The sequence below is a fragment of the Magnolia sinica genome, chromosome 19, assembly GCF_029962835.1.
Source record: "Magnolia sinica isolate HGM2019 chromosome 19, MsV1, whole genome shotgun sequence".
NCBI lineage: Eukaryota > Viridiplantae > Streptophyta > Magnoliopsida > Magnoliales > Magnoliaceae > Magnolia > Magnolia sinica.
In genome coordinates, this window is record NC_080591.1 from 16,303,867 (window position 1) to 16,448,045 (window position 144,179).

Genomic DNA, 144,179 nt, shown 5'->3' on the forward strand with positions numbered 1-144,179 from the left:
TGAGGATAAATTTATATTCCTATTTATGGTGCCTGGCACATCTCTTCTCAAATAATAAACTACATAACAAATAACATTTCAATGGGTATCGAGGATGGTAAAGCCTCGATGAGGAGATGATCTTGAATTTAATCAAAATGGTTGAAATAGCCAAAGAGCGCAGCCTATATATATATATATATATATATAAACGTAATAAAAATAGAAAAAGATACTAAGCAAATAAATTTTTAAAATGGATCTGGTCGAGGCAACCATCAAAAGTCTTGAATTTCACACTGATCGAACCATCACAATTCATGAGCTTAAAACCCTAAATCAAGAGTCTTTATGTTGCAATTTCCTAGGCAACCATGCAATGGTAGCTTAATCTTCTTTTCATGTGAGAGACACTTAAAAATGTTTAGCCATCATATCCTAAGAAATATACCTACATCTGATGGCCTAGGCAATCACCTACATAAATTGCCTTTCATCACACTACTTGCAATCCAAAGGATTGATTGCATCATAGGAGCAGACAGAAGCTATGAGAAAACTGTAATTAGACTACATTAGGGACCGCGTTGTGGCATGTTTATGAGTGGAACGAACACTTACAAAAACAATAATGTGTCCAATTGAAGGAAAGATTGATGACAGACAAACTAAAAGTTTTACCTTCCACCATCTAGACACACTCGAACCTCAAGCAATCAAATAATTGCAAGAATGCCACCAAATAGAACTTGGCCAAGCTTTTTTAGCTGCCATCTGTTTCATGATCTGTGGCCCTCAAGATGAGTGTACACACTAAGTTCTAGGCCATGGGAATCTACACAGTAGAACCCCTTCTGATGACAGCCTGGATCCTGCACCCACCTGAGTGCCATGTTTGCATATGTACTTGTGTGTCGATGGGAGGTCTTATACACATGTGCAGGGCTAGCAAATCTCAAGTAAATACCGATAGATAACCTTATCATGGAATCTCGTGCTTCTCCATTTGGTTGTGATACTGTAGTTCAGTCATGTTCAGGTCTGCTTTTGCAGTCCGTTACAAGTGGATGCCTACTTAATCTAATTTTCCAAGTTTGGTTCATTAAAATCTGTAAATTTTGTAACATCAGTTCAATAAGTTACCAAACTTGATGCCCTAGATTCATAAATTAAAGTTGTTTGCCATTTTGACACATCCTGCAAAATCTGGATAGGAGTTGAATTAAAATGCATCCATCCATCATAATTTAAGCCTTATCCCAATTAATTGGGGTCGGTAATTAAAATGCATCCATTCATCATAATCTAAGCCTTATCCCAATTAATTGGGGTTGATAATTAAAATGCATCCATTGTCATCAGAAAATGAATCCACCAAAATGAACGGAAGTGGAACAATAACAGGTCATTACCATCGGATGCTCGGTTCGGGGAATCATTTTACAGTTGGATGCCTTTAGCACCTCCCACCATCCACATTTTGTAGATGCGCTAGTTGAGCAAATTGCACATGGCTGATGACCAATCAATTCCAGTCTTAGTTGGAGATGCACCCAAACAGGACCATTGTCAAAGCTCCTCTAAAATCATGCAAGCTCTATTTACTGGAAAACTTTGGTGACTTTAAGAACTGGGAGATCCAAACCTACAAATGAGTTTTGGCACACTTGCGAGTGGGGAATTTGGCATAGGAAATCAAATTCAGTTACAGAGTGCAATTCATCCAATGGCTGAAAAAGTTCAAAATCGATCCCAAAATAAATATAAATCCATGTTTCGAGGGATTGACTCATAGCAGAGATCACTGAAAACAAGTCCACTCAGTTTCAGGCTTTCAGCTAAGCTTTATTCCAAGATTAGCCCGTTCGAATGGTGTAACTGAACAGTTGTGAACTGCAAAGCAGTTTGATTTGTTTGATTCGGATAAAGTAGTGAATTGATGCAAAGCGAACTGCCATCGAATTCCATTAGTGCAGTTAGAAAAGAGAAGAAAAAAAAAAGATGTGGTATTTCTAGAAATTTAGCAACTACTGTATTTAGGCGAGTTTCTTGGAAAAGATAACAACGTTGCAAATTCCACGCACCCTCGCGGTGAAAAATGATTACAGCATGGATTGTAAATTGCAAACTGAGTCCTACCTCTGTAGGACTGCAATACAAAGATGCCAAGCCCAATAACAAACAAGAATTTACAGAACTGCCACTAATAAAACTAGAACTATGATAATACCATATCAACAAGCAACTACTAGTAAACATCTATGCATCGCCTGTGATATCTCTGTGATCGTGTACAAAAACACATACATGCCAGACTGATTGTGGATGGTAATTTCTGTAGAATTTTTTAGAGGTGATCGGGATATAAGCTAAAGAAATACCAATTCTTTTTTGGAGCTTTGCTAAACCCACATGTGAGTGTAATAAAGCTCATGCACAGCCCACATATGTGCCAGCATGGCACGATAGGTCCAACATCCAATTCATGCATCAGAACAACACCGCTATATTGATGCCCTAGACCAAGAATAAGGTTGATCCACCGGTCAGGTAGGCCACAGTCTGTAAAACAAATGTACAGCTCTAAAAAACTTGGCTGAAGCTTTCTGACCCATACACCTATTTCTAATATCGCAGCCCACATGCTGACTGGACCAGATATATTTTTGGGAAACATGTAGAAGGTCAGACCAGCCAGATGGATGCATTGAGTCTCACACATTTGCCATGCTAGCACGTGTGTGGCATGTACATGAGCTGTATTGCAGACGCATGTGCACTCAGTAAAGCTCTCTTTTCTTTTCTTTTTTTTTGGAAATCTTTAGGGTGCGTTTGGATGCCCAATTGAATTGAACTGTAATAATTCAATTTGGCTGATCAATTAATTATCAAACTTCAGCTAGCCCCACCCCATAGCCCCAAATTGTGATTGCTATCATATTTTCTCCAGCTTGAGAAATGCAGAGTGACAATCTGTACGGTCTGATAAGTGCATTGTAGCGTCATTTTTCAGCCTAGTGTATCGGTCCTCCAGTACTGATATTCAGAACCTTGATCAAAGATAAGCTAAAGATATACCTGACGCAGGAATATCAACTCTTTTTCCTCATCAGAAATCTTTAGGGGTGCCTTTGGATGTCAGGTACTCAATAACGGTAACAGTGTCTGAAATGCCCAATGGCTAGCCTTATGGCCATTGTGATACGGGCTATAACGACCGTTTTTGTTTTTTTTTTTGGTTAGCTTGTTAGTACACACCCCATGTCAGTACGCACTCCACTGTAACAGTTGAATTTTGTTTAAAAGATTTAATGTGTGTGTGTGTGTGTGTGTGAGAGAGAGAGAGAGAGTCAGTCCTATATCATCCTGTTATGAGCCTGTATCGGTCCATTACAGCCCTATATCAGCATGTTACAGGCTTGTAATGGCCGTTACAGGCACATTACTCGCCGTTTTCTTCAAATCCAGCATTACAGTCCCACATTGAGTAATGGGCACAACCATTACTATTACAAAACAGCCGTTATATGATCATTTTTTACTACCTTGTTTGGATGTCCAATTGAATTGAAACATTATAATTCAATTTCTCTAAAGGCTAAACTACCAAACTGTGGCTAGATAAGAAAAGCATACTAATCGCAATTACTTCAAGTCCAACTTGAAACACGCCTTGCACTTCAGTTCAATTGAACATCCACACCATAAGGCTGCATTTGGAAGCACGAGTGGATTGGATTCCAAATATTCAGACTAGCATCAGTACTGACGAATTCACCCCCATTTTGCATTTGCATTCCTTTCTAGCCCAACTCCAAAGCAAGTAGCATGGTCACTATTCGTAGCACAAACACTCTCAATTAAAAATACTAAGGAAATCGCAATTTGGTCACTTCCACTCCACTAGACTGAGAATTACAATTCTAATCAATAGTGCATCCAATCGCGACGGAAATGATATGGTAGTGTAAAAAAAAAAACATATCCACAGTGAAAATCTAATATAGGAAATTCTTACGGAATCACAGATTTTAAATATGAAGGTTGCGTTTGGCTACACCAAATCAGACTGATTAATCATGAAATTTCATGATCTCGTGCAACCAAACGCACCGAAAAATATACCAAAATCGCATTTTGGAAAGCAATCGTCACTAAAAAAAAAAGCGATTTAAAAAAAAAAAATCATAATTGCAAGATTTCGGAGTAAAAGCGGTAACAAAATACCTCGAGAGATTTTCTCCCAACAAAAGGAACCAGAGAGCTGTTTTTTCCGTTTTTCACTCGTTTTTTCCCCCTTTCTCAGGCGTTTATTTGGTGGACGCGAATGAACGAGGATTGCGAGGTGTTATAAGTAAACTCTATGGGGCCCACTGTGATATATGCGCCTTATCCACGCCGTCCATCCGTTTTTCTAGCTCATCTTATCTTTGGTCCATATTTCGGAATTGAAGAATTTCGAAAGATCAAGTGGACCACACCAAAGGAAACAATGCGGATTGAGCGCCTACCGCTGAAAATATTTTGAGGGCAATAGAAGATTCCGATCAAGCTGATATTCGTGTCTTCCTTGATTCGGCGTGACACGTTGGATGACAGAGACATCGCCGTGAACTCTAGGAAAGTTTTAACGGTGGATATCACTATCCCTAATGTTTTCTGTGGTGTGGTCAACTTGAGATTTGGATGTGATTCAATTTTGGGCTCATGATTTAAAATGATGTGATAAAATGAATAGACGGTGTGGATAATACACATACATTGCGGTGGGACCTACAGAGTTGACTCAGTACGCAATCTGCGTCCGACGTGAATTTCCTGTGCACGTATGTTTCTGTTGCTGGAAGCAATTGGGGGGGGGAGACCGCGATGTCCGACGTAAATCCATCCGTCCATCAGTTTCGCCAGACCACTCTAGGAGGACTCGGATTGGGCTCCGTGGGGCCAAAGTGATGTAGTTATTTTATCCACGCCGTTCATAATTTTTCTCAGATAATTTTAATGTATGATGCAAAAAATGAGATAGGTACAGCGCTTAAGTGGACCACAAAGTGGAGATTTAACTTACACCATTAAAAACTTCTTGGGAGCTGGAGAAGTTTCGGATGAAGCTGATATTTGTGTTTTCACTTCATCCATGTCTTCATGACCTTACTAATAGGTTGGATGGTAAAAAAAAACATCATGGTAGCCCTTAGAAAGGTTTCAACGGTGAGAGTCATTATCGCTGCAGCTTTCTTTTATGTGGTCCACTGGATCTGTGGATCTGCTTCAATTTTTTGTCTCATACCTTCAAATGATCTCATAAAATAGATTAAAGGCATGGTAAAACACTTACTTCACTTTGGGCCCCATCCGCGTCCACTGTAGGAAATGAATTAAAAAATTAGGCAGATTCAAAAGTGAAGGAAGCCACACGCCTTGGGGGCTAAAATTTCCATCATCAGTGTTTGAAGTGGTGTGCTCTACTTGAGTTTTGGATCCCCGTCACTTTAGGAATCATGTCCGTGATGGTTAGAAACTGAATGATGGAATGGATTTCCTACGATATCGCAGGCCCCACGTAGCTTCCGCCTCTTGGCGGGGCACGTGCAATTGGATGCGGATTGGGTCCTTACTCTTGCAAGGGTTCGAGTACCCATAGGCGGTGAAATTCCACCGGCGTGAGTGTGCGGGGGTGTGTGTGCGTGAGTTAAAAAAATTCCACCAGCGTTAGTGTGCGGGGGTGTGTGTGCGTGAGTTTTTTTTTTTTTTTTTTTCCTTAAAGGTATATCTGTACTCGAATCCAATGAGTCGAGCTTGGGACGGCTCGGGTTCGCTCGGCTAGCAGCCAACTTCAGCCAGAACGATGTTGGGTCGATCCGCGACCGTTAAGCTGGTTCAGCTTGGTTCGGTCAGTAGCTTAGGCTAGATTTAGCTAATATTAAGCTTACGTGATATTTTTTCAAATAGAAAACTTTCATCAAACACTCGTGAACAACATCAAGATTAATATATGAAGGCAAGGTAGTCTTGCAATGTATTTTTTTTTTTTTTAAGATTTATTTTATCAATATTTCCTCGTACATTGATATGTGATGAGGTTTTCCTCCTCAGTTCAAAGGAGAGGTTGTGCAGCGCAGATGTCCTAAATCTTGTTGGACCGTGCTGCTCGATCGGTCGAGTAACTTACTCGACCGGTTGAAGGGGCCTGCTCGACCAGTCAAGGGTCGCTCGACTCAAAGTCCGGCAAGCCATGATTTTTGGCCTCGACCGGTCGAGGGCCTGGCTCGACCGATCGAGGGTCTGCTCGACCAGTTGAGGCCCTGGCTCGACTAGTCGAGGGTTACGCAGATTCTGTGCGGATTTGGTGCGGACTGCGTAAATTTGAGGCGGTTTTCACAGAGGTGCGAAAATGAGTTTTCTGAACTATAAATAGGGGTCCCCATGGCTATTATAGGGTATGTTAAGGCTTCCTAAAGTGATTCTAAAGGAAAAGAGAGAGAGAGAGAGAGAGGAAGCTTGTAGAAGGGAGGGTTTTGCTCGTAGAGGTGATTTACTGCACAGTCGACGTCTCAGCACTTCTACGTCCACGTGATCAGTGAGATCTCTCCGTTTTCATTATTATCTTATTGTTCATCCACTCCTACGAGAGTGAAGAAGGTTTTATCCAAGCGGTGTGTGCTAGTGATCGGTTGTAACATTTTACTTCACAGTGAATTATTGCTCTGAACAAGGTCCCGTGGTTTTTACCTCTTCGAGGGTTTTCCACGTAAAATCTCGTGTCGTGTGGTTTGTGCTTTAATTTATTTCATTGTTTTATCCCATAATTCCGGTGTTTTTGGGAGGCGAGATCCTAAAATTTTTGTGCAACACTCCCAACAAAGTGGTATCAGAGCGTTCAGGTTGGTTGAACGGAGTGGGATCAGTTCTGAATTATGGAAGGTGGCTCAACAAGGATGATCAGTCTCAATGATTCTAATTGGACCATATAGAAGGCTAAGATGGAGGACTTGCTTTATTGCAAGGATTTGTATGCTCAAATTCTAAGCATATCAGCAAAAACAAAGGATATATCAGATGATGATTGGAAGAAGTTGGACCGGAAGGCGGTGAGGTTTATTAGACAATGGCTGGATGATTCCGTATTCCACCATGTGTCTAGGGAGACCTCAGCCATTAACCTATGGCTAAAATTGCAAGGGTTGTATGAGAAGAAGACAACCGGAAATAAGATTTTTTTGATAAGACGACTTGTGAATCTCAAGTTCAAATATAGTAGTTTTGTGGTTGAGTACATAAATGAGGTCAGTAACATATTGAACCAGCTCTCCATTATGAAGATGGTCCTGGATGATGAACTACAGGCTTTGTTATTGCTTAGCTCATTGCCTGACAGTTGGGAGACATTGTTGGTGTCTCTAAGTAATTCCGCGCCAGATGGAAAGGTGTCCATGAAACATGTAACTAGTTGTCTCTTCAATGATGAGACGAGGAGGAAGTCTCAGGGGCCTACTCAACAAGAGGCCATTTTGACACAAGATTGGGGGAGAGGAAAGAACGGAAAGGGCGGGAAGACCCGAGATAAATTAAGAGGTGAGTCGAGTGTCAGGAAGAATGTTGAATGCTAAAATTATGGTAAGAATGACCACTACAAGCATGAATGTCATAAGAAGAAGAATTACAAGAAAGGAAAAGGAAAGGAGAAGGAAGATGAATCATACTCCACTGGGGTCGCTTCAGATGGCGACGTTATAGTTATTCTTTCAGCAGATCATGATGTTTTTCTCACGGCTACTAGTCAAGACACCGACTGGGTAATAGACTCGAGAGCCTCGTTTCATGCGACTCCACAAAGATATTTCTTCACAAGTTACAGGTCAGGTGACTTTGGGACCGTGAATATGGAAAATTCTTGCATATCAAAGATCATAGAGGTCGGTGATATTTATGTGAAGACCGATGTGCGCTGCACATTGGTTCTCAGGGATGTGAGGCATATTCTAGACCTTCGCCTCAACTTGATGTCGACAGGAAGGTTGGATGATGATGGCTATGAAAGTCGATTTGTTGGTGGGCGCTAGAAGCTCATCAAGGGTTCGTTGATCACAGCCAGAGGGAAAAAGTGTTGCACCCTTTACAAGGAAAGTATCCATGTGTGCAAGGGTGGGTTGAACGCAGCGGATGATTCAGCTACTGACATATGACACAGGCGTCTAGGTCACATGAGTGAAAAATGGTTTCAGCTACTAGCAAAGAAGCGGCTCCTTCCAGACGTGACAGGTATACCTCTCAAAACCTGTATTGACTGTTTATCAGAGAAACAACATAGAGTTTCATTTGTTAAATCTGTTTCCCATGTTAATAAAATGCATACATTAGATTTGGTTTATTCTGATGTTTTTGGTCCTATGAGGACAAAAACCTTGTGTGAGGCATTGTATTTTGTCACTTTTATAGATGATACATCTAAGAGGGTTTAAGTTTATACTTTGAAATCCAAGGATGAGGTCTTTGGTGTATTTAAAATGTTTCATGCTATGGTCGAGAGAGAGACAAGTAGATCATTAAAGTACATCCGCACTGACAATGGTGGTGAATACATTGGTGACTTTCATAAGTATTATAAGTCCCCTGGTATACGACATAAACAGACGGTTCCCAAGACCCCCTGACATAATGGTGTGGCTGAGTGAATGAATCGCACTATTGTAGAGAGAATCAGATGCATGTTATCCCATGCAAAGTTATACCCAAGACGTTCTGGGGAGAAGCAATGCACACAGTAATGTATTTGATATAAACATGTCTCCATCAGCCTTATTAAATGGAAAAGTACCTGAAAGGTGTGGATTGGATAAGATCCATCGTACAGTCATCTTAGGGTGTTTGGATGCAGGGCATCCATTCAGGTACCAAAGGATGAGAGGTCTAAGCTTGATACGAAGATCAGGCAATGTGTGTTCTTGGAGTACGGTGATCCGACCGAGAAGAAGCTTGTCAAAAATAGAGATGTATTTTTCTTTGAAGATCAATGTATAGAAGATATTTGTAAGTCAGAGAAGACCCAACCTAGTTCAGGTGAGCTATAGGACATGGATCTAGTTATTCCTCCTGTGATGCCTGATGAAGGGGGAGTACATCACGGTGCAAAGGACGAGGGAGTTCCTAAAGAAGATGGACCGGGGGAGCAGCCCCCACTTGATCCACCTGTTGAGTCACAGGTGAGGAGGTCATTTAAGGACAGGCATCCTTCCAAGAAGTACTCACCGCATGAATACATTATGCTTACTGATGGGGGAGAGCCAGAAGATTATTCTGAGGCCTTATCTAACGAGCATAAGGGGGAGTGGTTGAAAGCTATGCAAGAGGAGATGAAATCCTTGCATAAGAACCACACTTATGATATGGTGAAATTGCCTAAGGGCAAGAAAGCTCTGAGCAACAAGTGGGTGTTCAGAAAGAAGGTTGAACAGAAGAATTCACAAACGAGATTCAAGGCCAGACTTGTGGTGAAAGGGTTTGGTCAGAGGAAAGGTATAGACTTCGATGAGATATTCTCACTAGTGGTGAAAATGACATCCATACGGGTCTTGCTTGGGTTGACGGCTAGGATAGATCTAGAGATAGAGTAGTTAGATACTAAAATTGTCTTTCTCCATGGTAACCTGGAAGAAGAGATCTACATATGCCAACTAGAGGGATTCAAAGTTAATGACAAAGAGTATATGGTGTGTAGGTTAAGGAAGAGCTTGTATGAGCTGAAATAAGCTCCACGGCAATGGTACAAGTTCGACTCGTTTATATTAAAGTATGGATATGACAGGATGGAGTCAGACCACTGTGTTCACGCGTAAGTTCTCAGATGGTGATTTCTTAGTTCTGCTGTTATACGTTGATGACATGTTCATCATGGGTAAAGACATCAAGAAGATTGACAGGCTAAAACAGAGGTTGTACAAGTCATTTGCGACGAAAGACTTGGGTCCGGCTAAACAGATCCTATGAATGGAGATAACCCATGACAGAAGCAGTAGAAAGCTTTGGTTGTCACAAGAGCAGTATATTGAGAAAGTCCTAAAACGGTTCAATATGAATGCAGAAAAGCTGGTCAGTACTCCACTGGAAGGTCACTTCAAATTAAGCGACAAGAAGTGTCTAAAGATGAAGACAGAGGTGGATGAGATGAGGAAGATACTCTACGTGTCAGCGGTAGAAAGTTTGATGTATGTTATGGTGTGTACGTGCCCAGACATAGCATATGTTGTTGGTGTTATCAGCCGGTATCTTGTCAATCCTGGCAAAAAACATTGGACAGCTGTGAAATAGATATTACGGTATCTAAGAGGCTCATCCATGTTGAGTCTATGCTATGGTGACGGAAAACCTATGTTAGAAGGCTACACAGATGCAGATATGGCAGGTGACATATACTCCAGGAAGTCTATATCGAGGTTCATGTTCACGTTTGCAGGGGAAGCGGTCTCTTGGCAGAGCAAGCTACAGAAGGTCGTAGTATTGTCGACGACAGAGGCTGAGTACATTACAGTCACAGAGGCATGTAAAGAGATGCTTTGGATGAAGAAGTTCTTACAGGAACTTAGCCCGAAGTAGGAGCAACACGTGGTCTATTGCGATAGTCAAAGTGCTATATACTTGAGCAAGAATCCAAGTCAGCACTCCAAGTCGAAGCACATGGAGATTCGGTATCATTGGATCAAGGATACTTTGAAACATAAGGTGTTACAGCTTGAAAAGGTTCACATGGACAATAATGGGTAAGACATGATGACCAAGGCATTGCTCAAGGGCAAGTTTGAGGTTTGTAAAAACTTAATTAGCTTGAAGAAGGCAAATTCCTCCTGAGTCAGAAAGGGGGAGATTTGATAGGTTTTCCTCCTCAGTTCAAAGGAGAGGTTGTACAACGCGGATATCCTAAATCTTGCTGGATCGCGCTGTTCGACCAGTCGAGTGGCCTGCTCGACCGGTCGAAGGGGCCTGCTCGACCGGTCGAGGGTCGCTCGACTTAAAGTCTAGCAAGCCATGATTTTTAGTCTCGACCAGTCAAGGGCCTGGCTCGACCAGTCGAGGGTTATGCAGATTTTGCATGAATTTGGTGGGGACTGCGTAAATTTGAGGCGATTTTCGCAGATGTGCGAAAAGGAGTTTCCTAAACTATAAATAAGGGTCCCTAAGGCTATTTTAAGGTATGCTAAGGCTTCCTAAAGTGATTCTAGAGAGAAAAAAAAAAGAGAGGAAGCTTGCGGAAGGAAGGGTTCTTCTTGTAGAGGTGATCTATTGTGCAGTCGATGTCTCAGCGCTTCTCTTATTATTCATCCACTCCTACGAAAGTGAAGAAGGTTTGATCCAAGCGATGTGTGCTTATGATCGGTTGTAACGTTGTACTTCATAGTGAATTGTTACTCTGGACAAGATCCCGTGATTTTTACCTCTTCAAGGATTTTCCATGTAAAATCTCTTGTGTCGTGTGGTTTGTGCTTTGATTTATTTCATTGTTTTATCCTATAATTCTAGTGTTTTTAGGAGGCGAGATCCTGAGGTTTTTGTGTAACACTCCCAACAATATGAAGGCAGTTTAAGAAATAACATTTCGTTGAAATATTTCATCAAACACTAGGCAAGCACCATTAAGATCGAAATGACCAAGTCACCAAGCCGATTCGATTCCAGTCAATTTGAGTTGAGGTTCGAGCCGAGTTGAGTTGAGCTCGGGCAAGCTCGAACTCGACTCGAAATTTTTTTAAGCTCCAAAAACTATCTCGACTCGAACCGAATTCAGTTTCAAGATGAGGCGAGTTGAGCTTTTTCGAATTCAGCTGACCAGCTAACTCGACTTGTGTACAACTCTGGGATTATGTGAGAATCTGGACTCACCCAAGATGGTATAGCCCTTACTATGGGGTCCGCCATGATGTATGTATCATGTATCCACACCATCCATCCTTTTTTACAAATATTTTTAAGGCATTTGTCTAAAAAATGATTATGAAGTGGACCATACCATAGGAAGCAATGGTGATTGAACTCCCTGCCATTAAAAACTTATCAGGGAGCACTTTAATGTTTCCGTAGTGTTTATTTGCCATCCAATCTATTAATAAGGTTACATAAAGGGAAATAACAAATATCAGCTTGATCCAAAACTTTTGTGGCCCATTAATGGTTAGTCACCGTTGTTTCTTGTGGCATAGTCCACCTGATAATTGGATCTGCTTCATTTTTTGGATAATGCCTTAAAATGATTTGGAAAATTAGATGGACGGTGTCGATAAATGATACATAATCAATGTGGGCCCCATGGTATGGGTCGCACCTTCTTGGATGAGTTCGAGGTCTCACCTAATCCCCTCCCCACACAATTCATGTCCATTTTGTATTGGTGGGTCATATGTGGTGCCTCAAAATCGTCACCATGCATCGTCGTATTAGGCCCACTAGATGTGTGAGCAACTAGCACTTCAATGAAAACATAAACACGTGGGACATCAATTTATATCTTCTTCAGCTCTATTCATTCACGAGTGAAGTGACCCTTCTGCTTGCAATTCCAACAAGCCAGTTTTGTCTTGTCCTTTATTCCATTGCATTTTTCACATATACGCTTACTCCCAAGAGTCAGGAAGAGATCTCATAACATCGAGCACTTGTTGCTTGTCGTTAAACATGTTACCGGATGCTTTCAAGTTACGGATCATTTGTAATATCTTACAAAGATTCTCAATCATACTCGTATTGGAAGCCATCTTGTATGCTTCAAAACTCAAAAGACAAATTAAAAGTATGTAACCTGATAACAGTTGTACCGGCAAACTAAATATGCAGTACGTCCCACATTTCATTTATTGTCTTACAATCCTTGAATTGTCCAATCAAATTGTCATGCATGTCACTGAGTAAAAGTGATGCACAACTATTTTATGTAGTCCAATTCTAAAATGCCTCTAGGACACAGTGGTGTTGAGTTGTTGTTCCCTACTCGGGGGTTCCATGCTAATCATTAAAGTTTCAAAAGCACATTATGTAACATCCTGAATTTTAGGGGTCAAGCAACATCCCGAGTATCACTTTTGCTTTGCAGAAGCATAATTTCCCATTATAGTTACAATGACATAAAAATAATCATAATAGCTAAGTGAAACAGTGTATATAAGTCAAAAAATAAGTGTAGTCATGACAATCTCCAAAATGTACATACAACCAACCAAACCAATGGAGTCCACTTAGCCGGGGACTCCAATATACATGTCAATAAATAAATAAAGTATAGAGTGTAATGTTTCCATCCAATGCTCAAGTAACAACACGGCGATGAAGTATACTAGTCTATGACTACCCATCCGAGAACTGAAAATATAGAACCTTCTCTATCGGGTCCAAATAGGCTCTAAGGCGTCAGCCTCAGTGGTGTCTGCATTGATAAAATCATCCATTTGGTGTTTAAAAATATCATTCCCTGTTGGGAATGAGTGATCAACTCAGTGGTACAATCTTCCTAACTTACACATATTATCAACACAATTAAGCATAACTAATGATAGCATAATAAAGCAAATAGTTTCCTAAACCGGTTCATTAAGTGCACGTATGGCATGATATGCGTATGCATGTCGTTCGAACAACACTCTGGCTCAAAAAATTAGCCATAAACAAATAAAGTTCGTTCGAATGGCACTCTGGCCTGGAACAGTCGGTCAACATGAAATAAAGATCATTTGAACAACATTCTGGCTCGGAACAATCAACTAATATTAAATAAAAGTCATGCAAATGACACTCTAACCTGAAACAATTGGTCAATATTAAATAAAGGTCATGAAAACCACACTCAGGCTTGAAACAATTGGCTAGACACCAAATGATGCTCATGTGATGTATGCATGCTTAGCCCGACCTTTATTGATCCATTTACATACAACCATATTAGCGAAGTTAAGATACCATCATTATATCACAAGTCGATAATAGGATCACATACCTTGTTATAATATGTAACACTTTGTCATTAGTGCCCATTGATCCAGTTTTATGTTCACCACCCAATAACATGTAAAAGGTGAGTGTCGTTACCCAACTATCAAATATGAAAAGGAGTCATCACCCAAATCCAACAACAACAAGGTGGGCTCATCACCTCCATTTATGCTCACTGGTCACTATGGGGGGGGGGGGCTAATCACCCAACATATATAATCCGGCACCTCAAACATAGTGACTCATATCACCTTGTCTGACTCATGAATCTTTTATATAATTGTATCGTAATAACGGTTATGAATGAACTCACATACAATGGAAATAGTAGTATCATATATTATATAAAGTGTATTTCAACAACAAGCATATAAATGATCAATCCTGCATTAGATTAATCCGATCGATAACGAATAACCTTAATAAAACCGACATTGGGTGTAGAGAATCTCGCATAGTTCCAACTATTTTTTGTCATCCGTGTTCAACTTCGGTCGATCGAACAAGCTTGGAATTGCCAACCCAATGAGGGCTACCTGCTTAATTAAACAATTTTACAAAGCTTGATTAGCAACAATAATAATTCGGATCATCAAGTAGTTAATCTTAAGTATAAAACAATTCAATACTCATATGGATTTAATGGAATACATTTACAAATTAATACAATCACATTTATATCAAAAACAACTTAATAAGCGTCATAGAAGAGTTATAATATTAGAAATTTCATATCATTCGAGTATTTCATCGAGCATGTTGTCTACCAAAAGTAAACAATACAAGAATTGTAATAATAAAGTGAAACAAGTGCTTATGTATAAGAATTCTAAATAAAACATGGATTCATTATCTGAGATTATCAAGGTTTAATAAAAAAAACTTAAAAGAAATAACCTGTACCTTAAAAAGGTTTTACACAATCTAATCACACTTAGGGTTAGGGTTCTTTGAGGAAAGAAGTTGATTCCTAAATTAAAATCAAAAGAAATTCATTACAGACAAATCATCTATCATTTAGTTGCAAGAATCGAAAGGTTGGATGCAAATCTTAGCTCCGATTACAAGTAGGGGTGGATTTAGTAATAGCTTAGGGTTTAATCGAAGGAAACTTAGTAAGGTTAAGCACCAAGACCATTTCCTCTCTCTCTCTCTCTCTCTTGCAGAAAAGCTAAGCCGATTGAGAATTTGTTCTGAAAGAAAAATGAAACTCAAATCTTATTCAATGGCAACGTGAACACTTAGGCAATACAAGTGCAGTATTTAAAATCAAATTACAATGATTTAGTTGTAAATCAAATAAAAAAGGAATCCCATGAAATCTGGTTTTAGACGTTTGACAATCTATTCTACACACCATTTGTTGCAATGACAGCTAGATAACTGGGCTTGATAACAGGGAAAGTTGTTATGTTGACAGCTTGATAACAGAAGAATTTGATAACAGAGAATCCCTCTTTACTTTGGGATTTGCTGAACTACCATGCAGATTTAAATGCAAATTTGAACTTCCCAACTTTATAGGCTCGATTGGATTGCCATCTTGGTCTGAACATGTTGCCGTTAGAGCTCTAAGATTACTCAACTTCTCTCCATTAATTGAGGCTAGATTGTGAGAGTCTTCACCCTTTTTTTCTCCAAGAATCTCGTGTATCCTTATTTTTCCATTGACTCTCACAATTGTTGGTAGTGCTGAGCTGTGATAGGTTGCTAATACCCCCCCCGCAAACTTTGTCGGGGCTGAAGGCAAAGTTTGTTGCGGAAATATTGAAGAGCTGTTTTTGGCATTAGTTTAGTGAAGAGGTCGACAACTTGATTATCAGAGGAGATATGTTGTATGACAACTAGTCCACGGGCAACACGTTCGCGCACAAAATGATAATCCAACTCGATATGTTTGCTTCGGGCATAGAATACCGGATTTACTGTCATATGAAGTGCACTAAGATTATCGCAATAAAGTATGAGAGAAGATGACAATGTAATGCGAAGATCTTTGAGAATGAAGGTCATCCAAGTGAGTTCAGCTGTTGTGTTAGCCATTGCTCGATATTCTGCTTCGGTGCTTGACCGAGAAATTGTATATTGTTTCTTTGCACACGAAGAGATAAGGTTGCCTCCAAGGAAAGTACAATAACCAATAGTACATCGTCTCGTTGTAGTGCACCCTGCCCAATCTGCATCTAAGAAAGCAAACAGATCAAGTGTAGTGTGTGAAGAAAAATTTAATCCCATATCAATTGTTCCTTTGACATATCGTAAAATACGTCAAACCATTTTTAAATGTGTCATTGTGGGAGCATGCATGAATTGAGATACATAATTAACACTAAATGAAAGATCAGGACGAGTGAGTGTAAGGTACTTTAAAGCTCCAACAAGTCTTCGATAGTAACTTGGGTCTTCCATGAGAGTATCATTGGAAGATATTTTTGTTTTAGTTTCAAGAGGTGTACTTATCGGCTTACAGTCAACCATATTTGAGCGTTCAAGTATTGTCAATGCATAATGTGACTGGGATAGATGAAGGCCACTTGTTGTTGTTGTTATTTCCATCCCAAGAAAGTGGTGAATATGTCCTAAGTCTTTCATTGTAAATTCACTGCTTAGCAACGTAATAAAATTTGAAATAAGTGTTGGAGTTGATCCTATGAGCAGCATGTCATCTACATAAAGAAGTAAAATCAATGAGCCATAGTCCGAATGGAAAACAAACAATGAAGGGTCAGCTAGACTACAAAAGAAATCATATTTAAGAAGAAATGCACTAAAACGATCAAACCATGCACGTGGTGCTTGTTTTAGGCCATAGAGAGCTCTTTGTAATTTGCAAACATGTGTCGGATGTTGAGAGTCTGCCATTCCTGGTGGTTGTTGCAGGTATAGATCTTTAGAAATTAAAATGCAACAAGGCATTTTTTACATCCAGTTGACGAATGCACCACTTTTGAACAAGAGCTATGGTAATTATCATGCGTATTGTCCCTGGTTTGATAACTGGAGAAAAAGTTTCTGTGTAGTCTACTCCATCAATTTGATGATACCCTTTTGCTACTAAACATGCTTTGAGTCGATCTAAAGAACCATCTGGTTTGAGTTTTGATTTAAACACTCATTTTGAACCAATGACATGCATGCTTGGTGTTCGAGGAACCAGTTTCCAGGTCTCATTCTGATGTAGTGCAGCCAGCTCCTCCTCCATGGCTGCTTTCCAACCAGGATGTGCCAATGCAATCTTAATATTGTGAGGCTCACGAGGTATATTAGCTGAGGTTATGGTGGTTAAGGCATACTTAGGATTTGGTTTTACTACACCTAGTTTAGACCGAGTAACCATGGAGTGGACCAATGGTGTTGAGGGACCAAGACTATGATGGGAGGACTTAGGTGTTTCACTTACAGTCTCTTGAGCTATTTCTTGGGTAGACCCATGAGACTCTTGACATTCCTGTGATAGAATTGTTTCGGGTGAACTAGTGTTGTGAAATTCATTAATTTCTGCACTGGTCTGAGACTCGATAGAGGGGGATTGCCTTGATGACTCTGTGGGACTAGAATTTTGGAAAAAACTTAGAGGAGAACAAGTGTTAATTGGAAGCAAGGGACTTTCACATGGGGGTGAGGGAGAGTCCGAAGTTGTACCTGCAGAAGAAGAAATGTTAGTATGTGGTAACCAAGAATAAAAAATACCAATTACCTGTGGCTGATTTGCTGTCATGAAGGATTTGTTGATAGGCTTATATGGAAAAATTAACTCATCAAAGACAACATGACGAGAGATGAAAAACTTTTTACTTGATGGATGATAACACTTATAAGCTTTATGTTTTTCACTGTAACCCACAAAAATGCACGGAAGTGTTTTTGGATCAAATTTGTGTTTTCGTATATCCCAAGTGTAGGGAAAACACTTAGACCCAAATGCTCGGAGTGAGGAATAATTTGGATGTGTCCCATGAAGTGCAAAATATGGTGTTTCAAAGTTGAGAGCAGATGAAGGTAGGCGATTCATAAGATACACAGCTGTGGTGAAGGCCTCTATCCATAAGAATAAGGGTGCACCACAGTGAAATAACATAGTCATTCCTAATTCTCTTATAGTCCTATGGCGCCTCTCAACGACACCAGTTTGCTCAGGGGTATATGGGGATGATACCTGATGAACAATGCCTGTAAAAAGAAAATGAGTCAACAGTTTTGAATTGATGAACTCACCACCTCCGTCTGAATGAAAAATTTTAATTTGCTTGTTAAACTGTCTTACAACAAATTTCTCAAAAGGTAAGTATGCATTAAAAAAATCAGATTTGTTGTGCAAGGGAATAATCCACGTATACTTAGAAAAATCATCAACCAAACATGCATAATATTTAAATTTTGCAATTGATAAAACAGGTGCAAATCCCCACAAATCACAATGAATTTTTTCAAAGACACTAGTACTTAAATGTTCCGAACAAAAAAAAGGTAAACGACTAAGTTTTCCTAGTTGACAACTATCACAAAGATGTTGAAATTTTGTTGTCCCTACGACATCAATAAGTCCTTTATTTTTTAGCATTTGTAAAGCTGAAGACTGTGGGTGGCCTAGGCGTTGATGCCAAACTTCTGCAGTGCCTGATTTGAACCAATGGGAGAAATACAACTCTAGTGAAGTGGGTAGGACATAGAGATCATCCTTGCGTTTCTCTCTTATCATTGCCTGACCTGTTTCCCGTTCCTTAACACAAAAATCAACATTAGAAAATTCACAATTAACAGGAAATTGTTTAGTTAACTGGCTTACTGAAAGTAAATTTTTTGTTAAGTTAGGAACCAATAGAACATCATTGAGAGGTAAGGCAGACACCTTTTGTTTTATACAAGAATCACCAATTGCAAGAATTGGCATGGAAGACCCATCTCCAATTAGCACGGAGTCAGCATCAGAGTATTTACAAAGGTTAGTTAGCATACCTGGCTTACCTGTCATATGTTTGGAAGCCCCAGTGTCAATTGTCCATTTGGTGTCAGCAATGGTGGTGTCCAAAGTGAGTGTTGCAAGTGCTTGTGGAATCTCATCTTGTTGAGTGGATTTCTTTGGCACCCACCAGCATATCTTAGCAACATGGCTTATCATCCCACAATATTGACATTGTTGGTCACGGTACTTGTCCCTCTCTGCAGGTGTCATGCAACACTCACCAGGTGGTGGAGGTCAACTTTGTGATTTTGCTGAAGAAGAGTTCCTCTGCTATTGAGCCTGGAATCCACAGCCATTGGAGGTGAATTTTTGTGAAGGTGCATGATAGCCTGAAGAGTTTGGCTGTGGGTGTTGCTGCTGCTGTTCATAACAAGCCATTTGATGAGTGGGGGAAGAAGCTGAGATGTTTGTGTGGTTAGAGAACCAGTTGCGCCTTTAATCAAAGTTTTGGAGTTGGGAGACCAACTCAGAGTATGATGGCCTGGGAGGCTTCAACATGGTTGTTGTGAATGTTTCATAATGAGGACTAAGGCTAGTAAGAAGGCAGAAGACTTTTTCTTGGTCTAGTACAGGCTTTCCAATGGCTGATAAATTGTCACAGAGACCTTTGAAGGTGTGAATATATTCTGTGATTGTTGTGTTGTCTTCCTTTCGAAGATAGGTCACTTGTTGTCGTAGTGTGAACTCACGTTCTTGTGAGTCTTGTGCATATGCATTTTTGAGAGCCTCCCAAACAGCATGAGCTATGTCGAGACCAACAACGAGTCCTAGAGTTTCCTCAGAGAGTGTGCCAATGATTCACCCTCGAAGGAGACGATCTGACTTTCGCCATGCTATAAAAGCATCTGTTAATTGTGGTGTTGAATTTTTGGCATTTGTGTATTTGGTTGGAGCGGGATCTTCATTTGTGAGATGCCCGACCATTTCTTGACTCTCGGCAAGAGCCAATGCTTGCTCACGCCACAAGGGGTAATTGTTTGGGATGAGTCGGAGGGTGATGACGTTGCCAACATTGAGTGACAAGGTAGTCATGGTGAAAGAAAAAAGCAAAAGGTAATAAGAAAATTGAAGAGAAAAGAGGAAAAAAAAATGCAGGAGCTGTGATAGGTTGCGCCTAGTGTTCACAATGGCTTTGATACCACGCAGAAAAGCTAAGCCGATTGAGAATTTGTTTTGAAAGAAAAATGAAACTCAAATCTTATTCAATGACAACGTGAACACTTAGGCAATACAAGTGCAGTATTTAAAATCAAATTACAATGATTCAGTTGTAAATCAAATAAAAAAGGAATCCCATGAAATCTGGTTTTAGACGTTTGACAATCTGTTCTACACACCATTTGTTGCAATGACAGTTAGATAACTGGGCTTGATAATAGGGAAAGTTGTTATGTTGACAACTTGATAACAGGAGAATTTGATAACAGAGAATCCCTCTTTACTTTGGGATTTGCTGAACTATCATGCAGATTTAAATGCAAATTTGAACTTCCCAACTTTATAGGCTCGATTGGATTGCCATCTTGGTCTGAACATGTTGCCGTTAGAGCTCCAAGATTACTAAACTTCTCTCCACTAATTGAGGCTAGATTGTGAGAGTCTTCACCCTTTTTTTCTCCAAGAATCTCGTGTATCCTTATTTTTCCATTGACTCTCACAATTGTTGGTAGTGCTGAGCTGTGATAGGTTGCTAATATCTCTCTCTCTCTCTCTCCAATTATAGGGCAAATTCGTATGAAGCAGAGGGGTACCTAAGAGTAGCATTTACACAGGATTTATCTGGCCTTAAAGTTGGGTTTGTGCATTAGTTAACCCAATAAGGGTTTGTTTATAGCTTTTGGGGTCCACTATGCAGTGTATGGGTTGATCTACACTATAGGATAGTTGCCCTAGGTGGTGATCTACATAATGCTTCAATTGCATCACAGTTTAGACATGACGATTAATGAATATGGTGAAGAGACTCGTTTAATAGTTACTGATCATCAATTAGGAGTGTGGCTGTACGGATGTTTGCAGAATTATATTTAAGGTTAGTGCTCTAAATTTGATCGCAAACCAACGGTCTGAATGCTATAACATCAAATAAGTTTGAATGTGCACAAATAACTTAGAAGTCTCTAGGCAGCTTCACATATCACATATGCTCACCTTGTGAGTCCAAGTTGAATGTTTCAGTGTGCAGCCTCCGCATTTTGTTCCGCGAGGGACAACGATCTAATCAAGACAAACAAATTTCTATAGTTTCAAGTTTGGCGGCCCATTAATGAGCGGTGTAGAGTCTATTTAGTTAATCAGGCATTTTTTGAATAAATCGGATAGCGAGATTTCTTGTGCATGATAATTAATGTTTGGATTATCTAAGTTCATAACATGAACTATTCGCAATTAACATAAATGGTGACTTGATCATAATTATTCTAAATCATGAAAATTTAAGCTAAACAGGGTTACTAATTGAGTTGGTATGGTTTTTTTTTTATTTATTGTAATGCTCATGTATGTGGTAGGGTTGAGTATGAGAATTTTGCAAGGTGTTACACTTTCTTCATCCAACATGGACAAGATCTTTCAATGCCACATATCATAGTTTTTCTTGTTTTAACTTTTCTTCATTATTAAGATCAACAATTATGTTTTTCGAATATTGCAATCCTTTAATTCAAGAAAAAATAAGCGCACTTAAAAGATGGTTTGTAAACATTCATTTCATATAAACATTTAACACTCCCAAGAATGGTCACTTACAAACCCTAAGAGGGTCTTAAATCGAAAGGATTATGTGACGGTGAAGCCGATGCCTTAATCAAATTATACTTGCCCCATTAGATTGATCATCGATCATTCTCAAAACATCTAAATGGGATGAGGATCAATGACTCTCACTCATCCTCTCACTCGTCCTATGAGGGTATTAATCTCGTATGTTGTTCAAATCGGACCTCTCTCACATTATATTTTCCTTTAGCCAAAAAAAGCAACGGGGGGAGGGGGGTCTAAGGGCGCAATTGTAATGCTAAAAACATATTATAGATTTATAGTCACATTTTCATTCTATTACAAATCTACAATCACATGGTAATTCATATTATAGATCTAAAGTCACATTGTTGTTCTATAAACATATGACAGATCGATAGTCGAATGGTCGTGTAGATCGGCTAATCACATGGTTACACAAATTGCATCAATCATGTGGTTGTATAGATAACGCTAATTTTAACAATCCACCAATCGCACAGACCAAATCACATTATAAACTAGGGTTTTAACCTTTGAATGGAGCGGTTACCATTATGATTGCATCACGTTTCCAACGACCCCCACTACAACATCTGGATTGGTCCAAACATTAATTCCAAAAATGGGTTTTGATCTGATTCCATTACCACATTGACTATCAAAGAAAATCATGATGTTGTAATAGCTATAGGTACTTTACCAACGGGTCGGCCAATCCATGTACAAAGATAAACTAATATATATGTGTGGATTGTTACACACCATGTGCAAGGACGATCTCACATATGGAGATGTATGGGTCAATAAAGATAAACTATTTTAAAAGAAGTTTTCAGGTTTCCTTTTTGTAATGGAGGATGTCCCATTGTCTCTGATACCACTATCGATAGTAGCATATCCAATGTTCGATTATATGAACCCTAACTTAGCGGAAGTGAACTTGAATCAAGTAACGTGATACATTACTCTTATGGTGATAACCAGAACAAACTCCCAACATACGTCATACAAGGGAACAATGAAGTAATCCGCCCTTCTAGAAACTCTGACCACGATGGAGGCCCATGCAACAATGAACTGAGGTCGGTTGACCTTCATTAATGGCGGCGTGAAGGTCGCCGCACCCTATACAAAATGAAAACCCTAAGAGAGAGATGGTTTTGGAATGTATCTTTGAGCGTTTGCCATCTCACTCTATACATAGCTTCACCAACAAGATCCTCTAGCAGTCTATGCACGAGATTTTTATATAATAATAATTCAAGAATCATGTGCTAGGTAGCTCTTAGATGTCGTGTATTTGGAGCTCAGAAACTTAAAATGTGCAAGCTAATTTTAGACTTGCCACAGGTGTGGACTCTCCAATAGGCCCAACCATATGGAGTCTATGACCAACAATTTGTTTGGCTTAGGTTAGGACATGAACCAATAATTAATAATCTTCAAAACCTAAGTAGGCCACACTGTAAGAAAAAAGGTGGGGATGAAATGCTGACCATTGAAATTTTTCTCGGGGCCATAGAATTTTTGGATCAAGTTGATATTTGTATTTTCACTTAATCAGAAATAGACGACATATAAACATAGCGATGGCCCGTGAAGGTTTTAATGGTAGGTATTTTATTTTCACTATTTCCTATGGTGTGACCCACTTGAGTATTGGATCGGTAGTGAAGTAGCTGTTACTCAGTGTAAACACCCCGCCCAAGGTCGATAAGCTAATCAAACCCAATAAGCTCACCCAGTTAACTCATCCACTCAAGTCACTCAATCAAATCCAGTCAACTCACTCGGTCAAACCAGTCAAATTCAATCAACTCAACCTAGTCAAACCAGACCTAATTAAAGTGAACCTAGGAGGACCAAGGGGCTGCACTCCATGGCAGCAGCTTCCCTGCAAAAGCAAGTAGCAAGCCACATGGTGGGCACCGCCCACCACATAGCAGCTCTCCTGCTTTGGCATGAGAGGGTGAACAGCATGTGAAGTTTCCACGAATCTACCTGCAATCATGTGAAAATAGGAATGACTCTGTTGTTCTTCCCTTGAGCCAAAATTGTAATCTTACCACCCCCATCTAATCACCGAGATCTTACCATGTGTTGATCTCAAATCCCGACCATTGGAGCCTTTTCATCCTCAGCATTCTTAACAATTACTAGAAAATCATGCAATGAGGCTATGAAATAGCCCATCCCACTTTTATTTCAGATAATCCAAGACACCTAAAGTTTCCCTAAAGCACCTATAAATTCCTTAGAAATCCTCCAAGCCCTCCTTCTCATCCCTCCACTAAGGAGAAGAAAGTATAAGGAAATGAGTCCAACCAGGTCAATCCAGTCCAACACATCCTCCAACCACTTGAGCAACCCAAACCACGATTCAAACTACTCAATTCAACCCTTGCGACAAAACCGTCCACCTTACTACCCAACCTTGATTAGCTTCATCGAAACCAAATCAATCATTAAGCAACATCCATTCCCTTCTTAACCCCTCCTGCTCGAGCGTAAGCTTTGTGGCTTGCTAAGTTATCAGACTCTGCCCCATCAAAAGCTCGAGTTGACCAGTCAATGTATTTGCTTTAACAAGTGAGTGAGTTAAGATATAATTATTTGATCCGGGTTACTGCTTGGCGGCGATGGTGCATTAACACAACATTTCACACATTTGTGCATCCTTAGTATACAAGAGCTAGGTCTAATCTTTAGTAGTTCATTTAATCCTAAGAAGTAGAGGCCGTATATTTCTACGGGTAGAGAGAGTGCCTAACACTTTTTATCTTTGTCACAGAGGTCCATTATCTTAAATTATTGGTCACAGATCAATGAGCCATTTTAGGATAGATAACATTTGGATTCTCTCTCCTAATATTTTTATAGGGTTTAGCTTACTATGGAATTTGAGCAATTGGCTAATAATGATTCTAGTCAAATATAATACCCAGTTGCATCTTAATCAGATGACATATGCGTGAGCATCCTGCCCTCACAGATCCACCTCACATATCCAACATCCACACCCAGATAATGCCTTAGTGAGTGTTACCCTAACCGTATGGAGCTCACCTTGATATACTTGTTGTACATTCGCTATCTCCATGTGTTTTTCCATCTCATTTTAAACCTCAAGAAGATCCAAATCTCTGGTGAACCACACCATTAGAAAGAGGCACGACTTACTGTTAAAAACTTTTAGTAATCTCATGTTGGATAGCAAATAAACATTACAAAAACCTTACCATGCACTCTTTGGAACTCTTTGTAATTTTTAATGATGAGGCACTCAAACACCACTGTTACCTGTGGTGTGGTCCACTTGAGATCTGAAACTCCCATTTTTTTGGACCGCATCATAAAAAGGGCTGGAGAAACGGAAGGACCGTGTGGATATACAACAATCATCAAGGTGGGCCCCACGGTAAGGCATCGTGCGCCCTCACATGATTCATTGAAATTGATGGACGGAGACGTGTCGCGGTCTCGGTGGGCGGCATAGAGACATCACCGGAAATTCTCGTCCGCTTCTTACCGTATCAAAACCCAAAGTACAAGACCCGGAATTCTCGAAAACGGAGAGGACAATTTCGTAATTTAAGATTCACCATATAAGAAGTCGCCATCAGTCGTTACCATCGATCGAAGCATTTACTCGCTTGATCACACCCGCCCCTCTCTCTCTGTCTCTCTCATATCAGAAAAACATCTCAGGAAGGAAGAAAGACAGAAAAGAAATCCGATCCCCTTCAATGCAGACTCGAAACCCTAGAAAATGCCCTAGAACTTCCGTAATCGTCAGACCGAATTTCCAGACTCCATCTTCAATTTCCTTCTACTTCTCTGGATTTTGAACTTCCGATTCTTCCCATTTTCGAAAAAGGACAATGTTGGAATGGCCCAGTTCAGGCAATCAGGCGCGGATAGATTCTCAATCCGAGTCAACGGAAGCAACAGCGTTGACCAGATCTCCGCTCGGAACACTCACAAGCAGGGTAGGATCAGACGGTCCGGACGTTCTGATAAGTATCAGAAGGTCTCGGTCGGTGCTGTTGTCGTGATTATATCTCTGATGCTCCTTGTTACTGTCTTCGCTCTTTACTTCCTTGCTGCTGATAAAGGTTCGTCCGCCTCTACCGGTTTGTCTGGTTATTTGGTAAATTATGTTGTTTTGAGCGGTTTTTTTATTTAGATCCAATATAATGTAGATGCAATTCGGTTTGATTTTTTTACATGCATTTTATTGGAATTCCTTTCTCATGTTGAGTAAAAAGTCGGAAGAGTGTTCACGAAAGTAATGTGTTTTCTGATTGTTTGGACCACTCACATTTAGTGGGGAATGTTTTTATGACGTGATGGGACTGTTGATTTGGTCGGGCATTCTTGGGCAGACAATGAACAAAGGTCTGGATTCAACAGATAAAACTCACTAGATTGGATGGTTAGGATTGTCCAGTTGCTGTGGCCAACCTACTAGGGAGCTCACCAGATCAACTGTTTTGATTGCCATAAGCATTACACTGATTCATTGTACCGTTTCATCTGTAATTTGGTACAATTTCTTTTCCTCAGTTGGCTGTATTTCTTGACTGACTCTAAAGTTGTGAATTGTGTAATTCATCCCGCAATGGATCAAGAGGATCAAGAATACTCTTCAAGGCACACATGGTGTGGGATATTTTGATGACCTCTGGGCTGTTCATTGGGTGGGGCCCACCTTAAACATGCCCGGATCTGAGATGAGGTTGCTCTGCTCATTGGCTAGACACGTGTGTACTGAACTGAAGGTGAAAAAAATTTCACCAATGTTCCACATTTGATGTAATGTGCGGTTCGTCTGATGAGTGGACCTGCCTCATTGTTAGATAACAGCATGTTCATGGCTGGGCTTGCCTGATGACTGTCCCTGGTCCTTCTCATGTGTGCAGCACTCGCACATGTACATGTAAGAGGATTTTGGATATTCTTTGTGCAAGTATCCTCTGCATTTGTACTGTGCTTAGACTTTAGAGCAAGAACTTGAAGTTTATTTCTTTCGTTATGAAATTCATTTTCTAGTCTAGCTTGCTATGTGAAGCATATTAGTAGATTTGAAGCATCGGTGAATGACTGCTAGTTATGGGTTGTGCAGAATACGACAGTTCAAATGGGCAAGATGCAGATGGAAAGAATGTAGCGGATTTTCTGTCAAGTGCGGGTCAGAGGAAGGGTTTTAAAGTTCTCGAGTTCGGGAAAGGTTCCGTTGCGTTTGGTCGGGATTCAAGATACTGGGATGGGGATGACAGGAGAAGAGATGGGGAATACAATCAAAATGCATCGAAGCTCAGGAATGTTGGTGATCTTGATGGAACGAAAGGAAAGAGTCAAGTTTTGGCAAATGATATGAGTAGAAACAAGCAATTTCCTTCAAGGGATACTCATGGAAGGTCCTATGGGAAGCAAGGTGGGAATCGAAGAAGCTCAGGATTGTACAATGAAGCTGGGCGTGATGAGCTGAAACTTTATGAGGCAGAATATGAGGCATCTCTGAAGAATTCCAACCAATCAAGAGAAGAAAATAATGACAAACATGGCCTGTCCGATGGTGCTGATGGTGGGTCACAGAATGGAGAGGCTAATTTGGAGGATGAATATGACGATGATGGTATTGATTCTCATGATGCTCGCAGGGAAGATTCTGATGTTACAAGACATGATGGTGTGGACTATTTGGACATAGGTAAAAGCCTAGGTGATGATGGTGTGGAGTTCTCAGATGACCTTGACAATCGATTTAGGCGGTCGAGCTCGATCAGGGAGTCTAATGTTTCTGATGAAGCCTTCAGTAAGAAATTTGAGAAAGATTCCTCTCTGTTACCTGAAAGTGTTAGTACTGGTAAAATCGGGTCTGGGCGTGGCAATGCCAATGGTGATGAAATGAGGAAACGTGCTATTTCTGAAAAGAAGCCGGATTCAAGAAAAAGAGGGAAGCGTCACAGATTTTCTGGCAAGTTTTCTATCCTGATTCCTAGATGGGGGACTTCTGAATGCTCATTTCTGTCGAGTTGGCTTGTTTGTGAATATGAGGGAGCAAGGAAAAATTTTGAAACCCAGAATTATATGTACAACTGTATAAAAAAAGTATCATCATCATTGTCATCATCTAAGCCTTATCCCAACTAATTGGGGTCAGCCATACGAATCCCCTCCATTCCACTCGATCAAAGACCATATCCTAAGTTAAATCATAGGTCATCAAATCTTTCTTACTACCTCTGCCCTCAATGACATGCAGGGTGTGTTTCAACATTGAGGTCTCTGTTTAAGTCAAGCTTACCTATATAAATAAATAAAGGAAACTTTTAAAAAGCATGCTGATAATAAAGTGTGTAATTTCATACAAGGAAAACGTTAGTGTGTGATTCTTGTTAAGCCAATGTTTCTAGTATTTACCAAAAGGACAGAAGATACCTACGATGGACACGCACCCACAACTTCAGGTAACCATAATCCACCGAGGCATCCCCTCTTTCCTAGCTATGTTTATCTTTTAGTTCCATTATACTGACATGTTCTTACGTTGTTCCCTTGATGTATTTTAGCTTTATCATGTCCTGTCTATGTAATTCAATCTGTTTCCTGCATTTTCCCTCTCTAATGAATGACAATCATGTTTTGTCATGCACTCCATGACATGATGAACCTTACTTAGAGAAAGCAAATGTTAAGAGAAAATACCCTCTTTCTTACTTGTGTCCATCTATCTAAAGTCAGCAACCATGAAATCCTTCCACCTGTTGTCCAACCCCCCATGCGTTGTTGTAGGAAATTATCGTGATGTCTCTTTTTGGGACTTGGTGCTATATTTCTGCTCTTTTTTTGAATCATGTTTAAAATCTTGTGATGTCAAGAAAATTATACATTGTGGGTTCTCCCAATTCCAAACATTGTTTTCATTCTCTGAAACATCATTTTTTTTTTCCTGAAAGATAACTGAAATTTTATTAAAGAAGCAGATGGGAGATCTGCACCAAACTTACAAAAAGACAGAAGCTAAAGCACAACTTGAAATAGTTTCACCTTTCTAAATACCTTTGCCGAACAATACTTCATTTCCTGAAGCATCTGTTATTGCGCACTGCCCAAATTACCCATAATCCAATGAGCAAAGTGAGCCTCCACAGCTTCATTCCTTTCTGTCGAATCTACCCCCATACCATGCAAGGAGAAAAGCCTCAATTGACCATGGGACCACCCAACTACAGTGAATTAGGCCGAAAACCCACTCCGGACTCCTTCGGCTAAGGCATAATTCAAGAACAAATGATCAACTGCCTCTTGCATCATGCATGACCTAGATCAGGAACATAGGAGGGGAGGGAGAACTTGAAAAAATATTATAGTTAGGTGATTGCAAGCAATGCATTGTGGTCCACAGGATTTTATATATATATATAGATATATATATATATATATATATATATATATATATATATATATATATATATATATATATATATATATATAGAAAGATGACAACTTTATTAAAAGAAGGCAAAGCTGAAAGAAAAAGAACAAACAACAACCAAAAAGACAGAGAAAGAGAAAGCAGAGAAATTACAAGGGCTGCAGCCCAACCCAAAGAACTACATTAGCAAGGGCCATAGAGAAAACACTCCTAGAGGAACCACATTCATCTCAGAAACATCTATTATTCCTTTCAGCCCAAATAGCCCACAAACCAGCCAAAAGGAACATTCTCCACCTCTTCTTTGAGGCCGCCACTAGGCCTCCTTCATGTCATTGAACAAACAGGTCAGCTATCAACTTCGGGACTACCCAGCTGACACCAAAATGCTACCAGAACTCCCTTGAGAAGGGGCAATGTATAAACAAATGATTCACTGTTTCTTCCTCTCTCCACAGGATAATATTGAATTTTAATTTCTATGAAAACAATCACGTAAATTGTATTGAAGTTCTCACCAGTACAGTTCGAAATGTAGATCCATTTGGGGAGTGGAGGGGATTTTTTTCCCTTTTTTTTGGGGGGGGGGGGTGACTTGAAAATTAAGAGTAGGTCATTGCAAGCAATTCAAATGGGGTCCACAAAATTACAGCATTCAAGCTTTATATCTATGAAAACAATCACATGTGAGCTTGCTCTTAGGATCTGTTTTTTTAAAGAAATCCATGCTTAAAATTAAAAAGAGAGAGAAACTCTCATCCATTAAGGGTCCGTTTGGATGTGTGGAAATGTAATGGATGAAATTCATTTATGTGGAAGTGTCATATTTCTGATGTTTGGGAGTTCCAAAATTGCCCCCTTTCAAATGAATTTCATCCTCATTTCCATTTCATTGTTGTTTCACCTTTATCATTACCATTCTTAAAGTCAATACATTATTTTCCATCTCAGGAAGCAAACCAAGGCATTAACAAAGTTTCCTTAACAATCTACCAGTTTTTGAAAAGAATGATTCATTTTAATTTCCATTTTAGCTTTTCCATGAAAATTATCCAAATGCAGAAAATGGAAATTACGCCATTACATATCATTGTTGCATCAGATTTCCATTGGAAGCAGAAATGCTCCCCTATAGCTCTTTTCTTTTCTTTTTTTTTTCCTTCCATTTTTGCATATTTCATTTTATTCATGTTTCCTTAATGCTTTACATTTCCGGTAAAACTTTTCTACATCCAAATGGGTCCAAGGCAATTGATAAGTAGTTCCAATACAAAGGATTCTTCTAGACACACCTTTCTTAGCAAGAGAATCAGCCAATGAATGGACATCCCTCCCCCAGAGCATGTTTGAAAATGAGTTGTTTGGGGGCCAATTCAGCTTTAATTTCATTCACTGTTGGAGCACATTTCCATGGTATGGGGCTTTTTCCCACTACCCATGTAAGGTCATCTTTGAGTTAACTCTGACCAAAATAGTATCTAACATATTGGAAAATATGAGTTAACTTTCCTTGATAGCTTGTAGTTCTGCATTGTCGGAATCATCAATCCTTATCAGGACAGAGGAAAACAAAAATTTGATATGGTCCTTTATTACATATTAACATCTCCAACCTCGAATTTGCCCAGATTTCCTGTTGAGCTTCCATCAACATCAAGCTTCATCCAACCAAAGGAGGTTGTTCTCATAAGATGATCACAGTGAGGGAATGGCTACTGAAAGAAATAATAGAATTCAAATATCTACCCTTGGAACTCCTTGGATTGAAGTCCTCAACTTATAATTGAGTTCCTTCAAAATCTCTAAAGAGGAAAATATGTTACTAAAATTCTTTTATTTCTCTCCTTCCATATTCCCACATAATAGCATGTGGAAGCATGCCTTGTTAAACTCCACCTATTGACTTGAATGGCCCTTTAGACCACCTTCTCATCATATCTGCTCACCAAAGAAGGCAAATCCCAAGCAATTTCAATTACTTGAAAAGAAGAATACTACATCATCTCCCTCTCAAAAAAGAAAAAAAAAAAAAGAAAAAGAAAAAAGATGGTCTATTTATTTTGCTGCTTTCCGAATTCCAACACTTGAAAAATGTTGGGTGGGGCAAAATTCCTATTTTGGAGTTTATTAAGAATAAGTATTTTATTTATTGTTGTTGTCCTACGTAATTTCTCAATTGATTGCTACACTTAAAGACACGAAGGCTTCAACAAAGTATTTCTTAAGGATTCAACATAGATGGTGGAAATAAAGCCCTGTGAAATTATCCTTCCATTGTGCTTGCTGAGAGCAACATCCAACCAAATCCTCCACCTCAATATCATCTTTCCTCATCTTCTTCTTTTATTCCTTCTTCATCTCTTCTCTTTTATTTTCTTCTTTGTTATCATCCAAAACCTAAATCAACCCATCTCAAGCCCAAACCGACCATAGCCGACCATCCTTTGTTGTCCGTACATACGTACGGACGCACGCACATACAGCTGTCCATACGGACAACCTTGTATAGTGGCCCCCGTGTTTCGTCACGAATGCTCTTCCATTCCCTTTGCTTCCCTCTTCAAAACCCATAAACTAATTCCACCAAATCTTAACCCTAAAATTCCAAAATCCCTAATTTTTCCAAACCCAAATCCCCAAATATGAAAATCCCTTATCCAAATCATAAATACCTAATTCCCACAACCTGAAACCCATATTCCCAATTCTAGAAACCCTAAGTCCTAAATCCCTTAAACCCAAAATCTGAAATCCTAACCCGAAACCTCCCAAAACCTCAACCCTAATGTTCCAAACCCTAATTCCTCTAAGCCTAGATACCCCAAACCCATTTCTCACATTCCCTAGCTTTTAAACAACCCTAACACATCAAAACTCTTACAAGACATATGATTTCCATTGAATTCAGATTTAACCCTATGCTAGGAAGGGGGTTCTATCTCCCATAGGTCCCGGTTATTCAGCAATTTATGAGATTTGCATTGCGGCACTGTTGTAGGCTTGAATTTGGACATGCCATGAATATGAAATTTCAGAATTTATGGTAAAATAGCTTTATTTTGTCGTTCCATTGCTCTAGTTAATCTGTCTTTTAATTTCATGGCATCATATTAGGTTAAATCATTCCATCCTGCATTTGTATTGTTTATGATGACATGCTATTAGATTTTTCTCTTATACATGAGTTTCTCACGTTTTTGTACAAATGTTATTTTGAAATTAGAAGTCTGTTAATTTTTGGCTGATATGCAAATAAGTTTTGGGAGGTACAGATATGTTAGGATTTGGGTGTATCATCATGATCTCTCGTTTTTGCCCCTTTTACCTTGTTCTGTTATCAACATTGAACGCCTTTTTTTAAAAAACCTCTGCAGGTTCATCTTGTGAGATGAAGTTTTTAAACTCTACAGCTCAACTTGTAGAACCTTTAGAGAGCAGAAAATTTTCAAGGTTCACCTTGCAGTATACAGAAGTAGAAAACAGACCAAATGTACCAGAAGAGTGGGAACCCAGATTTGCTGGGCATCAGAGTCTCCAAGAAAGGGAAGAGTCGTTTTATGCTCATGACCAAACTATAAATTGTGGCTTTGTTAAAGGTCCCAATGGATCTCCAAGTACTGGATTTGACTTGGCAGAGGATGATGTGAGATTCATGAGTAGCTGTCATATAGCTGTATCTTCCTGCATCTTTGGGAATTCCGATAACTTGAGGACGCCTACTAATAAAATGGTATGGAGATTAGCATCTTGCGAGTTATGAACCATTATTAAATGCGCTTTTGAAGTAGTTACACTAGATATTTTCATGATCTTGCTAGCTGTCATATTATTTTCTTTGCGAATTGAATTTAATTTCCTTTGGTTGTGATTGAATCAATCAGTGTATCCCTGCAACAATATCCAGTTCAGTAGAATATGGAAACTCTGCTAAAGTTCTGAGAGCCTTTTTTCCCAAAGATTCATTCTTTTTTCGTTAAGTTCTGTCAGTTGTATTCACATCTGGAGTTTTTTTTTTCTTTTTTCTTGTGAACTATTATTTTCTTCATTTGCTTCAAATGCTTGGAATGATGTTGCTTATGGATGATGTGAAGATGCATTTTTTGCTATCACATTAGTGAGGCATCATAAATTATAAAACAAATAACTTAAAACATCTATTACAGAGGTCATTCCAACTCTTTGAATAATGTAGATGTGAACTGTCCTCACAATGCCCAGAGCTTTATCTAGCAACAACAACTATATTTTAGACAGGATATGTTATTTTATGAACAACAAAACATTATTAATAAAGGAAGAAACTACAAAAGGGTTGGAGGGCCTCCCAGCGAAAAGATCAAATCAAGGGATTGAATCCCAGCAAAAAAAAAATAAAATCTTGCCATAAGTTCCTAATCTTGCCAACACTATTGCCCTTGGTCAGTAGCTTGCTGCAAAGGTTGAAACAAGATGTTAACCTCGATGCTAAATCCCTGGCCTTGTCACATAAGAAAGTCTCCATGTCTCTGGTTTAAGCCTACCAATCCATTGTTGAATATGAGGTGAACTCCCAAGCAACACCAGGGCATGTGGGATATGCCTAGGATGAGAAGAGAGAATATTAGAACAACCTTGAGAGCTTTAGTCTCCACCTCGATCTCATTCAATGCTGAAATTGGTCATGAAAAATCCTTCCTAGGTTAACTATGTTGTCAAGGATGATACCTCCCTTTACTGTAGGATCCCACATCTCTAGAATAGCAATACTGAAATGAACAATATTCTGCTCGAGGATGGGACACTTGTCTCTGTTATCTTGGGCTTTGTCTTCCAGAGAAATCACCAAGCTTCAATTATTCTGTTTCTCTTTGGCACTCGACTTGGGGAGAATGGGAAGGGAGAAGCATGGCTCGTTGGAGAGGGGGAAGGGAGAAGCACGGCTTGAAGAACGAGCCATGCAAGAACGACCTCAGATGCTTTTATGTGACTGCTCACCAGTAACAAATTTTCTTGAATAAAGGTCTTTATGTTGAAAATTCTGGTTTTTCTTCCCTTTCAAAGTGCCTCATGGTAACAAAGGAACCATAACCGACCAGGATTTCACTTTCCATGAATGGCCCCTCTTTCTGACCCAAGAACACACCGACAATCCAGCCTTGCATCACCCAAGTCATGTGAAAAGGGTCTCTGAGCATTCAAGGTAGAGGCGATTGATCATAATGATCTTTCCATCAACCATTGTCCAACAAAAAGCCGCAACTGCGGTTGCACCAAAAAATTTAAACTATAGCACGTGGACTGATATAGTATCTGGAATATGACAATGCATTGCGGAGAACTTTGGATGAAAAAGCTTCATTTGCCGACCCCTGTCAAGTATGTGCAACTTCCCTGTTTTGAACGCTTTTAAGTTTCATTAAGGAGAGCAAGCATATCCAAGTGCTTGATTTCTTCATCCTTCAATTTTTTATTTTTTATTTTGGAAGTAGACAACTCTGCACCACTTACTCCAAACCACTTCATAAAACTCTTGTGCGGATTTTTTCTCAGGTTGTTGCCCTATATAACTGAGGTAATATAGTAACCAAGACTCTCCCCCCACCCAAAAAGCCTCTCAAAATCTCACCCTTATACCCTTTCCCCCACTTCGAAATGAATGCCTTCATGAAATCTCAAACCATCGCCCACTCACCATCACTTGTTTGTAATATTATCAATCTTGCATATGATCTTTATTCTCAGATAAAAAAGTTCTTCCATCTACCTACCAATGGTTAAAGTATCGTCTCAAATTGGTATGTATCTCCCAATACGTACCAGTATCGCCCGATATGTATCAGTATTGCCTGAAATGTCCCAGTATCGCCCATGAACAACGTGGGTGTATCTGCCCTGTATTGGCCCGAAACAACCCAATATGGGTTCATATGTAGCAGTATCGGTGGTGGATGATGGGTTTCGTGACACACCCATTTCAAACCTTGTTCTCGACACCTCTTCTCCCTCCTTCCCCCGGGCCCTTCATACTGTCACATTTCTTCTAATTACATTTCTCCATAGTGCATTTTGTTTGCAACCATATTGCTATTGCCATTCTCCATAGTATACATTACACACTTGCTCGTGCGTGCGCACACAGTTTGTCTTTCCATTTTTTCCAACCCAAAAATAGCTGCAGCACGGCTACAGTGATGATAATGATGATCATGGCAGCAAAAATTATACTTTTCTATCTCCGAACTTCAGAGATAGCCTTAAAAACAATGTTTGACGCATATTTGCATGATAAACTGTCATAGGGAAACATTAGTTACATTTGCACTTGGTGGCTAAGGTAAATCTTTGATGTTGTCTTGATTGCAGGTCACACGTTTGTCAAGGAAAAATGTCTGCTTTGTTATGTTTGTGGATGAGAATACATTGCAAACATTATCATTGGAGGGTCAAAAACCTGATAGAATGGGGTTTATTGGTTTGTGGAAGATTGTGGTTGTAAAGAATTTACCCTATTCCGACATGAGGAGAGTGGGCAAAGTACCAAAGTTTTTGACACATCGACTTTTTCCTTCTGCTAGGTAAGAATAAAGATAATTGGATAACAGAAGAAGTGTCTAGTTTGGTGCCTAAGAGATAAAGGGTCTCACCATGTATGTGCCCTGGCCCAAGATTCAAGTTGGTCCAGTCATCAGGTGGGCCACATCATACAAGACGCCAATGAACAGCTGGAAAAACTTGCTAATTGTTTTTAGCCATTCATTTGTTGCATACACTGCAGCCCACCTGGCAAGTGCAGTGGCCTATTTGTGGGCAATGCATCTAGAAGTTGGGCCCACCAAATGGATAACTTGGATTTTCCATGAAAATGCCACCTTGACACATCCATGTAGAGGGCCTAGGATGTGCATAGTGGAATTAGGAGACCTTGGTTTCATATTCATCATTTGTTTTTTACCAGAGAATGCATGTTAAACTACTTGCCTATATTTGTTATTAACACACTGGACACTGCATTGGTTGTAAAGGTTTTGTGTCTTTCTTTTTCCTGTTCACCTCTTTTCGCTTAGGCTTTGTTTGAGACATCTTCTCACATGATGTTCTGTGTTTGATATATTTAGCTTTGTTTCGGGGGTTTCTCTTACTGAACTCTGTCAAGGTTTTGGAGCTTTATTTCCTTTTACACAGGAGGATGGCCACTTGCAGACATGTATTTGTAGTCTCCAAACCCACAACACCCACATTTGTGCACCAACTGTAAATATGCCATTGCCCAAGGGGTGATCAGTTCATCAACTGGGCTCGCACATTTATAAAAAAATGGACAGGTAATAAAAAAGATAACCACCCACATTCGACTTTTGGCATGACACATCCAATGAGAAGATTTTGGGTAGGGCACATTAACAGTAGGCCCCACCTGATGAACAACCAAGGTCTTCACAGGTGTGGTAGCATCTAGGTTTGGAGGCTGCAAATGGAAGTCTGCAAGTAGCTCTCCCCTCTTTACACAGTGTGAGAACCGAGAAAATCAGTTTCCCATGCACTTCAGCACCCAATTTGACTAAAAGAACTTGCAATCTTCAAAGTTGAAGTGAATATTCCGATAAAACACTCTTGATTCTAAAGTTAGATTTCCCCGAATAAATTCCTTTCAGGTATTCAATCTGGCTGGATAGCAAACTGCGGCTCCAAAGCGATCCTCTCCTCATTTTGGAATATTTCTTGTGGCGGCATGGTTACGAGTATGCCATCTCTAATCACTATGATCGGCACTGTGTATGGGAAGAAGTGGCGCGAAACAAGAAGCTGAACAAGTTTAACCATACCATTATAGATCAACAGTTTGCATTTTACCACGCGGATGGGCTGAAAAAATTTAATCCCTCGGATCCAGACAAACTGCTGCCTAGCTGTATGAATCTTATCTAATTGTCTACTTTCATGCAAAGGAATTATAGGGGTGCTCAGCCTCATCAAAATTATCTTTAGCTAAGCCCCCCAACTCCAAACATGAGGGTTCCATGGTTGATCTGGACCGTTGATCTCATGAGCACCACAATGGATGGCTGATGCTCTAAAACTTTTCCAGATTGTGAGGCATCTCTTTGATTCTTTCTCTGTTGAATGTGGACCATTGCTGCATTTTGATCGAAGTATTAGGATCATCCAGTTTGGGAAACTTTTCAGCGTGGTGGTGCCATCAGGTCAACAGCCTACATCACTGAACCATGGCCCCCACATGTGTGGACTTGTGCCTCAACAAACTATACATTTGCTGACTATCAAAACCCTCTAATTCCTGGGGCTGTCAGTGGGCCTGGATTTTCTGCTGTTTGTGCTGGGCCTGCTGGGTCATATGCATTGAATTTATTTTTATTTTTATTTTGCCTTGCCCCAGGCCCAGCCCATTGGCAGCCGTACTAATTTCTACGCCATTCAATCCTCAAATTCAAATATTTGTGCCTCTTATTTCCATTTATTGATGTTGTCGACAGATGTTCCAGAAGGATCTTTCATTGTGAGAGCTCACACACCTATGTCAAACCTGTTCTCCTGTCTTTGGTTCAATGAGATCGACCGGTTCACCCCACGTGATCAGTTGAGTTTTGCGTATACATACTTGAAGCTGAGAAGGATGAATCCCGGGAAACCTTTTCATCTCAATATGTTCAAGGTACATAATCTCTTTCATGATAACATGAACACAGTAACTAGTCATGCAGACATGTTCCATGGTGATATTTGGCAGACATGAATAAGATCCATATTTTTCATCCAGCTGGACCTATGTGAACTTGCCATTGTCTGTAGATTAGGCCAACCAGCTGATTTTGATTTCTTGATTTGAAGGAACAATGATCACTTCCCAATTTGTGCCCCACCTTGGCATTTAGAATCATTTTTCAGCTGGCCTATTTTGAGTCTATGATTTGTCCATGGTGGGGCCCAGATGAGCAATCTGGATCTTGTATGCATTAATTAGTGTGCAATTGACGTTTTACTCGAACAATGTAGAACTGGACAGAAAGAAGCTTATTGTTTAACTTTTGTCTTTATCTCTTTCTATCGCAGGACTGCGAAAGGCGATCAATAGCTAAACTTTTCCGTCACAGGGCAGACGAGAAGCGGAGTGTTCCGTCACAAGCAATAGGGTGAAATATGCGTTATTCCGAGATTTTAGATAGAAAGGTCTCTTTCTTTCTTGTTGTATGTATTTTGAGCCTGTCGCAAAGCCCATCCGTGTTCATTCTTGCGAGTATGATTCAGCAAATGCATCTAGAGATGGTGATCTTTTTTGCTGAGTTGTACCATGAATGGACCATTGCCACTATCATGAGGTTTGATTTCAATGATGGGCCATAGGGGATATGCTGTTTTCCTTTGGGACCAGCAATTCAGGTCAGGTCGAGGTTTTGCATTCTTTCTATCTTTTTAGCATTTTGATCAATATATGATATACTTCACATTGATTTTTAGTGCAATTTTCTGTGGATTTACGAAGGCCCTGTGGTTTACCTGCACTAACTGTTGTACAATGACAATGTAAATTTTCGTCCCATTGTTGCCAGGACTCTTAAAATTTCATTTCATTGATACTAATCAGCCTTTTGATGCACATGTATGATGCTTCTACTCTTTAGTCATATGATGATAGGTCGAATTGCATGGTGTATACGCGATAACCACTTGCTCTAAAAGCTTGAATTAATAGAGTATGGCGAATAAATCTCTTTATCTCATAGCCTAGGCCTCACATTCCATCGGTTAGGACCTCGGCCGAACTCTCCTCGTGGGCTCCACATCACATGAGCCACCCGCCTCACATGGGTGGGGCCTGCTTCACATGGGCCGCCCACCTCGAGTGTGCCCCTGCATCCCATAGGCCACTCCGCTCAAGCCCGGTGTGAAAATGCCCCAACACATAATTAAGAGTTTGGTAATTTTTGTATATGAGCATCCATCCTTTTTCTAAAAGAAATATATCCAATAAAAAATCTCTACTCAAACTGAATATTGTTACCATTCATTGGAATTATTATATAGAACCTCCATTTTCCTTTTCTTTTCTCATATATTTTTAATTGTCAATCCCTTGAGAAAACAGATCCTTTGAAACAATAGCTTTTTAGTAATAGCAAGATGGCAAGGGCGCTGGCCTCAAAAAAAGAATGGTGATGCAGCAATCCAATGTGCATAATCAATTAGACTTTGCATCTAACACCCTTCTTGCAATTTTGTTAATCTTATTCAGATAATCATCTGACTTGTGATTGATGCCCATGAGCAAAAATCTTCCATGACATGAAAAAAGAGTCTGCATGCTATTTGGGATCTTATCTGTTTTCCAAACATCTCTATCCCGTGATACGATCTGCACATACTCTGGACATTGTATCAAAACTATCCATTGTATCGTGATGGACCAAGTAGAACGGTGGTGTAGGATAGATGAACCGAAACAACTGACATTAACACCAGATTTGAGGTTTAAGGATTGTAATCACATCAACCTTGGAACTTTTGCATGACTAGAATCATCATACCACAGAATTAATCCAAATGCAGAACCTCATTTTTTTCACCATTGAGCCATACAGCATCTAGTATTTGAGTATGTAAAGGCTCAAAACCCTAATCTAATCCTAACTATTCATTAAATATAATTATTGACCATCTATTCAAGAACATATTAGTAATGAAATCTTTCACACACACAAAAAAAAAAAAAGGAATAAAAAGTAAATAAATCCCATAACGACAATGCAATGATTTCATAAAGCGATCATAACTAAATGCATGTCAAAATGGCATGATCTTGGATGTGTCTGAACTCTTAACTCAATAAGCTTTTAAATGGGACCAATTTTTATGTCATTTAAATGTTGTTTAGTTCCTGAAAATAATAACAAAAATAAGGGTTTATTAGCTAATCCTTTAAATAGGCAACTTGAGTCACAATTTTTTTATGCTTCTCTAGTATTCCAACCTGCTAATTACTATTTTCTAAAAGACTAGTATAATCCTGATCCAACTGTATGAATACTATGGGCCCCCTGATTGATCAGACAGTTAGTGGGGTCCACTTCGCTGATCGGTAAGATTATGGGTCCTCTCCTCTCCTGCACTGCATTAGTCCATGCATGTAAAAAAAATAACCCATCCTCAAGTTTGAGTCTCCGTGTATATCGCGGTCCACTGTTGGAGCTAGTGATGAAGATCGACCCATCAAGTTAGCCCAATCATGGTCACTTCTTACATCTGATCATGGACAGAAGTATCTCATGCTTAGACCTTGAACCATCAGTTTGGATCATTTGGCCATGATCAATACATTCTCACTTGTGGATGTAACCAGTTCATCCATCAGTTCTGTTATTGATCCATCCTTCGATTCATCTTCAGTTCCATCCACAGATCCGTTCGTCAATTAACTTCATGATCCTTCAGCAGATACCCCTGCTAATCATCCTCCTTATTTGGCCATTGATCCATCAATTGCTCCACAAAGTAATTCTTTGGTCAATCGGGCTATTGATCCATCCATAGATTTGTCTCTCGATGCTTCCTTTAGTTTATCTCCCGTTTTTCTTGTATTCCTTTTAGGGCGTGTTTGGTCCGTGGAATGAAATGGTAGTGAATTGTATTAGATGCGATCAGTATCGTTATTGCATGTCATTGCATGTCGGGAAATAACATGCTATTTTAGCCATTCAATCCTATGAGATAAAATTCTTGCTCGGAAAAACACCAGATTAAGCAAAATCCTTTTTAGTGGACCATGGAATTGTAATCACTGGACCAAATTCATAATGGATGTTGTTCACTTGTACACATATATAACCAGAATGTCATTTGTAAACAGTGTATATGAATGGATTGCATGGATAAATGCGTGCATCAATGTGGGGCCCACATGTGTCGTGGATTTCAAAATCCACCCAAATCGCGCATGGGACCAAATGCAATTCCATCCCACCTAATGCCAACATTTCTCATCATTCTCAAATGCGGCATGAAATTTGCACCAAACATTAGAGATATATTGACCACCGTTGAAATATTTATATGGCCACAAAAGTTTTGTATAGGTCTAAGTTTTCGGTGCTTTCACTTCATCCCACTAAAAATGACCTTATAAAAGGTTTGGATGACATATAAACATCAAGGTGGAGCATAGGAAGGTTTTAACTATAGGAATTCCTTTCCCCACTATTTCATCTTATATGGCCTAGTGGAGTTTTGGATCGTCCTAATTTTTGGTGGCATGTCCTAAAATGAACTCGAAAAATGGATGGACAGGTTGGATTTATCATAAACAGCACGATGGACCCCACCTTTCATCCAAGTGCAAGAACTTTATGCGAAAGCCTTTTGACAGTAAATCCGCGTCCCCTGATCAGCTGGTTGCCCGCCGTGCCCAATCCACGTCCCCGTGAGAAGGAAGCAGATTACGTGAGAGGGGTGAACCGGACGCGGATTTACTGCAAAGAGCAGTTCCTGCGCAAGGATTTTGGGAGGGGGCCAATGAGATGTTTGCCAGAAATCCAATCCGTTCATCCGTTTTTCAGCTTATTTTAGATTATGTGGTAGAATTAAGGTGGATCCAAAACTCAAATGGGCCACACGAGAGGAAGCAGTGGGGATTTAGTGACCACAGTTGAATTATTTATATGGTCACAAAAGTTTTGTATCAGTCGATGTTTTTGGTATTTTCACCTCATTCTAGTGAAAATGACCTTATAAAGGGTTTGGATGGCATATAAACATTAAGGTGGAGCCTAGGAACGTTTCAACCATGCGGATTCCTTTTCCTGTATTACATATTATGTGTCCCATTTGAGTTTTGGATACTCCTTATTTGTTTTATAGAAAGCACTAAAGGACCTCGGAAAATAAATGGACTGGTTTGATCTCTGATAAACATCATGGTAAACCGTAGGCCCCACCTCGCATCCCAGTACAAGGAACTTTTTGGGAAAGGCTTTCACGGAAAATCCACGTCAAACCTTAGTACTTATACACGGACCAAGATTTCCTCCCAAAGCTTTTTGGCGTTGGAATGAAAAATCCTCCCTTCATCGGGCCAAAAATCAGGTGAATTCAAAACTAGAGTAGGCCGCACGAGAGGGAAAAATGGAGATTCAATAACCACCGTTCAAACATTTATATTACCGTAAAAGTTTAATATAAAATTATTAGTTTTGTTTTTTCACTTCATCCCACTGAAAATGAACTTGTAAATATTTTGGATGGCATATAAACATGAATACTGAGCAAAGAAAGGTTCCAACGATGTAAAACTTTCTCTAGTTTTCCTTCTCGTATGGCTTTTTTGGGTTTTGCATCCACTAGATGTGGGCATGGGATGACCCGATCTAGTTAACTCGACTCGCTTGACTCAGTCTGATCCGACTCAACCTGAACCGAACGGGTGAGTTAGTGCGAACCGAGTAAGCTTCGCCTAATCGAAACTCAAACTGAGTCAACTCGACCCGAAACTTGATCCGAAACCTAACTCTCTAACCCTAATCCGACTCGATCCCAACCTCTCTCTCTTCCCTCTCCCTCCCTCATCCTCCTCCTCTTTGAAGCCCAACAACCACCCACCGCCATCACCCTCCTCCTCCTCCTCTTCCTCTCTCTCCTCTCCACTCCCTCCCTCATCCTCTTCCTCTTTCTCTTCCAAGCCCGGCAACCACCTCCTCCTCTTCCTCTTCCAAGCTCGGCAACCACCTCCTCTTCCTCCTCCTCTTCCAATTCCAAGCTCGGCAACCACCTCCTCTTCCTCCTCCTCTTCCAATTCCAAGCTCGGCAACCACCTCCTCTTCCTCTTCCAAGCTCGGCAACCACCCATTACCATAACCCTCCTCCTCCTCCTCTTTCCTCTCCACTCCCTCCCGCCGTCATCTCTCAATCTGACTTGGTGCCAACTTGACCCGACTCGGTACTTCTGACCGGATCGGACTTAGTCCGGATCAGTCCAGCCAGACCGAACTCGGATCAAGTTGGGCATGCTGGACTTGGTATCGAGTTGGATCAAGTTCGGGTCGGGCCTATTTCAAAACTAAATCAAGCCAAGTCAGCCCTAACTCAGTCTGACTCGACTCGATGCCAGCTCTAGCATCCACCTAATTTTTTATATCATTTCTTAAAATAATCCGAAAAAACGAATGAACGAGATGGTTTTTCCAGAAACATCATGTGGCCCACGTAGTATCCCAGCGCAGGAACTACTGCGTCCCGTATACAAATGCAACACGCATGTGAAACAATGCCTATCCACGTGTGATATGAGCTTTCCATCTGGTTGATTGGGAACGAGCTTGATCGAATGCACAAACGTGCCATCCGGTGCGTGTGGACGGGCGAATGCGTGTGTTTTGGACGCGGTTTGGCTAGTGACGACCGCCATCAGCCAGGTCGCTATGGTTGGTGTTATGTGGACCCCACCATGATTTATGTATTTTATCCATGCCGTCCATCCATTTTGAAAGATAATTTCAGTTTTAGTGGAAAAAATGAAATATATATAAATCTAAAGTAGACCACACCATGGGAAAACAGTAGTGATTGAATGTCCACCATTAAAAACATACTGGGGCCCAGTGTAATGGTTATTTCATATCTAACATGTTGATTAGGTCATGCAGACTTGGATGAAGGGAAAAAACATATATCAGCTTGATCCAAAACTTTTGTGGCCCCAATAAGTTTTTAATGGTGCGCGTTCAATCAACACTTTGCGGTCCACTTGAGGTTTGGATCAACCTAATTTATAGTCTCATAATGTAAAATGATATGGAAGAATGGGTGGACGGAATGGATGAAACACATACATCATGGTGGGCCCACAGATCACCGACAACTAGCCATTGGCTAGTGGCAGGGAGTAGCCGATCCCTTTCCGTGTGCTTCGCGTTGGACGCGGATTGCGTCCTACCCGCACCCGTCTCCAGCCACGAACGGGCAGTTCTGTGGCGGTCCACCGTGATTTATCTGTTTATCCACTCCGTACATCCCTTTTCTCAGGTAATTTTAAGGTGATTTAACAAAATCGATGCAGATCCAGAGCTCAAGTGTATCACACCAACTAATAAGTCTGGATGCATTAAATGCAAAAGTAATCTGTGGTCCATTTGATCGTTAGATCTTCCTATGTTTGTATTTATGCCTTAAAATTATCTGATAAAAGGTATAGACTGCATGGATAAACAGATACATCACGGTGGGCCCGCCCACAGAACTGACCGTTCGCGGCTAGAGACGTGCGGTGTAAGGACCCGCGTCCGCGATTAGCTACTGACAGAGTAGCGAGACTCGCTACTGAAGTGACGTCACCGAGTTCCGTGGGCCTCACCGTGATGTATTTTTTGTTTCCACACTGTCCTTCCATTTGGAGAGATCATTTTAAGGCAGGAGCCAAAGAACAAGTTAGATCTAAAGCTCCTGTGGAACCCACCACAGAAAACAGTGGGAAAAGTAATGCCTACCATTAAAAACTTCTAAGGGCCACAAAAGTTTTCGATCGAGCTGATATTTTTGTTTTCCTTCTTTCATTGTCTCTGTTAACCTATGAACAGGTTGGATTTCAAACAAACATCATGGTGGACCTTAGGAAGGTTTCAACGGTGGCCGTCACTCTCCCCGCTGTTTTCTGTGGTGAGGTCTACTAATGCTTTCGATCTGACTCATATCCTAAAATGATCTCTCCAATTGTATGGACAGTGGGATATAACACATATATCATGGTGGGGCCCACGGAACTTGCTGCACGTCACTTCATTAGCGAGTCTCGGACTCAACCTGTCAGTAGCTAATCCGCGTCGCAAACCTCCCCCGTAAAAACACGAGTTTTTGAAAGGAACGGCGCGAATAAACTAGGTGGGCGAAGCAATCATCGAGAGAATCGAATTCTAGGGTTTCCAACTCTCGCAAATCTCGTCGGCTGATTTTCTTTTCGTAAGTGAGATTTCGACTCTACGTTGTGACAGAATCGAAATTATGTACTTGTTCTCTTTCTTTCTGTTAAATTCTCTTTCAGTTTTTTAAGCTTTTCTCGTTCTTTGAGTTGTTTGGATGCCTGTAAATGAAATACAGGCAAATGATTTACAGACAGTATTTGGATGCTGAAAAATGCCTGTAAATCATTTACAGGTTTTAGCTGCAAATGAAATCCCTCTCAATAGCTGTGATTTTATTTACCTGCAAATCATTTTCAGCTTAACGGCCATAATTTTATACTTATAGGGGTCTTTTGGATGCCCGTAAATGCTAACTGTAAATGGTTTATAGTCTGTGTTTGGATGCTGAAAATTGGCTGTAAATGATTTAGAGGCTGTAAATCATTTACAGTTTTCAGCCCCATTTGATTTTTCTGGCAAAAAGCTGTGATTTCATTTACAGGCTCTCCATTCACAACCTAACGGCTATAAATGGAAAGATTGGATCTACATTTAGAGGACTTAAACAATTTACAGGCTATCCAAACACAGACAATCCTGTAAATCACTTACAGCTTACAGACAAACAGGACAGGCTGTAAATGTAAATCATTTACCACTTAAAACCATTTACATGCATCCAAACGAAATCCTGTATTTCAATATGTATTTTATTGGAGGAAGAACACCCTCTTTATAGTATGATTACAACCTATTGATAGTAAATATGCATAGTTGTAAGAAAGATCCTAGGTACTAAATATAGGATATTACATAGCTAGAGAGAATATTATATAGCTGGAGATTTACAATCTAATATAACAAGATCACACAAAGTATGGTAACAAGATCACACAATATTCTAACATCCTCCCTCAAACTCGAGATGATGAAGTCAACTTGAGTTTGGAAACAAGATCACGAAGTCGACCAGGAGGATGAGACTTCGTGAAAATATCGGCAAGTTGATCCTCGGAGGAGATGGATTGAAGATGTAGTGTACCCTGCTGGAGGTGGTGCCGAATGAAGTGACAGTCAATCTCGATATGCTTGGTCCGCTCATGAAAAACATCATTGTGAGCAATCTGAATGGCGATCCGATTGTCACAATAAAGAGGGGAACTAGTCGACCGAGAAACACCCATGTCTGTCAAAAGCCATCGTAGCCACAAAAGTTCAGCTATAGTATCAGCAAGTGCACGGTACTCAGCCTCAGTACTGGATCGGGCAACAACAGTCTGTTTCTTGTTGCGCTAAGAAATGAGAGAAGTATCAATTAAGAAACAATAACCCGTAGTGGAGCGACGATCAGTAGGATCACCGGCCCAGTCAGCATCAGAATAAGAGCGGAGCTCCAGAGATGATTGCGATGAAAAATGAAGACCATAAAACAAAGTCCCCTTGACTTAGCGCAAGATACGAAGAACGACAGCATAGTGAGTAGAGCGTGGTGCACTCATAAACTGGCTAACCAAGTGAACAGTGTAGGAAATGTCTGGGCGAGTAACTGTGAGGTAGATGAGACTACTGACTAATTGCCTATACAGAATAGCATCTGGAAGAGATTCACCGCCAGTAGCGAGAAGCTTAACATTATATTCAAGAGGAGAAGTGCATGTTTTGCTGTCAGTCAAGCCTGCTTTGGAAAGCAAGTCAGAAGCATACTTAGCCTGAGATAAATAATAACTATCTGAACCGGAAGTCACCTTAAGATCAAGGAAGTAGTTAAGCTGCCCTAAGTCCTTCATCTCAAAATTCTGACTCAGAAAGTGTTGAAGATCTCGAATACCAGAGAGATCATTCCCTATAATGATCATGTCATCAACATAAAGAAGAATAAGAATAGTACCAGCCCCAGTAGTTCGCAGAAACAGTGCAGAGTCATTTGCACTAGGGACAAAGCCCTGTTGAGCAATAACAAAACTAAATTTGGCAAACCAGGCTTGAGGGGCCCGTTTGAGACCATAAAGAGCACGACGAAGATGGCAGACTTTGTGAGGAGGATGATCATAGCCAGGTGGAGGATGTATATAGACTTCCTCAACAAGATCGCCATTCAAGAAGGCATTTTTGACATCCATCTGCAAAAGTTTCCAATGACGCACAGCAGCTACTGCAAGCAAAGATCTAACAGAAGTAAGTCGAGCAACAGGAGCAAAAGTCTCCTCATAGTCAATACCATACTCCTGAGAGAAACCCTTTGCAACATGGCGAGCTTTGTATCGTTCCACTGATCCATCTGCCTGAGTCTTGATTTTGTAAACCCACTTACAACCAACTACAGACTTTCCGGAAGGCAAATCCACCAGGTCCCAAGTATGAGTTTTGGTAAGAGCATCTAGTTCATCAGACATAGCTTTTTGCCAAAGAGGATCAGTACTAGCCTCACGATAAGTATGTGGTTCGTGAAGAGTGGCAAGGGCATAAAAACAATGATAGTCTTGAAGATGAGAAGGAGGGGCTCTTATTCTAGTGGAGTGACGAAGTGCAAGTACTTGGACAGACTCAGAGGCAGTTGATGTAGCATGAGGATTAGTAGACGTGTCAGTTGGATCAGGAGTAGTCGTAGAATGAACGTCTGAGGAGCTTAGTATCTCTGCAGAGGGGTGAGGTACTAAAGCAATAGATGGATCAGTAAAAATAGGAGCATAACTGGAAGAGGACTGTGGAAAAGGAGAAAGACTCGTAAACATCTTATGCTCCCAAAACTCCACATGACGAGAAATACGAAGACGTTTGGCTATGGGATCATAACAACGATAACCTTTCTGAGTAAGACCATAACCAAGAAGGCAACAGAGTCTGGATCTTGGTTCTAGTTTAGTGCGTTCATGTGTAGGAAGAGTGACAAAACAGACACAACCAAAAACTCAAGCAAGGAATAGTTAGGGACTGTACCATGGAGAAGCTCAAAAGGAGTTTTATTTTGGATGGTAGGTGAGGGAACACGATTGATAGTGTAGACAGCAGTGAGAGCAGCTTCACCCCAAAAGCGTTTTGGAAGAGAAGCAGAGATGAGAAGTGCTCTTACCGTATCTAGAATATAATGATATTTACGTTCTGCTCGACCATTCTGTTGAGAAGTGTATGGACAAGAATGATGAGAGACTGTTCCATTTTATTGTTAAAGGGTAAGAAAAGATTTATCTTTGTATTCCATAGCATTATCTGAACGAAAAGTTTTAATGGTACAAGAAAATTGAGTATGTACCATTTTGTGAAAATTATGGTAAACATTTGTGAGTTCAGACCGATGTCGTAACAAAATACCGAGATCCCCCCCAGTCGGAATAGAGGAGGGACCCCAAATATCAGAATGAACTAAGTCAAAAGGTGCAGAAGAAAAAGATTCACTTTTATTAAAGAACAAATTTGTCTGTTTTCCAAGATGACATGAAACACAATCAAATGACTGAAAATTAACTGATCTTAGATGACCCTGAGAGGCCAAGAACTGGACACATGGAAGCGAGGCATGACCCAATCGGGCATGCCATAAACTGAAAGTGACAGTGACAGCAGCCATGGAAGTGGTTGTTGAAGAAGGAAGCTGCAGATATGAGAGCTCGAAAAGACATCCAACTTTACGGCCTGTCCCAAGTAGTTGACCCGTCTGTGAATCCTGTACATCAACACCCTTGTTAGAGAATTTTAGTTCAAGACCTAACTCACATAGTTGTCCAATGGAAAGAAGGTTTAAAGATAACTTAGGAATAAGGTAAGTATCACCAGATAAATTAGAGGTAGAAATAGACCCTATATGACTAACAGACATATGGGAACCATTGGCAGTATATATGACAAGATTGGGAGAGATAGTTGTTTTATGGGAGAAGATGGTGGAATCAGATGTCATGTGATTACAACGGGCAGAGTCTATAAACCACTGGGATTTACCTGGGGTGACAGACATGGCAGTTGAGAATTGAGACAAAACCTGGTGAATTAAGTCCTTCACGTCAGCTGCAGTAAGAGAAGTGGACTGAGGTGAAGTCTCAAGTATAGGAGGATCAGATGAAGCAATCGTAGTTGTCTGTTGGGAAGCTCTGTTCTGCTTAGAATACTGGAACTTGCGGCATTCATCGATGGTATGACCAGTTCGTTTACACCACTTGCAAAAACTAGGCTTGGAGGTGAATTGAGAGGAAGAACGTCCAACAAAAGACTGAGAAGCACCATGAGAAGCGGTGGCCATAACCATGTCAGAAGATTGCATCTGCATAGTGGAACGTCGAGTTTCTTCAGAGATGAGTTCAGCAACTGCAGCATCCAATGTTGGAAGTGGCTGACGGTGAAGAAGAGAAGCTCGATTAGATTCAAAATCATCTTGAAGAGCCATCATAAAGTACATAAACTTTCGTCGATCAAGCCAAGTGGCAAACGTTTGAATGTCTTTAGAACATTCTAACTTAGGGTCTGCGGCAGATAATTGTTCCCTAAGATGATTAGTTTGAGAATAAAAATCAGCAATAGACTGACCTCGGTCTTGACGCATCTAACAGAGTTTAGCTTCCAGTTGAAACTCCAATGAAGCATCATAGGTGTAGTTGTATCTTTTTGCCAGAAAGTCCCAAGCAACTTTAGCATTTCCAAGTCGTGGAAGAAGACTATTGATGGATGGAACGGAAGTGTTGATGAACCAAGGCAGAATTTTATAGTGAATACTGTCCCACTCTTCCAAACGAGATGCAAAGGCATCGTCTTTCTCACCGTCTCCCGGCATAGGTTGAGGGACTGCTCCAGTCACATAACGCCATAGCCGACGTCCTTTTAAAAAGACTTCCATATTCTAAGCCCACAGACTATAATTGGATCCATCCAATATAAGATCAATAGGACGGACAATTGAATCAAGACTTGAGGCAGATAGAGACATATTGAAGATGGTGAAAAAGAACTCCAAACAACCGCTATATATAAAAAAATAATAATAATAATAAAATAAAATTTATAGGCCACAAGAGTGTGGCTTTGATACCATGAAGAAATAAAGAGAAAGAGAGAGATTGTGGTAGAAATTCTGTATTTCAATATGTATTGTATTGGAGGAAGAACACCCTCTTTATAGTATGATTACAACCTATTGATAGTAAATATGCATAGTTGTAAGAAAGATCCTAGGTGCTAAATATAGGATATTACATAGCTAGAGAGAATATTACATAGCTGGAGATTTACAATCTAATATAACAAAATCACACAAAGTATGGTAACAAGATCACACAATATTCTAACAACATGCATGCAAACGAAATCCCTCTTTTAAGTTGTGGAGTGGTCCTCTTTTACAAGGATTGTAATTTTACTTTCTTTGGTTTATAGCTTTTCTTTCTGTGGTGCCATCTTGGCGCTTCTTTTAATAAAATTACGGTTACCTCTCTTTTTTCCTTTTTTCCTTTTTTTTAAAAAAAAAAAAAAAAAAAGCAATATCATGGAAATATTGTTGAAATTGTCAACGATATTCTCCGTTATCTATATTGCTGACCCAGAAGTACTGATAAAATCACTGATATTATCGGTAATATGGGTGATACCAGGAACACTGCTTTTAGTCATCTCATAGGAAGAAGAAGAATCCCATTATAAGGCATTTGGGAAACAAAGGTTTCATTTATTCTCAGGTTCTAAGTGTCCAACATAACTAGAGTCACATACCAAAATGGTCTTTATATAGACCTTGGCCAGCAAAGAAACCCTAAACTAAGAGAAGCGGAGTGAATTAACCTGCATATGGGCTGATTTACAGTCAGTCCATAATTAGCAGCATTTTAGCCAAATCTATCATTTGAAACAGACATTTAAGTCATTTAACATGAGATTCCCATGTTACCTGCTTGCATCAGCTATTCAACTACAGAGGCGGCAAAGAGAAACTACATGAGTATGCTTAGTAGGATCCCATGCTTGGTTCCCTTGTCTTACTGGATGACAATTTTTGATTGGAAATGTTAAACCCTGCCACAGGGATGTAGAATTAGTAACTTGGTAGTTTCTAATTTGTAAAATATTTCCCACGAATAACAATACTTATGGCTCCTCTATATTTTTAGATGCATCTTGTGCTAATGTTTGGATAATTGACATAAAGCATTTGTTTATCCATGGTGGCTGCTGGCTATGGTGATGTCGTTATTATTGCTTGACTTATCATTTTGATGTCATTCATCATGATGCAGGTCACCTTTCAAACTTGATCTTATTAGGTTCAAGTATTAAGTCCTCGCAGAACTGGGTGCCTATCAAATGAAAATTAATGGTGGAGAAAGCTTTTATCATATTAGCCATACGGTTAAGCATGGCCGTCAGCTGTCATTCTCTTTCCTGGGGCTTTCATTTTCTCAGCTCCGTAGTCTTCTGGCTGGTATTTTTGGGGTGGGAATTGGAGTCGCTGGTTTGATCATGGCAAGGGGAGGTGGCACTCTAGGACGTTACCATAGTTTACCATGGACATCGAAAGCAAAGGATTCTTCCAATAGGCCGTGCTTTGTGGCTGGGCTCCAAAATCTAGGAAATAATTGCTTCTTGAATGTAATCTTACAGGTAATGATAATATTTGTGAAATTGTTGGGTTCCTTGTCCACTTAATATTTTTCCATCTTTTTATTCTTATATGAAATTTTTTCTGTGCCGAAACTAGATAGATCTTCTTTCTAATGTAAGAATAAATAAATAATAAATAAATAAACAACACACACACACACAGAGGGAAGGAGGGATATACACCATGCACTTACTCTTGACAAGGAATTTGTCCCCTACTCCTTTCCCATCCCTCAAGAAAGGTCCCAAAAAGAAGAGGCTGAAGCTTTGCCTTCAAACGGCAGAACAAGGCACTTAGCAGTAAGACAAATATCAGCATAACTCATCAAATCAGCTTGGTCATGGACATTGTCCTCATGAGCCACTGTGCCAGCCAGCCATATCACCTTTTTTTAATGCACGTCCGAGAATGGAAGATGCTTCGAAGCCCCTCAAAAGGTCTTTGGGATCATTTGGACTGGGGGCATTCTTGGTCTTGGGAGTCCCAATATCCACTTTGCATTTATGACTGCTAGGCATTGTTACACTTAGATATTCAGTTTTCCTCTAGTTGTTACCCTCTTTTGAGAGGAATGACAATCAAAGGTAAGAAACATATGATTGCCAATGGGGGGAGTTCTTCAAATTTCGGAATTTTCTAACCCTAATGGGCGGGCCGGTCTGGATTCGGGCTAGGCTGATGGGCTGTTATACTTGGTTCGAGCCTGGCCCGTTTAAAAAATGGGCTTTAGATTTAGGCATGATCCTGGCGTGTAGGCCTGATATTGCGGTCCAAGCGGGCCAGGCCTGCTAGCCCGGTCCATTGACAGCCCTAACAATGAGTGGTTCAAATTCCAAAGACAAAATCAGATGGTTGCTATCATCTATTTCTCGTGGTTTTTTACTTATGTTCCATCTACAAATGGGTTAGTGATTTGGAAGTTTTGGTTTCTCATACAATTATGCCATGTTAGGGTCAATGCCATTTTAAATTAGTGGTGAACTATCATAGGAGTATCCCACTCCCCAAAATAGGAGCTTTATTTGCTACTCCTGGCAGGGTTGGCGGTTGACATGCAGGCAATTACAAATTGCATATTTGTACGTTAACTCAAAATACAGTCCAAATTGCAGGTCCATTAAAGATCGGCCGTTATTTCGAAATTAGATTCATTTAACCACTTCTGACCGTAGATAATGGAGATTTGGTGGCTAAGTTTGGGCCATCAACTACTTTTCATTTCGAGGTCCAGATAGCGTCCATCAATCAGCGAGTTAAAAATTCAGATTATTGTAAATTTTAATTGTGACCTATCTTACATAAGGGTTAGGTGTATCCCATGTGTACAATTCTTTAGTGCCTGCATATCAAGCACCATACTCACCTAGAGTATTAAAGTGTTTCTTTTTTTTTTTCCTAAAGGAAAAGAAAAAGAGGCCAATATACATAATCTTTCAATCTCGGGTATTTGTAGTTGGGCCATCACAACAACCCATCATATGAATGGAATAGATGACACCAGACATCATATCAATGGTATGGATCACTAGAGAGGTGACAGTGGGCCCCAATTCTACGAAACATGACTTCCTCAAGTTACTGCGCCGACCCGAGTACTTCAGCGGAGTGTGACGGATGATACTAAGCATTTAGAAAGTATACACATGGCATACATTAACTCAATTAAACTGTCCAAGCCATGGGACACTTTAGATAGGTCATTGTCCAGCGTTTTAATTGATTTAACGATCCTAACCTCTGGTTAATGGGCATTAGTTTGTTGAATTTGAGCATTGACTGTTGACCACCTGTTAAATATCCACCAATCAGCTCATTAGAGAAACAAATCATGTATTAAGTGGTTTAAGAGCCATCTAAATAAGGGCCCATGATTTGTATGGTAAGTTCAATATGCCATGTGAACAATTCTTAGTACCTGTGTACCAACCACACCATACTCTGTCAGACTAAATTTTCTCATTTTGAAAGCCAGGAGAGCGAGCAACAGCCAGATGACTTTGAAAAATTTGCCATTGGCTACTCTCACTATAATATATAGTAGAGGTTACTTTCTTATTCTAACTTATGCACGGATGTTTGTCCATGTCATTCTAATGCCAATTATAATATGGTATGCTAGGAGCATCACCATTCGTCATACCTACAAGATTATAATGCATAATACCAAATTCTACATATGCTAGCGGATACTGCATTATTATGCTCTGGAATATGTCTGAAAATTGTTTTGTTAATGTGTTGCAACTTGCTACTTCATGCATGATTTATGTTCATTTGTTGAGTGCACTCTGGACCAATGCATTTTATTTTGCTAAGCTTCAGTTTGGAATGCTCTCCAGACCAATACATTTCATTTATGCTACTTGTGTTAATAATACTAGCAGTAAGATCTGCCTTTCACCCTTGATCTCATGATAAAATATCCTAACCTCAGATTTTAAATTGGTAACTTTAAACAGGCCCTGTCTAGTTGTTGCTGTTTCTATCCTTTTCTCCAAAATATAATTGAGGCGGATGATTCTGTGGTTGAGGGAAGTGCTGAAAACTTGCCACTTGCGGTTGCTTTGGTTGCATTATCAAAAGGTAAAAATCATTTAAGTACTCGAATAAGTAAATCGACAAATTGGTTTTTGACTGTTCTCATCAATTGCGTTATTGAAAGGTAAAAATCATTTTGGAGTATGTGAATAACTAAATCGACAATTTGGTTTTTGACTGTTCGCATTGGCTTAAATTCTTAACGTTGCTTTCCCAGCATGTCAAAGATGTTCAATGTAGTCCATGATGATAGATGGCACTTAGTTGTTGACACTTAAAAAGGCTTTTTCTTTCCCCCTTGAAAATTTCATTGTGCTGGAAAGAAAAATGCTGATCAAGTACCCTAACAGCTTTGGACATGCTACTGGCTGATTAAGTATCCTAACACGCTTGATTTTTTTATGATGTTGTCACTTGCGAAAAAGGAAACTTCATTGAAGCAACATCAGTTTAGGACTAGAAATGGATGGGGGTGAAAGCCACTGTCCAAAGGTGAGGAAGAGTTTTTCCTTGTGACTTTAAGTGAAAGAGATTATGGGGAGGGAAGCGGGCAATGTCTACCTTCTCGTCAAGTGAAGGAGATTCGTTCGAGGCAATCTCTTCAATTTTCCATGTCACATCCGATGCTACAAAAACGGATCATTACCTCTTGTTTTGTAGTCTAATGATAGCTCTCGACCCATATAGAAATTCATTTTATGCACTTACCCATAACTACACTGGTATTTCCTCTTGTTGATGTGCATGTTTTCATGCAAGTTGCTTGATCAATCTGTAATATTATTGATGTAGGACACATGATTTAATCCTAGCATGCAATACGGAGATTATGAAAGAGTCTATAAAGTAATTCAATTAACAAAAGATGCAAACCCACCACATAATTAAGAGTAAATAATAAGAAATAAAATCTGATTTAACCTAAATCACATGCTTGCATGCTAAGAAATCACATAAATTAATTAAAATTAGGCCCGATGGAAGGATAAAACTTTCAATTTAGCATAGGCACGTTTCACACTTAAGGGACTGACTTGTAGGTTTTATGATTAGGGTTAGGACGGGGAATATTTGAAATTTGAAAAATTAGGATTCATGGGAATTGTGAATTTTAGAATTAGGATTTTTAAGAAATTGTGGAAAGATGAAATTAGGAATAAATTCGGTGAATTGGTTAAGGGGATTGATGGATTTAGGTATTGGTAGAGGGGAATTAAGGTTTTGGATGAAGGGAAGTTAGGGATTTTGGGGTCTTCAATGGTTAATTTCGGTTGGAGTTTAGGTTAGATGATGAAAAGTTGAAGAAAAAGATGATTTGGATGGTTTGGATAAGAAGTGAAGAAGAGAGATGGAGTTTGTTTTTTTTTTTTGAAAAAATACCTATTTTTGGATAAAAGGGAAAAGAGAAGGAAGATGATGGATGGAAGCCTAACACATCCGTTAAATGGGGAATGGAATTATACCACACCTAAGGTCCAAGTCACATGGAGTATTATTCAAATCACATGAAAAAGAGAAAACACAGTTTTTATTTCTTCAAAATAATGGCATTAGGACTCCACACACTTCATTTCTCTTTTATAATCCCAAAAAAGACCTTTTACAAAAAGGCACTCTCAAATAAGATTCTCAACATAAAGACGTTTAATAAATTAAAAGTTGTTCTTAACTCATTAATGTCAACACAAATATAAGCTATACAAAAAATAACGGAGCATGTAAATAATCTAAACAACTAAACCATTTCATGGCCCATGGGGTCCACGATCAAGATGTCTGATGATGATGATCCAACGATCCGATCATCGTGTCCAACAAGCTCCTATGTGCAACCAAAGTGTATCTTCTTAGTGTGGGGTCTTTAACGATGTATGAAATGCACGTGGCGTCTTCAATGCAGCTAGGAATATGAATTGGACCAAGTGGGCCCTATGTAATGGTTGTCTGGCCATAAGGAGCTCAGTCATCCCCTGGTATGGTGCTCGCATGTCCTCATCAATTATAAATGCATAGGACTTTCGTATGTGGAACATGGCAGAAACCCTTGCAATTGTAGGGTGTCCTCACTTTTTAAAAACCACATTGGCATATGAGCTTCAGTGTATAATTGTTTTTTAAAACTCTACTAACTATAATTAAAAAAATAAAATAGAAGTTATGACATCCCACTCTGGATCATTTGGAAACATTCCAAGTAATTATACAAATGATAATGATTTTAGAACTTGATATAGTTTAACCTACTTTTCATTTTTAATAAATTTTTACAAATTCGTCTATTACGATTTACTGCAACTTGTTATTTTGAAATATGTTTTAGAATAATGTAAAAGAATAATATCTAGAACATTAAAAATGTTATAGAACTGTCCATTACGATTGTCTATTGATTGATAGGATTTGATATTAAATTGATTATTGACCCCATTTCAAGGATATGCACCCAAATATGCCTTTTCGAGAGGCTTTTATTGATCTAGGAAACAAAGGTACATCCAATCTAAAGGAGAATTTCGCGTCGGGTGTAGATGCTGTGACAGGTCTACACCTATGTGCAAAGCTCCATCTAATAGCGCTCGACACATGGTGTTTGAGCTTGTATATGGAAGGCTTTATTGTGTGGCGCTGGGTCCTCTCCTTCAATGGGGTCCTTAGCACATGGTGTAAGGCCCTCTCCTTCATTGGGGTGCCTAACACATGGTGTGGATCCTCCTAATGAGGGGCCGGAATGTTCAAGCAAGTGAGACTCACGTTAGGAGCGTCTACACCTGAAGTTCCTTGTCTTCTTCAGAGAGTCTAAAGTCCTTTACATATTCCCTTCTCTCTACTTGTTCATGTGTCTTTCTTGAAATGAGTGTTGGCGTATTTATAGGTTGATGGGTAGAGCTGGGCATCGAGTCGAGTCGAACCGAGTTAGGGTTGACTCAACTTGATCCGGTTTTGAAATAGGCCTGATCTGAACTCAATACCGAGTCCAGCATGCCTGACTTAATTCAAGTTCGGTCTAGCCTGGCACCGAGTCGGATTGAGAGATGAGGGAGGGAGAGACCGAGAGAGTGGAGAAGAGAGAAATGAGGCAGAGGAGGAGGAGGAGGATGATGGTGGTGGGTGGTTGTCGGGTTTGGAAGATGAGGATTATGAGAGAGAGAGAGAGAGAGAGAGAGAGAGAGAGAGAGGCCAGGTTTGGAAGGTAAGGAGGATGAGGGAGGGGGAGAGAAATTTTGGGATCGGGCCGGGGTAGGGTTACAGAGTCGGGTTTTAGATCGAGTTTCCGGTCAAGTCAGGTCGAGTTACTAGATAACTCGAACTTGACTCAGTTTGAGTTCAGATTGGGGCGAAGCCTACTCGGTTCGGACTAACTTGCCCATTCAGTTCGGGTCGAGGATCTGAACGAGTTGGACGGGTCGAGTTAGTCGAATTGAGTCGTCCAGTACCCACCTCTATGGGCCCAATTTTCCTGGTTCCATGAGGCAGGAACCTCTGCACTTGCCTTATCAGTTTATGTGGTGGATGAGTCTTTGCACATGCGGTAGAGACCTTGTGTTAGTTCTATGCTTTTTCGTCGCGACGTGATGGCACCAATGTTTGGCACATAGCAACTGGAGTTGAGTTGATGTGGCGCAAAGATGCCATTAGATTCATGGGGTCCCATTTTAACTAAGTACCAAAACCCAGGTGTCAATTGTCTTGACAATGAGAGGGGCCTTGGATGAAGGGGCAAACTTAGCCCAAGGAGCAACTTCGGTTGTTATAGCACTTTTAGTTGAGGTGGTGGCCTTGGCTTGTGTAGTTGCCTTTGCGTGAGAGTGGGGCTTGGCCATTGGGAGTAATGCTGGTCTCAGTGACGGCCTTAGCCTAAGTAGCAGAGTGAATGAGCAATACTGGTGGGCCACACAAGTACGAGATGACGAATCCTCCGTAGGGAGGACGATTACAAAGGCTTTGTTCACAATGCAAGCCATTTGCAAGTAGTGAATGAGAATAGAAGGTGCAAGGTACCCGTGTGTCACAACAACAATACCCTTGTGAGGGCATAAGAGGCGAGTGGGCTGCTTAGGCCATGTATGCATGTTCATAGAATGTTTTTTCTTGATTTTTGTTGTAAATATGCAGGGACGAACGCTTCCATTAGGAGCCGCCATATTGGCACTACTTGTGGTACCAGAACGGCCTCTCGACAGTTAGGGCCCATTTGGACCTTAAGTCATTTTGCTTAAGCTACATATCCCTCAAGTAGCTTATCTTGGTTTATGCTAATTCAACAAATAAGTACATCTGGTGAACAACATACCTATTAGCCAAAAAAGTAGAAATTGGTTTGCAACATCACAGAAGTAATTTTTAAATCTCTTCCATTAATCTCTCCTCTTTCTCCTCTTCCATTTTTTCTCTCTCCTCTAATTTTTACTTATTCATGTGGGGTCCACCTTTAATATCCACCATCATGTGGGGCAAACCTTTTATGTGGACCACTCATTATGTTGGGCCCACCTTGGCCCTATCTTCAATATGAATCGTCTATCATGTGGGGCCTACCTTTAATGTGGACCATCCACCTTGCAAGGCCCACCTTCGATGTGTGCTATCCATCATGAGGGTCCCACCTTGGATGTGGGTTGTCCATCATGTCGAACACTAGATGTGGATCTTCCATCATGTGAGGCCCACCTCTAATGTGGACTACCCATCAAGCAGGGCCCAACTTCAAATTGGGCCACCCATCATGCGTGGCTTGCCTTGGATGTGGGCCATTCATCATTAGGGGTTGACCTTTGATGTGGACATTCCATTACATGGGGTCCACTAATGTGGGTCATCATCATGTGGGGCTCACCTTCAATGTCCATTGCCCATCATGTGAGCCCACCTTTGATGTGCACCGTCCATCGTGTGGGCTTCACCTTTGAAGTGGGTCATCCATTAGGTGGGGACTGCCTTGGATTTGGACCATTCATCATTAGGGGCCAACCTTTAATGTGGAACCCCCAATATGTGAGGCCCATGTTGATGTGGGCCATCAATGTAGGCCCCACATTAATGAGCTGGTAGAGACAGTGTAGCGTGTGTGAGTGATCCAAGGTTCAATCCCTGAGTGTTACCTTTAAAAAAATAGTGGCCATCCATCATGTGGGGCCCACCATCAATGTTAATTGTCCATCATGTGGAGACTACCTTTGATGTGGACCGCCCATTGCATGGGCCCCACCTTTAAAGTGGGTTGTCCATATGGGGCCCATGTTAGATGTGGACCATTCATCATTAAGGGCCAACCTTTAATGTGGACTATCTATTATGTGTGTCCCACCTTGATGTCGGTCGTCCATCATGCGGGGCCCACCATCAGTGTTAATTGTCCATCATGTGTGGCCCACCTTCGATGTCCATTGCCCATCATGTGGAGGCCACCTTTGATGTGGATTGTCCATCGTGTGTGTAGGCACCACCTTCAAAGTGGGCCATCCATCATGCAAGGCGTGTCTTGGTTGTGGGCCATTCACCATCAAGGGCCCACCTTGATGTGGGTCATCCATCATGTGGGGCCCACCATCAATTTTAATTATTCATCATGTGAGGCCCACCTTCAATGCCCACAGCCCATCATGTGGAGCCCACCTTTGATTTTGATTGTCCATCGTGTGGGCCCCACCATCAATGTGAGCCATCCATCATGCAGGGCCACCTCCATCACGTAGAGAGATGAGAGAGTAAAAAAGTTTTTTTTTTTTTTTTTAAATAAAATAAAAAGCAGATTCTTTTTTCCTTCTATAAGTAACTTAAAAGGTATTAAGCAACTTTTAAGAGGAGATTACCAAACCAACTTTTGATATATAAGTAGTTGATTTGTTGTCTTTAGCAAAAAAGATGCTAATCAAGGTGTACCTAAACATGCCCTTAGCATTTTGGTATTAGGTGCAAAGGGGAGAAGAGAACCAAAGATTCTTGCACCCTGATAAGAAGTGGTACCGAGATGGTAGAGGTTATCTTAATAGCGTCCTTAGTGGAGTTGCCATTTTTGTTCATTGCAAATGTTTATTGATTGATAGGATTTGACATTAGATGATTATTGACTCCATTGCAAGGATATGCATCCAAACATGCTCTGTCGAGGGGCTTTTGCTACTTTGGAAAACAAAGATACATTCCAGGCTATGGTCTGGCACAAGCCATTAATTACAATCCCTAGGGAAAAACCCTTGATTAAAAGGTTAAAACCAAAGAGAACTAATTTGTTACATGGTACAAAGTGCAGATGCAAATGATGTGTAAAAGCACAATCTATTGTCTTTCATTCTTTGGAGTGTCCAGATCATTGATAAGGCTACGCGTTCCGGCACTTCGAGGACTCGAATAACCTTAGCATTCATGTCCTGTATAGCTCCATGAAGTTTAAAAGTTTGGTAGCATATCTGCCTTGCCCTGAAGCGTTCAAAATACCTCCAGACAGAAACAACACTGGTCCATTCTGCTAGAGAAAACCAGGGATCAGGCGCAGATTGCCTTGACAGTTAGTGCTGGACCACCTGTGGTTTAGTTCAACAGTCCAAATAATCAGCTAAGCCACTGCTTGGGGCTCTAGATGGTCAGTGCTAAGCCCACTATCAAAGTCCTGGACAGTTTGCATTGGGCCTCTGCTTGGGCATCTCAGACAGTTAGTGTGGTGCCAAATTGTTGGTACTTGGTTTGCGCAGAGCCACTGCTGGGTCTAATGGCTAGTGCAAAGTCATGTTCCATAAAGGATGAGTCCTTAGACTCTAATTCCCACCTTGTCCTGACCCTTGGTGTGGGGAAAAAAAAAGAGAGGAAAAGAGAGCTCTGAGAAGGATCTAGAGAGTTCTTATGAGATCTCGGGAACCGAAATAGCATGAATTACAGAAATGAAGATTCAGGGGCATTTATAATGGAGGGAGATGGTTATTTCCTACCCTTGAAGAGATTACATGGTTGTTTCCTGCATAAAAGTTTGCTAGGTGGTTATGGACGCATGTTTTGTTGCCATTGGCCGACTCAGAGTACTTCCTGTTGGCATGTGCTGGGTTTAAAATGGCATTCTGCGTTGACCTTGGCTGTTGGCGTGGGGTGGACTTTTGCTAAATAGAATGGTACCGCACTACCCTTAGATAGCTAGCGCAGCATGATTTTTTTACCTGGGTTCCGCGCTGTCCTTAAACAGTGAGTGCAAGGCAAACTCTACATCCTCAGAAGTTGCTTACAGACATCCCATGCTATCTTGAATAGTGATGTGGGCTGGATTTTCAGGGACCCACGCTGGCCTTACTGTTAGCGGAGCGTGCCAGAAGGGATCTGTGTTGTCCTTCAACAATGAGCACAGAATGGGTATGAGAGACCTGCACTAGCCTTGCCCATTGGCGTGGACTGCCATTGATTGTTTGACATTGACCTTAGTTTGCGAACTGAACCCGTAGCGCGCAGATCGCCCCACGCTGACTAGGGATGGTTAGCACAGGTTGAACTCAGCTGAATTTTGATGTCAACAAGAACAAATGTAAATAAAAGTGGAGCTGGTCATATCTCTGAAGCATTTAAGTAGTGTTTTTAGTTATAATAACTGTATTGTAACAGCTGGTAACTTTTCCACTTTTGTAGAGTTGAGCATCCTTCGAGATGAAAGAATTGTACTAAGCCCACGAAGAGTTATGCTAGCAATGGAAAGATATGTTACTAGCTTCAATTTGACAAGGCAACAGGTGGAGTCTATGAGGGTTTTGGCCCAACGCATTTATTATTGTCATTTTAACATTGTAACTTTCTACCTAACATCTAATTTCATGTCACACGCAGGATGCAGCAGAAGCATTCATTCACCTTTTGTCTTCTTTGCAAGAGGAAATTTTGGATTGTTATATTCCGCATTACGGTTCTTTAGCAGACACCTCTTCTTTACCGGTTGGTAGGATTTCGAATCCAGGGGAAGGTGGGAATGAGTTGGAACGATGGCAACGACACCTCTTAGGGCCATTTGATGGAACCCTCGGCAGCATCTTAACTTGTAAAAGTTGTTTGTTTCAGGTCAGCTTGCCTTCTTAAGATCTTTCTTGCTTGGAAATACTGATGCAGGTTTTGCATCTACAGTTTAGACATGTACTTAGCAAAGACACCCAAGAAAGTTGTTTATTTGCTTGAAAATCCCCGATAGGTATCAACTCCTTGGTTCTTCGAGGTTGCAACATATCCTTTGGATGATGCATGGTCCTGATGCATCAGGACGTGAATATTGTCCTGATGTGTCCATTCTGTATTGGTGGGGCCATGGTTTGGTGATCATACTGGTGATTTGATGGACCAGCCATGAATGCCAAAAGTCTCCCAGATTGGAAAACCCTTTCCCTGCAATCTGTCCTATAAATAATTGGTTAAGATAAACATACAGGATACAACAAGGTCTGGAAAATGGTTGAAGGTTGTAAGACTAGGGTATCCTAATCTGGAAAATTTGTGGAGCATCTCCCATCCATCGTGAGGGCCCATCAGGTCAATTGTCTGGATCTCAAACCTTTGGCTGACCTATAAGCAACGGGAACAGCAAGATATTATTCTCATCCGCATCAGGGCACAATAACTCCTCAGTGATTGTTTTCCTTCAACGGAATTAGACCTTTATTTTGAATCATCATCATCATAACTTTTTCCCAACTATTCTGGGCTGGCTTGCTGAATCTTGTTTCGCTAGTCATTCCCATCTTTTATGGCTACTCATGGGGCCCTCCCTCTTTTTGCAGCACATGGCCAAACCTTCACAATCAGCTCTCCTTCATTTTATTATCTACTGGGGCTACTCTTAGGCTTTTTGGATGACCTCATTCTTAATACCATCTCTTCAAAAGTTTTCCCACACATCCATCCCAACATCCTCATCTTTGTAGTGCTCATCCTCTATTGCTCTTGTTGAGTCCCACACTCTTTCCCATATAGTGTAGCCTGTCGAGTAGCTGTGTTACAAAAATGGTTCCTCTAGTGTTTACAGCATGCAACAATCACACAGCACTCTGAGGCATATCTCCACCTCTTCCACCCAGTTCTAACTCTGTAGGAAACATGCTCATCAATCTCCTCATCATTTTGAGTTATAGAGCTCAGGTAATGAAACATATTGCTAAATGCGTGATTTCAAATACAACCGAAAAATGATGTCAAATAACATATGCTGATGTGGACTTGGGCACAAAAAGTGACTAGAATTCAACTTTGCTAAAATGCCACTTCCATTCTTTTCTTGTTTGTGTTTTGCAGCTTTCAGTGGATTTCGAGTTTTTCAACTGCTTGCCACTTTCACCTGAATTGGATGGGAGTGCCTCGATTGTATGTCTGTTGGAGGCCTCATCATTTTATTCTTTCTGTATGTTTTAGTCCTAATCTCAGGCTTTCATTGTGTTAATGATAATATTCTGCCTCATTAATTTCTTTTTTTTTTCTTTTTTCTTTTTAAACTTTTGGCATATGATTCTAGATGGATAAATGTACGCTGGAGGATTGTCTGAAGCAGTTCACTGCTGTTGAGCATATAGAGAATTACCACTGCAGTCGGTGTTGGCATGTCGCTGCAACAAAATTTTTATCTCTTAAAGTAGAAGAAAATGAGGTTTTTCTTCTCGTTTAATTTTATGCCATCTCTTTTTAGGATTTTTTCCCATATGCTAGTCAGTTCCATCTTTGTGTTCCTTTAGACAAATGTGAATTGAACTTTTGTGAGTAAGATGGAGTAAGGGACCTTGCCATACGTGTGCACTATCTGGCATGCCCAGGGCTAATTAGACCGGTCCACCCATCAGGTGTATTGAACATGGTCCAATGGTCATTTTTCCTGGTCCATTTTTCTCATAACCGTGCGGCCCATCTGATGATTGCATTAGGCTTCTCATGCATGCAGCTCCCTTTCTACCTCACACATGTGTCCTGTTAGCAGGCATCCTTCAAGTTTTTTCTGTTAAACAAATCAATTGCATGAATTTGAGAGTTTGATGTAGCTAACTTGTTTCCACCACCATTGCTTTTCAGGAAAAGATTAAAAAGCTTAGGGAATGTATTAACCACGATACTTGTGATTGCAAAAAGCTCTACCTTCCAGAAGGGTTACCATGGTCTGTAGATTTTTCATGTGCGTTTAAACAGTTAAGTATTGGTCGCTGCCCGAAGGTATGGTAGCTGGATTGTTTTCTTATATTCACTACATTGTTCTCATTTCTGAACTTGCACATATTTTATTTGATGACAACTTTGATACTCTGGAAAAGTGTGATGCTTCATACACTTGCTCTAAAAGAATTTGTATGTGTGATATAACCTTTGAAATTGTGGTACCCACTATAGATAGGTCATAAACAAGCAACTGTAATGAATCAATGTCCTAGCTGGTTGATTGCTGGACATCTAATGGATGCTTAAAACGAAAAGCATTGAACAATCTGAATTCAACAAATCGATGTCCATTTCTCAGAGACTATGATTGTCCAATCAATCTTATTTGAGGGTAATGAACTACCTTAAGAATTTCTGTCATACAGATTTTCTGCGTGCGTGTGTGAGAACCATTTCATATTGCTAGAGTATCAACTAACTCTTTTTATTTTCTAAGGAATAATCTGGTCCTGTTACACTAGGACATGAGTGGCTTGATACCCAATCAGTACAAGTAGGGTTCATGTTTCTATTGATATTCGTCCAACTGAGGATGGGCTTGACCTGAAGATCTTCCAGATTGGAAGATTCTATTCATCCACCATGGATGGGTCTGAAATCTATCTGAGGTCTTAAGTGTAGTGTTAGGGTGTTCCAATCTGGGACATCTTTTGGTGCATCCCCCATCCATTGCAGGGACCCATCAGATTAACAATCTGGATCACCAAACCGTGTGACCTCTTGTATCGACTTATGCATCGGGAACTATTCACATCCTGGTGCATCAGGACCCAGTAATTCCTTTTATTTTGTACCTTTCCCTGGTATCATGAATTAAGTAATTCAAACCTGTTGTTTTAACTCGGTACATCCACCCATCTGTTTGGTGGTCTGCTTACAGATTTTATGCATGCATCTGCAACGTGCTTCGATGAATCAACTCGGAGAAATAATCAAACTTCAGGTATGTGAAAATTTCGAACTACATATATGATATGAATTTTTAGAACACTTCCATGCATCCACATCCATGAGCACGATTGATGTTGATTGTAGGGCCATATTTCATTTCCAATAGTCCTCGACATCTTCCCTTTCACAGCTGCTGCGTTGGGAATGGGAGTAGACATTTTGGAAAAAGATACACAAATGAAAGCGAAGCAACAGCAATCATTGGTCCCTCATCAGAATTGTTTTCGCATGCAAACCATGCCATTTGTGTATGGATTGCTTGGAAAGCACATTTCTTTTGTAGAAAGTGTGGGGCCGTCTATTTACAGATCATCAGGGGATAATTTCATTCAAACCTGTAATGGAGATGGCTACGACAGCAATGCATGTCTGGAGAATAAAACACAAGTACAAGCTGGCATTGGGTCAAAAGACAGCATGCATCCGCAACATGATGATAAGGTTGGTTGCATGCTTTCTTTGCATCATGACTTTTGGGTTTTCTTTTCTCTTCTTTTTTGTCTTTCATTTTTTTTTTTCGTTTTGATATTTGTTGTTCCCGTGGAAAAAAAAGCCCAAATTCCATTTTCTTGTACCTCTTAATTACGATATATGGTTTTCAGCTTATTCATGTTTTCTCTATGCTCCTAATAATCTGAAATCCTTTTACATATAGTCATTAATTTAACAGAGTCCACTCACCAGGTGGGCTACATGCACACCCTAAACATAGCCCGTTGATATTGCTTTTGTATCTGGCCATTTGTCTCACATGTGTGGCACACTTGATGAATGGATCTTCCTGCATTTTGCCCGGGCATGTTCATGTTGAGTCCCCTCCTGCGTGAATCGGCGTAGCAATTGTATATAATACATGTATAGCCAACTTCTTTTTCTTTTTATTTTAGGCATGAGCATGTCAGGGTGCTGCAGGTGGATGTTATCTAATTGTAATTGGGTCTTATCTGAAATTTACATACATACATATATATTTCAATTACAGTTTGGTGAGAGTTGTCATTTGGTGCCTTCAAAGAGTTACATGTACCGCCTTGTTTCTGTTGTGGAGCACTATGGAAAAGCCGGAAGCGGTCACTATGCAGTTTACAGAAGTGCAAAGGCCAAGTCAGATGCCGGTGACTCTGAAGGAAAATTCAAGATTGCAGATGTCCATTGGTTTTACGTCTCAGATAATCAAGTTATGAGTGTTTCCGAAGAAGCCGTTCTTGCTGCAGAGGCAAGCTTGCTCTTCTACGAAAGAATTGAAGTGTCTAGATAGATATCCTTCTTTTATCGACTTGCATCCTATATTGTTGCTTTTTAATTTTGATGTTTCGAAAGTTAACCCCACATGCCATGCCTGAATTAATCAGGAGCTTCGTTTACGTCTCAATTCCAGTGGACGACTATAATCGAGTTGGATGGAAAATCCATCAAATGGAGGATGTCAGTAGAATAGAATGAAATTGCTGGAAACATGTTGTTGTGCACTGAATATCAGTCCACACATCTATCCTGCCACCATCCAGTAATGGTGGGTGGGAGTCTTGACACGATTTTGAAATTTGCATTTTGAAATGCTTGTTAGGCTCCCGCTAATTGTTCATTATATTTTTGGAGATGCACACACCGAATCTTGTAGTTTAAACTAGTCTTTTATATATAAAAAAAAAAATTGATGTTAGTTTATCCATTTATTTATTTATTAAAAATTTGATGTTCTTTACCATTTCTTTTACTCTTCATGGAGGCTGTGGAAAGTTGACACAGATTTCTAGGATATTTTTCAGGCACAAGGCCAATAATGAATTGCTTGGCCTGTTAGGCTGGTCCACTCATCAAATGGGCCACAATCTTTTAGAAGAATAGGTGGTTCAATGATACTAATTAATGGTCCCCATTTGACATATGTAGTTCAAAGACACTTGTTATCTAGAGTCATGTTCCAATGATCCACACCATTTATGTCATGGGACTCATGGTGGATGAAGGATACCCTTGAAAAAGAAAGAAAGAGAAAAGGCTTAGATTAAACTTATTTCAAACCATTGATCATTTATGTATTTTCCTTGCATGGCAAGCCTTGTAGGGCATAGGGCCTTTTTAGCCCATTTAAGACTAGGGCTGGGCCAGGGCTTGGGAGACTGCAGCCGGGCTAATCCACCTCCATCCCTATGGTTGACCAATGATATTTGGTATGGTTATTCAACATTAGGCTCTACTATTGCCAAAACCGGCAAACCACATGGAAAGGACTCGTTTATGGTAGTCGTTTGGCTTAGGCGACAGTTGGAGGAAAACCTTAGACCTTTGGCTTTGTTTTATAAGGTCCGTGGAACATTGAAAATGTTTAACAGTTCCACACTCCACGAAATCAGTGGTCAGGATTGCTGTTACAGCATACCTTCTACAGTATGATCATGAGATGACTGGTTCTGATCGAATGACCACGGCTGCATGTGGGAACCCATGGGACCACGTGTGCCAGTGAACAAAGTCTCGTAAAGGATACTCTACGTTACGGACGCTGTGCAATGCTCTGGCCCAAAGGTCGTATAGGTGGGGCAAGTGGGTCCCAGATTTTGGTAATCCAACTGCACCCACAGTTATTTAACATGCACCAAAACCTTCAAGAAGATTGGACGAATCCTGGCCCTTTAATAAGTGGTCAACAAATGGCTATTCAAGGTAGAAATACAGATACACCCTGATCCATAGCTCAAGTGGTAGACTGAGTGAAAGATACCTAGATACACCCTGATCCATAGCTCAAGTGGTAGACTGAATGAAAGATACCTCGTTTCAACACTGAGGTCTTGGTATTGATTCCCTTATGGGGGTGGCTAACAGTGAAGTGTGAACTGACAGTGGGTGTACTAACAAGCTAACAAAAAAAAAAAAAGTACAAATACATATGATTAACATTCAACCAAGGATACCAAAAAAACAAAAGCTAGGATCTTCCAATGTGGAAATTTTTGGTGCATGTGCGCATCCTTATGAACAGTTGAAGGAGTTTTAAACCCAGAACATGGTCAAGCCATGGTTCAAACCATGGTAAGGTGAGTTGACAGAAGGGTCCACAAGGGGACTTTTCATATTTTAATAATCAATCTCTCTATATTTATAAAAAAAAATTATTTAAGATTTCCATTTTCCTCACCTTTTCCAGTTTTTATTGTTTTCAGCCTATTATTCGCTGCTAAAGAAATAGGGTAGAAAATATTTCTAATCACATTCGGCCATTTAGAGCCCATGTGAAGTGTGAACACCATCCAACCCGTCCATCACATATGCCTAAGTTGCCTCTAGGGCAAAAAATTTAGAGGGATTCAAAACTTAGGTAGGCTACAGCAAAGGGAATGACGTGGAAGGGGACACTTACCCTTAATTTTCACCGGGCCCACCCATGTTGCAAAACCGTCTAAATTTTGGCTTGATCCTTCTTCGAGTAGAGATGAAAGGAATGAACAACCTAGATTCTACATAAGGCACCCCATGCTAATCCGTTCATTCGAAGTAGTTATCCTTCAGGAAGACGGTGATCGACCTCATCACATTCATCCATCTGTCAATTGGTATCAGAGCAAGGACTTCCTTTTGACCAATGGCAAATAATGAAAATATTAATCAAAATCCTATGGAAAGAATGAAATCTTTCCATTAGGGGAGTCAGTTGACCATACAAAGTCTGCAGGCAACCCTCAACCATATTGTGGATACCCTAATTCCACCCCCGAGCTCAAGGCGATGCTCAACTGCCCGTGATTGCTGTACAACACAATCCCGATTTTTGCAAACCACCACCCGATGATGATGAATTGCAGACCATCACTTTGATTGTGAGGAAGTATTGTACATGCCAAAGGTAGAGATAGATTTACATCGGCACAACATCTTTCGAACGAGGTACGACCTCTCATAACCGAACATAATTTTGTTAAACAATCCAAGTAAATGGGAGATGCAGATGCATTAGTTGAGAAGAAAAAATATATAGAGCCTGTGAACATCCAAGATGATTTGAAACCAGTAATGCAGGAGTTTATGGTAATTGTGCTCGATGAACCCCCTAATAGATTGCCTCTCATATGAGATATACAAAACCACATTGATGTTGTCTCAGAGGTAAGTCTACCTAATTGGCCGCATTATCAGAAATGATGCGAGATTTTACAAGCACAAGTAAAGAAATTGATACATATTGGTCATGTCAAAGAGAGCATGAGTACATATATTATGTTAGCTTAAGAGCCTAATGCAAATGATAAGGAAAATGCTGAAAAACATCGGCGCCAGAAATTATTTGAATACCATGAGCAAAATCCCTAGAGTAATTGGAGGACGAGTTTTTTGGAGGACAAGTTTTTTTTCAAGTGGAGGGGTCTGATATAGGACGTGACACCAACACATTCCTAACATGGTTGGACTAAAAGAAAGTGAACCGTAAATTAGCCATAACTTTTGATTTAGGTATCGTTATGGGGTGCACAAGCAAATTGACCATAACTTTTTATTTGGGTATTGTTACGGGGTGCACAACCTATCAGCGACAAATTGTATTTGAGGTAGGTGACCAAGTTATGATCCATCTACGTAAGGAGAGATTTCCGAGTAGGACTTACAACAAGTTGAAGAACAAGAAGATTGGACCAGTATCGATTCTCTAAAATATCAATAACAACACTTATGTTGTTGATCTTCCGGATGACATGGAGATCTCGCGTACTTTCAACGTTACAAACTTGAACGCGTATCATGAACCGAAGCAAGAAGAGAATTCGAGGACAAGTTCTTTTAAAGTGGAGGGGACTGATGTAGAGTGAGTCGCAAACACTTTCATGTCCAAGATGGAGCAGAGAAGGCTCGATCGGAGGCAGAGGTGATATGGACCGTCGGAACCTTACAACAGACATATCTCGCAAACCAGAATGAGTTAATCGATATACAATATATGATTTTGGGGTAGGAGAAGCTACTTTAGCCAACATGGTTAAGCCACCGAGGACACTTACTATAAATAGTAAATTTACCATTTATAACAAGTTACGAATTTTAGGGAGTTTTAGTTGTAGTTTAATTCTGAAACATATTTCAAGGCTTGGGATCCCTATTTAAAGGGTTGCAGACTCATTTATTTCATATATCAATCAATTTATGAATTTTGTAGATTATTATTTCTATTTTCTTACTGGTTTTTTCCTCACGGATTCAAGAAGTCTTTATGAGTCCAAAGAAGTTTCGTGGATTCGAAGTAGTTATCTTTGGGGAAGACAATGATCGACCTCATCATGTTCATCCTGCATCAATTCTTACATAGACCAATTATAACATTAATAACAACCATAAGTTCTTAATACAAAATATAAATTTCTAAGCCATGCAAAATAGTCCTGAAACATATAATTAAGTTTTATTATTTTTATTTTTCATACAACAGTCTCAAAGCTATGCATCATAAAGACCCCTAAATGCAATTGGCCAGCAGATTATGATTTGAATTCCTGCGCTTGGGCTTCGATTCATATCTTAAATTGTGTTATTGGAAGGTGCCTCAACATGGTGTGGTCCACATAGGTTTTGGAATGATTTGATTGCAGGTGTGTTCCTTCATCTTAGTGGCTTGCGTTGGATGAATGGATTAGATGTCACATACACAATACGGTACTGGGCCCGAAAAATGCTGAGGAGCATTAGAGAGAAAAAAAACTGTTCCTCATATCATGGTTCACCTCTTTTTTGTTTTTTTTCTAATCATTTTTTAATTAAAGGGTATTGAGTTTTTCAAAATAAGGAAAATATTTTTAACTTATAAAAGAAAATTTGGAAAAGGGGTTGTGGCTTTTAGTGATTGTTAATAACCATTAATTTGTGAATGGTGGTACTACTTGGTAATTGGAGCATCATTTGAATTCCAAATAATGGTGAAAAAATGCCATTAATGGTAGAGGGATGCCAATGTTGAAAATACATCATGAAAGAAGACGTATTTTCATGAAAATAATCTTAAAGCATCTCTTGCAAGTTTATATAAATCCATCTTTGTGTGAATCTGAAAATAACAATTGAAATAATCTCGTCTCCATCTTCTTTTTTATTTTCAATTTTGGATGGTTTTTAAAAAGGTACGTAAATTGCAAACAATTTTCACGGGATATGAATTTATTGTAATCTTCTTATAAATTGATTTAATTACTAGTAGAATGCGAATATCGCCTTAAAGATAGCGACATCGTAATGCACCTTAAGCCTCTCTTTAAGTGATTAATTTTTCAATCTTTCCGCCTCAACCCTAACAAATGGTACATCCAACGGACGGGATGTGATGATGCATACTTAATGTGGGCTCCACAACAGCCTATGGTGCTACCCGCACCCACGGGGCAGCTGCTGTTGAAGACCCAACCTCGATCGCTTGCAACCCAAGGCTTGTGTCATTTTAACTTCCAACGTAATCCAACGGCCTTTTGACCGGTACCATTTCCTATTCCAACCACCACTTTTATTATATTTTTTAGTACTCCTCAGTGGCCTTCACTAACATACGCCGCGGGTGGATTCTTCTCCGGTAGCTGAGTTCACCACTCAGAATCTGAGTACAAACTTCTCTCATCCCGTGTTTGGGTCTTCCACATAAAATGGACAAAGCGCGTGAGTGGAGCTCATGTTTCAGTGATCCACAGACCATTCATATGGTGGACCCCATTAGATAGGGACCATGAGACCAAAAATTAAAAAAAGGGCCAATCTTTTAGCCCGAGCCTGACCTACGACTCGACTCAACTTAGACCAAGCTCGGCTTAGAGCTAGAGGCGAATTGGGCCAATCGAGCCCACCCACCCATCACCGGAAGCGGATTGCGTACTGAGTAACTCAGTACGCTAAGCATACCGAGTAAACTCTGTTGGATCCACCATGACTTATCTATTTGATCCACCCCGTCCATCCATTTTAACAGTTAAATTAAATTCCAGATACCAAAAATAAATTATATCCAAAGATCAAGTAGACCACACCACAGGAAATAGTGTGAATTGAGTTTCTACCGTTGAAAAAATTTGTGGGGCGACAGAAGTTTTGGATCAAGCTGATTTTTTTTTGGTTTCCCTTCATCTAGGTCTTCGTGATCTTATGAATATGTTCGATGACAAATAAAGATCACTGTGGGCACTTAGAAAGGTTTCAACGGTCGAAATCATTATTCCCACTGTTTCCTGTGGTATAGTCCACTTGAGCTTTGGATATCCTTCAATTTTTTCCTCAACGTCTAAAATTAGCTGAAACAACGTATGGACGGATTGGATAAACCGTATACATTCAAGGTGGGCCCAACTGAGTTTACTCAGTACCATAAAAGCTTACTAAGTAACTCAGTACGCAATCCGATTTCCCCATCACCTGCTAATTAATAGGGTGGTCTTTTTAAATATCTGTTGTCCATGTATCCACCCGAAACGCAATCAAATCATACTCATGCACTAAAAAAAATATCCATGTGGATCTACTTAGCTCAAATCAACACTTCCCAATTGTGGGTCCCATTTAGATGGATCAACAATTAAATGCTAAATTGAATTAAATCCTAACCCTCTGATTAGTAGACATGCAGTAAAATAATCAACAGTCCATGTACAACAAACAACTGTAGATTATCCAAAGGCTATCATCCCTGGGGTTATGGCCTATCTACAGTGGGTCCAAAGGGTCAGATGTCCAAGGAAAAAGTGACTTAGACAGAACCTCCGCCTTTTGAATTGTACTAGAATACCCTCTTACCTTTTTAGCATTCCTAATAAGTCCCTACTTTTTAAAACCACAAAATCAATTAAAACCAACGGTTAGAAATAGTAAATGACGGTTTTAAATTTAAAAAATAAAAAATAAATAAATAACAAAATCTTGAGGAGACCTAAAAGAGTAAACTAGAAAAACATGATTCACCGAATCAAGTCCACTCACTGAGTCACCTAACCCACATCAGTTCTTGCTTAAAATCTGCATGAAGATAAGGACGTGGGAAGAAAGATGGCTCTTATCTTCCATTCATCTGAGAATAGGATTGCGTGACTTCTCTTCTTTACCTTTCCCCTTTCATCTCATTTCCTCTCTCTTTTATTTATTTTTTATTGGATTTCCATAGAAGTTCTTGAGCATCACGTATGTCCTTCTCTTCTTCGACAACAAGCATCAATACCTGAAAAAAATATCAAGTTCCTACTTCCATACTTCGAAACACGAAAAACACATCTCAAAGACCGCCTTCTCCATTGATTCCATTCATTGGATTTTGATTTTATGTAGAAATCCTGACTTGGGTATTGATCCAAATCGGTGAGAATCTCATCACCGATTCCGTGATCGAAAAATATCCAACAGAAGGAAATTTTCAACTACAACCTCAATGGTAAAGGTCTTTCCTTCATACTTTTCTGGGTTTTTTATCAAGGGGAAGAACCAAACTTCTCCTTTGGATGAGGATGCTCGACAGTTCTGTTCTTCTCTTTCGAAGGATATCGAAAGGCTGGAATGCTCGTTGGTTGATGGATCGATTTCTCTTCGATGGTCTGCAGAAGCCATGAATGTTCTAAAGAAGATGCACTTTGAGTTCCTTCTCTTCGTCGAGAAATCAAGACCGCCCATCTCTTCAGAAGGCAAGGATTGGTTGGATCAGTACATGAAAGAAAGTGTGATGTTGTTGGATTTCTGCAACGTGTTGAAATCTGCTGTCTCTCGGATCGAAAGGTACCGGATGGTGGTCGAGTTCACAGTAAGAAAATTGAATGACGATGATACTTCTATTGAGACGAAGAAGATTGAAATGGAGAGACTGGAAAGAGAGTGTAAGAAGAACCCAGCTATCATTGAGAAATGGGGAGATGCAAGATTAGATAAAATCATATGGGAATGTAATGAAAGCAAGAAAGGTATAACTCCTGTTATGTTTGCTATTAAGAGTACTGTGATGATCATAACCTCTCTCCTCTTTTCTGCATTTATTTCAACGGCTACTGTCGACGTCGGCGACAGAGAAGCCTGTCGCAAATTTCCTCAATTAGGTCTATTTGGATCATCGCTTATGACGTTGGTTTATCGTTATCGGGAGAGGATTCAAACACCCAAGGCAAATTCAGGAATGGGTCTTGTGGAACATGAAATGGTCGAGAGGGCAGTCGATGATCTGAAAGCTCAGATTGCTGGAGGGATGGTTGAGGGAAGAGAGAAGGTTGTGAGGTCTGTTGAAGTTCTAAATAAAAGGTCTGTTGATCTCAAGGAAAGTCTGCAGATGTTTGATTCTGCAGTGAATGGAGTTTTTGATGAGGTTATTAAAGGAAGGAATAAGCTGTTGGGAATGTTTGGCTCTACTTATCTGATATAGTTGAATTGCAATGTTACAATTATGTGAATGTGGAAATATGGTTATGCTTCTTTCCTCTTTCTTTCTATTATGTGATGAAAATATTATCATGTTAATAGAAACTGAGCTTTGGGTTTCATTCAAAAACCATTTACCTACATTGGGGTGTGTTTGGATGTCCTATTGATTTGGATTGTAATTTGTTTTATGAAGTTCAAATAATCAAGTTACAATTTCCTTCTGTTGCATTCACTTTTGAAGGTCTCTGCTTCAAATTGAAGTTGTGTTTCTTTCTAGTTTGGATGAACCAATTTAGCCAATTTGTGGATTAATAATCAGAGTTTTGGCATAATTAACATCAGCCGTTAATTTTTTTGACCAATATTGGATGGTTAAGAGTCACCAAATCAAAGTGATTATTGAGAGTTACCAGCAATCAAAGGTGGAGTCTATGTGATGTTGTTTTTGATGTCTTAAAACTTATCGGTAACAAGGCCTGTTGATGCCATTGATAGACTATTCGATGCTACCTTCGATGGCATCGAAGTGTGCTCGATTCTATCGAGATTTTCTGGATTTTTTCCAGTTGGTCATTGGACTATCAGGGTGGTTTTTTGATGCCATCGGAGGGTGTTCGATGACATTGAAGGAAATGTTTGATGCCATCGAACATAGCATGGTGCAATCGAGAACTTCCGAAAAATCATGTTTTGCCTTTGGACGGTGGAGAGATGTTTATTCGATGCCATCGATGTAGCTTGGACGCCATCGAAGGCCTAGTTCCGATCATATCGAAGTGTGTTCGATGGCATCGATCGTATTGCGCGTATTTATGCAGAGTTGCGACTTTGCAGGATTTGTTTCCATTTTTGTTTGAGATTCTTCCATAGCTTATATATATATGGGTGTAAACGGGATTGGGAGGTAGTTTTAGGGTTACTAATTTATCCAGTGGGTTTTAAGGGTGTCACAATGGTTTGACTCGAGGTTGTTCGAATTGGCTTATCTCACTTCCTTTGTGATTTATGCTTTCATAGTAATATTTGTCGTTTTGTGCCGTGGTTTTTTCCCACAAGGGTTTTTCCATGTATAAATTTTTGTATTCTTTTTGTTGGATTACTTCTTTAAATTCATCTCTACGTGCTTCCACGGTCACCCAACATGTGATAGGCAGTTTAGATGAATGATCCAACTGTATTTTGCAATACAATCATTAGGAACCGTCCATTATTGGTCCATTGGTCATGGTTAGAATCACCTAATCAAAGTGAATCTTCAGGTTTATGGTTAACCATAGGTATGGCTTACACGGTTCATGGTCCAAATCAATATGACCAGAACTTGTTCACTGCAATTGTGGTCGACCATTCATTTTCTTGGCCATTGATCACATGGTTAGAATCGCCTGATCAAAGTGATTCTTAAGAGTTATAATTAATCAAAGGCCGGGCCTACATGATAGGTCTAGATCAATGATCAAATCTTTCAGCAAAATTAATCTAGACCATCCACTTTCTTGGCTGATCCATAGCTCAAGTGGTGGACTGAGTGAAAGATACCTCGTTTCAACACCGAGGTCTTGGCATCGATCCCTAGTGGGGGTGGCTAGCTACGGAATGAACTGACAGTGGGTGTACTGACAAGCTACTGAAAAAAAAAAAAAAAAACGGATGTTTAGAATTCACCCGATTAAATTGATTCTAGATAATTACGCTCAGTCAAAAGTGGGGCCCACATGATAGACCATCCATATCTATTATTATATCTTTTTTAGTATACCACTTCCATACTATCATTTTCCCTCATATAGTTGGAATCACCTGAGTTATGGTACAATTTGCGGTTCATACATGGTAGACGGTCCAGGTCAATGGTCCAACCTTTTTCAATATAATCATTTTGGACTGTCCATCTTACTTGCATTGATTGGATGGTTAGAATGACCTGATCAAAGTGACACTGTGGGTGTAAATGATTGATAATCCAGATAAATTATTTGATCCTTTTCACAATAACTTCTCCGCTCTAAGGATTGGATGGTTAGAATCACCTAATCATAGTCATCATTGAGGACCATGGTTGTTATGGGTAAAACTGGACCGATCGAGTAACCAAAATGAGAGAGAACACGAAGCAAGCAAAAGAAGATCGGATAAGAGCTTGGCCTGATCACCGAGCACGACCTCCACGAACAGCTTGAGTACCAATCATGCACCAACAGTGACCTCAGATCTGGTTGACCTCTTGCTATCGTGACCAACGGACGCCTTTAGGTACCGACCCAACCTCAAAGATAGGCCCCGACCATAATCGACAATTCAACTCAGTCTACAAGACCTCAGTCAATTCGGCTTACAGATCGGCCTCGGCCATCAATCTTGACCTCCTTGGATTCCGACCACTCGAAGACGTTCTTATCAAGAAAACATATCTCGCCGGGATCTTCGCCGAAGATATCGGGAAGATTCGCGCGACACATTCGGAAGGAGATCCTCTCTATAATACGCATCCACCAAGTAGAGGCACTACTATATACACAATTAGCACCAAATGACTATAAATAATGACCACACCTATAGTAAAAGGTATGCATAACAACCCTAGTTCTACTAGACCCAAAGTGCCCGCTCTAACTTTGGCATCGGAGGGTCCCCTGCAACACCTAGGGTCTCCAATGTTCTTTGCTTTTTCAAGTACATAGCGGTCTAGCGAGGACGTCCAAATCTCTGCATCAACAGTTGGCGTCGTCTGTGGGAAGCGACTGTTAAGTCGTACCCAACTCACCCATCATCTCCAAACTAGTCTATAATGGCGAAAGGAAGGAAGAGTGTCTTGGTCGTCGTTGCCGCGCAAACCCCCACACCAGTAGAGCAGCCTGCAGATCCTCGTGATCAACCTTCACAACATCAAATCAATTATGCTCTTGTGGTGCCCGCATAGAGATCCTACCATCAAGGAGACCTTGGCCGGCAATATAAATTGTATAATACAAATATTGGAAAGGCAAAATCCACCTCCCGACTAGGAAGGGGAGGCACCCACACGGCAACCAATACCTCTTTAACTCCTCAAGCACCTGTTGACTCGCACATAACCAAGTAACAATCGGGGCAGCATAACTAGGCGCCCACCCACACTGTGGGAACTACCGCGCTCGCCGACTTCGACTTACGCCACACGCTAGAGAAAAGGAGACACGGGAAGGCTCCTAAGGTGATGGTAGAGAATGAGGTCCCTTGGAAAACCAAACTCAGGGAGATACGAGGTCAGATCGGTGACATCTGACAAGTATGCCGAGCTTGAGTCTCGACCTCAGTTGAGGCTGTGTTGGAGGAAACAAAGCCACCATTTACTGACAACATTATGGGATCTCCACTTCTGTCGAGATTTTGGATGCCACATATTACTCCCTACTCTAGAACCGGAGATCCAACCAAACATCTGGAGTCCTTTAAGGCGTGGATGGAACTGTAATGTGCGACCAATTTCGTGATGTATCAAGCATTCATCGTGAACGTGGTATAGGTAGCTAAAGTCAAGGTCCATAAACTCATTTGCACAGCTTAGTAAAGCATTTATCACACAGTTTATCGAGGAAAAAGATAGAAAAAAGCCAACGACCCACCTCTTCATTGTTACCCAAAGAGAGGACGAGCCACTCAAAGACTACATCATTTTGACCTTAGAAATTTTGGGAATTTCAAGAGAGAAATGTTAGAGAAGTAGAGTAAGGAAGGGAGTAGGTGTGAGAGGGGTGTTGGATCTCACCGCTCTAGCCCATCCTTCCACGAATCGGATCGTGCGAGTCTACCGCATCTTCTTTGGCTAGATAGTCATTAATTGGGAGCCAGATTGACCCTCGTTGGGAAGGTAAGAAGTCCTCCAACGGCACATGTGCGTCTTTTCCCAATTCTAATGATACAAAGCTAGTAGGTTAGAATCTTCCTTACTCCATCTGAATTTCATGAGTTGTGACTGTAGGGTTGTGCATGATAGGGCTCGCAGTCATGACCATCGTCTCATAGCAGCCCATTCTCACATGGGAGCATTTCGTGGAGATGGTTTTGTGAGGACTTTGGGTTTGCATCGAACTCAGGACCTGATTTGCCAAATCGAGTTAGGAATTATTTTACTCGAGGTAAGTAAACCCCTAATCTTCTACTAAAGGTTCAAGTATGATGAAATCCAAGCAAATGATAGTAGATTTGCGAGTAAGAGATTTGAGCCTTTTTTCAAAATTGTTGGGCCCTGGCTACATCAAAATCGAGGAATTATAACCCTAAAGTGAAGAATTTCCTTTCAAACTTTCAGTTGACATTTTTAGTCTAGTGATAGTCTCAATCTTGAATAACCGTGACAATTAACCTATAAATCATGTGATAATCCTTGTAATCTATTTTATAATTATGTGTTAGAATCCATGACATACTTAGAATCATGTATATGATCACATAACATACTTAGCTCTTGTATAGGTTAATTTACACACGTGCACTCCTCAATATGCTCCAAATAACTCGAATGTCCCCTATCTTGTATGATCTACATGAACATGTATTATAACATGCTAAATGGCTAAATTCATGAGGTATAATTATCAGAATCCCTTTGTGTGGTTGTATCATATACTTGATTTTGTACCTTGAACTATTGGCCATCTTGTGTTGGATTAAATGAAATTTCTAGTTGTAGACTTACCATCGCCACATATCATTGTACCTTTGTTGGCTTGTGTAGGTAAACTCCTGTTATTGTGTCCGTTACTGGACTTGGTACCTTGTTGATTTTGTTGAGAGGACTCTTTTATTTATATATATATATAGGAATTAGTGCTTAGAAGGTCTGTCTGTTGGATCAAGATTGGCCACGAATTGAAATGGTTTTGCTTGAATAGCATGTTTGTGAATCGGATTAATAAATGTTGGATGGATAGCTAGATACTATGGTAGCATGTACCTAAATGTATTTTCGTTGGTTCCTAATCCATCATTCAAGCAACCATTTGATGGCATTATCGGATGGCTAGACACTCTAGTAGCACGTACCTTTGGGTATTTTCGTTGGTTCGTAATCCACTATTCGAATGTCTTATTTGTGTCTAGATACTGTGGTAGCACATACCTTTAAGTACTTTCACTAGTTCCTAACCACCATTACTACAGGTGGTGGCCATTGTTGAGGCAGAGGTACTTGCATTGGTGGCTACCTCCAAAAGCCAGGTGGATGTGTATCCCTAGCATGATGTACACTTATACATTCACACATTAAATAAGATCGCATTGTGATGATTATTGTATTATATGCTCTCTCTTTCTGAAATTATACTTGATTAATTTGTCTTTATATAATCTTGGAGGGATTTATCACTAAAATGGCCACTCACATTTATACCTGCAATTACACCCAACTGTAAAGGTAGTGCATGGGTTTATCGTGACAAGGTTTAGTCTGAATACGACCTTGTGGGGAGTGGAGGGGTGATAAGCATAAGCTTTGTTGTAGCAGTTGAGCTATAGGAGTCCATTACTAGATTAATTTTGCCTTACCTCTTGTCATTTCCATATTTGTACATTTCATCAATTATGGATTTGTATTCCAATTGTGGATTTGTACTCCCCATGTGTGGAATCTTTTTCAACGATATATATAGTTTTTTTAGTATAGTTATCCTTACTCATCTTTGATCCCAACATTTGATGAATACTATTTTAGTTATCGACTCTGGGAATGAATATTGACCCGACTATGTAGACCAGTGGGAGATATTCCCAACACGCAGCATCACTAGGCAACACTCAGGTTTACATAGCAAGACTAATATACTCAAGCGGCGAAAACCAGGATGACATCAGAATCAGTGTCAAGAATCAGCAGTCTATAGACCCGAACCATTATTTGGTTAACACCCTCAAATTCAAATTCGGAACATGAGTCACCGTAGGTGCCGGTTTTGGGGTGTTACAATTTCATAATTAATTAGGCTTAATTTGGTGGTACAACTTTTTATAATATTTCCTGAAATGTGGTGTAACCAAACACACCTTTGGTAATCAAGATTCCATGAAATAAGCAAGCATGGTACTCGACGGGCTTGCAATATTCAGTGCAAATAGGGAAAAGATTAGACATTCTGCCCAAACATTTGATAAAAAAAAAACCTGCCGAAAAGACACTCTTTCTTGCAGGGGACAAAAATTGGACCAGAGTCGTTGTAAAATACATGTTTCACGCATTATGTAAAACAACCAACCTTTGTGAGGCCCACCATATTGTATTTATAAATCCATTTCGTCCATCAACTGAGAAACGCTTACTCGAACCTTGCAAGTTTATTTTATCAGCCCCTGATTACTTCGAAAAACCTCCATTTTTGGATCAAGCTGATTTTTGTTATCTTCATTTCAACCCTGTGAGTTAAAAGACTTTATCAACGGATCTGATGAAAGATACAAACCCTGGTGGCCCCAAACACAAACCAAGGGTTGCCATTCCATCCACATTATTTCTTTTGGTGTGGCCTACTGAGTTGTGGATTTGGCTGATATTTTGACCCGTTGTCCAGAACTCAAAGGATAGAACCTTAAGGACCGAATGGATGCTGCATATACAAGATGGTGGGCCCCACCGAGCTTGGGTGTTTTATCCATTCCCTAGAAGGGATTTTGTAGAGTACCGTCCACCAATATTGGGAACCTTTTGTCGGTTGGATGTGTATTGTTGTTGCATTTTCATTCTGAACTGTCCATTTATAGGCCACAAATCAAGAGGTTTAAAATTTTCTAATCGAGGAGAACATTCCATCCCTTTGGGAAAAATAGCAAATCAATTGAATAAATTACCAAACAGTGGGCCCCACTTGCCATAATAGAGAACCCATCCTTGCAATGCAAAGATGGGGCCACGTATCATATAATTCCAAGATGAGTAATATCATACCATCGAAGAAACACAAGATATATTCTGCAGATAAATACGCTAAATTAACGCACACACATGCGTGTGGGAAATGCTACTATTGAGATCGAGCTCATGGTAACTTCCCATGAGGTCCAACTGTGTGGGCCCCACCGTGATGTGTGTCGGACATCAACACCATCAGTCAGATGCACCATTCCATGGTGGGCCACGGCCTTAAAAATCAGGTCAATCCATGACTTAGGTGGGCCAAACCACATACAACAGTTGAGAGGGGTTAACGGCCCATCAAAACCTTCATGATAGTTTATTGGGCCCAGCAAGATGTGGGGTGTGTGTGTGTGTGTACACACAAACCTACACGTGATTGTTGTGAGATGACAACAACGACTTCTTTAAATAATATGATCTGCCGTATAAGCATTGTTAAACATTTTTTAATTACTAGAAATGTTTCATATCCATTTGAATGGACCGGCCCACAGTTCCATATGGCCAACAAGTCACATGGACCCAGCATCTAAGCCGGTGTGAGCTTGGGCCTACCTTGAAGATCAATGGCTGCAAAAAATCAGATGGATCCATCAATCAAGTGGGCCATACTAGAGAACTGTAGAAAACAACAGAACAGCAATTGATGGACCCAATGTACCCATGACCCATGAATCTACATTCCTGATTTTTATACCAGTGATCCTGAAGGTAGTCCACCTTTTCTGATGGCTAAGTCATATACACTTCACATGTTGATTGGCCATACACAGCTTAATGGGCAGACGTTGTCATATAAAATGATTGTGTTGGGCTGTTGCCACACTCGGGGAGCTGTATTTTTCACTCATCAGGATCTTCTCCTTCTAATTCAACCTTCTTACCATTTATTTTTAAAAAAACAAAAAACAAAAAGGAACTTGAATTTCACATGTTGGCATGAAAACACGTTCGAGTGGTGAACCATGATACTCTGTGGACCACCACCATACACGGGACCCCTCTTGACAATCACACGGTTTATGTCGGAATTAGCAAATATAGGTGTGATTTTTAAACCCTAGTCCATGTTGGGGCCCATGGAAAAATAAAAACTGATCATGAAACAAAGGCAAGGACCTACATACAAAAGAGGGTCAGAGGACTAATGGTAACTGAGACCACCTTTCTTCTCATAAAACCCCTACCCTAAAACCAAATAACCATTTGCAGGTTCAATTATAAACTTGTAATAAAAATGTAGCAGTGACAACTACCTGAAGTCATCAGTATATATAAGATACTACAAATAAATTCTTCCATTTTGAAAGGCAACATGGCTCCCAAAAACTACACAGCGGAATGGTAGTACCTGTTTCAGATCATTTTTTGCCTCCACTTCAGGTGTTGAAGAAGCTCCGCCCCACCCATGTCTTTGAATAGGAAACACCTATCATAAAATAGTTTCTTGATGTGGAAAAGAATCAAGACAGGCGTTTGAGACAGTCAATTAAGATATCTGTGTGTTCAGGCTTCCCAACGGAGACCCGAACATATCCCTTTAATTCTTTGTTATTGTAGTGACGAATCATCACCCCCATTTGGGCAAGGTCTTCCTGCAGTTCCACATGTAACACAAAATCAATATTTTATATTGGGATATGAATGGAAACAGGGTTGCATGTAATTATATGGGTTGCCATAATGTGTAATTACGCTATCTATTCTAGTGAGAATCTACTGAGAAACAATAAACTAATGTTCATCTATTCTATTCTATCTTTATGTGTGCTATTTCACATATGGCATAGGTAAGATAAGGAAAGTGCCAAATTCGTTTTAGTCAAACCAACATGCATCGAGAAGCAATCAAAGTCATTTTTATTAACTTCTGAACATCCGAGACAGTAGGAAAATACTCGAACTTGATAAACTTGCCATTTGGAAGTGCAATGAGGAACTAATATAGTGGGACCCATGTGATGTCTTTATGCATCCAGGCCGTACAAGCACGGCCCATGGTTTGGTGATCCAGACCATTGATCTAGTGGAGCCCACTGTGGATGGTAGGGTGTCCAAAAGCATCCAAATTACAAGGCCCCAGCCCTTCGATTGTTGGTCTACAGTAGATGGTTTTGCAGAAAAATATAAAGCAATGCTCCGGAAGAAAAGGGTCACAGGATGCATGTATAGGATTTTTCAATGGATGACTGTTGGGGCATCCCAGTCAACAGGGGGGCTGCTAAGATGGGTGGAAAGCAATAGCCCAATAATCGTAATACACTATTATCCAACAATTGCTCATAAATCAGTGGCTTTGTAGTCATGTTTCTATCCCCACTAAGATAGGTGGGAAGCAACGTGGAAGACGTCCTCCGGTTGTGCCAGAACAAGGATTTCTCACAGATCTTCCAGCCCAATTAGTTATCAAGGCTAAAACTTGGACAAGTCCAATCTGCAGGCATCTAGGCTCAAGCCCAAACCTGTCACATAACAGACTGGTTTCAGATTGGGCCCAGCCCAGTCAAGCATACCCTACATAGTGAGTAATTTGTAAACAAGACCACTTTCATCTGGTGCTAGGTATCACGTTATTATCCAGAGTCAAGTGTTATCAGTTAGTAAATGACTCTAAATAATCAACGGGTCCCACGCAGTACGGGTCCCATCTTTCCAATCTTCCCCAATAAACATTAGGCATGGATTTAACTTGAAAAGCTACTTGGGTCGTTGATGAGGACATCCGAGCACCATACCCAAGGAGGAGGGCTGAGCCAGTCTCCTTATGGCTAGACGACTATTACATGGGACCCCCTTGGCCCAATTCACATTCCTAATCACGTTGAAGACCCCACGTGCATGTTTGTGCATCTTTGAAGAGCCCACACTGGAAAGATGCACATGGGCTGCATATAGGAGCTGAATGGATACATCGGACAGTTGGATCGGGTGGACACGATGATCGGACCATTGGATCATTATCATCGGACATCTTAATTGTGAACCCCCATGGGCCACAAAATATTTTAGTTGTTTAGATTGTTTACATGCTTCGTTATTTTTTATATAACTTATTTTTGTATTGATATTAGGGAGTTGGGAACAACCTTTAATTTATTAAGTGTCTTTATGTTAAGAATCTTATCTAAGAGAGCCTTTTTGTAAAAGGTCTTATTTGACACTATAAACGAGAAAGGGAGGTGTGTGGAGCCCTGATGCAATTATTTTGAAGAAGAAGGAAAAAAAAAAAAAAAAAGCTGTGTTTTCTCTTATTCATATGATTTGAAGAATATTCCATGTGATGATTTGGAGCTTGGGTGTGGTGTGATTCCATTCCCCATTCACAGGACGAGGAGAGATGGGCAATATTGGGGAATAAAGTATTCAGAGTAATATCACTCACCCAAGCATCTTCCCAAAAGCAGATCCTTTCCCTATCCCCAAGACTGAAGCCAACCCCTACCTCAAACAGAGCTTGTGTAGACATGATTCCTCTCCAAACCGTCGATGATCTATACAAAGAAGATTTCTTAGTGACCCACCCACCCACTTCGCACCCATACTAGGCAATCAAGATCCTCCATGGGGCATTCTCTTCCACATCAAACCTCCATAGCTATTTACACAAAAGAAATACATTCATTGCCGCCGGGTCTTTAATACCAGCCCTACGCTTAGCCTAAGACTTGCAAAGTCCCCCCTATCTAATAAGGTGAAACTTATGATGACCTTCTGCACCTTGCCAAAGAAGGTTCCACCGCAATCTATCCAATTTTGACAACACTGACTTTGAGCATCTAAAAAGAGACATGAAGTAAATAGGGAGGTAAGAGCCGCTTTAATGAGGGTAATGTGACCCTTAAGGGGAAAGATAATGACTCTTCATCTTGCTACCATTCTTTCAAATCTCTCCACAACCACATCCCATAAATGCTTAGCCGGTTTTCCGATGCACAACGGCAACCCATGATATGAGGATGGAAACGAGCTTGTCTCCTTTTTGGACTCACACCAATTAAATGATCCTTATAATATATAAAAAAAAAAATAGATTTTCTGTTTCAAAAACTAAAAAATAGAGTAGAATCTCCAGCTCTAGTGCAATATGACTGTCTTCTAAGGGGATCACCAAATTCCATTTGCACGACTAAACATTTTGTTAGAATTACTGTGAAAATGGGTCATATGGTCCATCCAGAACCAACAAGGAAACAGTGAAGACCCACTCTTATGCAAAACATAATTCAGTCCATACTTAATTGGATGTCGATATGCATGGCTAGTACCAGATAGTCCTTAGAGAGCTCTTTTAATAACCATCAAATGGAATTCATTTCTAACAATGGACATTCAACTCCAGTTGTTTCTTTCTTGAAACAAAAACACACCTAGCAACTAAACCTCATCAATCCATTCCATTGGGAACATCGACGAGCCACCCATTTATCCACATTTATGTCATGAGAGCACCTACAAGTTCGCTGACTTTGAGTCATTCTATGAACTCAATAGGCATACTAGGAAAGTCCATGGATGCCATGGGTGCCCTATGTAATAAACTTCGATAATGAATTTTTCAATTTAGCTAAGATAGATATTTTGGTGACAACAAACCATCACACATATTCCATTTCTAACTACGGACATCTACTCCATTTTCTCTTTGCTGTAAACTCCAAAAAAACCTTGGCAACTAAAACCTGTCAATCCATTTCATTGGGAACTGATACAAGTCATCCATCCATTGATTCCATTCACATTATTTATAACATGCGTTAACCTATATTTCAATGTTTTGAGTCATCCTAGAATCTCAAAAGGTTGACTAGGAAATTTCTCGAATACCATGAATGCTCTTTTTTATTTCTCTACTGAATTTTGCAATTGAGATATAATAGATATGCTCATGAAAGTTCATCATCCATAGGCATAATAAGCAGTTGCTTTTGCAGCATCTTACAACAACACATATGCCCTAATTAACTCTCAATAGCATTCTCACTAACTCGAATGCTCCTAAAGCGATTCAAAATGAATCAAAGTAACTAAATGGCTCATAAAAACATGGAGGATGTAAAGACAAACGCAGCGCTACAAAATCTATATCAAAATATTAGTTTCATTTCAGTGTATCATATTGACACCACGTCGATAAGATAACATCCAATCTATCAGACATTCACAACACACTCAGTAATAGTTTGGAAGAAATCTGATTTTAAATAAGAGAGGAAAAGTAGAAAGAATACTGACGAGTAGGGGGGACAACAAAAAGTTTAGACTGATAATAAAATTACAACATGGTTAAAAATGCTTATAAACAAGATGTCATCACCATCGTCGTCGTCATCTAAGCCTTATACCAACTAATGAGGGACTGCTACACAAATCATGTTCCGTCATTCCACTCTGTCAAGGACAATACCCTAGACCATTCTACTCTGTCAAGGAACATATCCTAGGTTAAACCATAGCTCTCAAATCTTTTCTTAGTACCCCCACCGACATTCTTTTGGGCCTTCGCATTGCCCTTTTATATCCTTCTAACCGATGCCCTTCATGGTCTCAGATACACATGGCCAAACCAGTTAAGTCTACTCTCCCTATCTTATTACCTATTGGTGCTACTCCTAAGTTCCTCGAATGGGTTCATTTCTAATTCTATCCTTCTTTCTCTTGTCATTCATCCATTCCAACATCCTCATTTCAACTACAGATTCTAAACTTTTTGTTTCTTGACTGCTCACCATTCTGTCCCAGAAAGCAAGGATGGTATTGTAGATGTTCTACACACTGCTGGGATTCTACATTATTATGAGTTATTTATTCATTTTTTGAAAGATAGTAATTAACATGCTTTATATGATAGTGGAAGAATTGCAAGAGGATTCACTTTCTCAAACCATTGATCCCATTGGTAGATCACATGATGCAAGGAGGTCCAGACAGACAAAAGGATTCAACTCAAGCATTTAAATCCAGAGAGTGAAATTGCAGAATAGGATTTGTGTAGCCAACCCCAATTTGTTGGAATAAGGCTTGGATGATGATGATGGTGCAGAGCGTGAAACATAGGCATTACTAAACGAGTCTATATAACCATGTTTACTTCTACATGTGGAAGAAGAGAACAAACAAACAAAAGCTCAAGTAACAAAGAAACTTGCAGCAAAATGATCCTTAAAACTAGTTTTCCTAGAGAGAACCAATTACCTTTAGTTTCTTAGGATCCTTTCCAGATGTAACCTCACAAAGAATGAAATTAGAATAACTTGGGTACGGCTTCAAAAACGGCAATTCCTTTAGAAGGTTATATAGCCTCTCCCTTTCTTGTACCAACGCATTTTTAACCTTCTGTGGAAATGGTAGGCATGCATTATAGCATTAGACATTATACTGTACAAATGCACATTATATAGACTGCAAGTTGCAGGCATGCATCTACAGGTACTAAAGACAATGTTTTAAATATCGACGATTTTGGCCGATATATTCCACAACATATCTTGTATCCCACTTGTGCGATACGAAAGGCACAGGTAGTGACGATATATTCCACGTGTTCGATCCGGTGAGCATTTTCAATTTCCGATCCCTTTTTTTTGTTGAAATTATGTCAAATCAGTGTGAAATGTTTATAAATCCATTGATTCTTCATTTTTTCATGAAAAATCATGGAGTTGCAGCTTTGATTTCGATATCCATTGGTTTTTCATGTTCTCCATGTTTTTTAAAAAATCTTCCTTCAACCAACTATCAATTGAGACTAATTTTGAAGTATTTAGGAGCATTTGATGAAATGATCATCACGTACACTCTAATTGTGTAGGTGATCAGATTTAGAGAAAATTGGGGGAAATTCGAGATTTCCCCAATTTCTCCCAAATTGCTTCCAATATTGCACTCCAAACATTCCAAACATTAAATCAAGCATGTATGAGGGCTGATCTACTGATTTGTTAAGTCCTTATCAATTTTCACAAAATAAAAATTATTTTTCAACTAAAAATTAATTTAAAATTTAGTAAAATATTTTTTCTTTCAAAATTTCCCTTCAACTAGCTGTCAATTGAGACTAATTTCAAAGTATTTAGGAGTGTTTGATGAAATGATCATAACATACATTCTAAATGTTATGCATTCAATTTGAATATAGTTGCATTAGTTCAGTCAGACAGCGCATAGCTTAGGACACTATACAAAGGAAACCTATTACGTGCACATCTTTTTTGAGATGTTATGATTTAAAAGTGTGTATTAAGGCCTTTTTTAACAATCCCTGAAGTTTCATTGAAAAATTCAACTATTGTCCCAATGTTTCGCATGTTTTCCAAAAAGTGCAATAAATTACCCGATACAAACGATATATCCCATGCGATAACCGATACGTAACGGTATCCCAAGGATGCAATACCTTACGTGATACCGATATTTCGAACGCTGCTAAAGACAAGCACACACGTATGGAATATGAGTGCAAGGTAGAGTAGTTCAGAAGATGTGCCCACACTGAATGAGCCTACCTCAAAAATCAGGCAAGTCCATCCATCAGCAAGGCCTATCTATACAATAAATGGATGGTTGAAAAGGAATAACAAACAGTCCATATTTCACATACATCAGTGGCCCTCCTGATGAGCAGACCATCCCATTTCTTGGGTTAGGAAACAGTTAGCATGAGTCCACTTGATGATCAGCCCAGATATAGTCCATGGGTGCCATGTCAGTACATGTGGGGTGCATCCTTTGACGTTTATAGATGTTCGTCTGCAAGCAGCAGTCCTCATGGTTTGACAGGAAGCCCATAGTTCACATTGTAAAGAATACCTCTAAATAAGCGGGGTTCTGCAATGCTGCACATGCTGAAACTTCTGCGGCCACAGATACATTATATGGTTGCTTTGCTCGCCATAGGTACTCTATAATGCTGAGAGGGAATGCTCCATATCCCACGCGGAGTCCGGCTAAACCTGTTACAGCATTTAAATTTCTCATTGTTTCATTTGAAAAACTATTTCACTTAAGATCAAATGTTAAAGAAGTTGGTATACAAATGCCACATCTCCAGAACAAGTCAGATACTCAGACACAAGTCTAGGCATGTAATTTTGGAGCAGTTTTAAACAATTCCATATAGAGAGCAGCTGACCAACCAAAATGTTTTTTTCTTACAGATAGAATTTTTCTTTTTCTTTTTTTCTTTTTTTGAAGGATGACAACTTTATTAGGAAAAATGGCAAGGCCAGAGAGAATACAAACAGAAAGCAGAATAATGGAAAAGAAAAAACAAGCAGAACAAAAAAAGGTCCTCATGGGGACGAAACAGATAGAAATTATACAAGCAAACACAACATTATCTACAACATACGATGTGCAAAGGCAAAGATGCTCAATTCCACATAATGCTTTCACAATAGTAGACATAAGTAATACGAGTTTGGAAAGAACCAATGTCTTGTCTGAGAAGCATCTAACAGGCCTGGGGGCAAAAGATAAACAAAGGTAATCAATGTTGTTAAATCGCATATGCGATCATTTGCGATCACATATGCCTATGCCCATATTCGATCGCACAATCACATATGCGACCACATATTTGTTTTTGTTTTTTTTGTTTTTTTTGAAAAATTTAAAAAAATTAAAAAAAAAAAAAAAAGAGAAAAAATGTGAAAAACTATAAGAAATTAGGGGGAACTTTCTTGAGTAAATAGATATTTGATTTTACATATTTAAATTACATTTGAGAGAAATAAAATCAATTAAACAATGAATTAATTATACATAAAGTCATTAACATTCAAGAATTAGGATTATTGTCTAAGAGAGGGAAATGTAGATTGTAGAATGAGAGTGCTTGAATCTTGAAAGTTGTATCTTCCTTGAGAGTGCTTGAAGCTTGAATCTTGATCTTCCAAGAGAGGTAAACTTATCTTCTTAAATGAATAAATGATCTTCTTGCTTTAATCTTGTAAAGTAGGAACTAGGAACTTGGAACTTGGTTGGAAGTAGGATAGGAACTATGTAAGAGAGGTTGATTGCACTTGGAAGTAAGAATGTAAGAGGGAAAAAAAAAAAGAGTAAGAGAGTTCTGGAATGAGAATGTTGCAAATGGAGGAGGTTTGGATGTCTTTTTTTTTAATTTTTTGCAAAAAAAATAATAAATAATAATAAAATAAAATAATTTGTGGATGCCAATATGCGAAAGCATATGTTGTATGCGATCGCATACATCACATATGCGATAGCATATTCTTGCATTTTTGGCATATGCGATTGCATATGCACTGCAATCGCATTTGCCATCATGGCATATGCGAAATGCATGGGAGAATTCGCATATGCAAATATGCAGTCACATTTAACAATAGTGAAGGTAATTCATAAATATAGGTTTAGAGAAATGCGAAGTTCAAAAAAAAAAAAAAAAAAAACTGCATGCTCCTTTTCTGCTGAAGCAACCTGTTCCTTCTAGAGAACCCAATCAATCAATATTGATGGTTCATGCCCCTCAGAGATCACCTTTTAAGAAGATGAGAGCAATACCTAGACTTCTTTTTTTTTTTGGAAGGATAATTAGAACTTTAATAAGAAGAGGTACAGAATTCCCAGAATACAACAACGGCAAATCCCTCTGGGCAAACGAAATGTTTAGCCCCTTAGAAATGGCACCAATCTCTCGTAAGTATCTGAGCAAAAACTACCAGAGCTGAGGAAACATCAGTAATCGGTGATAACACCCTCTGGAAATCACAGGAGACTTTGTACGCATTGATTGACAATGCGCCTCAATGATCTTCGCTGAAACTCTTAGGGCTGAAACCCAAGCCCTCTCATCGCAATCCGCCTCCATCAGCCCAGAGAAAGCAGAAACCACACTCCAAGAGCTCACAAGAAGCCCCCCGATGCCTGACTTGGCCATCTCACTACTCCAAGCTGTGTGAAAGGATAGCTTCCATTCTTGAATCGCTACAAGAACTCTGATGAAATTTGAGTGAGGTCATCACACTGAATTCCCCCAAGGGCAGTTTCAGGGGAAGGGAAGGGAAGGAAACATTGTTTCCCATGAAACTCATTTTCCATTGTTTGTCAAGCTTCTTTTTTTTTTTGTGGGAATTTGTGGAAAATAACATTTCCTACTTGCTATTTTTGTTGGAAAACAAACAAATTTATTTTCCCACCTCTACATCTAAGAAAGGCATTTTCCTATGATGAAAGGAAACTAGGTCCTAATGTGTCACCATACATCGTCAATTGCCTCACATGTGCCAATGTGGCAAGCGAGCCACTGTGTATCTTTCGTTATGCCCCACACGTACCACTATGTCACGTGTTACCATCCGTCTTCTCTTGTGCCCCATGTGTAAAGCATCCCGCGTGGTAATGCGCCACATGTACCACCACTCATCTTCTCTTGTGCCCCACATGCAAAACACTCCACATGTGCCATCATCCATCGTCAATCTCTCCAAATATGCCACATGCCAATGTGCAAACAAGTGCTGACATCTACCTTCAAGTGCCGACGTGTAATATGTGTCAATGCACATATTGTGCCACGTGCTACCGTACGGCTTCACGCACCTCACATGTACCACGTGTCACAATTCAGCTTCAAGCGTATGCAACACTGTCACTATCCATCTTCAAGCATCCCACGTGTGCTAGTGTGACGCATGCTAGTGACTACATAGGATCTTTTCCGAACAAAAATTCTTGTTTTGCCAAATAACAAATTTGAAAATAGACCCTAAATTTTTAGGAAAATCTTGTGAACAAAAAAGAGGAAAACAATGTTTCATTTCCTGTAGTTCCTAGGAAATAAGGTTTCCCAAAAAAACACTATTTCCTTTCCTATGTTTTACACAAATCCAGACAGGCTTTAAAAGATTTGTGGTTGTTAGCCCACAAAATTAAATCTTCTCTAACAATCCTTGCTACCACTTCCGCCACTTTCTCCACTCATTTGAAATTCGCCTGTACCTTTCTTGCCACAACCCATTGCCAATGGGTGAGCATACCAAAGCAAGTTCCCCCTTTTCTTGAAAGGATTACACTTCCAGCACCCCACCAATTCACCTATCCTTGTGTGCATAACCCAAGAAATTCCAAACATGCCTAAAGAGGCTTACCACACTTTGTGAGAGTGAGAGAGAAAGGTGTGTCATATTGGTTACATAACGGCCATTACGTAATGGTATTGGTGGACCCCATTACACAACATGGGTCGTAATGGGGCCACCCAAAAAATCGATGTTATAACAGCAGCAATAGGGAGAAAATGCCCTTAACGGTTGAAAAACAACAATTTTCTTATAAATACCACTTTGTCTCCCTCTTTTTCCACTTCTCTTGATTTCTACTTGTTCCTAAACCCCTATATTATTTTCAACAATCATTGAATAGTTAGTGCGGATTACAACACTTCATTCAAGTGATTTAGGCGAATTGAAGCTCCATGGGCCATTTTGAGGAAAATCCGAAAAAAATAGGTTAGTATTTTTTTTTCCCCTTGTTGGAAGTGAATTGCATGAAGATTAAGTCATCGAAATGACCACGTCAATTAAAAAAAAAAAAAATTACCATTTTTCAGAAAAAAGTCACTATTCATCCAAGAATAAGAAAAAGAAAATAGCAAATGCTCTCAATAATCCAAAATCAACATGTGGATATGTACATATGCTTATCCTACATCAAATCATCAATTGGAAAGGGTTGGAAATGGTCAGGTTTAGCCAAAACCAGACACCGACCATTTACTAAATGGGTCTGGGTCCAAATTTTAGACCCAAACCCTTTCACTAAATGGGGCAGGTCTAAGTCCATCCCATCAGACCCATTTATAAATGGGTCTGGGTTTGGAAGAGGGAGATCCACCCAGACCCATTTATAAATGGGTCGGGTCTAATGGGTCTGGTTAAGGGATATCCAGACCTTGAACCAGACTCACTTATAAACGGATCTAACGGGTCTAGTCGTATCTAACAAGTCTAGGTCACCTTGATATCATATCAAAATTAATCAATGCCAAATAATAATAAAAAATAAATTTAGCAACTTCTCATAATAACAAAATTGCAAATAATGACACAAGTAAAGATCAGCATCATAGAGATGATTATCTTTACTTGGTCAGTTGCTCCACTTTGGCCATGGTGCATAGTCTCCATGAACTCTCCTTCATGCAATCCGCGTGCATCCTAATTCACTAATACCACCATCTTCGACACATCGATTCAGATTCCATGGTGCCCCGTATTCTAATAAGACAGACATGGGGTGGAACTTTTGTTTTCCCATGCTACTTGTGAAATGGTATGTAACCATTTTTATTGGGTTTAAAAACGAGTCTGGACAGGTCCGGGTCTGGATGGGTCCCTTGCAACAAAGACCAGTCACCCGCCTATTTACTAAATTTGTTCAGGTTGGGTCGGGCCTAATATAAAGGAAACCAGATCCAAACCCGTTTAGCAATTGGGTCTATTCTTGGACCCAGACCAGTACCATTTAACAAATGGGTTGAGTCTGGGTAAGGTCTAAATGAGTCGGGTTTGGGTACCACATCGGGTCCAATGACCCATTTACAACCCTAGTCAACCATACCCAACATCAATTAAAGTAATATTTTTTACCATTTTGTTGGAAAAAGTCACTATTCATACAAAAATAAGAAAAATAAAAGAAATAACAAATTTTATTAATAAACCAGAATCAACACATGATATGTATACCTACTCGTCTTACATCAATTGGAAACAAGACTTGCTTATTCTGTGACGTTGAGCCGCTTACGGTCAATAATCTTTGGAAATTTGTTGCATGCTTCGAGGCGGTTTCGAGCATCAAGATTAATATCCGAAAAAGTGAAATGTTAGGCATTCATCTAGTAGCTGAGGAGTTAGAATTTTTAGCGACAGTGTTCAGATGCAAGGTTTGCGCTTTCCCATCTACTTACTTGGGGCTCCCTTTGTGTATAAATAAGCCTGCCAAGCATCTTTGGGACAAGATAATGGAAAGGGTTGAAAGAAAGTTATCTAAATCAGTGTTTCAAATAGTGCTCGTAGCGTAGTAGTAGCGTACACTACGTAGCGTAGCATGGCCGTAGCACTACGTAGCATTCCAAATAGCGTAAATCCCCTGCAGCGTAGCATCCCAAATAGTGTAAATCCCCTGTAGCGTACGGTACAGCTACGTAGCGTGTAGCGTCTGTAGCGTAAGCTATAATGTATTTTTTTACTTTTTTTAATTTTTTTCACGTTTTCTTCGTTTCTAATGTTGAGGAATGTGACACTTGTATTGTACTTGTACTTTTAACCTATGGGATTTTTATTTCTTTTCTTAATTGTGACTTGTGGTTTCAATTAGACATTATTAATTAACTGGTTTGCTTAGAAAGTTGTTGATGTGATAATTATTTGATTTGGCTTATATATGTGGATTGACTTTTGATATATGATAACTAATAACTTTTTTGAACATGCTTATAATTCATAAAAATGAATCATCTGTTAGGCATTTTTATATATTTTTTCTTTTTTTTCACCATTTATTATATTTGTCGTATTTTTAAATTAAAAAATAGAAGTATTGTGTAGCTTACGCTACACGCTATGTATTTACGCTACACGCTATAGAGGGTTGAGCGCTACGCATCACGCTACCGCTATTTAAAACACTGATCTAAATGGAAGAGTCGCTACCTCTCATTGGGCGGTTGTTTGACCCTCATTAATGCAGCTCTTTCCAACACGCCAATTTACTTTGTCTTTCTTTAATTGTCCTAAATAGATTCGGGAAAGGTTGGACAAGTTGAAAAGGGAGTTCTTATGAAAGGGGTCGGAAGATAGTCACAAATTCCACTTGTTAAAATGGGAGGAAGTGTGTGAAGTGTGAACTGATAGCTCATGGTGGTGTGGGGTTGCGAAAATTGAGCACTATGAACCGAGCTCGCCTTGGCACATGGCTTTGGCGCTTTACAACGGAAGAAGGGCACTTTTGGCATGAGATTATAGCTTCTAAGTATGGCCTTAAGGAAGGGGGTGGGATGTTAAGGAGTCCTCTCTTTATACTTTATAGGACCTCTCACATTTGGCAATCTATCGTGTCTCTAAGAGAGGTTTTGGGAAGGAATTTCTCTCCTAAAATGATGGTGCTAGAATCAACTTTTTGAAGGATTCTTGGTGCGGAGATGAACCCCTTCGCAATCGTTACCCTAGCCTAGCAAGCCTCGCAATTTCGAATAAGCAGAAAGTGGCAAATTGCTTTACTTATAGCGGCTCCTCGGTATGTTGGCTTCCCCCATTTAGAAGGCATTTATCGGATCGTGAGATGGAAGCTTATGTCCTTGTTGGCCCATCTTCACAACGTGCTTCCGCCATGTGGGGTTGATTCAATGGTGTGGTCTATTATTGGTTCAGACAAATTTTCCATCAAAACTTTCTACAATATGCTTAGCCTGAAACCGTCAAGTCCAATCGGGTCGCATGCATATCATTTTTTGTTCTATGGTGCACCTCCTAAGGTGGCCTGCCTTCACTTGACTTGTGCGTTAAAAAAAATTAATTAATTAAAAAAAAAAAAAAGGTTCTAATGATTGACAACCTTCAGAAGTGAGCTATGCGTATCCCGAACATGTGTTGTTTGTGTATGGAAGATGTTGAATCGGTCAACCACTATTTTATCTCTTGCCCATTTACCGCAAAGGTGTGGGAGCACTTCTCTCTTTTGGGATGTCATGGGTGATGCCGCCTTCAGTTTCCACCCTCCTTTGGGGTTGCCATGTGGGAGGTGTGCCTAAGAAGGCCAAGCCTCTTTTGGAATCTATTATTGCCTACCATTTAGCAGGCCATATGGGGCGAGAAAACAAGCATCTTTTTTGGGATATCTCTGGTTCCAGCGAGATGCTGTTGCTGTCCATTAAAGCAAATGTATTCGACTAGGCAGTTGAAAGTTGATCTTGTGTGTTTTAAATCAGTTATTGGGATGTAATTTCTGTTTTCACTTTGAATTTTTTTTCCATCTTGTTTTCAAGCAGGCCTTTAATAAAATTATCCATCTTTGATAAGGAATACGTCTTTCTACCATCGAAAATAGTAAGTGTATTATATCCAAGATTGATGAGTTGTTCTCTAGTCTTTTCTCCTAGATCATCAAGAGTACACGCAAAATGACCAATAATATTCAAGCACAGGGTAAAAACTTGATTTGGAATGAATTCTCCTGCAGTATTTAAGAAAGGAGTTCCATTTTGATCCCTTTTAACATCATTTATTATGGAATCTTTCTAGGCGTTAGTAAGATAATTGTTCCACCAGCCAAGCAGTTAGCCAGAAAATCCAGCTGTAATAAGATGGATAATGTCAGATTGAGTCACGCCAGCAGAATACCATGCGTTTGCATACAAGAGCATTCCATGACACATTTGTACAATTTGATATTCTATATTCCATTCATATATAGTACTAGAGTCATAGTGCCCCTATTATTTGGATTTTCTTCAAACTAAAGGTTAGCAGGAGTTGATCTTTTGTAGTAGTTTCTTGTATTACTTTTTTGATTTGATTGATTGACTACAAGATCAGGTTGGCTTAATAAATTTACTTCAGAATCTAAATTCTCATTTTGAGGAATATTATTTTCTTCATTTCGAGTGTTTATTTCTTCCTTCTAGGGAATGAAAACGAGAGCAAATACCTCTTGAAACTCCGTCATGAATTAGAGAGGTCTCTTTTCAAGATCGAGATTGTTAGTTTCGTGGATTCAAATGAAGGGAAGGGCTTTTGATGTCGCTTGGTTTTGAGGTAATAATTTCTTTTCCAATAAGAATTTTCTCAATTTTCTACGTCTGTTCACCAATAGTACAGTGAAAAAAAGATTAGTGAAATTCCATTGTTCTATTAGATGTGATAAATGATCTGTTGTTACAGGTTTTAAATGTTATTTGAACATAATATTATTTTTTTAGTAGTGAAGCCAAACATTCTCTGTATTTTATTGTTTCAAAGGGAGGATAATGTGATTGTATCGGCTTGTTTGTGGTTGTTTCCCAAAAATTAGTAACAACAAAAGTAGAAAAAACCGAAGCAGATAACAAATAGGTTTTAAACCATTTGAAAAAAGGAAGGTATCGTTTTTCTTACACCATTTGTTGGCATTAAATAGCTCTAATAAGAGCATTTTTTACTAAAGCTTTTAAGAAATGTTTCTTTTAAATGATCATTGTTAAATTGTTGCTTTAATAGTTCTATATTACTAGAAAAAAATAATTAGTTGTTCTTTTTCTTTAAAGGTCGTAACATTAACATTAAAATCTAATTCAATTGGATTGTAAGTCTTGATTGATTTCATATCTTCCTTTCCTCCTTTAAACATGGTAAGTAATTCTTGATGGTCTCGTGGAAGAACTCTGAGGCCTTTTTCTATTTTCAGAGAATGAATGCCTATAAGAAGATGATGTTGATGTCGGCAAGGATATAGAAATAGAGACTGAATTACTTCTTCTAAAAAGTAATTTGACCTTACTGCTTTCATGAGTGATAATTGATTCTACTTTATCCTTTACTTATGAGGTTGCCAGTTGGGCAACATCTATCTATCATCGTTTTAGATTTATCTGATCTTATGTAATGGGCTGAGAAGTAATGACATTGTTGTAGAAACTTATTAAGAAGACGGTCTTCATTCCTTTGATAGTCAGTGAATAGCTATCTCTGGTACATGAGAGTAACTGAGTTTACGGTATATTTGATATACTACTACAACAATTTTAGATCCAGTTTTCATATGAAATCATTTTGTTTAAAGGCCTAGAGTTAAAAGTGTAGCTTCTTTTGGCGAAAATGAGTAGATAGAAAAGCAACTGAAAAACGCAGGGCCATTACTCAGGCCCCCTTCTACTATTCCTCACAATAAATCCTTAAACAATTCATGCCGTTGGTCTTTAACATATGCAAGAGTAAGGTCATTCAATCTTAATTGAGTTAAGAGTTTGACAACAACCTATATTAATCCAATGTGAATATAATTGAATTTTTTGAACAAATTAAGATATTTATTTTTTTGATTTTAAAAAAAACAAACTGATATTGTTTGTTTTAGACAATTACCAAAAGAGTTTTCTCGAAAGTCTTAATAAAGTACTTAGATTTGTTTAAGAATGTCCTTTTTTTGTATTTCTCAGCTGTAGGAACCTTAGAGATTGTCCAATCCTATATTAATTGTTCTAGCTTACTATAATTAATTTCTTCTAAGTTTTTAATAATTATTTTACCATGAAGCGTGATGGATGAATAAGTAGCAGAGTTTGAAGAAGAAGCTTTAAAAGAATTTTTGTTTAAAAATATTAGCCACATTATATATTATACTATCTAGAAACAGCGTAGTGGTCTGTCAACAAATTACGCCAAAAAAACCCTTAACAAAGATGAATAATCGGTTGAAATGGCAATATGACATGAGGACTCGTACCAAAGTAGTCTCGCTGATAGTAAAAACATAATATAGCTTAAATATTGCAAGCATTTATTCTTATGAGATGAGAAAGAGATAGAAACAAATTGAAAGAGAAAAATAATATAATAAAAACTGAAAGATTACAAACAACAGAGTTAATAGTATACCTATGGCTCTGATACCAGTCTATGGGCTAGGATGTACAGGTACACAGATACATACAAAGCTCTCACAAAACTCACAAAATACACACAAATCTCATACTTAACTATATCTTACAGACTTCAAATGACACAAACTTTTCTATTCTCAACAAACTTATTTTTTCTTCTGCTTCATAACCCCAACTAGAACTCCTTTGACCTTTAAGGCATCATCAGCTTTTCCCTCGGAGAAATCCCCTAGAGAGGAAATCAGGGAGAGAGTTGGAAGTTCCCTTTATGTATTCCATGTCAAAGTCAAAAATAGCCAGAAGGGCCTACCATCTAGTAATTATTTGCTTTGGAGCTAAATATTTTACATCTTTTTCCAGAATCTGTTTTGTTGTTTTGTTGATTTGCGGTCTATGCAAATTGCAAAGTAAGAATCTCTTGTTTAAGAGATCACTCTGGAATTTCAAAATACATATGACAAGAGATAAAATCTCCTTATTAATGGTAGAGTGGTTCCTTTGTGTATCATTCCAAGCGACAGAAATAAATCGAACAATTCTTTCTGGTATTTAGCCATGGTAAATAACTGGGATAGGAATTAACAAATGGGCAATTTCGGCATTTAAAAATTGTGGTTTGCCAAACATATGGCTAGACAACAGCAGGCATCAATATGCCTAATGGCGCAAACAATATAGGCAGTTTACTTTAAATATTCTAAAAGCAAAGCAGTTTTCCATCAATAGACCGAAGGGCAGGGGGATTATGTGGAAAGAACCCATAAATAAAATGTTGGAAAGGGTAGATCTAATATAAAGTATCAACATCAGAAATCTCGTGTGGAAGTGCTGCTCATTGCATTCAAGGATGCTGCATTAGCACATGACGTTCATCATTCTAAGAAGAAAATGCAGTGAAAATATGGATCATCACCAATAAAAATATGGGTCATCACCACATAAATGGGCACTTTTATCAAGCAAAAATGAGGGTGGAAATATGTAGAAAGTAATTTTAAACTTTTCAACATAGCTTTCTTTATATAAATAAATAAATAGAATGTTGGGGGTAGATCTAATGTAAAACAATACCAACAGTCAGAAATCTCGTGTGGAAGTGCTGCTCATTGCATCCATCAATGCTACATTAGCACAAGAGTTCATCATTCTGAGAAGAAATACAATAAAAGCATAGGTCACACCTCATAAATCGTCACTTTTTATCAGTGAAAATGAAGCTGGAAAAAAGTAAAAAGTAACTTTACACCTTTCATCGTAGTTTTCTTGATATGAAGTATGAACAAAATAAATAAAATGTTGGAAAATGAAGATATAAAATAGGAATATAAATGTCGAGTTTTTGACATATACCACCCACCCTTTCCATTATACATCAAGAAAAACCCCAACCCTTCAGCATTGTCAATTCCATATAAAATCATAAAACAACCTGTGGTTAACTTAATCAAACTTGATCGTTAAAGAGGATATTTGACCATTAAATTTTATCATTGACTACATAAAATGACACTTTTGTCCTTGACTTTGTATAAATAAATAAATAAAATGTTGGGGGTAGATCTAATGTAAAACAATAACAACAGTCAGAAATCTCGTGTGGAAGTGCTGCTCATTGCATCCATCAATGCTACATTAGCACAAGAGTTCATCATTCTGAGAAGAAATACAATAAAAGTACAGGTCACACCTCATAAATCGCCATTTTGTATCAGTGAAAATGAAGCTGGCAATAAGTAAAAAGTAACTTAATACCTTTCATTGTAGTTTTCCTGATATGAACAAAATAAATAAAATGTTAGAAAAGGAAGATATAAAATAGGAATATAAATGTCGAGTTTTGACATATACCACCCACCCTTTTCATTATACACCAAGAAAAACCCCACCCCTTTAGTATTGTCAATTCCATATAAAATCATAAAATAAAACACCCTGTGGTTAACTTAATCAAACTTGATCGCTAAAGAGGATATTTGAGCATTAAATTTTATCATTGACTACATAAAATGACACTTTTGTCCTTGACTTTGTATAAATAAATAAATAAAATGTTGGGGGTAGATCTAATGTAAAACAATAACGACAGTCAGAAATCTCGTGTGGAAATGCTGCTCATCGCATCCATCAATGCTACATTAGCACAAGAGTTCATCATTCTGCAAAGAAATACAACAAAAGTATAGGTCACACCTCATAAATCGCCATTTTTTTTTAGTGAAAATGAAGCTGGCAATAAGTAAAAAGTAACTTTTCATCTTTCATCGTAGTTTTCCTGATATGAACAAAATAAATTAAATGTTGGAAAAGGAAGATATAAAATAGGAATATAAATGTCGAGTTTTTGACATATATCACCCACCCTTTTCATTATACACCAAGAAAAACCCCACCCCTTCAGTATTGTCAATTCCATATAAAATCATAAAACAACCTGTGGTTAACTTAATCAAACTTGATCGTTAAAGAGGATATTTGACCATTAAATTTTATCATTGACTACATAAAATGACACTTTTGTCCTTGACTTTGTATAAATAAATAAATAAAATGTTGGGGGTAGATCTAATGTAAAACAATAACAACGGTCAGAAATCTCATGTGGAAGTGCTGCTCATTGCATCCATCAATGCTACATTAGCACAAGAGTTCATCATTCTGAGAAGAAATACAATAATAATATTGTCAATTCCATATACAGTCATAAAACACCATATGGTTAACTTAATCAAACTTGATCGTTACAGAGGATATTTGACCATTAAATTTTATCGTTGACTACATAAAATGACACTTTTGTCCTTGACTTTGTAGAACTGAGTGAAATTCCCATTTTGTGCAAGATCCAAACCACTTGTTATGCAGGCCCAAATATGATTACATGATTCAGACCATCTAATGGTGGATAATCAATGCCAGTTGATCTAAACCATCCGAATGGCTAATCTAACTTTTTCAGGTTTACAAATTTATCGGTTAACAGTCCACTTTAACGGTGAACTCTACACAGATATACACTAAGAGTTATTAGTATACATGTGGCTTTGATACCAGTTTATGGGCCCGGATCTACAGGTACATAGATACATACAAAGCTCTCACAAAATACACACAAAACTCATACTTAACTAAATGTTCCAAACTTCAAATCTCACACGAACTTCTCTATTCTCAACAAACTTGATTTTTTCTTCTGCTTCATCACCCGAACTAGAATTCCTTTGACCCTTTAGGCATCATCGGCTTTTGCCTTGGAGAAATTCCCTGGAGAGGAAATCAGGGAGAGTTGGAAGAGCCCTTTATGAATTCTATGTCAAAGTCAAAAATAGCCAGAAGGGCCTGCCATCTAGCAAATATTCGCTTTGAAGCTAGATGTTTTACATCTTTTTCTAGAATCACTTTTGCCGATTTGCAGTCAACGCAAAGCAAGAACCTCTTGTTTAAGAGATCACTTTGGAATTTCAAAATAAATATGATGAGAGATAAAATCTCCTTTTTAATGGTATAGTTCCTTTGTGTATCATTCCAAGCGCCAGAAATAAATCGAACAATTCTTTCTGGTATTTAACCATGGTACATAACAGGGGTGGGAATTAACAAATGGGCAATTTCGGCATTTAAAAAATGTGGCTTGCCATACATATAGCTAGACAACAGCAGGCGTCAATATGCTTAACGGCACAAACAATAGGCGGTTTACTTTAAATATTTTAAAAGCAGACAGTTTTCCGTTGATAGCCCGAAGGGCAAGCAGTTATATGGAAAGAGTCCACAAGTAAATAAAATGTTGGACAAGGTAGATCTAATATATGTTATCAACGTCAGAAATCTCATGTGGAAGTGCAATCATTGCATTCAAGGATGCTACATTAGCACAAGAAGTTCATCATTCTGACAAGAAAATACAATAAAAATATTCGTCATCAACACAAATGGGCACTTTTATCAAGCAGAAACTGGGGTGGAAATCCGTTGAAAGTAATTTTACACTTTTCAACATAGCTTACTTTATATAAATAAATAAATAAATAAAATGTTAGGGTAGATCTAATATAAAACAATATCAACAGTCAGAAATCTCGTGTGGAAGTGCTGCTCATTGCATCCATCAATGCTGCATTAGCACAAGAAGTTCATCATTCTAAGAAAAAATACAATAGAAGTATAGGTCACACCACATAAATCGGCATTTTTTATCAGTGAAAATGAAGCTGCCAATAAGTAGAAAGCTACTCTACACCTATCATCATAGTTTTCTTGATATGAAAAGCATAAATAAAAAGTTGGAAAAGGAAGATCTAAAATAGGGATATAAATGTCGAGTTTTTGACAGAAACCACTCTCCCTTTTCCTTATACTCCAAGAAAAACCCCACCCTTTTCAGTATTGTCAATTCCATATACAGTCATAAAGCACCTGTGGTTAACTTAATTAAACTTGATCGTTAAAGAGGATATATGACCATTAAATTTTGTCGTTGACCACATAAAATGACACTTTTGTCCTTGACTTTGTAAAAGTGAGTGAAATTCCCGTTTTGTGCGAGATCCAAACCACTTCTAATGTGGGCCCAAACATGATTACATGATTCAGACCGTCTAATGGTGGATCATCAATGGCAATTAATCTATACCATCAAAATGGCTTATCTAAATCATCCAAATGCCATGGATAATTTTTTCAAGTTTACATAGAGGCAAAATGGAAATTCCTCTCGTCTCTACAATATCATTGCAAAAGTGTCATCTCATATGGTCAACAGTCACATTTATCGGTTAACAGTCCCCTTTAACAGTGAACTCTAACAAAGTTAACCACAGGTTGTTATATGATCATTTATGGTAAAGGAGGGGAGTTCTTTTGCAATGCTGAAATGTGAGGGGGTTATTTGGTGTATATAGCCAAAGGGGAGGGTGTTATATATCAAAAACAATAAATAGTCAAAGATCTCGTGTGGAAGTGGTGCTCTTGAATACAAGGTGCTGCATGGCACAGCAAGTTCACCATTCAAAGAAAATAAAACATTAAAACGCAGGCAGCCACAGCCTAAATGGACACTTTTATTAACTAAAATGAAGTTGGTGATAAGTAGAAAACAATACATTTCTAGTAGAAATCCTTTTTACAAATAAATAAAATTGTGTTGAAAAACATAGATTTAACAAAGTTGACTTTAGAGGCACCTGAAACATATGCATGAAGAAAATAAAAATCCTTTAAAAAAAGAAATTTGGAACATTTGAAACTCGAGTCTTGGTTGAGAAAAGATGCCCTTTCGAGCTTTTATTTGAGATTTGGACTAACTCGGCTTTGTTGTGGATCGTGGACTCAAAAAGAAGAAGAAGAAGAAGAAAAGTAGAAGAAAGAGGAAAACAGAGATAATTGTAGGAGAATGTGCAGGTGTACCCACCCTGTGTGCACATTATCATACATTGTGTGTACGCACATATCATCCTACAATGATGACGACGACGATGATGATGATATCAAAAACTAGTTAGAAACACCCAATTATAAAACAGATAATGTATAACAGTTTGAGAGGTTTGCTATCCCTATATGCACCCCTATGCAAATATATCTTTATACGCAGCACATATGTGAACATGAGAAGTGTGTCATACAACTGAGCCACGAATAAGGTGAAGATGAACATACAAAAAGACCAGGACAGTCCACTTATAGGCCACATGTCAAATGTCTAAGCCTGATGGAGTCAGCTGGACAGGTTTTCAAAAACGTCCATTCTTTTAGTACTGAAGTGACAAAGTGGTCCACTTATAAGCAACATGTGTAAGCATGGCAGAGACGGCTAGAAGGGTTTTCAAAAAACATCTATTCTTTAAGTACAGAAGCAGCCAAGCGGCCCATGTATTGAATGGACCAGCCTTACTCATGGCATGTCATCTTCGAGGGGGACATCTTATGCACTGCAGATGTCCTGCACACTTGCTAGATTGGCACATCTGTTGCATGTAAATGTGCATGTGGGGATAGGATGCATGCAAGTCTACCGAACCTCCACAGTTCCTAAAGGAATCAAAACCTTATACATGAACTAATAAAATATTTTCAGTCTTCATCTTTATCATCATCATAAGCACCATAACCATAGCCTTGTCCAAGTTATTTGTGGTCAGCTTTAAGAATCATTTTTTTACCTAATTTGAAACAGTGATTAACTACTTCGAATCTATAATTTTCCTACCACATATTGTAGAAGAAGGATCTAGTGTGAAATAACAAAACCTTAGTTACAGATCCCTATAACCAGTGTTTTAAGAATCGACAACATTAGCGATATATCTTGTATCCCACCTGTGTGATACAAAACACACAAGTAATGAGATATATCCCACATGTTTGATCTGGTGAGCATTTTCGATTTTTGAACATTTTTTTTTCTATAAATCATGTGAAATCGGTGACAAATTGTTACAAATCCATGATTTTTCATGTTTTGCATTAAAAAAAAAAAAATCATGGATTGGGAGCTTCCATTTAGAGATTTGGAAGAGATGGGCCGAGTTGAGGAAAATTGAAAAAAAAAGAAATTTCAAAATTTCCCAATTTCTCGTAAATTGGTTGCAATGTGTCCAAACATAAAATCAAACATGTAACCTGATCCAGTGATTCTTCTTTTTCTTTTGAATGTATTGCTTGTGTTTCCACACATCTTCTAACATTTATAAATTTTATGAATAAACTTTGAACATACTTGCATCAATTCAGTTAGATAGCACATAGATTAGGACCCCATATACAAGGAAAACTTATTATATGCTCTTGTTTTTTGTAATGATTTATAAGTGTATATTGATGTCTTTTTTAACAATCATTGAACTTTCATTGAAAAATTCAACCAATTTCCCGATGTTTCCCCATGTTTCTAACAACAATGATACATTACGTGATACAACCGATATATCCCATGTTATAACTGATACGTATCTGTATCCCAAGGGAGCGATATGTAACGTGATACCGATATTTCAAACACTACCTATAACTAGGTGATGCTCCCACTCCATGTCCTACTTTGGACTCTCGCTCCACAAGTATACTATTGACTCTATTGTTTGTAATCTTTCGGCTTTTATTAAAATATTTTCTCTTTCAATCCGTTTGCCTCTTTCTCATATCATAACAAGAAAAAAAAATATTCAAGTAATATTATATATTTTCTATCAGTGAGACTACGTATGGTGCAAGGACTCTTTTAGCACACCATTCAGCCGATAATTCATCTTTATTATGGCTTTACTTAGCGTAAGTTGTTAACAGGCTGCTACGTTATCTCTATATAGTATAATATATAATATAGCTAGTATATTTAATATATATATATATATATATATATTCTAAAGCTTCCTCTTCTTCATACTCTATTACTCTTCATATATTATGCCTCATGGTAAAATAACTACTAAAAATTTAGAAAAAATTAATTATATTAATCTAGAACAATCAATATAGGATTGGATAATCATTAACGTTCCTGCAGCTGAAATATACAAAAAATGAACATTCATAAATAAATCTAAGTACAGTATTAAGACTTCTGAGCAAACTCTTTCGGTAATGTCTAAAGCAGACAATATTGAATTTTTATCCAAAAAACAAATATCTCAATTTGCTTAAAAATTCAATTATATTCACATTTGATTAATATAAGTTGGAATCAGACCCTTAACTCGATTAGGATTGAATGCACATTAGCATATGTTAGAAACTAACGACATGAATTGTTTTAAGAATTTATTTATAGGAATAGTAGAAGCCAGCTTGAATAATAGCCTTGCATTTTTCAATTGCTTTCCTAACTACTTATTTTCCCTAAAAAAAAAAAAAAAAACTAATGCATGTGACGATTCAACTCTAGGCATTAAAACTAAAAGATTTTAAATGAAACATGAATCTAAAAATGTTGCGGTAGTATATCGAATATACTACAAACTAATGGACTCTTCTATAACAGATATAGCTTATTCGCAAGTTCTTAAAGGATTGATGACCCTGATCTTAACAAATTTTCAAAACAATGTCATTACTCCTCGGGCCATTAAATGAGAGTAGATAGATCTAACTAAACAATGGCAGATAAATCTTACTCAACTAGCAAGATCACGAGTAAATGATGAAGTAAAGCCTTCTTTGGCCCCAAGAAGTTTTCACTGGTAGGCACCCAATTCCCATTGTTTCTTGTAGTGTGGCCCACTTGAGCCTTAGATCTGCCTAGTTTTTGGTCTTGTTCCCTAAAATAAAATGGAAAAATGGATGGACAATGTGGATAAAACATATACATCGCAGTAGGCCCCACAGAGCCCTTTGACAAGATCTTCCATCTCTAGCTAGATCTTGGTGGGGGTAGTACGCAATCCCTACCCGGATTGGGGGGGAGTGAATTAGGTGAGAACCCGGATCCACCGAGGTGGGTGGGGCCACTGATTGTGGGGCCCACTATGATGTATGTGACTACATCCACACCGCCCATCCGTATTGAAAGCTCATTTTAGAGCATGATCCAAAAAAATGAAGCAACTCCAAATCCCATATGGACCATGGTGTACTAGAAACAGTGGTGATTGTCCATTAAAAACTTCTTGTGAGCCACGATTGTTTCCTATGGTGTGGTCCGCCTAAAGTTTGTGTTGGCTTCATTTTTGGTATAATATCCTGAAATGAACTTTCAAAATGGTTGGACCGCGTGGATTTAAGGTACACACATCACTGTAAGCCCCACATTCAGGGTCCCACCGATGTCCATGAATCCAGGGTCTCACTTAATCCGCTCACGGATTATTATCATCATTATTATTTTTATTTTTATTTTATTTTTTTTATTATTATTACAATAAGCCCCACATTCCGGTGGAATCCATGAAGTTTTTAATGGTAGGAATTCAATCACGACTGTTTCACAGGGGCAAATGTGTCAAATTAACATGTTTCAAACATCTCAGACATTAGTTAACAAACAGGTTGTTCCAAATTCAATACTAGTTTTCTGACTTTAAATTCAGACTTTAGATTCAAATTTCAAATTCATACTTTCGACTTCAGATTTAACAAACAAGCCCTTAATTTCTTCTTCTTTTGCCCGAGAAGCATAAGAGAGGGAGAGCTCAGCTCGTTTCACTCTTTCATCCTCCAACAATGTCCTGCTTTCTTCTAATAAGTATAGATTACAGATTTCTTTAACCATTCTATCGAACCCCTCTTCCCTGGCACCTAGGACGTCCTTCTTCCACTACCTAAGCTTTTCCTTAAGAAATCTCAGCTTAAAGCTAAGATTGTACCCTGCAAATCCTTGAACATCAAACGAGACCCACTAATCAAAAATCAGCTAGTAAAATCCTTCGACTTCCATCCAAGCAATTTTAAACATGAAGGGACACGAACCCCAATTGTAACCTTCAACCACGAAGGCTATTGGACGATGATCAGAGGTTACCTTTGGAAAACATCGTTGCGAGGGAACTTTTCAATCCAGTCTGAAGAAACAAGGAATCTATCGATTTTCGACATAATAGCGTTCTGTTGTCCATTAGACGTAAATCTAGCACCCTCCAACGGAAAATCGACCAGAGAATGATGGCCCACCCATTCAGAGAAATTTTGCATACTTTTAGAAATCTTCCCTCTTGACCCCTCGTAGGAAAAACGAACTACATTAAGAATCCCATTTCTGCCTTACCCCCTCAAGCTCTTCCCAAAAGTGATCGTGCTAGTTGTATGCAGTTGGACCGTAAACAACCTACAAAAATGCGGTGAAAGAATGCATTTGTGACTAAGAGAAAAACTAATATGAAATATTCGCAAACTTCGTTGGTTTTACATATTTTGCCCATTCCAAAACAGCCTTTTTCACGATTATAATAAACTCTTCAACTGAAGATTCTTGTTTTGAAAACAAGGGCCGTTTCGAGCTTTCCAAATAAACTACAGAATTCCCATTGCAAGGAGCCTCCAAATAGCTTTCCAAGCTCCACCCCTCCATGCCAAGCCCAAAAAACATGGTCAACTGACCTCGGCATCACCCATGACATGCAGAAAAGACGAAGGAAATGCTCCCATACTTTCCTAGCAAAAGGGCAATGAATAAAACGGTGATCGATCAACTCTGCATCTCCCATGCACATCAACCATATGTTTGGCAAGATAAGGGAGATCAACTCTGCATCTCCCATGCACATCAACCATATGTTTGGCAAGATAAGGGACCTCCTTTGAAGATTGTCTATTATGAGCACTCGCTTTCTCCCCGCAAGCGAGACAAATGCTGCGATCCTAAGAGGAGCCCAGTATGACCAAAACAGGAACGAAAAGGAGGAAGGAGCAAATGGTTTAGATATTAAACCATAAAATGACCAAACTGAAAAAGTCCCAGAACTATGAGCCTTCCAAACAATGGAATCTTCTTTGAAGGGGTGGGGCACCACCAGCTTTAAGTGATCTAGAAGACGAAGAAAATCATCTAGTTCATCTACCATCATATCCCTTCTACAAGGCGGAGAGCAAACAATAGAGCCACCAACCAATGCATAACAGTGATTAACATAGATGAAAGGATCTCAGGCCATGATAGCTAGACTCAAAAAAAAAGATCTTGCAGTGACCTATTTCTGTGCCAGATGTCCACCCAGAAACAAATACAACTTCTTTTCTCAAGAAAGAATGAAACACTGCTCCAAAACATATGCTCGATAGAGACAATTGCTTTCTAAATGTAAGAAGCACAATAGAGAGAGGATGAATTAGTGCTCCAACCACCCGGTTGGTGAGCACACTTTGGAGATAGAACTCCACAGCTTACGAGGTTTGCAACACGAGCTTTAAGCCTCACATTATGTGCTTCTAGTTGTGACCTATGAAAGTAATTGGAGTACTTTGAGCAGGCGACTTTTATACTCATCGATATTCTAAATTGGTTAATTTTTATTTAGTAGATTAGCAAGATTAGCGAGTGTTAGACAATTGGCTAACATAAATCATCATATGATCTCATCCACACAAAAGACGAGAAATCGGCTAGAGCAGCAAAAATTAAGCTCTCTGGTATATGTGATGTATAATATGAAACTGAGAGAAAGAAGTATGAAGAGGAGGGCGGCAATGGATCCTATATTGGTGGACCACATGGCTTCAGATGATGAATGGATTGCTGAGAAAGAAGACCTCGTTCTTCCAATTGATCCATCATGACTCAAAGATCAAAACACAGCGTTTGATGTTAGTGTCATTGCAACTATTCCAGAGTTTGATGATTCAACTGGTAGCAATGCACAATCAACATCTAATAGTTTCATTCCTCCTTGTCCCCCAAATCCTCCACTTTCCTCTAATAAAGGAAAGGCGAGAACATTTTTCACAAAAAAAGAAAAGTAAACGACCAATGAATCTCTTTCTTTAATGTGCACGTGGTCCTATGGGCCGATTTCTTGCTCCTATATTAGAGGAAGGTGAGATAGGAGCAACTGCCCATGACATGGGTGATATAGATGTATATGAAGATGCTAATGATAGAGGCCTACACCACGATGATGATGATCTATTAGATGATGAAGATGACCTTTGGAGTCCAGAGTCTAAAGGCTATTAATTGAGATTTTGAGGAATATGACATTTATATTTTGTACTAAATATGTAGGACAATTAAGCACTTGCTCTAAAAGCTCGAACTGATAGAGCATGGTGAATTAATCCCTTTATCGCCCAAGCCCCAAATCCATGGATTAGGTCCTCGGCTAAACCTCCCTTGAGGGCCCCAAATCCGTGGGTGAGGTACTCCGCCAAACCCTCCTCGAGGGCCCCAAATCTGTGGGTTCCGCCCTCTCGTGGGCCCCAAATCCATGGGTTTTGCAGGCCGCCCACCCCGACTGTGCCCCTACATCCCACAAGCCACCCCACTCGAGCCCGGTGTAAAAATGCCCCCGCATTAAAATACTCTTATCCTGTCAGATTTTTTCTCTTTTCATACTTATGACTTTTGGTTTCAATTAAATATTATTAACTAAAATGGTTTGCTTAGAAAGTTGTTGATGTCACAATGATTTGATTTGGATTATATGTGGATTAGCTTTTAATAAATGATAATTAATAACTTATTTGAACATGCTTTAGGCATTTTTATATTTTTTGCTTTTTTCTTACTATTTATCATATTTTTCCTATTTTTAAATTAAAAAATAAATTTATAATGTAGCATACACTACATGCTATAGAGAGGACCCCAACAACCCGACCCAAACTTGGATTGGGTCAGTCAAGATCAGGTCAACTTCTAACCCAACTTGCAGCCCTAAGTGAAATTTGCTTTCAGGTGGAACTAAAATACTTATCATCCTCTTTTGCTTTGACTATTAAGAAAGGGGTGTGGGAATAAAACGCGAGGGGTGCAAATATCATCCTCTTTAAACTTACAAGAAGTCACTAAACTTGAACATACCAGCTCTTTTGCTAAATGTTCGAAGAACAATTAAGTTCTCATGCTTCTTCACCCATTCCATCCTAGAATCCAATCCAGAGAATTCAACGTATGCTTCATCCAACACAACCAATATGGGCAGATCAAGAATCTTCAACAGATCTGCGTCGTTGATTATGCTGTATGAGAACAGATAATAAAGATCTCAGTAAAAATGACTCTAAAGTCTAAAGAGAATCTAGGATAAATTTCAAGCAGTATTTTGAATAGCAAATAGCATGTAGTGTAGGGTTCACCCCTTTGAAGCGTAAGGCGTAAGCTACATGGCATTTAGATTTTTAATCAAGGATGCAATTGGTTGCACCAATTTCATGATAATCTGCACCACATTAGACTGCTTAATAATGAAATTTAACAAAATTTCATGATATTTAGTGTAACCAAACGCGACCTGGAGTAATAGGAAAGGAGAACTATTAAGTATGAAGGTAAGGAAAGAGCAACTGAACTGATTTAATACTGTTACTTACATTATTTTACTGAAAGCATTGAACAGGATTAACTATTTTTTATTGAAAATAGAAAATTGTAATAAATCATTGAAAGCATTAACTGATTTTAATGTTGTAGAGAAAAATAACTTGCAATGTGAGCTACCGTAGCATAGTCTACATAGCGTGTGTAGTGTATGCAAATTATCATGTAGCGTAGACTACGCACGACCTGTTTTCATGAGCTACATAGCATCAAGGCTAAGCTACGCTAGGTAGCGTATGCTACATGCTACATAGCGTAAACTACTTAGAACACTACTTTAGAGGAATGCTATTATGCTGTGTGCAATTCATGGAGTTCCGTGAAGAGCACACCAAAGTATCTGAACTATTCATGTGACACTTTGAGCACGGTAATAAGGACTGTTGATATGGTGGGACACCATGTTGATGCCCCATAACCCAATAAGCAAGAGATAGTACTAAGACAGCTTTCGATTTCAGGCCTGAAAATGGAGAATTAACTCAAGAAATGAACAATGGTCCACATCCAACAAGAAAAATGTAATAACAATTGGATATGCAGAGTGGTCAAGTCAGGACACTTTTGGCCTATGGCCCATCCACATCATGACCTACCAGATCAATGGTCCCAATCACCACAAATGTTTGCCTTGTGTAAATTGGAGGCCACTTCACAGAAATTCGACAAAGTGCACATAAAAATGGCATTTCTCACCCCCATAATTCAAGAATAAACCATGCATCATTGCCCGGTCAGCAAAACCAAACCACAGCTAAGGATGTTGTCTTTCTTCTTGATTGGCATCATGAGTTATTTCATCCTGACAAATACTGTGCTGAGAAAGAAACAAATTGATAATTTACCTCCCATCGGGATTGTTTGGAGAAGTCAGGAATATGCATTTGGGTTTTTCCTGCTCAACAACTTCAGCAATGCGAGAGACATTCAAACTAAAATCTGGCTGCCTTGGTACTGCACAAGAGTAAGATACACATCTACATTAGTTTGTAATATCTTAATATAAAATTCCTAACTGATGATCAACAATCATTAAATCAGAGAGAGAGAGAAATCGGCTGAAAAGGCCAAATAACAACAACATGAACGTGTGCTTTAAAGAGTATAGTTAGCGTAATCATCATCAGCAGTAGCAGCAGCAGCTGCATCATCTTAACCTTCTCCTAGCAATTCGGACTTGGCTTTTAAATGGTAGGCTGACAAAGTTTCCTAATTGACTACTCACAGCCATCAACCTGTCTATCTTAAATGGTAGATTGGCAAATGTTTTATGATTGACAACCCACAGAAAATCAACCTTTCTATTTTAAATGGTAAATTGGATAAAGTTTTTATGATTAGCTACCCACCGGCATAAACCTTCCTATTTTATCTGGGCCCAATAACTGGCCATTACAGACTCGCAATGCCCATAGTAGAGTTATTAATTAAAAATAGAGGCTGAATGCCTGCCAAAATAGAAAGTTTCCTATTGCCAATTGCATCTGTACAAGTGGGGCCAATGGTTGACTCATCTAGAAGGTCACTTTATAGGGTCCACATTGGTACAGCATGCCCCAAAATCCCCCAGACTGAAAGATACTAACTCCAATCTTGGCCTCTTTTTCCGTTGAACTAGATTCTTGCTTTACTTTCTTTCTTGACCATCGATTCAAAGGAAAAGAATCAAACGGTATTGAGTTCCTCCACCCAAAAACACAAAGAAAGAAAGAAAGAAAACGTGGGGTGGGGGCAGAGAGAGAGAGAGAGAGAGAGAGAGAGAGAGAGATTGATTTTGGGATAATTGTATATGGAGGTTATAACAGTAACAGTCTGGTGCTCTGAAAAATGGGGCTCACTTGTATGAACTCTGTGCAATAAGGAAGCTCCTTATTAGTGCACAATAGAAGATTTGACCATCATATACCCAATGAAGTTCCAAAATGAGATAGGTTTTATACCCAGTGAAACTTCAAAATTGGGTAAATGAAATTACAAGCAAACCACTGAAAGAAATTGAAATGGTAATTTGTAAAAGAAAGCTTTACATCATACCCTTAATGACTAGTGCCCCATTAACCGCTGCATCAAATTCATACATCGTAAATGTTGGGGGACAGTCTACAATCTTGTCACCTGGTTCAAGCACACATCTGCAGAAGCTCAAACGAAAGAAAAGAGAAACTTCATCTAGTTAGACAGCCAAACTGGACAAAACACATAAGTAGATAGTAAAAAAAATCGAATTCCAACCGCATGATTAAATCGATGAGCTCATCTGCACCACATCCAGCAAGTATGTACTCAGGACCAAGACCAGAGTCTTCAGCAAGAGCAGCACGCAGGCGGCGGCTCTCGGGGTCAGGGTAAACATATGGAAACCTCATTGACCCTAGAGCTTCAGCCACCTACACAGAATCTGAAAATTCTACTTAGAACAAATTGCAGTTCAATTGAGCAAGAAAGAATGACAAGTACATAATAAAGCCCGATTCAAGGTAGATCTTTCAAGATAGCGAACTTACAATTTTTGAAGTTCAATTTTCACCACTCATTAGGTGTAAAAGGTAGATAGTGAAAAGGAGAGAGAGGGGGGAATGACTTGCCTCAGGAGGTGGCCCATAAGGATTTTCATTTGCATCGAGTTTGATGATGTCTTCAGGCTTCCTTCCAAGCCGGGTAGATAAAACCTATAAAAGATAAATGTCCAAAATAGAATCCAACTCACTCACAAGCAGAATCAGTAAGATTCATTTAAGTACTCCACCAAATAACCAATGAAAATCTGAGTAATTATATAATGTCCAACTGAACCGAACATCAAGGAATCTACCTTTCAGTGATCAACTGTTCATCTGGTGGGACCCATTATGGATGAGACAAGACTGCAAAATTATCTTGCATTGGACAAATTTAACCAGCAATTGCCGGCCTGCAGATGGACATTTGTCCAATCTTTTGCCTTACGATTTCAAACATGGTTATAAGACTCCGATGAGTCCCATCTGACACGAGTCAAATCGGACTCGGTTGGACCCAATCCAGTTCAATATAGCAATTCATAGAACACGGGGGTGACTCGAGCCAACTCAACCCGACTCATCGAAGTCACTGGGGATTCAGGTGATATGGCAAAGTCTGGATGAATCAACCTGACTGGCTCATCTGGCTGAGAATTTGTTCATTGTACTTGGGTTTTCAATTTTGGCAAGTGGGGCCCACAGATAGGCAATCCGGACCATCTTGTATCTGTCCCGCGCCATGGATAGTCTATGCCACAATATTTACCTCAAGAAGACAAACTAACCTTTTGATTTGCAGCCTATAAATAGATAGTTGAGAAGAGAAATAATGATGGTACACATTCAACTGAAAAAGGTCTTAAAATAGGTTGTTAAGAGTCTTCCACTGTTGGAAATTTTTTAGGACGTGCTCCATCCAAGATACAAATCAACAGGCCAATAGTCTAGATGACCAAACCATGGGCCCCATCTATCAAAACTGGAAATACAGGCGATTCAGCCAAGTCGCCCCCAACTCATCCAATATCACTCAACTCACGACTGAACAAGTCCCAATTGCCGAGTCTTACAACCACTATTTTAACTGCCTTCGGAAGCATGGTTTTCCCACATAGGATATCTATAGGCAACACGCTATCAACAACAGACCACCAGCTGAAGAGTCTGACCCAAATGATGGCCGGGTGATGCAATTGCTCCTCATCCCACACAAGCACGCTCCAAATGTGCACAAAAAAAAGGTCCAGATGGGGGCCCACTTAAGCATAAATAGCAAAAGTCTCACAATTACCCTTTTTAAGTTTCTTGGATATTTCTTTTTTGGCTTTTAGAAACTCCAGTTGCAGTAGATTAGGAACAGCAGTCTTCAGTAACTTATAAATAGGCTCTTATGGCCGCACATGTAGAGAACTTCTATGAGATTTTCATTCAATAAGAATTGCTAATAGTTTTTTTACTACAGTAGAAAAGGGTAGAGGGAGCCTTGCTCACAGTCTTTCTTCTTCTTTCTATCTGTGAATGTGGATGTTTTGAGCTTAGCTTGGTAAGTTAATTTCAATTTGCAATTAATTTCAATTAATTTTATTCTAGTTGCATTACCAGGGAATTTCTGGCCAAACAAAAGCACATTTTGTCTTGGGGAAGAATATTATAATTCCTCAACCAATCAAAACTCCATCATTTCCTTCAAAACCAATCATCCTGATCGCGCACATAGACCATTACCAAAAAGATGAAAAAAACAAACAAACAAACAAACAAACAAAAAAAACTCAATCTCAAAATGGCTTTTTACCTCAAATGGCAAAATGGGTTGATAAGGAGACAATTTCCGGAGATGTGGCCGGATGAAATCGTCACCCTTCAATCGACCCTCACCCTCTTCGACATGCGTTACAGGCATCGTCGAAGCCATGCAACGGGCCGACGTTCGATTCAGTTCGAATTTATAGAAAATTCTATTCTGGGTCGTTGGAAAAGAGGCGGAATTCTGCGATTCGGGATGTAAGCTGTAACGGGTGTCGATCGTGCAAAGAGAAGAAGTGTTGCGGAAACCAAGAACACCCATTTAAACCTACATGCATTTGAATTCCAAACAAGAAAAATGAGAAGAAAAATCAACTTTTATAGAACAAAGCGCAATATGAGAAAGAGAAAAACCCCACTTTCCAAAACCCAAACAGACAGATTTCAAAACAAGAGAGAGAGAGGTGTGGAAGAAGAAGAAGAGAGACCTGGAATATTAAGAAGGGTTCCAATGTGGTGCGGACAGATGGGCTAAAACCATAACCTTCGCAGGTAGTGCTGAGAGACGGGCTAAAACCCTAACCGTCGAAGGTGGTGCTCACTGTCACAGATATGCTAAAACCCTAACGCGGTTAACGAGGCAGTGTTGGGAGCGTGATTGATTCGCGCGAGGAGATTACGGTTTGGAGAACAGTTGTCTTTCTGTATACGTGGCCCACATGGGTCAAATCCAAACCGTCCATATCGTGCTTCCAATATTTATTAGGTCATGGTACAAAAATCACATCGTTTAGATACTTCTAGTCTCTTAATCATAAATCTCAGCAACGGCTCTTATTAAGTGATTAGAATTGCATTTATTAGAGTCAACCAAAGAAATTTTTGGTTAAATATTAATTTAGGGGCTGGGTCCGCAGGATGTATGGTTCAGATCATCGTTCACACTCTCCACGTGTGCGGTTACCTACAGAGGCAGGTACTCGGACGAGACTGAAGAGGCGAATCACGAGGACGCTGCTACCACCGTGGCACACGTGTAGGGTTCCTGTACAGGGGCTAGAAGGCCGGCAACGTGTATGGGCTAGGTCTGGGTCATCCCAAGCCCGAACTACTCAGCTAGGGAATTAAAAATAAGGCCCAGGCCTGGCCCATTGTAGCAGACCTTCGATTTCAGGTGGGCCCAACCATGCGAATTAACATTCATTAATGGGCCAGTTCATAGGCTCAATTGGGGCCACACCCTAGCTTACCCAGTTTCTGGATAGATAATAGATTTCTCAAATATAATCCTTAGGCCTCCATATCAGACCAGATGGTGAAATCTGACGGTCTAGCTTTTTCCGCGTCATCCACTCGTAAGCCACCCCATCTCAAAAGCTAGGGTGGCCTATTAATCAGCATTGAGTCAGGACTCATCTGGTTTCGAGTCAAGTCGTGACTCACCCAAGTTAATCGGCCTGAGTCGTTCCGGCTGGAAGTGATTCGTTTGGGTGACTCATTTTCATTTCTCATGCGCAGTGAGCGATTGAGGTTACTTGCTATGATATTCACAGTCAACCATTGAGTTTCATTTCTCATTGGTGCAACCGTTGAGTTTCATAATTTTACATGAAACAGAATATTTAAACCAATTTTTTATTGTCAGATGTCTTAAATCGGAAATTTTTTTACCATGCTCGACCGGTCGAGTGACTAGCTCGACCGGTCGTGGGAGTTGCACGACCGGTCGTGGCCTGCTCGACTCGAATTCTAGCGAGCATCAGTTTTTGGGTCCGAGATACTCAACCGGTCATGGGGTCCGCTCTACCAGTCGTAATTACGCAGATTCATTTTCAAATTTGATGTGGACTACAGATTTCTGTGTCGCCTTTAAGAATAGTGCGAAAGGAAGTTTCCTAAACTATAAATATGGGTCTTTAAGGCTATTTTAATGTATTTTAAGGCTTTCTAAATGAGTTTCAAGAGTTCCTAAAAGGATTTTAGGGTTTCTGAATGGTGTAGCGAGGGTGAAATTCGAGGTTGTTCAAATTGGGTAAGTCATCTCTCTTTGTAATTTCTATTTTCATAGTAGAGATCTGTCGCTTTGTGTCGTGGTTTTTTCCCGCAAGGTTTTTCCACGTTAAATCTGTGTTCTCTTGTGTGTACTTGATGTTATTGGATTGTTATCCTAGATCTAGATCTGTGTGATTCCACAGGCCAAAAATTCCAACAAGTGGTATCAAAGAAATCGTTGGGACACAGATCTGAATCTGAGGGATTAGTAATAATAGGAAGCACTAGGTATGAGATTGAGAAGTACTTAGGGAAAAATAATTTTAAGTTATGGAAGATCAAGATAATGAATTCCTTAATCAAGCAAGGCGAAGATAGTGCTCTTAAGGAGCGGAAGTCTACTATGATTGATGATGAGTAGAATACTCTTGATAAGAAGGTTTTATCATCAATCCGTTTATGTCTCACGGATGAGGTTCTCTACAACGTCATGAGGGAGAAAACTGCGGCTAAGTTATGAGGAAAGTTAGAGGATGTTTCTGTGAAAAAAATTTCTAAAAATCGTCTGCACTTGAAGCGGCAATGGTATAACTTTAAGATGGCAGAGGGTGAAGATCTGGAAGCTCACATCAGCAACTTTAATAAATTGGTTTGCAAATTGCTGGATATGGAGGAAGTGATGAAAGTTAAAGAACAGGCATATATGTTGTTGAATTCTCTTCCAGTGTCTTCTGAGGCATTCAAGGACACTATGTGCAGCACGAATAAAACCCTGAGTGTCGACACCATTATCTCGGCTCTTCAAGGGAAGGCTATGAGAAAGTTTAACGTCAACATGAGGATATCTTCTGATGCACTGGTTACAAGGGGTAGGAATTCTGAACAAGGTACATGTTCTTCAGGTTCCATATCCAAATCCAATGATAAGGGCAAAGGAAAGGTAAAGTGCTGGAACTATGGGAGGGAAGGACATATGAAAAAGGATTGTGAAAATCCTAAATCGAAGAGAAGATTCTGAGGCTTCATATAGGGAGGTCAATGCTGCCACGTCTGATGGATTGAGAGGATGTGTTGGTAATGTTTTGTTTGTATCTACTATCAAGCGGTCATACGATGATCGTAAGGACGAGTGAATGCTAGACATAGGGGCATCTTTTCACATGACTCATCATCGGAGTTGGTTAGCCAGCTACAGGGAGTGCGATGGCGGACAGGTGTTTATGGGCAATGGCCTTGCCTGTAATGTTGTGGCTGTTGGTACGATATGCATCAGGATGTTTGATGGGGTAGAGCATACCTTAACTGATGTCAGGCACGTTCCTGATTTGAAGCAGAATCTGATTTCTCTTAGGGCGTGTTTGGACAGGCAACGTGCGTTGGAGTAGCCCGTATTAGGTTGGATTGGGTACTCCAATCCTACAGCGTCAGAGTAGCCGTCTGTTTGGACAGGCGGTGGATTCAAGCCTAGAGTGAAAATCCCCTGGATTGCGAGGGATTTCATCGCTGGATTTGAAGGGTTATCACCCGTACGACGCAATCCCGCGGGATTCGACGCTGGACAGGGGTTTTTTCTCCTTGCCTTTCTCCTTTCCCATGTCCATCGTACGACTGAAATCCGGATGGGATTAAGGTGCTGGGATTTAGTGGGAGGGCCAGGAAGAAATGCACCTCTTCAGATTGGCAACAGGTGGGAGTTCAACGGCGTTCCATTGTTGTTAATGACCGGAGATGCAGCAGGGTTTCGACGGCTGATAGATGCAGTGTATTGGCGATGGTGATAGATTTGAATGACGGTAATGGTGGATGCACAAGGGTCTTAATTTGGGATTTTGGTTTTTTTCACATAGGGACGGGGTCTGTAATGGTGCAGATGCAACGGGAAAGGGTTGGTTTGCCGAAGACGGGAGTTTGGACGGAGATGTTACTGAGGGAGAGGGACAGAGACACGTGACCCCGGGCAGAGAGATATCTTTCTGCCCAGGGCTGTATGGGGTCCACTGAGATGACCGCGACGAATCTACTCCGTCCATCTATTTTTAAAGACAACAATAGGTCAGGAGTCCGAAAATCAGGAAGATCTAAAACTCAGGTCGGACACACCAACAAAACAATGAGAATAATAACGTCCGCCGTTAAAACCTTCTATGAGCCCACAGGTTTTAAAACGGTTTGATGTGTTTCATCCTTTCCGTTCATACATTTTTACCGATCATTTTATGGCCCCAGACGAATGGAAAAAATAAAAATGAGCTTGATCCAAAACTATTATGGCCTGAAATTATATTTTAATTATCGACGCTCATTTAAAACTGTTTCCTGTAATGTAGTCCATTTAACATTGGGACATGAATATTTTTTTCTCCAATCTTAAAATGATCTGTTAAATTAGATGGACGGCATGGATGAGACATATACATGATGGTGGGTCCCACGGAGCAGCGACCACCAGCCAAAGGCTGCTGTCAGGGGAGTACCCAATCCGTTTTCCTAACATCGTATTGTTGTAGTAGAAGCGCCTGGATGGCAAGCAATCCCACGCCTATCCAAACACGCCCTCACTCAACCCACTCCCATCCAGGCCGCCCGTCCAAACACGCCACAGCTAGGACGCTGGATACAGCAATTCAGTGGGATTGCACGTAATCCACTGACACCTTATTGGAAGGTGTGCAATCCACCCTAATACAACCCACTCCCATCCAACGTGCCTGTCCAAACACGCCCTTAGTGTACTTGAGGCAAAAGATTACAAGTACACAGGTATTGATGGTGCTCTTAAGGTATCTAAGGGGACACGGGTAATCATGAAAACGTAACAACTCGGTAACATATATGTTGATTGGGAGCACTTCAAAAGGTGGAGCTGCAGTGGATGTAGCGGATGCTACCTCTGCATGTGTGTGGTATGTTGGGCATGGCCATATGAGCGAGCAGGGTAGGAAGGCTGAGACGCGCGGACAAGGTTACAGAGCAGGTGGAGCAATCACCTGTGAGAAGAATCATACAACATGACTGCAGGATATAGGCAAGGTACATGAACGACTCCAATATTGCAGGGGATTCATCTTCTATTCGGATGACTCTAGGTAAGCCTGGTGCTAAGAAGTAAAAGGTAACTATGGGCGATGTGATGGATTCGTTGTACCAGACCAACATATGGGAGCAGGTGGAGCTTCCAGTGGGCCGGAGAGCGGTTGGATGAAGGTGGATCTTCAGGATGATACAACGTAGATACAGGGCGAGGTTGATAGCGAAGGGTTATGCTTAGAAAGAAGGGATCGGCTTCTCAGAGATATTCGCGTTGACGGTAAACAGATGTCTATTAGATCCGTGATTGGCGCTAGTTGGCCAATATGATCTTGAGCTGAAAAGATGGATGTGGAGTCTGCACTTCTGCAAGGGGAAGTGAAGAGCAGATCTACACGAAGCAACCAGAGCGGTTTAAAGTTAAAAGGGCTAAGAAAAGACTTTGCAGGAGCTTGTTGTTCGACCTGTCGCCTAGGCAGTGGTTTGATTCCTTCATGGTCAGTCAGGAATTGATGACATATAGATCGCCAATTATGGCATGTCTAAAATCAATATACTAAAGACTCGGTTAAGTGGGACATTCAAGATGAAGGATCGAGGGGGCTGCAAAGATGGTTCTTGACATTGAGACTGAAGGAGGAGTAGGCTTTGGTAATCATATGAGGAATACCTTGTGTGTAGGTATTAATCAAGGATCTGATGGGCCAGGTAAAGCCGGAGAGCGTTTCCTACACCTCTCTTCTCAAGTTTTCCTCAGGACATGTCGCAAAATAGATGAAGAAAAGCAGGATATCTCATGAGCCTTATCGAATGCGGTTGGCAGTGTATGCCATGGTCTGGATTAGACCAATTATTTCACAGGCTATCAGTGTTGTGAACAAGTACCCTAGTAAGCAATATTGGGTAGTGGTGAGATGGTAAGAAGACTACGTCTTTTCTTTTGAGAAGACAGGAGCAAAGGTGGTTGAGCTTGTGAATTTTGATCCGACAGACATGCTCACCTAGATCATTCCTGCAAAGAAGTTCAAGTTCTGTGTAACTTCTCTGGGCTTGGTGATGGCGTAAAAGAAGGACGGATGTGCACGAGAAGCTATGATGCAATACAGAAATAAAAAAAGAGGTCAAGAAACTATACGGTTGAAGATTGAAGACATGGTGGAGATTGTTGTCGGATGTCTTAAATCTAGAATTTTTTTTTATCGTGCTCGACCGGTCGTGGGAGTTGCACGACCAGTCGTGGCCTGCTGGACTCGAACTCCAGCGAGCATCAGTTTTTGAGTCTGAGGTGCTTGACCGGTTGTGAGCCATGCTCGACCGGTCGTGGTTACGCAAATTTGTTTCCGAATTTGATGCGGATTGCGGATTTCTGTGTCGCCTTTCGTAAGGGTGCGAAAGGAAAGTTTCCTAAACTATAAATATGAGTCCCTAGGGCTATTCTAATGTATTCTAAGGCTTTCTAAAGGAGTTCCAAAGGTTCCTAAAAGGATTTTAGGGCTTCTAAAGGGTGTAACAAGGGTGAGATTCGAGGTTGTTCGAATCAGGTAAGTGCTCTCTCTTTGTAATTTCTATTTTCATAGTGGAGATCTGTCGCTTTGTGCCATGGTTTTTTCCCACAAGGTTTTTCCATGTTAAATCTGTGTTCTCTTATGTGTGCTTGGTGTTATTGGATTGCTATCCTAGATCTAGATCTATGTAATTCCACAGGCCAAAAATCCCAACATTTTTTTCATTATGGCTACAAGCAATACGAGTGTTTTCTCTCAAGGGGGTAGATTGGTCAAGGGAGAGGGTTTTCTACATTTATAAAGGGCTTGAGGAGGGTTTCTCAAGGTATATAGGAGTTTTTTAGATGTGCGCATTGCAAGAGAAGATGGATACATATATAATCGGATACAACTTTAAAGTTTTGATTATAATGAATCTATATTGCTTTATACCGTGGTTTTTTTTTCTCGAAAGGTTTTTCCATGTAAAATATTGTCGTGTTTGCGATTGTTTGTTTTTTGGTTTGGTTATCCTACATTATTATATTGTTTTATCTTTGTTTATCGTGTTTTCGCAAAGCGCATGAATTGATGATGGTATTTGATCTGAATTTTTAATACTTATGACTTAATATGGGTTTGTTGTTGGCTCAGGTTTACATCATCATGATATGTGTCTCTCTCTCTCTCTATATATATATAATGGGTTCATTCACAATAGATAGGGGTGTACATCGAGTCAAATCGAGTCGAGTTGGCCTCAGCTCGACTCGGCTCAGTCACTAGTTGACCCCAGCTCGAACTCGGCTTGGCTTAATCCTCAAGCCTGACTGGCTAGCTCGGCTCGGTTCGAGCAGTAGCTCGGGCCAGTTCGAGCCGAGTTTACCTGTGCAACATTTTCACAAACACATGAACTGCACCTTCAAAATATCACTGTATGTAAAACAGCAACAATTGTTTTACAGGTATTTTATCAAACACCTTCTAAGCAGCATAAAAATCAAGAAAAAAGGGAATTTGTTTCATGTGCATACCTTCCTTGCCACCGGCCGCACTTCGTTGAGTCATTTCATCAAACACTTGGTGAGCAACATCAATATCAAAGTAACTGAGTCACCAAACTAGTTCGATCCGAGTTCGATTCGAGTTGGGTTTGGTCTGAGTCGAGTCAGGTTGAGCTGGGGCCAGCTCAAACTCATTTTCGAGCTCAAAAAATCAACTCAACTCAGCTTTGAATCGAGTTGAATCAAGCTTTTTCAAGTCGAGTTGAGCGAGCTAATTGAGCTAGCTCGGTTCGTGTACACCCCTAACAACAAAGGTTGCAATGCATGTGGGCTCAGCTCCCAAAAGCAGCATGAGTTTGGCTCACTTTAGGCTGGTTCAGAACATGGGCCTGTTGTTTAGGCCCAATGATGGAGACGGGCCTAATGCAACTCGTTCGAGTCAACTCGGACTCAGTCTGGACCCAAGTCAGTTTGATACCATTAGTCACCCTCAACTTGGGGCAAGCTGAGCTGATTCAGCCCCTACTCAGCGAGTTGCAACTTGACTCAGGACCAAACAAGTTGGGTTGAGTCACTGAGTCTTTAACAAAATCAATTTGGAATCAGTAGACTCAGACCTATCTCCTTTGGTGGGCTCTAAAAACAAGCCTGCCCAATTCACAGTCAAATTAGACGAGCCTGATAAGAATATCCAGGTCAACTCGCCCACTGTGAGACCAGATTCAGTTGGTGGGCCATACAGAGGCCACATGGTTCACAAACTATGAATCACAACCATTGAATTAGGAAATGAGCATTCTAGTAGGACCTACTTTGGTTATGATCACCGTACATAAAACAAGCCATATCTGCTCTTATAATGTTGTGTGGGGTGTATTAAATATGGGAGACAAGCGTGTAGAGAGACTTTTTGGAAATGAGTCCTAAATGGGTCTTTAGATGGGGGGAGTCATGTACTAGATGAGCCACTCTTCTACATTTTATTAGACCGTTTTATGTCCATTGATTTCAAGGTGGGTCCACACAACCTTGGGCTGAAATTTTGCCAAGTGATCATTCAGATAGAGCCCACACTGTACACCACTTAAATATCATACGTTAGCAGGAAAAACAGTGAAGCATGGTGATTTTGGACTGGGATTGGACCTATCTACTAGCCTCTGAGCTGGGCTTGGGCCTGTCATGTGTGGCCCGATCAAAATGCAACAGGTTGATAAGTTAACTGAGCTTGAACGGATAGATGGACAACTGAACTTCAATTTTAAACGTAAACCCTAACCTTAAAAGCCTAAACCTTATAACCTTCAATCCAAAACTCTGATATTAGAAGCCTAAACCCTAAGAACACCAATCATAAATCATAAACTCAACTATGCAACCTAGTCCACCCGGTCAACTTGGTCAACCTAACCTTGAACCTTAAGAACCTAAAACCCTTAAGCATTGAGTCAACTCGACAAGTCAACTCATCCGATCAACTCACTGAGTCAACTTACTCGATTAGCCTACCCAACCCACAACCTAGTCAACTCACCTAGTTAAGGCCAAAATCAAGCTCAAGCCCAAGCCCAATCGGAAAAATGGCTGAAACCTTAAAGTAGCAACTTTTATAGCAATGCCTCCGCATGCTTAGAAGATGCTGCCCACCAAAGTAAGGAGTCCTAGTGAAGATTGGCGGCAACGCTCCCCTTCTCTGGAGTACTATCCCTCAAGCATATGGAACTCTCATTTTTTGAACATTAAGTGTGTGGTTGAAGTGTATTTACTCTTATGCCCATCTTCTTACCTAAAATTACGCTTTTACCACCTTATCAAATATATGAGATGATGTCATGTGACAATCTCCAATCACAGCCCTTCAACCACTTTTTGCCCCTACGATTACCAATAATTATTAAAAAACCAAGGTTGGAATTTGGAAGCTATAAATGGCCTGCTTCCCTTCTCATTTTAAGCATCCCCTCTCATTTCAGACATAACACATCCAAGAATCACCAATCCATTCCCACCCAGAAGCATTGGGATGAAATTCAGGAAGCCATCCTTCCACCAAGGAGAGTGAGAGTGAGAGTGAGAGAGCCCAACCTTGGTCTAGCCTAGCTAGCCAGAATCTAGGCCTCCTAACCCACCTAAGTTCAAATCTGAGCCATGCGACACTACCGTTCATCCTATCATTAAAGCTTATATTAGTTTCATCAAACTCAGGCATTAGCATCGTGCAACATTAATTCCCTTCTCAACCTCCTTGCTCCTCATGTGCATCACCTTCATAGTGCATTTTCATTGTTTTAACGCATCTAACTGGCGAGCGTATGCTTTGTGGCATGCCAATATAATCGGATATTGCCCATCAAAAACCTTATCCAATTCATCTTCATTTTAGTATATACATTGCATTCCATTGTTTTCCATCACATCTAACTGGGAGGGCGTATGCTTTGAGATCTGTCGATATAATCTTAGTAGGTCTACTAGAAACCTTAGCCTGTTGGCCGTCGTTTTATTTAAGCATAAATACAACATCAAGCATCCCATACTTTGCACTATACACTTGATCATTTCAAATGTATGCTTTACGGCTTGCCGATATAGTTGAATCCTGCCCATTAGAAATTTGGATTGATCAATCACTAGTATCATTGCATCGCATTATATTTTTTGTACGTGAGAACTACCTTTATTCTTCATAAATTAGTCAGATCTTGTGAAGTAAAGACCGTACGTCTATAGGGGTAAAGTGGGTGCCTAACACCTTCCCCTCTATATAACTGGAGTCCCTTACCTGGAATCTCTGAAACGTAAACTAATGAGTCATTTTAGAGTTAATGATCTTCAAATTCTCAGTCTTAAATGTTTTTATAGAGCCTAACCAACTGTAAAATCGTAACAATTGCTTAGTAGCGACTCTGGTCAAATACAACCCTCTTACCCCCCATCACAAAAAGCCTTCAAGCGAGGTAACCAATGGAAAAAAGAGAGTAGATGTCCCATACACTTCGGGAAACCGCCCTCTAGCGTTCACAGACATGTACCAATGAAAAGCATGGGACACAAATTTCCTACCAAAGCAATTCTTGCATTGGATGTGGGTTGGGTTCATGTAATGTTTGAGAGAATTTCTGCATATCCACCCATTTTACGAGCTCATTTCAATACATGGGACCAAAAATGAGGAAAATCCAAATCTCATGTGGACAATACCACATAAAGCATTGGTCATGTAAACACACACCATGGTGTGCTGAAAAAGCTATGGCCCCATCATGATGTATGTGTTATATCTACGTGGTCCACTTGTTTTACTAACTCATTTTTAGGACATGAGCAAAAATTTGAAGTCGATCCCTATCTCAGGTGTACTACATTACACAAAATAGCAGCCATTGAACATACACTATTAAAAACTTGCCAAGAACCACAATGATATTCATTTGTCATTCAGCCTATTCATAAGGTCACGGAGACTTGGATGAAGGGAAAACATAAATATCGACTTGATCCAAAACTTTTGTTAGCCCCCAAGAAGTTTATAACGGCGGCCGTGCATTCAGTCACCGTTGTTTCATGTGGTAGGGTACACATGCAATTCAGATTTGAATAATTGTTGGGGCTGATGGCCTAAAATGAATTGGCAAAATGGATGGACGGTGTCGATCACACATGTAGATAAATGGTAGAGGGCACGAGGGCAAATATGTCTTTTTCACACCTTAACGATTCTTTAGGTTGATGGCGAGCGGTCATATGAAAAAACCTCTAAGTTAAAAGAAAAAGAACATAATATCTAATGCAAACATTTTCATCCACTGCATTTGATTAAACGGTTGGTGTAGGGCCCGTTGTGATGTATTAATGTCATCCACCCCGACCATCATGCAAACCCTCCTTTGTTTGGCCATAAGCCCAAAAATTAAGCTGTTCCATGACTCAAATGGGCCACATGAGCAGAACAGTTGGGATGATGACATCCACCATTGATTTGCACTCGATCCCACCAAAGTTTCAGAATAAACTTTTTTCGTGCGTGTGCGCGCGCCATCCTCGGCGAAGATACTTCATATTAATGGATGACCCGTACAAAATACGGTGGGTCCTCCTCTGGTGCAGATCAAGTGTGGGCATTCCTCTCAACTATTCCTAACCATGTGGCTCGATTCTTTGAGTGTATGGCTAAACAAAGGGGGGCATGCAAGATGTTCATAATGGATGTCATCAACACATCATGGTGGGGTCCACAACATTTATTTTCACAACATTGTGGTGAAAACATCTACACTTGTTAATTTCACAATAGTTTTTTTTTTTTTTTTTCAGTGCATGAAAAGCTAACTAGACCATGAATCATTTCTGGTGGTTCCATCCAAACAGGTTGAATCCATCTTGTAACTGGTTCAACCCATACTATGGGTACAAAAAATAAAACAATAGCACTTCATGGAACATATGTCCATACTTCAGTTGGTTGTACCCAAAATAAATGGTCCAACCAGAAGAATTGCCTAGTAGGGACCACTCGGTTCGAATGTCTTTAGACAACCCAACCCTGGTCCACTTAGGCCCCGCTGGGTCCAACCATCCAGCTCAGTCCATGTTTCTAACAAGGCCACAAACCACTTTATTGAATTTCCATCTGCTTCATCCATCCGACGGCTGACTTCAGAAGTCAAAGATATAAGCCAACTGTTCATCAGTCAATGTACTATTTCGAGTTAATTAAGGCGCACTCGACGGATGTTTCTATCGCCGTATGTGCATGTTATATGTGCAACACAACATGGCAATGACATGGACCCCTCAATGAGATTCCCTGCTAAAAAGGGCACTCTCTGCTCTTTTTTCTCTACCACTCAATTTGAGTTTTGCCTTGATGTTCTGGGTTCAATGCAGTTTTACCTAAGTTCTTAATTTCAGTGCCTGTTGGCACGTGGGTGGCTTTGAATTGCGGTTACCTAATCTACCTAATGTGATCGGATAGGATTGGCAGCAATTCATTTTTGTTTTTTATTGGGAGATGAAATGATATGAATATAATGAGATGTTTGGATCTTAAGTTAGTTTTAGATAAGCTAATTATGCTGCAAGTAGTTTATCTTAGTTTATATTTATTAAGCTGATAAGTATGTTTGGTAAATAAAACATTTATAGCAAAAAAGAAAAAAATCATATTTGATTTCAAGCATCATAAGGAGTCGCTTGGCACCATCATTTGGGTGGATCTGAGGGATTTCAAATCCTCTATCTCTTTGGCACTATAAAGTAATTGTAGATTTCAAATCCTTTTAAAGAGAGATCCAAGGTGGAAGCAAGAATTGTATCTAAAGTCATCTCATGAGTCGGATGTGTAACATGTGTGTCACTAGGCTATTAATCTATTGAGCACGTGGGCTACTGATAATATCTCAAAACGATCAAATTATCAACTGCATCACTAAAATTATTCCAGTATGATGATTTATGGGGTCCAATCATTTTCCATATAAATCAACGACTAAAAGTTGTTGGTTAGTTACTTGGATGTAATCTTATGGTTGTGGCCCATCCAAAACTAGGAATTTCATCATTTTCAACCAAAGTATATATTTCAACAGGCTTATTACAATCATTGTGTCAAACATTACATGCATACACTAATTATGGATATTAAAGTTGATTTAGTAATTAAATTTGAACCCCTATATGCATAATTACTTTTGAATTACAAGCGATTTTGAATCTGAGGTGCCAAACACAGTCGAAAATTTTCAAATCTAGGGCATTTCAGATTCAAGAGATTTCCAATCCATGGTATTTCAAATATATGGTGCCGAACAAGGTATTTATTCTTCAAGTATGTTTGGCCCCCTCACATCCATTGTCCATTAAGAGAGGCCAACCTTGGATGTGGACCGTTTATTCCGTAGGGCCCCACCTTAGATGTTGACGATTCGGGGCCCACCTTGGATGTTGCAATTCATTATTATGACCCACCTTTAATGTGCACCGTCCATTATGTAGGAGCCACTTTTGATGTTGGTCACCATCATTTGGGATTTTCATCAATGTTATTGTCCATCATGTAGGGCCTACCTTCAATATCCATCGCCCATTATGTCTACCTTTGATATGGACCATCCATCATGTGGGCCCCACCTCTGATGTGGGTCATCCATCATGCACGACCTGCAATGGATGTGGGTCACTCATCATTAGGGCTGACCTTTGACGTGTTCTGTCAGTCATGTGATGCCCACCTTGATGTGGATCATTCATCATACAGGACCCACCTTCATTATCAATTGCCCATTATGTGGAGCTTACCTTTGATGTGAACCGTCCATCATGTGGGCCCCACCTTCAATATGGGCCGCCCACCATGTGAGGGTCACCTTGCATGTGGGCCATTCATCATTAACCAGCCTTTGATGTAGATTGTCCATCATGTGGGGCCACCTCGATGTGAGCCATCCATCATGTGGGGCCCAACTTCAATGTCTATTTCCCATGATGCTGAGCTCACCTTTGATGTGGATTGTCTATCATGTAGGCCTCACCCTTGAAATGGGTCATCCGTTGGGGTTTGGATGTAGGCTATTTATCACTAAGGGTTGAACTTTGATGTGGACCCTTCATTGTGTGGGCCCATATTAATATAGGTGATCCATTATGTGGGCCCCACCTTTGATGTAGACTGTCCATCATGTGGGGCCTTCTTTGATATGCACAGTGAGAGAGAAGTAGAAAAGTAAAACTGTTACAAAGCTATGAAAAAAAAAACCTCGTCCAAAATAGGTAACTTTCCAGCACATCAGTTACTTCACAATCATGTTTGCCCAACTAAATTTTAAAAAATAAATGATTTAAGATAAGTTACAAAATAACTTATTTGGTAATATCCAAACAAACCCTAAACGTGTTCATATGATAGAATGGGTGACTGCTATTTCCATAAATTATTTCTACAAATAAAACAAGATTCTGTAAACACTTCTCAAAATCTCACACTACCAGATTCGATTACAGAAGAATCAACCATAAATTTTTCTAAAGAGCTGGCCATGAACACAATTTTGACTGATACGCAGCATTTGCCATGGTCTGAAACGAGTGTCTAAAAAGGTTATGTTTTTGTACGGCCACTGACTGTTTTTCCTAAACAAACTCCAACCTTCTGGGATTCAAATACTTCTGCATGAGAAATTCAGAAAGTTCAGGATTCAATCCCATCCAAACAAGCCCTTAATTTCATTTTACAATAGACATGTTTTGGCCGGTTATCACCGAGGACTTAATCGGTGGTTTTGATCACTGTGGGGCCCCTCAGCGAACTGTGGACCCCACTTTTATACACCAAGAACATCAGGAAATGGCCCTTGTGATGCATCAGAGGACACTGATAAAAATCAGATTAAGAAGAAGAAATCCAAAGAAATAGAGATAATCACAAATTTAAATAAATATATTCTCAATATTAACACTTTCTTCAATTCAAGAAACAGAAAATCAAGTATATCAAGCATTTGATTTTTCCCTACCATTAATAAATACATATACCATTTCTTCTTAGAAGGGAAGATTGTATATTTACCATCAGTAAGATGAAAGCAATCTGCAGAAAGGGAATCTTGGCACACGTGCGCACGATCTGGGTCGTTGATCATATGGGCCTCAAGATTAACTTGCCTGCATCTTAAAAATGAAAAAAGGCCAATCCATCCATGGGTGGGCCACACCCTGTACATTGAATACAGAAAATTGATCATTTTCATCAATAGAACAGTGTTAGTTTGGGCCATGGCATATTCACGATGGTCCCCACCTCATGAATGGACTGGATCTTGCACGTGTATCATGGTATCTCTGAATTCACATCTTCCATCTCTCCTGGCCCAGATCCTTTTCTTCAACACCTTCAATACCTTATAGGTCTATGTTCTGTTGGGACAGCGAGAGTTATGAAGCAAAAAGAGCTTCTTCAATACCTTCAATATCACCAACAAGCTGGGTCTTCCATGTGGAAGCAAGCTAGTACTTTTCGACACCTTCAAGGTCTTCACATGACCAAGTCCTGTAATCTTGGAAGAATCTGCTTCCCACCCATTTCCCTTCTTCGCTTCTTGTCTACCCAAAGATGCCTGACGGCTCAATTCGTCGTTGAAATCTTCCCACAACATGTCCATCTTCTCATCGCCATCAATGGAAGTTACATCAACATCGTCGGAAATCACTGACATCAGATGACCAACGTTGGGGAATTCAATATCTCTTTGCAAATTATCCGTTTTCTCGCCGTCTTCTACCGTCGCCGATCTTTCCCGTTCATGGGTTTCTTGTTCTTCTTCTTTAGTTGTGGATGGAAAGTACCAGAGCGAAGAGTCGGAGAAGCCGGGGAATTGGAAAAGGGATGGAGAGCTATTGTCGGCGAGCGTGGGGAATGTGAAATCGTCGGAAATCAGCGACTTTTCCATCATCTCTTCGTGAATTAGTTCCTTTTCTTCCACAGAGGAGAGGAGAGAAGAGGGAGAGGGTATTTGGGGAAGAGCTGTTGCTCCTTTTGCTCCTTGTCTTAAACGGGGAAATTCAATCTAATTGAATTTTTTTTTTTAATCAATGGAGGAGATGGGTGGGGGAGTGGGCCCCACATATTTCAAATTTTCGTTTTCATGGTAGTTGGACATCTCATCTACCGCCGGATTCCCCGGGGACACGAGCGTCTCTAGAGTCTCTTGCACATCAGCTTTTTGAGAGGGACATCCCCCGCTAGTGCAAGGTGTGACAACTAGCCATTGGATTTTGAATTCGCACCCACCCAACCCAAATGCAACGGCTATAAAGGAGGGAAGGGTATGGAGGAAATCGGTTGGAGGTGGCCCACTTTTGGAAGGAAGATGATGGGTTGCTTTCTTCATTGACTTCGTTTTGTCTCTTTGGTGACTTAAAGGACCCTGCATGTGTCGCCACACACGGACCCACATGCTTAGTGGTCCTACAATCAGGACCGTCCATTTTTTGGAATAAAAGATGTGCGATCCACTGCATAAATTCAGATGAAGGATGATTGTGACCATCACTCGGATGATTTTAAAAAATGACAAGAAATTTTCCAATGGTTGGCACGCATGGAGCGGTGGCTTATTTATAGTAGCAACGTGAAAATGGACGGTTCAATCATGAATATCTCATCATCTGGGCTCCAATGGGTGGCGACGAACGCTGGATCCTCAGTCGCAACAATGGTAAGACGAACTTCCCCACAGTGGGCCCACAAGCAGAGTTGTAGTAGATGGAAACGGATTGGCTACTCCCTTGCCACCAGCCAATGGCTGGTGATCAGTGCTCTGTGGCTCCCACCATGATGTATGTGCTTCATTAATGCTGTATATCTATTTTTCTAGATCATTTTATGATATGAGATCAAAAATAATGTATATCCCAATCTCAGGTGGACCACATTACTGACGTGGATTTCCTGGGAAAGCCTTTCCCAGTAAGTTCCTGTGCAAGACCTAAAGGGGGTAAATAGAGATGTTCGTAAGAAATCCACCCGGTCCATCCCTTTTTCACGGTCATCTTAAGACGTGCGACCAAAAATGAGGTGATTAAAACATTCAAGTGGGCCACACGAGAGGTAACAGTGGGCATTCTGTGAGTACAATTAAAGCATTCTTATGGGCTAAAGTTTTGTATCAGGCTATATTGTAGGTTTTTCTACTTACCTTATAAAAGGTTTGGATAGTATATAAACATCAAGGTGGATCTCAAAAAGGTTTAAACGGTAAGAATTTGGAATTTCTTTCCCCAATTTTTACACTCGTGTGAACCAACTTAGTTTTGCATCCACCTGATTTTCCATTTAATATCCGAAAATGAGCTCGCAAAATGGATGGACGGAATACATCTCTCACATACATTTCAGTGGACCACACCCAGCATGAACTTGCGAAAGGGTTTATCAGGAAATCGGTGTCCATTTTCCACAAACACTGGGAAGCGGATTGGCTGGTGTACCACACACCAGCTATATAGCTGATGTAAGACATACGTGTCGTGAGGAGACGAGCGCTGTCACTCCTCGAGCTGCGAGTCGTACGAACGGTTCAAATTAGATCAAAGTTACGTGGTACCCAAAATTGATGTATTTATTATTTCCACACCGATCATCTATTTTAAGAGATCATTTTAGAGCACGAGACAAAAAATGAATCATATACTAAACTTAAATGGACCACACTATAAATAGAAGCGGGGATAATGATTTTCACCTTTAAAACATTCATAGGGCCCACAATAACGTTTATTTTTCATCCAAATCTGTTCATAATGTCAAAAATATCTTGATGAATAAGAAAAAGAAATATAACTTCTGTAACCCCAAAAGGGTTTCAATGGTAGACGTTCAATCTCCCCCTGCTTTTTGTAGTGTGGTCCACTTGATCGTTAGATCTTTCTTACTTTTCTTCATACTCCTTAAGATGAGATCGCCGAGTGGATGGACGGTTTGGATGTAATAAATACCCCATGATAAGACCTACAGTACTTGCTCACGGGAATACACCAGCTATATATCTGGTCTGTGGTACACCAGCCAATCCGCTTCGGAGGATCAGGCCTCTATGTTTGCACCTTGCATCACCACCGCTAGAGTCACGTGCGGCAAAATCCATTGGAGCACCGCAGTCGGACCATCTTAATCGCCAGATCAGCCTGTTTCATGGTCTCGAAGTAATCTTGAATGTTGGATACTATCAGGTCTCAATCAAGGGCTCAGATCGCTTAATTCAAGCAAACGGTATCTCAATAGATTGCATCCGAATGAAAAGCATACACTCTAGAAAACTATGGCGGACCATCCTGTTAGACCCCTCCGAGATACATGTGAAATAAATGTAGATCAATGTAGGCGGTTGGTTCATCAAGTGGGCTCTTCCGTAGATACAGAACCATCAGATCAGTGTTATTTTTGGGCTATTTCCTACCACACAACTGTGTGGACCGTTCAGATGATCTGGATTGACATACATGCATCCCATTACGTACGGTGGATGTGTGAATGAGTACGAGCTACCATACTCAACAGTCAACAGTACGTACCATACAATCCCTCAAATTTAATTGGACTGCCTACCCCACTTTCTCCAAGAGCGAATCAAGGGTTGACGAAAGTCTTTTATGGTGGGGCCCACATTCGGTGATGACTCTTGGAGTGTAGCAGGTTTAGGTCAATCCATTTTCATCAAGACAGCCGTCATGGTGGGCCATCTTTTTTGCTACTAGGTCAGGAACGAGTACTTGCAGATAAGTTGTTTCACAAGGACTGGTTTGGGACCCATTGGTGTGTTTTCATGACATCCGATCCGTCCTACAGGGCTTTCACGTTATGAACGTTGGACGGATCAAAAATCAGGAAGATCTAACTATCATGTGAATATTGAGGTTTTTGGACGGTTTTTCATTTGCTTTTATAGTGTGGCCTACATAGAAGTTTAATAGAACTGATTTTTTTTGTAGTCCCAACATCATGTGGGGGATCACGTGATATACGGTTTGGATTTGGCACAAGCACTGTAGTGGGCACCAGGTGGAGCACTTGTAGAATAAGCTTGTTTTACACGGAGTTGTAGAGGAGCAGGGCTCATTAATAAAAGGAACAAAAAAAGGTTACGTCCCACATGGGGTGAGATAAAGATGATTGAGAATCATGAGAGCATGCGTTATTATTCGAAAGATTTATAGGAAGCCACAAATGCCAACCTGGCACGTGTGAAGCACATCTATGCCGTGTGTCATGGGATCTACGGTGGAGCGCGACTTGGCTGAGACCCCGGAACCACTCATGTGGGTGGGACCCTGACTGGAGGGACCCACTTCCATATATGCATCATCTATCCACGCCGTTCATCCATTTTTTCAAATTATTTTAGGCCATGGTCCGAAAACTGAAGCCTATGTAAATTTCAGGTGGGCCACACAACAGGAAACATCCCATTAAAAACCTTTTATTGGCCACAAAAATTTTGAATCAATCTGATGTTTATTTTTTCCTTTTATCTTATCAATAGGTTGGATGGTCAATAAACATCATCGATGGACGTTAGGAGGTTTGTACTTTGTAATGATGGGTATTCAGTGACCACTGTTTCCTGCGGTGTGGTTTATCTGAAATTCGTATCTATTTCATTTTTGGGACCATAGCTTGAAATAAGCAGGAAAAATAGATGGACGGCACGGATATATAATGAATACATCAAGGTGGGCCCTGCGATCAGGGTCTCACCCGCATCGCTGGTACAGGAGTCGCAGTCAAGTCGCGCTCTCGACGGTGTAGATGAACTGACTGAAAAAGATTAGACAAGTGGTGTGTTAGATACATCCCCACATGAAATGTTCTGAAAAAACTTGCAATTTTTTCAGACCGTCGATTATTTTCTTAAATGTCTGGCTACCTGATGCAAGGCTCAGATGTTCTACACATGTAATACGTTTGCACATGTGGCTGCATGTAGAGGTGCGTGTGGACTAATTAACCTGTGTTGCACATACCCATACAAGCTCTAACGAAACTCGAGTAGGATAGGGGCCCTGACCACCGCTCTCATGTTAAAACTGGAACCAAAACAGGAACCGTTGAGATGAGGACCCCACCAGTAGTTGTGTGTGTGGCCCAGCACGGTGCTTGTATGCCTTATAATCCATTCATCTGAAGCACTTCAGAGGGATGAGACGACTCCCCAGAAATCAGGCTACTCCAAAACTCTGGTGGGCCATTCTCCTAGAGTTCTTTGACTTGGCTGATCGGGTCCGGGTCCGGGTCCTTCGGTTCTAGGTCTCATTTTGAGGGCCCGGATTCGGTCATTGTCAGGTCTTTAAAACTTGGGTCTCCAGTCGAGTTCGGGATGGTAACAACTCACTTGTAGAATAAGGACATTTTTACTGTTGGACCCACCTGGATAGATGGATTAGACCATACACACGTGCCAGTTTGACATATTAGCAGTGTGAGCTGTCTTGCATGCGTATGGCTTAGCAAACCTCACCCTGTTACTAGAAACGATTAATATATACAATGTCATTATTAAAATTATCTGGATCTGACCTGACCTGACCAGACCTGATTTCATACTGGTCCATGGTTTGGATCCTGATCTGGACCGTCTACACCCGATTTTAGCCGGGTCCTAAATGACTGACCAACCCAATTTTAAAATAAGTCTTAAAAATTGAAACCATACTTGTTAAAATCGGGTCAAGCCCATGGAGTTAGCTCACACACAGGTAGCAGGTGACAGAGGTACTGGGCATGTTTTACATCATCGATTCCGATGGTGTAGCCCTCTAATTTTTGGATAGACCCATTACACTTGATATATGGGTAAATCTCGTGTGCATGAAATTACTCCTTCTTGCCTAAAGTGGTAGCGCTTATGTGAGCCGGTAACACTCGTAAACCTGGCACCTGAGTACGAAAATTCAGATCCCAGGCCATAGGATGTTAACATTAAAACTGTTGAGTGCATTAGCACTGACACTAATAATGTTACTAATTTTTGTCGCTTGAGTACAGTGCTTTATTTATGCAAACCATAGTGTCATCTTGAAATACCACACGTGAGGAAAATCTTCCACGTATGTATTCAATCAGATTAACAATTTTCCCCTAAGAAGATAAATCAAGAGTAGCGCATATCAAGATTAACAGATGTCAAAGAAAAAATAAGATAAATAAAACATAAAGCAACATTACAAATATCTGAATAAGGAATATGAATCCAAGATGTTCCTATAGAGACCACCACAAACCATAAACAAACCAAAGTACGAATTGTCAATACTAAGGGAAGTCACAAAACAAAGCTAACTACTCGAGCTCCCAAAGCTTAACCGGCTAAGGCCTCCCTACTTGCTATCTCTTCGCCGAACTCTATCAAGATGATCCCAAGTGCCATACTCTATATACATGCATCTACTATTTTTGAAAACTTGATATGTGAGTGACCAACTCGGTGAGAAATTCCCCCAGGATTACGCAATTACATATTAATCAAGTATAGTTTCATTAAAAAAAAACATACTAAAACAATTCTAATTATAATGCGTCTTGTTTAAATGCACCATGAACTCATGAATGTTCTTCACTCTAAGAATGCAGTCGGACTAAATACGAATAAATGGGTCTTTCAAACAACCAACTCGACTCAAAATTCAAAGATTGGGTCTTTCAAACAGTGAACCCAGCTTGTAGTAAATAAAGGGACCGTGTCTTTCAAACAGTCAGCCCAGCCTACAATCATAAGATATTGAGTCTTTTAAATAGTTGACCTAACTCAAAATTAAATGAGACTAAGTCTTTCAAACAGTCAATCTAACCACGTGCCATGAATGCATGATTAATCCAACCTTTATTAATTCGATCGCAAGCAGTTATTTAATAAGCATTTACAACTAGTGATCAACCTTAGTTCGATAAGTAGACCTTACTATCCTAATATATAAATCCAATAAATACGTTCCTCCAAACAAAAGCCAACTTGGCAAGCCAACAAGACACTAATGGAATTCCACCCAAATTACAAAGCTAATAAGGCACAATGATATATAAAGATGGTAGGTCTGCAATCTAATTCCATTAATCCATTCAAGGCAATCATTAGTTCAATGTACCAGATGATCCAACAAAGAACTTATCTACATAAATTCTCTAAGAGAATGATTATATTCATATGCCTCGCAATTAAGGAATGCGCGTGTGTAATTCAACCTAAGCATTAGGATAAACGTGTTACTTGATCGTATATATGATTCTAAATATGTTATACATTCTAATAAGGAACTAAACATGTTATATATTCTAATAATTCATCCTATATTTAATGCACGTAAGATAGGTTACAAGGGTTATTGTATGATTCATAAATTGATTAGCATGATTATCGAATGTTGAGATTATTGAAAGATTAAAAATATCGACGAAAAGTTTAAAGGATAAATCTCACATTAAAATCAAAGATTATCAATTCTGATGCAACCTAGGCATAGAAAATTTAGGAAAAACTATTCAAACCCTGATCCATTGATAATACCATCGTTAATTACTTAGATTCTAACCTAATTAAACTTTCAACAAGAGTTAATGGATTTTTCTACCTCAATTTGCACAAACCCTAACTTGTTTTGACAAACAATGCCTGAATTCAATGCAGCACCGAAGCTCCCATGGAGCCGAGCTCAATTACAAATCTCATACAAGAATCAGCCGACGCACATTGCTTGTGGGGCCACAACTCCTAACACAAACAAACTCTAACATAAAAAATTCTAAAATTGAGATGGAAATAAAGGAATTCTAATCCTAACCACTACAATGTTGCTAGAAATAGGGGAAAGAAATACATACACCATGTAAGAACTCCTTACCTAGCAAATCGATGGATTTGCAGACTGGAGAAAACATGGGATGACGTGCATGATCAGGATTTGGCGAAGAATGGTCCGATGTGACAATCCACACATGATTACACCCTCACCCTCTTACTCAATCTCTTAATTTCTCTCCCTCTCACTCTCATTCATTCACTTCCACACTCTATCTCTCCTATTTCTCAAACCTAAGAAATGAAAGAAATTGGCAAAGGCCCTTTAATAGCCCCAAATGAAAATTTTAGTGATTGTAAGAGTATTAAAATTCAGAGGTTGTTGATCAGACTGACGACAGTTGTTGGTCGGACTGATAGGAATTAACGATCGGTCGATCGGGCCGACAAATGTCAATTTTGTCTTGTTTTTTTGTTACTCTAGTTGGTTGATCCGAGATGGACCAGATTAGCCTAGCATTGACTTAGGTCACTGTTCTTGAGGTCCTAAGCCCTATGTTTTCTGCTAACCATTCACTCATATGCAGTTAACTTATTCATTGAAATGTAGCACTAACTCCCATTACTCGTGCATCCAAGCTTAATGGACTGGGGATCCAGTGTTCTAGGTTATGATTCTAATTCGATGGGATCGAATGACGGTTCGCCTAACCGTCACTGAGGTCTGATCGAATGCATCTCAAAGGTTAACCTTCAATTGAATATTAGATTTGACGTATTCTATAATAGATCCTACATGATCATCCATTTAAACCAACAGAGGAGGGATCTTGGGAGTTCGGTTCCCACTGGTGATCTAATGTGGTTCATTCTATTAGGTAATTACGGGGTTCGATTAAGTCATAGGCTCTTAGGTTAAGTTTTGACTTGTGATCCCTGGGTCTTTAAGTATACATGCACATAAAAACATGCAGTTTTCAATTTTTTAATTGGAATTTCATCGATAAAACTCAAGGACATACAATACCCGAGTATTGGAGGATTGGGGTATTACAAAGTTACACTAGAGTTTTTTTTTATGCTTAAAGTGATCTGCTAGTATTGTAGTTACATCCTAAAAAACCAATGTGCGTCTTAATTCACTCGGCATGTGAATGTGATAAGGTCGATCTTAGATATTGGCATTAATGACCATAAGTTCTTTAGAAAACGTGATATGCCTAAGATAATATTTGATGTTTTCTTAAACTTTTATGAGTCAGATTATGTAATTAATGAATCCTCTAGTCCTTGGAATCTTGATATTGGACACAGTGATTATTGATTAGGGAAAGCTGCGTTCTATGGATTTTAATATCCTACCGAGTCATGATAAACACAAATGCATAAGACACATCTAAGGACGTTATTCTTTGAGATATATGATCATCTTATGTAAGGAAACTAACTCGAGTCAGGATAAAATATCTTCATCATCAATAACCGACTTAGTATTTGTTGCACCTTTGTTGTTATCTTACACAAAAGTGTAAGTGTGTTATATATATAACATAATAATATTGGACTTTTAGACACTTATATTGGACGATCGAAGTTCAAATTAATTGTCTAGGAGGCCATTAGCCTATATTGGACGATCGAAGTTCAAATTAATTGTCTAGGAGGCCATTAGCCTATACTACGAAAGATAATCATATCATTAGACATAAGAGCGTGTAAGGGTCGTTGATCCCTATTAGGCGGCTTTGGTTCACTTTACAAACTTTCGTAAAGGTCACTAAAGCGAGTGATACTAAGCATGTCCATCAGGGTGTATTAATTCTTGCACATGTCAACATGAGATCCATTGAGTTTATTTAAGAACTTATTATAAGCTAGATTTGATTAAATCATCAACTTATCAAGCGGTTTTACCACAGGGCTTACACTTAAAAGGTTCTAATCAGCCTTATGAAGGCTTTCAACCGTTAAAGTTTTACTTTAACTCTTAAAATTATTTTGATTGCATTTAATGATGACTTAATGACCCATATTTGATGATTCATCATTTGATCAACATGTGATCTATATCTATAGTGGATAGCCTAAAAAGTAAAAGGATTAGATCATAAGTGTCACGCCCCAAACTCGAAAACCGGGCTCACAAAATTTTTGATTGTCGAATCTGGTGCCGATAGCCTCCGTAGTACCCCATTCTCGGCTTCCGACATCTATACGCCAGGTTCCGATCCTGGGATCCTACAAGGAGAATTTCAAGCATGATTTTGATTCAGTACAAGTATAACCATAAGCGTAACCCACGAACAATAACCATAAGAACACCATCACAAAATTCACTATGATTAAAAACTTTTGAGTACAATGCGTATAAAAGAAAAATACAAGATAATGATAATAACAGAAACTCCAAAAGCTCGACTGCATGCTCCAACTCTGACAAGGATACGGCTGCGTCCTGGCGTCACCTGCACGCATCGATCGTGCATAAACTTATAGAAAGCTTAGAGGGTGGTGTAAGTGTGTGCGCAATATAAGCGTGCTCAGAATGCAAAGTCAGAGTAATGTGGAATCATGGGGATGAGTATATGAATGCAATTAGCCGTACCAAGGCTATGCGGTGCAAGATATGAATGCTATCAGCCATAACACGGCCATGCGATGCGAGATGCAACTCAAGCATGCCAATTCTCATCATGTATCAGTACAATTCTCATTCTGTATAATCATCGGGGTTTAGTACACTCCAAATGGCACTGCTGCTCTCCAAGCTGCACAGTCCAAGTGAGCGTAAGAAACCTCACTATCCGCCTGGCCAATAGTCTGTCAATACCTATCCGGCACGTTGATAACAAACCTATTCACGAGCTGGTCAAACTCAGCCTAATATTGCCCCCTACTCTCGGGCGAGTAAGGCCACACCCCTTTCCAACCGACCACAACACAGTGGGAGATGCGGCCTCCTGGTATTCGGCCCTCGCGCGCTCATATATCCACTCGATCTCGACGTTGGAGTCATCCTCTGGTACCATCGGGTTTAGAGATTTTCACTCAGGGACATCTATGGCGTCTCGATGCTTAGTAACAATATTTCTGGTATCCAATCCAGCCACCCACGATGTGTCTGTGGAGGCTATGGCCCTGATGTCGTTAGGGCATACAATAATTACAACCACACAAATGCAGGTGCATGAATCATACTATCAGACATGCAACAATCCTACGCGTACCGAGCGCTCATGTGGGACAACTCCGCCTATCAGGGAGCCCATAAACAATCTGCCCGGAGGCATATGCTATAATCAATCACTCCTCACATCAGGCATGTATATGATGCATATGATCATGAATCATGGATCTATACTAAACATGTTATATGGTGATGGGCTCTGATCATAACGAAGATGGACCTAGACTGCCTATACACTACAAGTATGGGCTTATCAATGGACCTTAGGGAGAGTGACAATGCGGACATTTAACCAACATCATCCATACAATGTGGACGTCAAACCATCATTGCTCCCAAGGCGTAGCTTGCTATAAAGGTCAGCCCATAAACCATGGGGAATCACACTACAATGGGCCTTATGTACATCCTATTGGGCCTCAACCCATGGGCCTCATATATATAAAAGTGGGCCTCGATAACGGGCCACAATTACATCAAGATGGGCCTAGTCACATGGGCCTCATATATATCATGAATCATATCAAAAGATTAACTGGACCACGCTCCAAATAACAGTGGTGATAATGATTTTCACTATTAAAATTCTCAAGGCCCACCATAGCATTTATTTTCTATCCAATCTGGTCATGGGGCCACACAAACTTAGACTAAGGAAAAAATAATAATTTCCTAACAATCCAAACTTTTGTGACTACAAAACTATTTCAATGGTAGAAGCTCAATTCCCATTGCCTTTGTACTGGGTGGTCCACTTGATCCTATATCTGTCTCATTTTTAGTCTCAAGCCGTGAGACGAGCTTTCAAATGGTTGGATGGTTGGGATGCAACACATGCATCATGGTAGGGCCAATAAGGCCCACCATCATATGTATATATATATATATATATATATATATATATATATATATATATATATAATATAATATAATATATAATATAATATATACAATATAATATACACACACACACACACACACACACACACACACACACACACACACACAAACATGTACACACACGAGGTGCAGCCCCCACACGTGGGGTGGGTCCCATATAGATGGATGACATGGATGAAACATATACCTCATGGTGGGGTCCCCCTGCCGTCCAGCAGCCACCTAAGATGTTTGGACAACATAGATAAAACACATACATTTAGGTGGGCTCCACCGTCCACGGCAGTGGACGGTGTGAATAAAACACGTACATCACTGTGGCTCCACGTGGGGCCCACCATAATGTTTATAAGCCATCCAATTCGTTCATAAGGTCACGCAGACCTAGATGAAGAGTAAAAACAAATTTCATATTAATTCAAAACCTCTGCTGACCCAAAAGGGTTCCAATGGTAGACGTTAAATCTCCACTGTTTCCTGTGATGTGGGCCACCTGAGCGTCAGATCGGCCTGATCTTTGGAGGGATTACAGCCCTAAGGGGCCCTATCAAAATGCATGGTGTGGATGATCGGGACACATCAAGGTGGGGCCCATGGCTGGGACCGTGGGTCCCTGCTAGGCCGTTCGTCCACCAGCGTGCAGGTAGCGCCTGCGTGCGTTCTGATAGCAGCAGCGTCAGCTGCTACACCTTATTTTTTTAAAATTTTTTGTTATTTTTCTACGGTTTTTGGTAGGTGGGGCCCGCTTCGGACAAATCCGACCCAGCCATTGAATTCCATAGCTCGGGACAGACCCATCGAGCCCGATATGCAGCGTGTTTTGGCGGATAAAGGCATTAAGGCGGGTTTTAACGGTTAACCCCACTATTTCCTATGGTATGGCCCGCTTGGTTATTGGATTGACTCCATTTTTCGGCTCAACGCCTAAAATAAGCTGAGTAATGAAATGGATGACGTGGATTGTATACATACATCAAGGTGGGGCCTACATGAGTGGCCCAACATTTCCTTCCCTTCCCTTTTTTTTTTGGTTAGCTCGTTAGTACACTCTCATGT

At 39.7% G+C, this 144,179-nt stretch overlaps 6 protein-coding genes across 12 annotated transcripts in view; 3 read left to right on the forward strand and 3 right to left on the reverse strand.

Moving 5' to 3' along the window:
• Positions 1-4,361, reverse strand: part of LOC131234914 (uncharacterized) — a 6,801-nt gene extending 2,440 nt beyond the window's left edge. Inside the window, exons 1-2 of one of the 2 annotated variants that reach the window (XM_058231917.1) lie at positions 4,207-4,332; positions 1,392-1,624 (exon numbers count right to left, since the gene is read on the reverse strand). The gene's annotated coding sequence lies outside the window, so the exon portion shown is untranslated. Of the gene's footprint in view, positions 1-1,391; positions 1,625-4,206 lie in introns of both variants that reach the window. The other variant, XM_058231916.1, reaches the window with a different exon arrangement.
• A 20,815-nt stretch (positions 4,362-25,176) lies between these two features.
• On the forward strand, positions 25,177-38,657 carry LOC131234911 (uncharacterized). The gene is made up of 7 exons (XM_058231907.1): positions 25,177-25,770; positions 26,781-27,635; positions 32,471-32,826; positions 35,439-35,650; positions 36,728-36,984; positions 37,568-37,746; positions 38,145-38,657. Exons 1-7 carry the CDS (start codon positions 25,545-25,547, stop codon positions 38,226-38,228), a joined length of 2,169 nt encoding a protein of 722 aa, XP_058087890.1. The 5' UTR covers positions 25,177-25,544; the 3' UTR covers positions 38,229-38,657.
• A 6,241-nt stretch (positions 38,658-44,898) lies between these two features.
• LOC131234912 (ubiquitin carboxyl-terminal hydrolase 27) lies at positions 44,899-66,653 on the forward strand. Of its 6 annotated transcripts, none has more exons than XM_058231910.1 (11): positions 44,899-45,036; positions 51,190-51,553; positions 54,014-54,137; positions 61,698-61,798; positions 61,893-62,120; positions 63,342-63,410; positions 63,559-63,690; positions 64,107-64,244; positions 65,128-65,190; positions 65,283-65,639; positions 66,181-66,653. In XM_058231910.1, exons 2-11 carry the CDS (start codon positions 51,257-51,259, stop codon positions 66,454-66,456), a joined length of 1,785 nt encoding a protein of 594 aa, XP_058087893.1. In that variant the 5' UTR covers positions 44,899-45,036; positions 51,190-51,256; the 3' UTR covers positions 66,457-66,653. The 6 variants fall into 6 exon arrangements, with proteins under 6 accessions (XP_058087893.1, XP_058087892.1, XP_058087894.1 ...); XM_058231909.1 differs by having other exon boundaries at positions 44,899-45,032; XM_058231911.1 differs by having other exon boundaries at positions 44,899-45,032; positions 66,214-66,653.
• A 6,542-nt stretch (positions 66,654-73,195) lies between these two features.
• LOC131235386 (UPF0496 protein 4-like) lies at positions 73,196-74,773 on the forward strand. Its single transcript, XM_058232547.1, has one exon. It carries the CDS (start codon positions 73,579-73,581, stop codon positions 74,551-74,553), a length of 975 nt encoding a protein of 324 aa, XP_058088530.1. The 5' UTR covers positions 73,196-73,578; the 3' UTR covers positions 74,554-74,773.
• Positions 74,774-82,627: 7,854 nt separating this feature from the next.
• Positions 82,628-116,887, reverse strand: LOC131234788 (histidinol-phosphate aminotransferase, chloroplastic-like). Its single transcript, XM_058231742.1, has 10 exons — positions 116,734-116,887; positions 116,295-116,573; positions 114,584-114,667; positions 114,231-114,385; positions 114,033-114,130; positions 112,844-112,952; positions 111,483-111,640; positions 89,245-89,387; positions 87,631-87,771; positions 82,628-83,033 (listed from the first exon to the last, which is right to left on the reverse strand). Exons 2-10 carry the CDS (start codon positions 116,565-116,567, stop codon positions 82,902-82,904), a joined length of 1,293 nt encoding a protein of 430 aa, XP_058087725.1. The 5' UTR covers positions 116,568-116,573; positions 116,734-116,887; the 3' UTR covers positions 82,628-82,901.
• Positions 116,888-131,160: 14,273 nt separating this feature from the next.
• Positions 131,161-132,345, reverse strand: LOC131234713 (uncharacterized). The gene has a single exon (XM_058231649.1). It carries the CDS (start codon positions 132,197-132,199, stop codon positions 131,657-131,659), a length of 543 nt encoding a protein of 180 aa, XP_058087632.1. The 5' UTR covers positions 132,200-132,345; the 3' UTR covers positions 131,161-131,656.
• Positions 132,346-144,179: the final 11,834 nt, after the last annotated feature.

Excerpts from the sequence above, each read along its gene's own strand:
- LOC131234713 (XM_058231649.1), bottom strand. The coding sequence starts at position 132,199 with ATGATGGAAAAGTCGCTGATTTCCGACGATTTCACATTCCCCACGCTC.
- LOC131234912 (XM_058231910.1), top strand. The coding sequence starts at position 51,257 with ATGAAAATTAATGGTGGAGAAAGCTTTTATCATATTAGCCATACGGTT. Across the intron at positions 63,691-64,106 it reads TTAAAGTAGAAGAAAATGAG|GAAAAGATTAAAAAGCTTAG; the intron begins GTTTTTCTTCTC and ends ATTGCTTTTCAG. Across the intron at positions 65,640-66,180 it reads ATCCGCAACATGATGATAAG|TTTGGTGAGAGTTGTCATTT; the intron begins GTTGGTTGCATG and ends TTTCAATTACAG.
- LOC131234911 (XM_058231907.1), top strand. The coding sequence starts at position 25,545 with ATGGCCCAGTTCAGGCAATCAGGCGCGGATAGATTCTCAATCCGAGTC. Across the intron at positions 27,636-32,470 it reads GAAGCGTCACAGATTTTCTG|GTTCATCTTGTGAGATGAAG; the intron begins GCAAGTTTTCTA and ends AAACCTCTGCAG. Across the intron at positions 35,651-36,727 it reads CGACTTTTTCCTTCTGCTAG|GTATTCAATCTGGCTGGATA; the intron begins GTAAGAATAAAG and ends AATTCCTTTCAG.
- LOC131235386 (XM_058232547.1), top strand. The coding sequence starts at position 73,579 with ATGGTAAAGGTCTTTCCTTCATACTTTTCTGGGTTTTTTATCAAGGGG.
- LOC131234788 (XM_058231742.1), bottom strand. The coding sequence starts at position 116,567 with ATGGGTGTTCTTGGTTTCCGCAACACTTCTTCTCTTTGCACGATCGAC. Across the intron at positions 114,131-114,230 it reads CTCATCGATTTAATCATGCG|ATGTGTGCTTGAACCAGGTG; the intron begins GTTGGAATTCGA and ends GAGCTTCTGCAG. Across the intron at positions 87,772-89,244 it reads AGAACCCCGCTTATTTAGAG|AAGGTTAAAAATGCGTTGGT; the intron begins GTATTCTTTACA and ends CCATTTCCACAG.